The sequence below is a fragment of the Falco biarmicus genome, chromosome 4, assembly GCF_023638135.1.
Source record: "Falco biarmicus isolate bFalBia1 chromosome 4, bFalBia1.pri, whole genome shotgun sequence".
Taxonomy (NCBI): domain Eukaryota; kingdom Metazoa; phylum Chordata; class Aves; order Falconiformes; family Falconidae; genus Falco; species Falco biarmicus.
The window spans coordinates 88,982,368-89,088,221 of record NC_079291.1 but is presented as its reverse complement, the minus strand read 5'-3'; the positions used below and the strand labels follow the sequence as shown (position 1 = coordinate 89,088,221).

The following is a 105,854-nucleotide window of genomic DNA, read 5'->3' as shown; positions in this document are numbered from 1 at the left end:
CCCAGATGTTATAGATAGGTAAATTTTTGGAGAAATCCTCAACATGTGCAAGAAAGTGCACTGCTGTTTTCTGGAGTGCTCCTTTGGGTCAGAATAAAAGAAGACTAGAAAAAAACCCCGCAGCTGGCTTTAAGAGATGAACATTGGAAAATGGAGCCTCCTACTAGTTACTCAGCTAGACTGGTAATGAATGAAGAGTCGTCCAACTTGAATAGGTACATTAAAAATTCGAGTGGTTTTCAGTGGGAGCTGTAGCACTGTCCCACTTGACAGCGAGGGAGCAGCAGTAAGTTGAGTGAGAGGTCAGGACCACAGAGAAGGTTCCAGCACACACGACTGCCAAGTGTGGTGCGGTGGGAACACGCTGCTGCAGGAAGTGGCGGGTCACAGCTGAAGGTGAAAAACACCAGAGAATAACAAATTATTCTGATGTTCATTTAGTACCTGAGGGCTGAAGAAGAGCATGCAGTGGTACAAAGTCCTGCCAAATACCTCATTACCTGAAAGTGAAGGCCAAACAACAGGAATACAGCGGATCATTCTAGTCTGTGTTTGAAAAAGTAAATTTTGGTTCCCTTGTAAAACCTTTTATTAAGTATGTTTAATGCAAAACTGTATGCACACTTAGATGTGTTCTTTCTCTTCATTTTCCTATGAGGCAAATAGTCCAAAAGGTTTCAGTTTTCTTTCCAGTATCCAAGGGAAAGAAGCATCCTGTCTTTCTGCTTTTATCCAATTCTTTGCAACACAAATTTCAGTCTCACCTCATTCAGAGGTGTTCTGATCATCTTTCCATGACAGAGAATTCAGGTACATGTCAGAGGGACAGTAAGCAGGGAGAAGCGAGGGGAAAAAACATAAATTTAACTCTTAGTAAAGTACTACTGCTAAAACAGCTGGGTCCCACAGTAATCTTTGAATTGTGATATTTTAAATAATAATAGGCTTTGGCTATTTTTGTTTAGGGTTTTTTCCGTCTTGGCCTTGTAGCTATATTAATACCACATTTTTTTCAGCTTTTCCTTGTGATGCGGGGGTAAGACATTCATTGTTACTTCAACAGTACTTGAAAGATTCACAGTTTCTGAGGTAAGTAGTATAGAAAACTGCCAAAGTTTGGAAGTTTGATACTGAAAAGAAGAGTTAGCTGTACTGTAAAATATATGCAGATAATAAAGAAATAGTAAATTAAAAGCGCTCACAACGTACAGCACCATTTGCAATTAGTACAAAAGACTTGGGGCTAAATAGGAACAAAAAGACCGGGAAGAGGACTGGGCTACAGTTGCGTTTCCAGGCTTCCCCATGACACCCGCAGTCAGACAGACCGTTTCACCAGAAGTGTTTGTAGCACGTACACCGGCAAGTTAATGAGTTAAAAATTTCTGTCAAAAGCAGGTTAAATAAAAAAAATACAAAAGGAGAAAACGAAAACGTCAGAAAAATCGACGTCTTGAAGAATATATTTTAAACCTAATCCTTGACTAGCAAGACCTGGCAGGTTGTGTGCTCCCCGCGCCCTGCTGCGTGGCGCGGCGGGGCGGGGGGCGGCGGGGTGGCTGCCCGGCCGGGGGGCGGCGCTGTTCACCCGGGGAGCGGGGCTGCGGTGGCCCCCGAGGAGCAGCGCTCGGGCGCGGGCGGTGCCGGAGGGTGCCCGCCAGCCGTGGCGTGCGGGGAGCGCCCTGCGCCTCCGTCACGGGAAGCTGTCGTTTGGCAACCGGGCTGGAGCGACGGGCGCCCGCGGGGAGCCGCTCGCCGCGGGGCTGACGTGGGCCGGAGCAGGAAGCGGTGCGGCCCCGCCGAGAGGCGCTCGCCTGTGTCCGCGGCTCTGGAAGCAGGCTGCCGGGGCCAGCCCCTTCGGGAGGAGGAAGCTGTTGAGGCGACTGACGCGCGGCCGCAGGCGCGGCAGGTCAGAGCGGTGAGCCTGGCCCCGCTGCGGGCGGCCGCCATGCGCAGCCGCCGCTGATGGCCGCCGTGGGGACGGGGGGCCGCGACGCCATGGCCCTGCGGCAGCCGCCGCTGCCGCCGAGAGCGGGCTGCCCCTCGGCGCTGTACGTCCACAGCATGCCCGCCTGGGTGCTGGAGGATTTCTGCCAGAAGATGGACTGCCTGAGCGACTACGACTGGATGCGATTCGGTGAGAGAGGGGCGGCGGGGCCGGCCGCGGGACCGGCCGTGGGACCGGCCGTGGGACCGGCCGCGGGGCCGCGCAGCGGCACGGCGCTCGGGCGGGGCGGTGCAGGGGCGCGGGGCGCAGCCGCCCCCACGCGCGGCCCCCGCCGGGGCGCTCCCCGCGAGGAGCAGAGCCCGTCGCCAGGGAATTCCCGTGCGCCTTCCTGCTCCGAAGGCAAACCCCAGACTGACGGGTGGCATTGGGTGGAAATGGGTGGCATTCCGGCCTCCTGCGGTCCACAGCCTCTCCCGGGCAGCCAGGCTCCCCTCTGCTCACACTCCATCTTCAGCTCACCTGCTTTTCACAACACCCCTCACATCTGCTGGAAGTTTGGGTTATTTTCTTTCTTCCTTCACTTCATGTATATTCCCTCACGCTTACTGCCCCTATTTTTCTCAGTCCTGGCTGCATCCAGTTAGTAATTACAGAAAATGTAGTCCATGACACTTTTGTTCTTTTCTTCTGTATTGCAGTCCAAACAACTCTAACCCGAATCTTTTCTTAGTTGGCCTACCTTCCTTTATTTCACGCAATTTAATTTCATCCAAGGCTTCACTAACTCTCTGCTGAGTAAACTCTTGCCCCAATTAAACTTGCTGGGATTAGGGTGGGACTCATCTTTGCTCTCTTCAGACATATAAAAGTGTCTGTCCAATGTCCTTCCAAAGCCAGCAGAGGCGTGAACTTGGGAGTATTTCTTCCCACATGCACACTCCCGGGCCCAAGCCTGTCTTGTTCAGGCAAACAGCACATCAGGTGTGGGTCAGCGGAGGGGCTGAGTCAGGCATGCACCCTCCGTGGCTATCTCCACCCAGAGACCACAAACGAGCACAGCAGAATTTACACAAAATTCCAGGTCAGAGCAGCAAGGCCACCGTGTGTCACAGAAGGCTCTTTCAGCACAGTGCACCCCAGCCTCTGCCTCTCCTCCCGCCGGCTGCAGGCTCCCGGGGCCGGCAGCGGCAGCGTGGGAAGCCGAGCCATAACCCCATCCCAAATCTAGGGCACTCCCAGTTCCTGCTGCCTCACCCGGTACAAAGTACTACAGTGAAGGAAGATTATGGGGAAAACATGCTGAAAAGCATGACTGGATTTTCTTTTTGGGTCTCTGATATAACAACATTTTTTTCAGAATAGTCAGGGGAATAACAGGAACGTCTTTAGGAACCGAGTTTTCTTCATGTCCACATAGCTAATTTATTGTGATCTTTCCTTTTAACAGTGTGCAAATGAAAAAGCAAAGTGTGTCTCACACCTTACCTTTCCCTGCTTGCACTTGCTTGTTTTTTTCTAATTTTTAAACAGAAATGTCTGTTGTCTCCCACTAGCCTCCTACGTGATAACTGATCAAACAGAGCTACGGAAAATCAAGTGCATGGAGAAGACGGGGATCAGCATAACAAGAGAGCTCATGTGGTGGTGGGGAGTGAGGCTGGCCACAGTGCAGCAGCTCCTGGACCTGCTGCAAGGACTGCAGCTCTACCGAGCAGCTCAAGTAATTCTGGACTGTGAGTAGCTGCCCCTTCCTCCCGCAGGCAGCCCGTGCTGCTTCCCCAAGCACCCAGACCCTATCCAGTAAATCTGTCTTAGCTGAAGAAAGTTTTTGCTGGAAGTCTAATGCTCAAATTCTAAAATTTCTCCACCGACTCTGATTTTCTACTCTCTCAAATAAAATCTATGGTAGGAAAGGAAGAGGTGACCTAGAGGAGGAATTGCTGGTCCCTCTAGTTCATCATCCTGCCTTTGCAGTGGCCATCCTAGATGCTTCGAGAGGTGCCAAAGAGGAAGTGGCTGTGCTCTAAACCAGGGGTGGTACCTTCATGCATCAGACAGGGTTTCAAAACAGAACTTAACTACAAATGTTTTAATCTTTCGTACCTTCTTGCTTCTCTGTGAAACTTTGTCATGATGTTGCCTGTTTGAAAGAGAACTCTTGAAACACACTCTTGAGTCTGGATAGAGAGGAGGCATTGTTTTCTTCTGCGCAGGGTGCTCAGTAGTGTATTTCCACAAATCAAGCACCCCTACTAGGATCCTTCATCAAATGTTTATGCACAGGAGTTACAAAGCTCCACCTAATATAATTATTCTGCCTACCTAATCTTCATTTTGCTGAGCTACTCAAGTTTTCTGCACCTGCGTGGGAATTGTGCTGAGCCAGCTGAAGTCTTTTACACCTGCGTGGGGGTCTTAGAGGGCCTTCGGTGGTCGTTTGGGGAGGAATACCCCTACTCTTTTTATACTTTTAAGGTCACGTGTCATCTGATGACACAGAGCCCCTCTTTATTTTGCCAGCTTCTCATTAACAAGATACATGTCCTTGGTCCAAGGATGCTGTCCTCCTCCCCTGGAACTTTCTGGCCTTCAGTCATTATCTATCTTAAAAAAAAGCTATAAAATATATTGTAGATAATTCTGATTCTAAACCCTGACAGATATTTATGTGGTTTCTTTCACAGTTAACCTTTGACCTTTCTGCTGCACATTCACTATCAATTATACTCTAATTACCAACAAACTCAGAGTAGAAAAACATAGAATCAGTTTTGCCTATGCAGCCTGCTTCCCTGCATCATAAGAAAAAGGTTAAGAAAAGGAGAAATGGTTTATCAACTACCTACATTACTATTTCCTTATCTCACTTCGTATTTTCTTTATTCCTGTCATATGTTCTCCTCAATCCCTCCCTAAATTAAACAAATATAGTCTTTTCTAACTCTCTGCATGTAATTCTTCTCACCTATCTCCCATTTGCTCTATTTCAGATTTATCTTTTTGAGGTAGGATGATTAGAGTTTGAACTCATTGTGCCTAGTTAAGGTAAACAATTGCCTCACTGAAATCACAAAACTTTAAAACAGAATCTTGGTTTCAGTTTTTCTTCACAGAAAATTATGTTTAAATTGCAGCTGTCCATTTTTGTAAGCCAACCTGTATCTTGATCTAGTTCTGCCACCAAATCAGTTGAACCCTGGACAACACACTGTCTTGCTGTACTGAGCTGCCCTAAAAAGTTGAGTGGACTGCATTCCCCTTTTCACACACATTCTCACCTGAAATCTGCTTTCTGGAAGTGAGATGTTTGCATGAATTTTGCCAGTTCTCCATAAAGAACTACTAGAAAGAAAAATTACAGATTTTTGTTATGTAGCCAAAAATGCTTAGAGAAGTACTATCCAGGTGCATACGGGAAACGCCTAAAGCTCATGAGGGCGTACGCTTCCACAGCTGGAAAAGGTACAGGAGCCCTATTCGCTTCTCGTGTTCCGTGCCTGGGAGACTGTCGGTGACGGGTGGTTCTGAGTTACATCAGGAGCGGCTGTTGCGACATGGCAGCCTGGCTCGCAGGGCCGGGCAGGGCAGTCTGAGCTGCCACTGCCATTCCCAGCACCCCAGCTAGAGGCATTTCTCATGGAAAGTCCAGTAATGCATCATGAGTTTCTTGCCACAGCATTTCGTTGTGTAGCACTGCTGTTTTTCTGTAGTTTCCTGGCATTAGCGTGACTTTTAATCTTCATTTTGGTATAGCAGAAAAAAAATCTTCCAACAGCGGTATTCTAAATTCTGCTTTTTTTTTTTTTCGAAAAAGGAGTATTAAGTACTACAGCACAAGCAGCCTTCAGGCATTCTCAGTTAATAGAACTGATTTTTGCCATCACCCATATGCAGCCTTTTGATTCAGCAGATCCCCTTTCTGACTGAATACAGTCAGAGCATTCAGCTTAGGAGACTGTAACAAATCTTAATCCTCATCCCTCAGCAAAGCAAACAAAGCTACAGGAAAGCAAATTCAAATCTGTTTTAATTTGTCTGTCAGTAATCCTGTTAATTTAGTCACAGTGACTGTGACGGTCCAGTCTGAGTGGACAGGATTGAAGATAAAATCTTGGTATTTTTTTTTTTAATCTATCTGTTGAATAAATCTGATCTAGATATTACCAATGCAGTAAGCCTGGCTCCCTGATAATGGTATTTTTATGGATACTCTGGAGTAGAGGGTGACTTCCATGATGTGATAACATTGTTGCTCTGTGCTTGTTCAGTATTTACACAGCTGATTCCTAGTCCATACAGAGAGTTCCTGGGTGCTCTTACATAAAACAGTATGATCTACCATACTTTAAACCCTAATCAGAGTTACAGTCCTTGCCTTCTTTCCCTGTCAGAGCGTATTCTGGGGCCCACCTTAGTTTATAGCTGGCTTATTTAATTGTATTCCTTTACAGAGTTTATTGATATTTCTGTAATATAAACAGCTTTCTATGTTGTGATTTAATAAAAAAAACCCCTGCATTCTCCTCCTGAGAAATATAAAAACTGAAACTGCAAAATCACTGAACGTTTTTACCACTGCATAACAGCAGCAACAATTTTCAACATAATTTTTATCTGTCATGCAGAAGGCTGCCTTTGTTCAGTCAGGTATGATGCCTTTTCTTTCCTATGTGGGTTAATTTTGTCATTTTTGCAAAAGCTGATTTCAAAGAGCTTAGAAAAATTACTAGTTGTAACAACTGAGATGATGCTGCTTTTATCCCAAGCTAGAGGGTTTTCTCTTCTCTCACAGGCCTTGAAAACAAAACCATAAGTAGATTTCAAACTGAGATTAGTTGAGCACATTGCAGTGGTGAATCACTCCAAGAGAAGCTTCATGTATTTAATTTCAGAGAGCTATTGCTTGTGAACCACATTGTTGGATTCAAGCAGATGTATAGCACATTCAGTAAAACGAACCCCTGGAAGCCCAGAGGATCACTTAGCCTGGTCCTGTGTGCAAAGGCCAGAATACAGCACTGGATCAAATCTTAAGAGGCAGCATTTCCAAGCCCCTGACAAGATTGCTTACACAAGAACCAAGTAATACTGTCTCTGTTTATGTAAAACGCAAAGAATCAGGCTTCCCATGCAACAGCAGCTTCCAGCAACGATGCCACTGAAAATAAAGATGCGACACAGACAAAAATAATGATCACCACTGAACAGAAACATTCGTCATCCATCTGTTTATCTGACTGGTTTGCTTTCAAGTAGTATGTCAGTATCACTGCAGCTTGCACAATGCTCACCTGACTTCATCATCTGGAACAAGAGGGGATTACCTGCTTTCTCTTGTGCTTCTGTGATTTACCTTTTTTTTGAGCCTTCTCAAAAACATTTCTGAGACTTTTTGGACTTCACTTGCCACAAGCTGCAAAAACTGAGGGGTCTCCCCCTGTTAAAAACAAACCCCAGTCAACTTCCTCCAGACTGGAGGACTATACTTTGTGATTTCTAAGAAAAATCTTAATTTTTAAAAATTGTACTGAGCTGATGCAAGTAAGCAGTGGTCTTTATAATGATTTCTGCAGGCTAGATAGTAAATAATGAAAGTGAATATTAAGAGATCACAGCAAGAAATGGACATACTGAATTCAGCTCATTAAGACACTGAACTGATGTAACAAATCCAGCATACCTTTGTTTCTTTGATTTCCTTTGTGATAATGGGTGAACTACAAGATTGGACTGTTCCATGAAGGGCTTCATAAGGACTTAGAACCGATTTTGGGTTTGACTCTGAATTCTGTAAAGCAATATGAAGGCTAGATGAAGAGGGTTTAAAAGAGGATGGAAGAGCAATTCCTGTGGAGTGATCAATTTTTAGTTATGTTTCTGGATGACTGATATTAATTTCTGTCCTCAATCAATTCAGATGCAATAAATTGCAAAACTACAATGAAATTATCTTTTTTAAAAGCTTCTTACAGTTGTCTTTTATATCGAACTCCGTAGCAAAACTTCATATTAATTTAAGTGGTAGAAAGCCTGGATTATTTTATTGTTCTGCCATTTGGAAGTAGTTTAATTTTGTCAGAATTAACTCAGTACAGGCATTCCACTGTGTGCTCAGGCATAAGCAGAAGTGTTTTACAGCAGGATCTTTAGTTTTAGAAAAATCTTTCAAGTCTTTACCCTCCATTTCTGCTTTTGTATCTTTATCTGAATAAGCTTATTCAGGTGATTCCTCTTGGGCAGATATAGAGAACACATTGCTTGTTTTATCGGGCATTTTAGAAGACTAAGTGGTCCTTACATCACCATAATTCTATTCATTCTGACTTAAAGGAATCAGATGCAACACACAGATAGATGTTTTGCTGGCAGATTACTTCCAGGAGAGTTGTACCTCCCTTCAACAATTTCTTGCACTACTCTAATGACACTTCTGAATGTCCATAATAATATTTTTTTTCTTTTTTTCAGTTCTTTAGCTTCAGTGGTGACCTGTTTGTCTGTTGTGCAGGAAGTTGCAAAATTCATGAAAAACCCTGAAAAATGAGTTGAAAGAGGGAAGTAATTCTAATCTTGGAGACTTCTAAGTTAAAGTACATGAGGGAGAAGCCAACAACTGCAGAATACAGGGACTGTCAGTTTTGTCTAAAGGCCTGCCGACTGTTCAATAGCTAATTTCAAAATCCCATGAAATTTGGGACTTCATAGTATTCTCACACAGTAATAAAGAAACATAAATAAAAAACTTGATCATTCAAACTGTGTTCATAGGTGACATGGAAGAAAGTAGATACAAACCCAAAACAGAGGTCGAAGGAGAAAACTTGCCTGACATGCATGTGCCCACTTCTGCCCTTACTGCTTTTCATATACTCTTGCTCTTCAGCCGTTAGTACACTGAAACTGTTCTATCTTGTCTTCTCTTTAACAGTTCTACTGAATCTTGGCTTATTATAAGTAGCACAGAGTATAAATTAAACATACCATTTCCTGCTTGTTTCAGATACTCCCAGTGCTTTGTTTATAGAAAAAAAATCCCAAACCAAGCACAAAGCTGTTATCTGATTTCAAATGCACATAGAGGCCTGGAGCTTTTGATTCCAAGAGCACCAACCATGTTTAAGATACAAAACTCATAAAACAGTGTGACAAAACCCCCCTTGTATTAATACTTGGGCTTGTTTTCTTTTACATAAAACCAAAACATTAATTTTGATTTTTAACAAAATGCTAAATGCATTGCTGATAAAAGGTGCCAGGTAGAAACAAAAGTTTAGAACTACAACCAGGAACACATTGTTATCAGGCGGTAGAAAGTCCTTGTATCACCCCTAGTGCACACTGGGCATTTCCAGCCTCAGTTTTAAATGTATTCATGGATCGGAACTCAACTGCTCCTTCAGGAGGTTTTGGCAGCCTTGTATATCACAGTATCTTGAATTTTTTTACTTTTTTCCCCCATTCTAACTGTAGCCTAATCTAATTTTAATAATTCCTCTAAGGTGTACATATTTTTCAAATCCCTGTATGCTGAAAGCATCTTTGTACTTCTTTTAACCAGACTTTTAACGCTGAGATTTTGCCAAGCTGTATACAACACAGGATCTTTTACAGCTGTAGTGAATCAGTAGTTTGACCTTTAATTTTTCCTTATATATCAGTGTCTTGACCTTTGACCATTTTTGTTTTCCCTAGATTGTCTCCAGTATGTTTATTGCTCATCAGAAGTAAAAGTAGGATTTTTCATTGCAGATAGTTCTACATAGGGAAGTGTTTTCTGACAATGAGCACAGTCATGACACTAAAACCACACAACTGAAAATAGTCCTAAAATATTTCACTGACTAAAACTGATATGATTCTGCCAAACTTCCTCTCAGTCCCACGACAATTAACAAAGAACTAGATGCCTTCTTTAGGCTGGGAGATATTTGTGATTTGAGATCACTGGCTGAAGGATGCTATATAGAAAATGACAAAATATACTATTAGTGTTCACTTTTTATATTAAGAGACTATATATCTTTTACGTAGTCATCACTGGTATTTGTTTGAAGTTATCATTATTAATTTTCAGTAGTAGTTAATGACATTAATATGGTCTGAATTTAACACTAAATTGCTTGAATGTTCATTTCAGTGTTCACGTTAACTTGCAGTCTGTTCTCCTGACTAGAACTATTTCCTGATAACTGTCAGTCAGGCTATTTTCCCTGGTAATCTTCATCTTTCCTTAATTCTCTTTTGAAGGGACATCAGCCTCTAATATTACCAACAACAAAAAAGAAGAGCTGGTAGAGCCACCTAAACAGGAGAACACACCTTTAACTCCCACAGAAAATAAAGAGAGAGAAAATGAGAGAAATCTGTTGCCATCACCAGACTCTTCACATCGGGAACCACCACCAGCAGGTAGTAAGTAAAGTAGTAGATTCTGAATTCGCTCTGGCATTGAAATGGCCATGTAGACAAGACTGCTTCCCATTCACTTTCAGTATAGTATAATGAATATATTGCTCTTCAAAATGGTCACATTTGAGTATTTGCCTTTTTCTAGCACTGTTGTCTCCTGAGCTGTTTACTCCTAACTGTAGCATATGGCCTCCTGTTCCTTCTTCATATAGCTCTCTTGGCCTTGAGACAGGCTGACTATATCTATCCCGTGGGATCTCAAGATGTTTCCCAGGTCTCTGTGAACACGCTGGTCCCATCCTGGCTCCACACTAAGACTAGATCAGTGCATACATTTTCTGCCCCATGTCCCTATTCCATGCAGAGTAAACACAGGCCAGAGCTGACCTGTGCACAGGTCAGCAAGCCCCTCTGCCTGGGAGAGGGAGGGAGCAGAACCACAGGACATACCAAGGACAGCATCTGACCAACAGTATAGCCACAGGGAGCTCTATGTCCCCGAGCCAGGGCTAGAGAGATCTGCATAGTCATCTTACAAAGAGGAACCAGGAAAATAGCTCCCTATCTTCACACAGTATTTCACATTCTGGGAGCTTGTCACACATTATCCCTGCTTACAAAATTCAGCAAAATACCTCAGACCTTCATAATTAGTCACAGACTGTGGTATTGTAAAATAAGGCGTATTTTCAATGCTGTTATTTCAGTTTCAGGTGCTGTTCCTGAAGAAGCCTTGTATTCACTCCCTTTTCCTCCGCCTCCCCCAAGAGACCTTTTGAAATCCTTACAGTCAAATCCTCCTGTCTCATCAAGTGTGAAGGTAAATTCCTTTAGCACTCATTGATTGTAACAGTGAAAGTTGCCTTTATGACATTCTATGTTTTTTTGATTATAGTTTATCTCTCTACTTGTATAAAATACAGATCTAGTGAAAAAGTGGTGCTTGATTACAATTTGTTTGGACTGAATATAATACTAATGCTTCAGTTAGATTATTTATGGTTTACATCACTTTTTTTGCCAGTGAAGGACCACTGAGGGAAAAAATTAACAATATTGCATACTGCATAGCTCAGCATGGATAACATGCCCAGCAATTAATTTTAAAGGAATTTCCAGTACAGATTTTACAGAGGACTTAACATTTCTGGTGTGATTGTAGGACAGTGCAATATATACCACTGACTAGTCAGAATGGCATACTTTAATTTAAGTTTATGCTTAAAATGTAATTTCTGCTCAAAACTGGGCTATTATCAAAGTTAAGTCAGGTTGCCCATAGCCCTGTGTAGCAAGTATGAAAATCTCCAAGGATGTAGGTTCCACCACCTCCCTGAGTCCCTGTTCCAGCGCTTAACAATCTCACTGGGAAAAGTTTTTTTCATGTTCCTAATGATTTCAGCACGGAGTCTCCTGTTCCTTCCTCCCTATAGCTCTCTTCTTTTTAAGATAGTCTGGCTAGATCTGTCCTGTGGGTTCTCAGAGTGTTTCCCAGATCTGTGTGCACACTCCGGTTCCATCATGGTTCTGTCTTGGCCTGTTTTCTTTGGTTTATTCTGATCAAGTTTTTTTAAAGAAGACAGTGTTTTAAGACTTTAAACTCTTCCAGAATAACAAGGTTCAAGAGTACCAGCCAGAAAAGAAGATTGCTACAAACAATGCAATAGTTTCAGAGTTTCTTAAGAGGGAGCTTATGTTTTGTTTTTTCAAGTCTGAAGCACATTAAGGTTGTGGCAGCTGTATGATTAGGCTACAGTGGATCTGTAATAACAATTGGCATTAGGACTTGCCGTGCTTGAAGCAACAAATAATTGTGCAACTGACACCAGATGCTTCAGAAGTAGATGTGAAGTTTCCACCATATAAATACATTATAAGGGACCCTACTTTCTATTCCAAATGTTTCTTAATGCATGCCCCAGTCATAAAGATTAGTATTTTTTGTAACTTTGACTGACTGTTATCGTTTAACCACAGCTGGTAACCAAATACCATGCAGCTGCTTGCTTACTCCCTCCCCCAGCCCCCCAGAGGGATGGGGAGGAGAATTGGGAAGGAATGTAAAACTCGAGAGCTGAGATAAGAACAATTTAATAATTAAAATAAAATAGGAAAAAATTGTAATAGTGATAACAACAACAATTATAATGAAGGGGGTGGGGGGCGCAGGGAGAGAGAAGAGGAATAAAATCCAAAAGGAATGGAGAAAAGAAAACAAGTGATGCACAATACAGCTGCTCACCACCTGCTGATCGATGCCCAGCCAGTCCCCAAGCAGCTGGCAGCAACCTGGCCAGTGCCACCCAGTTCATATACTCCGCATGACATCATATGGTATGGAATATCCCTTTGCCTAGTTTGGGTCAGCTGTCCTGGCTGTGTCCCCTCCCAATATCTTGTGCTCCTCCAGCCCTCTGGCTGGCAGGGCCTGAAAAGCTGACAAGTCCCTAACTTAGTATAAGCATTCCTAGAACAACTAGAAACATTTGTTATGGACATTATTTTCACACCAAATCCAAAACACAGCACTGCACCAGCTACTAAGAAGAAAATTAACCTTCTATCCCAGCTGAAACCGGGAGACTTAACATCACTACAAATAAATACATGGACTTCTAATCAAAACTAGGTCTGTTTTCTGGGGAAGGTGGAAATGCAAATCGGTAACTGTTTTCAAGTTTCCTCCACTATGCAGATTTTTTACATCAGCAAAACACACCAACAGAGGTGTTACAAAGGGAAGCCCTAATGAGTGATTTGCACAGTACCTTTCAGGGTTTCTTTCAACAATCAGTGATTGCTTAAATCATGGAAAAGAAAATATGACAGCTGAAAGAAAGAAAAAGCATATGAATTTTCATGAGATAAACATGTTTTTTCTACAATCTGTAGCCTTGCAGCTCTTCTTGTCCTCAGCAGGAGACAACGACTGACCTCCCCAGTGAGAGTCTTTTGTGGACCCAGAGGGAAGTTACTAATGCCACAGATGGTTTCAGTGACAAGAGCAGAATTTGTGAAGGTACTTTTGCAGATATCTACAAAGGTCAGAGGAACAACATAGTGTATGTCATCAAAAAAATGAAAGAGGCAAGTACTCCATTTTTCTTTTTCTTTGAAGGGGGCTACATTATTAGTATCTCTCAAACATTAGCAGTTGTTGTGTAATACTGTATGGGCAAGGGACCAGAACAGCTACACAGGAGAGGTAAAAAGGAAACTATGTAAAGTGAGTAAACCTAGGTTCAGTAAACACATACGAGAGAGGTGAGATGAGATGATACTCACTTTACTCATGTGAGTAGTTTTATTAGTTCTGTCCATGGCAGTAGTCTGCAATGGAGCTACCTGCATTAATGATTGGATCAGAGGTGTCTTTACACTGGGTTTTGTTCTGATTGCCAATTAATTGTTGCCTTTGACACAAAGTTGCCATCCATGATACCTGTCTGTTTTCTAAAGTAGCTTGTCATCTAGAGACCAAGAGATCTGTATGAACGTAACAACTTAATAATTACTATTGACAGTCTATCGCACGTTTTCATTTTTCAGACAGAATGCACAAGCCCAAATTCCACCCAAAGATTCTTTCATACAGAAGTACAGATTTGCTTTCGGTGAGTGGTTGGCTTTTACATGCAGTCCGGGCATATCCTGCATGTGGCCTGTTGCCTGTGTGCTGAGTTTAAGGCTGGTGTGTCCGTCTGCCTAGCACTGCACAGTTTCAGGGACAAGGGGGTTATGCACTGCTTTTGCAGGAGCCCTGGGGAAACAGCGTGCCTCCTGCTGGTGCTGCAAGTCCCTGCTGAGAAAATGCAGCCACTTGGCCAGTCCTGGAGATGGCAAGGAAGCCATGCCTTCTGGAGCTTTGTATCCCTCCTGCCCGCTCAGAACAGGGCTGCGCTGTAATGATCTTTGTCTTTGCTGCTCTTCATGAGCCTTCTGCAGTCCTGCTCAGGGTCATTCTGTGCCTCTAACTGCAGGACACAATTCCCAGTTGCCTTGAATTTAGCAATTTATTCCAGCTCAGGAATGTATTTTTCTGTGTTGCTCAACTCATTTGCAAATCATTGTCGATCTGTGCCCTCAGGTGTTGTCATGTCAACATCTTGCAGCTGCTGGGCTTCTCAGTAGAAACTGGATTGCACTGTCTGATATATCCATACCTGCCTAATGGATCACTACAAAACAAACTTCAGTGTCAAGTAAGCAAATAATCTGGGTCTATTATCTATCTGCAATTACAAATCCAGCCCTGTTGTTGTATGAAAAGCAATTATATCTCTGAATTCTGAGAACCAACTCAAAAATATCTGCCCAAATATTTTGACTGCAAGTACTAGAAAGGCTGCAGCTGTTTTCCAGTTCTTCTACTGCAAAGCAGATGAGGTCAAGAAGAATTTTCTGCTGTGCAGCCTTTAGATTTTTGAAGTAGTAAGGAATCTGCAGAATGTGTCTATTCATACTGTAACATTTCATTAGGTTTGTGAGTATGTTCCTGTAGAATTCATCATCATATTCATTGGCATAATATGCTATAAAGTTTTACAAGGGCTCAAGAGTGAACAGTTTGAGACGTTCACACCTATCGAAAGAGCATTTGCAGAGGAGACCATTGGGCAGAGAAACATCAGAAAAACAATCCATCAAAACCAGCACTGTGCCTCAATAATGGGCAGTACTCAATGCTTTGGACAAGTGGGATTGTTGCTGTATGGTTATCTCACTGTGTCCTATGGCAGGCAAAATGTGCACCACTATGTAAGAACGGGTTCCTTCCTTGGCCTAGAAATCAACAGTTTCTGCCTTGGACCAAACTTTTCATTTAGGTCAGCAGGAGTTTTGATTAGGACTAAAACTAAGTCTTTGGGTTTCAAAACTACTGATGTCTTACAGTTTTTTATTCTGTAAAATACCATTTTTTTCCACTCCCTTGCAGGATGATTCTGCTCCACTGTCCTGGGAAAGGCGAATTAGCATTTCTGTAGGACTCATCCGAGCTGTAGAGTATTTACATAATTTTGGAATTCTTCATGGGAATATCAAAAGGTGAGGGGTTTGGCATATCAGCACTTCCTTGGTCAGCTGTTAATTCCAGGATCTCTTTAATAATAATGACTGAAAGCTCATGCGATTTTGAAATCCATTTGCGGTATCTTTCTGCCACTTCTTGTTCTGTAGAGTACCTACCATTTTATATTTAATCTGTCTCACTTCTCTAAATGTTGGAAGTATATTCTTTGAACTAATTTGTGGAGTATTTGTTCTTCCCCCTCTCCCTTTCCACCATTCTTTATCCTTTCATTCATACACAGCAGGTGAAACGCTGGAAACTTTCAACGCTTAACCTTAAGAGTGCAAAACTGCAATTCTTTACCTCAAGTTAAAGGAATTACTTGACCAATATTGTTATTTGGCTTTTTTTATCACAGCTCAAATGTCTTGTTGGATGAAAACTTTGCACCAAAGCTTGGACATTCAGGTCTGCGATTATATTCTGTTGATAAAAAATCAGAGTATGCTGTGATGAAAACCAAAGTCCTACAAGCTTCTCTTACTTACCTGCCAGAAGACTTTATCAGACACGGCCAGTTAACAGAAAAAGTTGATATATTCAGCTGTGGTGTGGTGCGTTGCCTTTTTTCCATGCTCTGTTGCATTCTTTGGTGCTTCTAGACAAGAAATTAGATATAAGAGCATGTGCCTCATATAGTTGTTTTGCCAGCAATTTCATATTACAGTTGCTGACTATATGTGTTTACATCCTGGTTTTAAATATGTTCATGCCTCAAATATACTTCAGTTTTTGAGGTGAATCTTTTGAACAACAGAAACAATATTTTTTTTGTTGCAAAAAAATTATTGCTGATTGTTTAAAAAAAGAGTAGCAGAAAGACTGAAGTTAGGTTCTCAGAATTCTTGCAGATTTGCCACATGAACTGCTATAAACATCACCTGTTAATGTGGATTTTCAGCAAAAATAATTGATAGTATATATGTTCACCTGTCTCCAGGTGTTTCCATTTAAGTAGGAAGTTACTCTGTTCAGTGTGATTTCTTGTCTAGATTTAGAATTACTTTCTTCTCATCCTTTGTTTCAACAATATCTGTTGTACCTAACTATAAAATTTTAAATGCCCTGGCGACTTCTTTAGTTGCAAAACTCATTTTTAAAAACAGAATGAATTCTGAACACATTGTTTTATCTTTCAAATATACTTTCTAGGTCTTAGCAGAGATAATGACAGGAATTAAGGCACTGGATGAAGGAAGACACCCTATTTATCTGGTAAGAAAAAGCAGGAATAATGAATACTAACTAACACAAGTGAATGGGGTTGCCATCATAAAATGTATCTTCATTTTATATAAAGTTTGTTACTTGCAGTCTGCTGTACACCTCCTGAAGAAGGGATGTTTAGAAGCCATATCCTGGTTCCATTAACAATAGCCTACCTGCCTTTAGACAGAAGCAGAATATATGGTCCCATTTCATAAAGCACACTCACGAGTGCTAGCCCAATTATATTAGGAGATAATCCAGAATAATTAGTGCTTAAACAAATGCTTATTTAAGAGACAAGACTTTGTGCTGAAATGCTGCTGTGTGTTTTTTATGTGCCAGGAAGAGGTGTTATGAGGCAAACTGAATGGGGAAACCTGGGTAGGCAGTAAATGCAGTTGCTCTTGATCATGTTTACCAGCTGTTAATGTATTGCACTGGTGTCTGGAATTTATATCCTAGCAAATTTGCCCAAGCTGTAATTTAACTATGCAAACTACTTTCACAAGCAACCAGAACAGGTGAGGCTCACTGAATACCATTAATGCCATCTTCATGAATACAGACTCCACCTATATTCCTTCCATGGGATATGCTTCTTCCCATTTACCATCTTGTGGGAGCCTTTGAGGGGAAAAGAACAGCACTCTTACTTAATATTTCCAAGCAATTCAGAAAATGAGTTAAAAAAATAAAGGATCCTAGGTTTCTGATTCCTTTAACAAATGTTTGAAAAGTCCTGTGCAAGAACGTGGCTTTATACAGAGTTGATTATTTTCCATTCCTGAAAATGGATATAAGCCTAGAAGAGCTGGATCTGCTTTAGTGAATTTGACATTAGACACGTGCAGAGAAAACCTTTGGCCTCCTCTCCTGTGAAAACATTTCTGTCAGTTGAATGAATGGAGATTCTTAAGCTTTTAGGTCTGTAAACAGCCATTAAGGAGCAATAATAATAACAAATATATGGCAAGACTTATATTCTGAGTGATTCAGATAGAAATAAGCATTTGTCTTAGATTTGCCTTCACTAATATATCTCTTTCCTTTGAACAGAAAGATATGATTGCTGATGAAATTCAAATAGCGAAAGAAAGCTCATACTCCAAAGTAAAAAACTTTGAAAAGCTAGCTGCCAAGGAAATATGCTGTAAATACCTAGACAGGAGAGCAGGACACTTGCTGGAAGAGGTTGCTACTGATTTTGCCTCCGCCATCTGCCTTTGTCTGAGAAAGAAGAATTCTAACATAGCAGAGGTAATATTTCAAATACATGACCAAGATTTTAGTCTACTGACAGCAAGGTCTAAAGCTACAACATTCCTGCCTTAGTTATTTTGGGGAGTGTTGACAAAAGAGAATAAGTGTAAGCAGGGCTACAGGAATTATTTTGCATTCACAGATTTTGTTGTTAAAAGCAGGTGCTTGTAATTATGGAAATGGCTGAAAATAAATTAAGGGAGCATTACATCTGTGGAGGGAGCACTTCTGGATTCTCCTTGAACGCTCCAGAAGAAACCGATGATGAGACAACTAGTCTCAGCATGGATGTGCCTTCTGCAGGGGAGAACAGAGAGGACAGCACACAGCCTGTGATCCTAGCAAGTGCCGATCTATGCACACCTTCAATAGGAGTTGTGTCACCAGACATTTACTGTGGACAAATGTCAAGGGTCCCTTGTGAATCAGATGAATCCAGTAGTTTTATGTGGAATCCTTCAGAAAGATCTACAGATCAGCTATCTAGCAACAGGTGTAACAATTCAGAAAATATGGCAGCTTCTGATTACAGTATCAAGCGGGAAAAACCTGTAAATGGACTCCAGGAAGGAAATGCAGCATGCACCAAATCAAGTGATGAAGTCTTGGAAATAGCGTCTACTGTACAGAGCACCTTTCAGCAAGAAAATGCAGACCTTGACTCTTCATGTTCCTCTCAAGGTAAATCTAGATAGATCTGAAGATGCACACAGAGCATTCAAATGCATATGATCTTCAAGCTGTTTTAGCAGAACTGCCCGTGCTCCTGTTATGACAACCGAAATCTTTGTAAAAGTGCTCTAGTAGTGTAATAGTAGGGACAAATTACTCTCTTCTCCAGAATTGCTTGGGTTGTTCTTTCTACTTCTAAATGCATTTCAGTAAATATTTTCTCCGTGGCTATGATTTTAGCAATAAACCTACAAAATGTTTTCTGGTTTTCTAACAGATTTTTTTTCCTAAGCCAGTTTTGTTTGGTGGGGTCTTTTAATGTAAAATTATCATCTATTCCTTAGACAACAGATGGAATTTTTTTTCCTTAATATTTGGGCTTTTTTGTTTTTCAGCATTACCCAGAGAGACATCTTGGAAAATAAAAATAAATGATCAAAAAAAGAAGCTCATGGAAAATATTTTGCTGTATGAAGAACACAAATTAAACAGTTCTGAACTTTTTGAATCATAAATTGGATGGATTTATTAGCAGTGGCCACCTCAGAAGAAGCAAGGACTGCCTCTTCATTAGAAAGATGGTAAACATCATGTAAGGTTAAGTAGCAGATCTAGATCAGAAGCATTGGCCCTAACTGAAGAGAACAGAAGCGATCACACTGAGAAGAAATAGAAAATACCTGTTCTGAAGCCGATTAAAGCACAAGGCCACTCTGTAAACAGAAAGGCCTTCTTCCTTTTCATCTGCAATGTAGAAAGATATGGCAAACACAAACAATTGCCATATCATTTACGATCCTTTTGCAGTGTATTTCAGAAAGCATCTACATATAATATATGTCTTACTGAAAAACACAGTCCTAGAAGTTACAGGGCAAGCACTAATAAGCAACCAGTTAGCAACACCCTTTATTGTTGTTATCCCACTGTGTACAAGCAGGCAGAAAACTTCAGAGAGATTGGAGAAGGTTTCAGTGTTCAAATAGATCTATCCTATTCCATGTAATCTTTGCCCACATACTCAAAAATACCGCATCACCACAGAGGAGAATTCTTACGCAAGTTCTCAGATGTATTCAACGTGACGCAATCTCAATTCGAATTGCACTGAACATAGTTGTAAGTAAATAATTTAGGCCTTGTCCATCTACTCTATGAGTTTCTTCTCTACTATATACATATACATATGGCACCATTTGAAGTCTAACCTTTAAGTTCCACTGTCAGGAGCTCTAAGACAGTGTTTAATACTTTGTAAGAGTATTTTTGGCAGTTAATATTTTCTAAGTGTCCTTTACATGTTAAGGTTTCTCATTGTGTTTCACATGGTAACTGTTGTATATTTTGGATTAGGGACAAGATTTTAATTTAAAATATCTTTAATTCTGTTACAGGTTACTTGAAAGTTGATTTGTTGTATTTATTTTGGCAATGGGTTAAAGAATCAGTGAAAGATGAGCTAGTAAGCGGGCCTGTTCACAGTGCCACACCATGTATTCTGAGAGGAACTGTTTTGTGTGTCTCTTGGCTTCCCGAGCATTAGCAGCCTTGGAGTCAGCCTCAGTGATCACTTTAAAAAAACAACTTGTATGCTATCATATTTATTATTAAGTGAAAGCCCCCTTAAGAAAGTGTCACTTTTATTGTTACAAATATTTATTATTTGCAATATTGTTAGTGTATTCTACTCTTGTGCAGTCTGAGGAAATACAGGTTTATTATAAATAAACTATCAAAACATGTCACTCAGCTTACAGACTGGTGGCTGCTGTCTCAGCATAGGTAATAGGGCCTGATGTACCAAAATGGCTAAAATTCACAGTGCAGGTCAGGGAGTATTTTTTAAAAGTATGAATTTATACATAATTCTTTTCATTGGAATTGTGTAATGGTATAGTTTTACTAGCTTTACACAAAGGTCTCTGAGTAAGGCCTCGTATCTTCTGTATTTGTACAGTACTTAGTTCATCGTTGGTACTGTTATGAGCAAGTAAAAGTATTTTAACTAAAAACCTGAGTATTACAATCATCTACACATTTATAAAATTGATTTCTACACTAAAACCTAGTAAAATTCCTTAATTATGAGTACCTTGGATACTATCTATATATTTGCCAGTGTCAGGGTTTTTTTATTTTACCAGAATCAAACGAAGAAAACATTGGTACTGACATAAGAAACACTGACTATATTCAGATGGGTGAATAACTTATTAATTCTAAATGAGATTTAATAGAGATATAATGCTGAAAATTTAATATTTTTTTTTTTATGGGTGTATTTTGGGAGACCCATGATAAATACCTAGGAAGAAATGCACATAGACACACCACAGAGCTGAATGGTAAGCCTGTTTTTTAAATTGAGAAACATAATTTAGACACAGTTCTGTATCACAAAAATGCTTTAAAGATTCTGTTCTCCTGTAGTCATAAAATGAAATTGTTTTTCTTTGCCTTGTTCTATGCTACTTTTAAAATATTTTGAGGTATACACATGGTCTTGTAAAGTTACGTAAGTATATAATGTAACATATATAAGACACAGCATAGTCTTACAGTAATGGTATTGTTACATAATTTGGCTATTCAGTATAATGTATGTTTTAACCTCAACTTGGCAAATTTATATATCACCATTTACTAATACCTTTGTAAATAAAAAAAAAAACTGAAAAAAACCCTTTTCTTATAGCCTGCTTTTTTATGATTTATGGCACAGAAAATCGTGTCTCAGTCCAACCTATTTAGGTAAATTTGTGTTTTTAAGGAAGCAGCTCCAGGTCTCTTTGCACACACATAATCATTAGTAATTACTAGTACAACCACATTTATTTGGTCTTCATTCACTGTTAAATAGCTGGGTTTTTTCCTTTGAGATGTCCCTAAAGAAAGATTTCACACTAAAATTACTAATTACAAAGATTACTGAGATACAACTGGCATTTATTGTTGTTTAGATGCACAATCTATAGTATATTTTATCCTTGAGACATTGTAGCTCTGTCAAAAATTAAGAATGCTTTTTTTCCATGAACACCAAAATAAGGGCACAGAATGTAACTTATTAAAAAGTATAGTTGTTCTAGAACTATAGAAATGCACAAGTAAAGCTAATTTGGAGATCAGCACCTCCCAAAAGGTGCTGTTAACACCTGGAGGCTGAACATTATCCTGTATTGTTGATTAATGGTTAGAATTACCAATTTATTGACATATTATTCTATTTTTTCTTGTATGTTTGATTTTAATAATGTGAACAAATCCAAACATGGAAACCTGTCTACCAGCAAAACTAAGAAGGCATTTAAGTATGTAGACTGTGAAGAAAGCTGCATCACACAGCTTTTGAGGTTACTAATTGCTATGTAACAAACTAGCAAATTTTTCTGTAACCACTGACCACATCTTATGTGCCCTTTGTAGTAGAACATTTTTGTATCTAAAAATTAATTGCACATGCTGTAAAATACATGGCTTCCAAGACGTGCTAGGGTTTAGGATTTGGTTTTTTTCAGGCAAAAGTGAAATAAATGCATTTCCTAAGATTTGATGAATCGTATTTCCTGCTGCGATTTCTTATACGGTTGCTGTCGTTTGTTAAATGGTAAATTTCCCTAAACTGAAAGGCAGGACTACACACACCTTCAAGCATTCCAGGAAAGCGAGCTTACAAGGACAACCCAACCACACGCGACACCAACCCATGCACGTTACTAAGTAGAATTTTCTTGTGTTTACAACCTGAACCTGCAGTTGAAAAAGTTGAGTATTTCAAAGTGTAATTCCAAGTGGAGAATATTATCATTCAGAGAAAACAACTACAGTATTATCTACGCAAGGCTACTGACTCTCTAGAAAACCTAGGACTACTCGCACTGTACTCCTGACGTACTCACCCAGCGGTGAGTAACTCCAACCCCTGCGCCGCGTCGCGCCCGCACTGACGCATTTCCGCAGCCGTAACTCGAGCAGTACAACCCGTGGGGCTTCTGCAGCCTTCCCAAACAATACAAATACCTTTTTTTTTCCTCTCGTGTTAAGTTCTCTAATTAACAAAGCCCGTCCTGCTGAGGAAACGCTTGGTACAAAAGCCCAGAGAGGCCCCGGGCCACTCAGCGCCCTCGCCGCGCTTCCCGCCCCGCCGTTGGGGCTGCAGGCCGCACCCTCACAGCTGCGCGCCGGCCGGGCTCCTCAGGGGGCCGGGCCCCGACCCCGCGGGCAACCCGGGTCCCGCAGCCCGCCCCGCTTCCACTGACCCGTTCCTACGGAGCGGCCTGGCTGCGGCCGACCGGGGACGGCCGCGGCGCCCAGACAGGAGCGACCGGCGAGGCGGGTGGGGCGCCGTTCCCGGGGTGCCCGGTACAGCCAATCGATGCCAGAGGCGGCTGCGGGCGGCCCAATCGCCGGCCAGCGCTGGCTCCAAGGTCTCGCCTTCGCGCGCGGGCTGTGCGCTGAGGTGCTGTGGGTCCCGTTCTGTTACGTTCCCCGACCCGAGTGGGGGGCGGCTGCAGAGTGGTGGTGCGGTAGCCCCCGGGAGCCGGCCCGGCGGTACGGCTGGGCCCGGGAGCACGGCTGGGCGCAGGGCTCCCCGTACAGGCGTTGCCGGCCGCCCGGCGCTGGGGCTGTGCAGCCGGAGAGGCCCTCGGGGCGCGCCCCGGGGCTGCGCAGTGAGTCCGCGGCGCAGGAGGCCCCGCGGGTGTCGTGGGGTGGCCCCCCATCCCCGCGCCTCTGGGGACCGGGGTAGCTGAGCTGAAGGGCTTCTTCCAGAAGCCAATATAGGATTTCAGGGTGAGAGAGCGAGTTGCTGTAAGGGGCAGGTGCTCTCGGTGGCTGGAAGAGGCGGAGTGTAAAGGTGAGTGCAGGAATGCTGCTGCTAAAACAGCGTTAGTAAAAGCACCTGATCTTTCTTTTTCCCCCAGGCTTGGGCTGGGGTGGGATGACAAAGGTTTGCCCTATAGCAATATGCAGTTTATTGGCAGTGTTTTAATGTGATCTGAAGTGGGACATTATAGAAAACAAATGAAAGTTGTTTGCAACCTGTTTCACAAAGAAATTCTGAATGCGTGGCTGTCATGATTTAAGTGCTTCTTACAGAATACTGGCAAGTGTTCAGTTTTAAAAGAACTTGCAAAGTAGGGGAATGAGTTCATGTTCTTCTTTATTCCCTTATGATGAACCAAGTTGTTTCTGTAAGAGCAGAAAAGGGAATCCAACCCTGCTTACGTTCTCCCTGGGAATTGCTAAGAGCAAAGGAAGAGCCGTGGTAAGATTTGGCTTGCCTGGCATCCTCATGCCAATAGCAAGCAACACTAATACTTTAAATTTCTGTCTGTGACTTAAACTTTTTGCTGAACCCTATCAATTAATGGTTACCCGCGTCTAAAGGCGCAGTTTTAGTCACAGTCTTTAAGTATATATGTATACAATAATGTAGTATCATTGTTCGCTGTCATTCAGCCCCACAAAACTTATTATCAGTGATACTTTGTAGTCTTGAGTTCTGTTACTGAAGATGAGCCTGTAGGTGCACAGGTAAATGAAAATTTCAGGTTTCAGTCATTTCCTTTTCCTCCAGTTAGTAACTCTTGGAGGGCAATCTAACACAATTTGTGCACTTTAAAGACTTCTAGAGTTGTTCCTGTCACTCATATTTTTAGTTATAAAGTAATATTTCTTTGTGGAAATCTTTCAGATCTTGACTTCCTGTTCTTGTAACAAACTGCAAGAAGGAACACATTGGATTGCGAAAGTACTTTGCTTTAATTATAAAGCTGATGTAAAAATCCTTTGTTGCGGCAAAGCTACTTCATTTTTTTTGCTTCGCTTACTGTAGTTGGTTGATTTCTATAGAGCCTCAGGCTTTCTAAAAGGCAGGTTTTTATCTTGACAAGTGAGGCAATGAAACTATAACATATATTGAGTGTTGGGCAAAACCAGTTGTATTCTCTTTAACTGTTTGCCCCCTTTTTTTTTTTAATCTGTATGATTCAATAATATTGTCTGAACCTCATTTAGTATCCCGTGATGTCTGATGGTCATTTAATATGTCCATCCAGGTAGACAAATATTGATGTGTTTTATTGTAAGCGTAAGTGTGATGAGAGCAAAACTGTAGGGATTCAGACTACTCAATTTCCAGTTATCCTGCTGGCTAGCTGCAGAGTTTTACAGCACCTTTCCCTTTCCTGGGCGAGGGGGAAAGTTCTCATCCTTTAGGTGGCTATTCTCCCCTAACTCACATAATATTAGTTTAGTTGTTCATAACTGCTTAAACATGTTACTAACATAGACTTTTTAATTTATTAGGTAGCTTGAAAATAAACCTGAATGCATTGAGGTAAATATCATGCAAAGAATGGAAAATAAATGCAACTTCAGAGAACAACAGACTGGAGATCACAGGAGGAAGAAAACAAAAGCATCAGCGGTCACTGTAACGTGCCTTAAGGCACTCCGAGGTGCGTTTGAGAAGGCAGTAGTAGGGCAAATGGTCAGAAAGGAGGTATCTCCACCAGTGAAGTTCAGGCTGACAGCCCACAGCGTGGAAGAGAGTTTTGTGGTTGCAACTTGGGAAGCATCCACGTCATTCCAAAACTTGAAGGTGGCCAGCAATTGCAACTGTGTTTGGACAGACAGGAAACAGAGGAAGGTGAAAGAACCTGCAGCTGTCCAGTTGTTGTCCAGAATGACTCTGGGGGACACCCTGTGACTTGCCAAAGCGCAGTTGCTGAGAAGCCTCTCCAAGCCTGCGTTTGTGGATGAACCCAAAAAAAAAAGGGCGGGGGCAGTAAGTATGTCTTTTTTGAATGCATGTGTTGAAATATATGTGGGATCTTAATGGTTAAAATCCTTTTGACAAAATTTAAATTAAGAGGATGAAATGGTTTTAGTCTGTTTCGTACTTTAGGAGTTTCCTGGTTTTGTAAAGTCTAGTCTAGTAATGTACTCTTACAGGGAAGAGGAGGGGGAAAAAAAGCATTAGATCATTCTTTAGATTGGGGAACTATTACAATTGAAATGACTGGATGTTTTCCACTTCCCTAATCTATAAAGAATTAAACACTTAAAGTTGTTATAAAATACTAGTTGTTAATTTTGAGGGACTCTTGATTGTTATTTCTTTAATGTGATGTCACTTTTTTTTTTCATAGTAACTGGGTTGATTATAGCTTATTTAGTCACCCTATTCCACTTGCACAACTGAATAATAATTTCAAAACAGTGGAGGAAGACAACTTTTACTTTTGTTAAGGGTTTTGTAACACAAAAGAAATACTACATCCTCTTCAACACAGGGAGATTGATTACAGCTGAAGGTAAGTCCCATGATGGCTGCATTTGCCTTTTCCTAATGTGATTTTAAAAAAAAAATATATATATACACATTTCATTCATAAATCTCAAATTATTAGTAAGAACAAACCACAGAGAAATAAGGATATTCAGCTGCAACATAATAAAAATCTTAATTGTGGGCACATAAGTAATACTTGAATGGTGGCCCATCCCAAAACAACTTCTGGTTAGGGAAGTCTGTGTGAATGACTTGGGACTAACGCAGAAGTGCACTCTTCCCTTTCCTCCTCCACTGCTGCCTTCCCATCCAAACAAAATTTAAGGATGGAATCAAATATTTGGCTAACTTTGTGGATGGCTCCAGGTCAAGTAAGAGTCCTTTGTCACACTGTTACTGAGTGCATAAAGGAATATTAGTTTTGAGGTTATTCTGCTTTTCAACCCTTGAGAATTAATTCCTTTTGGTTGCTGAAATCTGAGGAGAAAGATGAGTTTAGTGAAATTGTTGGTTTTATTTGAAACATTGTATCCAAATTAATAGAAAGTTGATCTGGGTTGGCCGAGGAAAAAAAACATGCTTTTACTTTGGCTTTTGATCGGAGGGTGAGTTTGTTGTTGTTAACTAATTCCTTGCATCTTGGCTAGGTCACATTCTTGGTATTTGTTGTATGCAGTATTTGGGTTAGGACAACCAGTTACAGTAAGTAGCCAGATAATTACCCAGCTTCTGTTAGATAGTTTTTACCTCAGTGTCATTGCTCAGAAATAAGAGAATGAGAATGTCGGGTTTGAAATTATCTGTACTGTGTCAGAGGTAGAGATCCAGCTTATTTTTTCAAATAGACTGCATAGTTATTTTGGAAAAATCCTAGAGCAGATACTGTAGGAGTAACGTAGGTTATTTTATACTACCCTCTTGAGGCTGATGTCGTATTTGCAAAGGAGAAAATACTGCACGTATTTATAGGTTCAAAGTTCCTTCTTTCTAGACCACCAGGAAATGCTGGGGATTTTTGTGTTGTTTGTTTTTTTTAAAAAAAAACAACCTTAGAATATTCTGCTGAGTAAGCTGGATAAGCAACACAGCATAATAGCTGTGCCTTTTTTTATTCTGTAAACTAGCTTAGCCATATATTTTCTTTTCAGTGAGTAGACTATCTGACACAGTCTTGTCAGAATGTTAGAAACAGTGCTTCTTATTTTAATAAAGGATTTATGCAGTATCTCTGGCTGGCGGTTTCCTTCCTGGACTGTTGGGCAGCTTATTGGCTGACTGTTTCTATGGAATATGCTTGGAAAACATAAAATATAAAAAACACAAGCAGTAGCTCTGCTGTGGAAGTGATAATTGGAGTCAAGACTAATAAATACGACTTCAGTGCTCTTTCTGATTCTTCCCCTTCATTAACACTTCTGCAGGTTTCACAAAGTATGTGTCCACACCCTTACCCTGGGCTAGTCTCTCAAGCGTTGTTTACCCCTTTTTAATACTTTTCCCCTTCACTTCTAACTCTCCTTTGCCTTCTGGTGGATTATAGCATAAGATGGTGCTAGCAGCATGAAGGGGATCGCTTCATTTAGGAGATTAATTCTGGGGCAGAAAAAGAGAATGTCTAATAATTGCAGCTGTATTTACGTTTATTGCATTAGTCTGTTGAGAAGACTTTGTAGAATGTCATCAGGAGGAAATTCTAGAAGACATTCATGGATTACCAGATGTCTGTATGGGCTGAGGTACAGAAAAGAACATGTACTATATTGGAGCATACTGGTTTATGCATTTGAAGGCATGAAAAATTACCTTGTACCTCTGATGTATGCACCAATACGAATATGGTTCTGAATCCAAGCAAGTGAACTAGGAAACGTTTTTATAAGCTGGAAGCAATATTAGATGGTTTCCTTTATAAGGTCTGTATTAACAAATCCTTTGGCAATTAGACTAATTTGGCAACTGAAAGCTGAGTCCTTGTCCATCTAGTTTCCATAGTTTATTACACGAACTATTTAGTTTGAGCTACTCTTGAACAAATAAACAAAAAACAACCCCACAAGTAACTGCAGTTTCAGCATAAGCTTTATTCTCTATTGCAGATGTATATAGAAGTGTAAGAAGAGGTTTCCACCAGTTTTAGAAAGCATTCATATAGCATTCAAACATAGTTTAGAATAATCACTATATTTACTAAGGAAAAAGAGATAAAATAAGAAAATAAGCCTACAGGTCAGCCTGTGGTTAACCCTGCCCTTTATTATTTTTGGCTCTGGATCTTGTATTCTTCCTTTAAAAGATAATCTGTTCCAATGTCTGTCAGGTCAAGCTGCTCACGTTTACATCCTCCTTTCTTCTTTAGAGTTGTGAAATCAGTAATTAATTTCATACTAAAGTAAAACTTAAAAGAAATCAGGCCATCTAGTTCTTTGTCCTTCATCTTGCCTCAGTTTTTCATCTTTTCTATAAAGGCAAAAGATAAAGATTATTTTGATATGCTATTTGACAGTCTTAATATTTCTCTGAAAACCCTGTTTTGATCATCTGTCTAAAAGTTCTACAAGTGCTCAGCTGAAGGCAGAAGATAAGGTGGCTTTCATAGTTACATTCTAGAAGGGCACATATGTATAAGACTGTCTTGCTTGTATAATGGCCATGGAAGTAGTCCTTCAGAAGGAATTCAGAGGAAAATGGAGAGGGGAGCTTGGGGGAAGTCCTAGGAACCTGAAAAGCAGGGTGAAAGCAGAAGCATGATTTGTAGTTGGAATGAGTCATGCAGATATCAAGACTGACATAAACATTAAAACGGAAGATTCATAATGATCAGATTAACATGGGTAAGTGCAAATAAGGTATGACAGGCTGTAAAGGTACAAACCAGACTGCTTATGGCATTGGTGTTTTTGTTTGGTGGTGCTAGTGATTTGGTTTTTGTTTTTTTAAAAGCTCTGCTTTTATGACTTGGCAGTACCTTTAGCATTCTCTTCAAGCTTGTCCCCTAGCATCTTCTCCAGGGCTTGTCCATATTTTTTATAATCTTCTTCTGTTGTCTTGACACCAATTTCAAAGGGAACATTAAACTATAAAAACATTAAAAGACAGAGTTTAACAGACAAGTTCTGGACAAGGACACTGCAAGTTAATTTTATTCATGGGAATGATGATAAGCAGAAGGTATAAAAAGGTATTCCATCTATTCACTTACTAGTGTTGAGACATGTAATGAGAATTTCAAAAACAGAGTGTATGGCAAGCTGCCCAACACACTGGAGGAAAGAAAACAAGAAACTCACATTATTATATGTTAGTTCTGGAATGTAATGAATCCTAAATAGGAGATTGTGATCTGACTTACTGCAGCTGATTTTACATTATTTCATATAATCAGTGCTGGCAGTTTTCATGTGCCCTTTCCTACTTGCATTTCAAGTTCAAAATTATTGTAGTTTTAGTTTGTACTGCCTCCTGTGACAGAAACTGTGGTATGCAATCCTACCACTTAAACTTGCATGTTTAAGAGCAGTAAGAAAAAATACAGACCTTAATTTCAATACTGTTACTCTCATCTTCTGCCCCTGCTTCATCTGTACCCCAAAAGGCTTCTGTACCTTGATGATGTAGTTGTGCTGGGTTTTTTCTCAGGTCATATTGTTGCTAGAAAGCAAGCAAAATAATATCTATATATTCTTTCCATAATCAAACTAGTCAGTTTCTTGGGAAGTTAGAACTCTTAATTAACACAGATGCATCAAATTAGCTGAAGGCACCATACACTTATGTATGTATGTATGATATGTAGGTCTATAATAATTTTATTACCACTGCTGCATTAACTTTAATAGGAATTTGGTTTAAGGGTTCATTAAAGAACAAGCACCTTACAGTTAATTTCCAAAGAAGTTGCCAACAAAGTATTTAAAACAATGTTTTCTCTTCAATTGTTCTTTTTTTTCAGATTATTAATTCTTAGTGAATGAGATTACATGCATCTTTTCATAGCATGAATACAATGCTAATGGTTTGTTACAGAAGTTCTCTGGAATACCTCCTTCCTCTTCCAGAAAATAAATCTTCTAAAAGCTTTTCTGAATGCTGTAAAGAATATTGGTTTTAAGGACTTATGGAGGAAGACAATCTTGGTAAAGTATTTTTATGGGTTTTTTTTACCTGTATTTTTTTTTTATATTCAGGGCTTAAAAAACTAGAGCCAGTCAGAGTAGTTTCTGTCCAGAGAGCGATGTAAAGGATAATTCCCAGGAGAGTACCTCTGAGAAACAAGATTATCTTCCTGAGGCAGGGTGTCAAATCTAAAAACGTAAGTTGAAAAATCAAACATATTTTATAATCTATTTAATTGAATCCAGATCCAGTGAAAATCTGCAGTGACCATGCCTAAAAAGGCGTTTCAGTGGTGAGCACAATTCCCAATTGGTTCAAAACGTCACAGCCAATGAGGGCGTTGACTCCAATTGGTAATTGCATAACAGTTATATAAATTCATGCAGTATGCCCGTCTACCACTACACGTACTCTTCGCTGGCTACGTTGTACTGTTGCGGTTCTTCCAACTCCTCCTACTCCACTCAATACTGCTTGTAGGGGCCAGTGGCTAGGCCACTGGTCACTTGTGACGATGGTGATGTCAGCTCCTGTGTCCAGTAAGGCTTGCATTTGCTGTTGTTTGTACACGAAGGTGAACATCACGTTAGTGACGGGTCGATGATTCATTGGCATGGTTAACAAGGCAAGTCCTCCAGTGGAGCCAAATCCTGCTGCTCCGCGATTTTGGGTGGTTTTTGTTGTCATCTGATTGGTCAACTGCGGAATGGGGACTAGCTGAGCAATTCAGCTTCCTTTTGGAATATAGATTGGAGGAAAGTTCATTTGTGCAATGATAAAAATTTCTCCAGTATAGTCACAGTCAATAACTCCAGGCAGTATAAAAAGCCCTTTTATGCTGCTAGATGATCGCCCTAACAATAAGGCTCCATATGGTTGTCCATTAATAATTATAGGTCCCACCACACTTGTAGCGATCTTCTGAGGGCGGTCGTCTGTTAGGGTGATACTACCGCTGTTGCCAGATCCAGCCCGAGGCTCCCTCTGGTGGCTGGTCGAAGCTGGGCAGCGGCGGTGGCGGCTGGCCGGTAGATGGCGCCATCTGATGCTGGTTGGTCGGTGCTCTGATGGTAACTGGAGCCGCGATTGGGGTCGGCGCGCTGCGACTCCTCGCGCTCGTCTTCCCGTTTCCCGAGTTTCTGCAGGCTTCGGTGCTGTGTTTGTTCATGTGACAATTTTGGCACCACACCTGTCGCCGCATGTGTCCTGATCGCCCGCAGCGTAAACATTTATAGTCTCGACGACTAGTAGATTTCGCTCTTGGAGCTTCGGGAGGCTTCAGGGGGGCTAGGGCTGCAAAGGCTTGATCCTGCGCCTGCAGTAAGTTTTTCCCTAGTTCTTTGATTGATTCTACCAACGTTGCTTGTTGTCCTACTGGCACCCTACTCATTCGTTCTAACATTGATTCTATGGTTGCATCTAGGGGTAGAGTAACAAGAATTCCTTTAGTAAAACTATTACAGTTTTCTAACACACACTGTCTTAACAAAGGGCCTTTCATAAAATCTGCAACATCTGCAAGACTGATAGCATCTATCAATCTATCGACAAAAGAGGCAAATGACTCCTCTCTCCCTTGTCTAATTGACAGGTATGAGGGACTGGGTGGTGTCGTTTTAACTTTTTGTAGAGCCTCGCGAGCCAAACGCATGGATTCTAACAGGACATCAGGACCTGCCTGCATCTGCGTTTCAACAGAGGCGAACGGCCCTGTCCCCATTAATTGTTCTACAGTTACTCCTAGTAGCCGATCGTTTTGGTTTTGGGGAATATGTGCAGAAACTTCACAGAGTCTTTGCCAATGAGTTTGCCACAATAATTGTTGTGACTGTTTTAATATTAACCGCATTAAATTTTTTATGTCCTCAGGACATAAGATTCCGCTTCCCCAGATATAATTTAACATTTGTCTTGCTGGTTCACTGTGCACTCCAGACTCATTTATGGTACTACGTAACTGGTTAAAATTTTCCAATCTAGTGTCTCATGTACTCCGAGCATTCCTCCTGTATTATCTACTTGATACACAACCGGAAAAGCTTGAGGCTGGGGGGAGCCGAGCTGTTCTACAGTTTCAAAGTCTCTTTGCATAATTGCTTCTCGCGTTACACTATTCCAGTCAATTCGTGTGACGCATGGCTGTATAACCCTTTTGTTTTTAAAAATCGGTGTGTCTCACTCTGCATTATATTCAGCCTCACCAGCTTCATCTTCCTCACAAGAGGCCACCTCCGTTTCAACCGGCGGCGCAGACAGTTTTGCCGTCAGCGGATCGGGGGGTGGACAAGAGGGCCGCTGTGTCACTGGGACAGGAATCCCACTAGCTGGAGGTGAGAAATAATTGCCCCCTATGGTGAGGCGACCGGCATTAGCATCAGGCTGTTCAAGCCGGTCAGAGGCTGCAGCAGCAAGGTGTTTTTCAGCCTTATATTTTTTCATACAATTAATTACATCTCTCCATGGTTTCATCAATTTTTTAGCTGTTTTATCATCATCAATTACTAAGTCCCACAAGCAATCACCAAATGTATGCCACTCCTCTACTTCAAACATAGCTTCTGGGTCTTTAAAAAAACCTTTTGTTTTCCCCATGGCAATTAATCCGGCCAGATCTTTTAGAGGGCCTACTCCCCGCTTTTCTAAAAAGTGCTTTAAGAATTCGAAAGCTGCCTCTCTATCCATTGCGCTAGCGACTGTGACCTTCTTTCTTATCCGGTCCAATGCAGCCTTGTCTTGGGTAGCTTTTCCTTGCATGGCGAGCCCCCTCCTCTCTCGGGCTCAAGCACAGATCAGAAGCCTGCGACAGCATACGTCGATCTTTTGCTCCGTGGTCGCTGCTACCAGTGCTTCTCCGAGCTCGCTGTCCGGTGGAGAAGAAGGATGGGGGTCCCTGTTCAGGTGCCACTTGCGACAGGCGAGGGAAACAAGCAGTCGACTCAATATGAGTGATAAAGCAAGCTTCAACTTTATTGCGGCACAATCAGACTTTTATATTGCTACAACTAATTATACATATTTGGCACTTATTCATTGGCTAGATTCTAAAGGTTACATTACCATACTCCTCCTCTTTGCAGTTTTGCTTGCATAACTTCAGGGTTCTTCCTTGTTCTTCACCAACTACTTCCTCAAAATTGTTTACTTCATACTGTCAAGGCCAGCGAGACCTTTAGTTTCTTCCTTATCAGCATAACTCAGAATTTTCCACTGCGGCCTGCTTGGCCTGCTCATGTCAAGGCTCACTGATGTAAAGACCAAACATTTTAGACTCACATAACCTTTCCATGGAGCCATGACCACCTTCCTGCAACCATTCTCCAACAAAAATCTTTCTCCTGATTTGAATTTCTAAAGATAGATGTATAAAGGAAACATGATTTTTATATGCCAAAGGTAAAAATATCCTGTCAAAAAGAGATTATAGCTTACAGTGTCTTCTTCTATAACGAAGATATAGTAACTGAAGCAGACAGCTTAGTGGAGAGGAATTGCACAGGAAAACCATCAAAAGCTGAAACTTCTCTGAAACTTTACCTGGTTATTTTTGTGGCTTCACTAAACAGTTGCTTTCCAAAGCACTTTATATATATATTTCTATCTCTATATAGTGGAGTATTTGTTCTGTGCTACAGTATTCCTGGAAATGCAATCTGATATGTATTTAAATTCCTTGGAAACTTGGCCTGCTTGCAAGATAACAAAATCAACAAAAAAAGTGAAAAGAATGCATAGATCTGTTGCTGTGCTTCTTTTACATATAATGAAATTGTGTAGGGAACAAAGTGAGAATTTCCTTTTTTTCCTGTGGCATTAACATTGTTCCTTTTATACATGTTACAGCTATTAATTAATCTTTTTTTCCCCCAAAAAAACGAAAAGCCCCAAACCCTTTTTATTATCTGAGGTGATGTAAGAGAAATGGAGAAGTTGAGCTGTATTCCTAACTGGCAGCAACAGCCATGTTTCTCATTTTTGCCTTTAAGTGCATTCTCTCTTTGGTCTTCTCTCCAAGGTTGTTTGATTATCAGATTTTGTTGTTATTTGCTGGAAGACTGACACTGAAAATGATACCTGAGAAACTTTGCTTCCGTTACTTTAAAAATGGAACATTAGCAAATTTTAAAAATCACTTCAGTTAAGATTAGTAGCAATAGCTGAGGGGCTAGAAAAATCTCAATAAGATAAATAGGGAATTATTTTTTTTTAACCTGAGAAAGAGTAGGAGGAAAGAAAGAATATATGATGAAGGATGACAAATTTGTAACTTCTGTTGCTTGTATTCTAATTTGACTTAAATGACATGGCTAACTTGTAGGATCCATTTTGCACTGGAGCCCCACAAACTTCCAGCAGTAGGGTGGAGAAGGGTGTGGGGAATGTGCAAATGTGCAAAGATGAGGAGAAATTTAGTTAAATCAGAATTGCTGTTGGAGAAACTTACGTTGAGTATATTCTTTTTCTCTCTCTCTTTCCCCAAGTACAAGAAGGAGGGGATTACAGATCCAAAAACATGAAGCCTATTCTCAAAAACTTTCACCTAATGATTATATTTGCAATGAACACATTGTGTTACCTTTAAATAATTTTTAATCAGTTGTAATTGTTTGGGATACGTTGATCATTACTTGAAACCATTTTAAAACATTTCATCTTAAGTATGAAGGAATAACAGGCTGAACAAAGCCTTGCTGCTAAGTAGATTTGAATTCTTAAGTATTTAAACTTGTAAAATGTAAGGATAAATTTTAACACTGTGAATTGTGGAACCTAATACCCCCAAAGGCAAAAAACCTTTCTTGTGTACTAAGGAGCTAGTGCCCTTTTTCCTTAGAATGAAGCGTGGTAAAAGCTAACTAAGAATGAGGTTTCATTTTTGAGCCTTTTTATTGGAGCTAATATGTGTGATTTCAAGCTTGTATGGTTTCCACAGCAGTTAAATGCAACCCAAAACACTCCTAGGTGACCAGGTACTCAGTATCAAAGAACAAGTGGGCATGGTAGTGGGAATGAAACCCTGCCTGTTCAGTTTAGCCATTATGATTATGATCTTAGTAGAAATGGAAAACAGCTTGAAAGAAAATAGTGCTTTGCTGTATAATTTGAAATGTTTGAATATAGTGCTAATTTCTAGATGAGTTGATTAATTCTTTTGGGGGGGGCAGGTAGTAAGGCTACAGTGCACTTAACAGGAACGTTGCATGCTTCTGTTAGTATCTAGAAAAATAATTCATTTATGTGTTTCTGTGAGAGCAGCTAGGATATTATTTGGTTAGGATAGATAACTATCATAAAACAAGGTTTTATTTATCTAAAAAAGAGGGTATATTATCTTGACTACGCCAAAACAAAGAGCATGCCTAGGATCCACTACCTTGGAGGGGAAGGCTGTGAATTGTTCATTTGTGTTGCTTCAGTGCAATTGAAGAATAAAGGGAAAAATATGACCTTTGAGTTAAGTACTTTCCCTCTTGTAGGAGGGTAAGAGTGCTTCAGCTTTTAGCTAAAGGCATACTGAAGTGTGGTTTGTTCAAGCCTGATATACTTGCCTGAAATGCAATGACAAATCAGTTTAACTGAAGGCAAAACTTTGTTCTTTTTTTACACTATATACAGTCTTAGTCTCTAGTGGACTAGTACTTTCCCAGCTAGTGTAAAGCTAATACCATGGATGGGAGGGCAACATGACTGTGGCTTGACTGAGGGTAGACTGTAGACAGCCTCAACACAGCCCCTGTGAAAAGATTACATACAGCACACCAGGCTTTAACCAATAGGACTTTATTCTGTTGGTATCTCAACAAAAAATAAACCTGAGGTACAGTACAGAAGTGTGGCTAGAAAAAAAATATCTTCAAATTATGGTTTGATTTATTGATGTTGGTTAAATAACCCAAGTTTGAAATTATTGCAAAGCAAAAGACATATGCATTCCACTACTCCTTTTCACTTTCAGGAAAGCACAGAGACTTTCACCCATCCAAGCATGTTATTTTCAGGAAGACCTAAGCACTAATTCCCCACTACCAGGAGGGCTAGCTAACATACTATCACCTAATGCTTAAAACTCCACCAGCCCTTTCCCCTCACTTGAAACAAAGTTTTGGCCTTTGAAGGGACAGAGCATTTGTCCTCTTGCACAAAGGACTTTACAACCTTGCCCCTCTGAGTGTTCCACTTGTTCCTACTTAAGTGCTTGAAGTCTGACTACAGCATATCCAATTAAATTTGATCCCTAAACCAGAAAAGCAGGGTACAATTTCTACAGCATCAAGGAGTAGTATAAGGCACAGTACTTTGCTATGCTCTTTACCTTAAATTTAAGGGAATGTCAATTAAGGCTGATTATCAACATATTGTAGCCTCCCAGTAATAGTTCTAGAGTGCTCATAAAATTGGGTAATTGTTTCCCACGTTCATGTCCAGTTTAGATAAAATCAGTTCTCATCCGGTTCAAGAAACATTGCAAATCTGGTATAGTGATCACTTGTTGCAGCTGGAACATTCACTCATGCATCACTGCTCATTCTGCTGCCCCTCTGTGATGGCAGACACCCCTCCTTGGCCCTTGTTGACATCGCTGATACATGCCCACAATCCATCTACTGATTCCTTCCATAGCGTGACCTCAAAAACAGACCAGGAAGAAGTTTCAGCTTTAATACATTCCATTTCCCATTTCCTCACAACTATCACATCACTGGTTTGGTGACAGTCTACAGCTACAGAAAGTGTTTAAGTGTTGTTCTAAGTATCAAGTTATTTGTTGCTGTATACTGAATAATCATCCAGTAGTAAAGGGAGAGTATGTGAATTCTGCTGTTAGTACCCCAAAAAATAAAAGTTAAGCCTGTGTTTCTAAACTCCAGTAAGGATTAAGAATGCAATGCAAGTAGGTTTGCCAAAGGTTAGGGTCCTTCTGATCAGTCAAAAGCAAAAGCCTCAGCATTGCAGCAAAGGAGAATCTGCAACAGTCTTAAACAAAAGTGACAATAGCCTGTCTCATCTCAGTCATTCTGAAAATACGGCATGCAGGAATAAAAGCCAAGGCAGCAATACTCACTTTATTGTCTCCTCCAGACACTGCAAGAATATTTGCAGTAATGGACCAACTCACATGCCAGACAACATCATTGAACTTGTGCAGCAGCTTTGGTGACCATGAATTTCCAGAGGCATCATCACATGTCCAGATGAACACTCTGCCATCCTAACAAAAGCAAGCAGAGTTGGTTGGACCACTAGTTACAACACAGAAAAAACAACCTTGATTGGACTTGGAGTTACACTTCCAAATCCTTCCAAATCCCAGCTCTGATATGAACCCTAGATGTGTTTGCATGGATTTTTGCTCAATACAGCAAAAGGCCTGCTTTCTTACTACAGCTAAAAGCAAGTCAGGAGTACAATGCTCCGATAAGAAAAACTATTTTTACAAAAGATGACTTGCAAATACCAGAGAAGAGCTCCCAAAATACATATATATGTATATGTATACATATATATCCAGCCACATGACAGCAAGTTGGCAGCTTACTGAGTAGTCTTCTTGATATATAAAATAAAAAGCATTTACAGGACAACACTACAGACAATATGAAGATTGAGGACATCAGAGCTGATTAAGAATTCCAGTTATTAGAAAACAGTATTTTTAGCTGGAAGTTCAGTGAATCTGAGCCAGAGCCATTAAAATATGATTTTGATTTGAAGGTCTTCCTCATAGCAAGGCCACTCTGCTCATGATTTTCAAAATAAAAGATAAGTCTTTGGTACAGAGCTCCCCCACCCCCAGTCTCTGTCCAGAAATGCTTCTATTGGGCTTCTGAGTTTGGGAGGAACAGGAATCAAAAGCTGTTATGCACACACCCAGATACACCAAAGGACTGACAAGATCACCTGTTACCACAGTTCTGTCCTTACTATTCCTTTCCTAGAGAAAAGGGGAAGTAAACGGAAGCGAGGGTGTTGAGAGCCTGCCTCCTTGTCACTCCAACAGAAACCTCACCTGCGAGCAGCTAGCAATGGTACTTGTTGGCAAGCCTATTGATGGAGCCCAGGCTACATCTCGAACCCAGTCACTATGAGCTTCCAGCTTCTGCTCTTCTTTCCACTGACCATCTTCTTCCCTGAAAGCACATTTATACAGTCAGAAGGGTGGCAGCAGCCAGCAGTCATATTTCTCACCTCCTGTTGTGGATTTTTTTTTTAGACTCCTTGTTTATCCAGGTAATACAAAGCACAAGTGATCCCCACTCTTCTCCAAAAAGCAGAGTGGCTTAAACTGACAAAATCCCTTCCAAGGGGCAGAAAGCAGCATAGGGAGAGAACCTAACCTTCAGTTACTGTACAGAAATCTGCTATTGTCGAAGTGACAGTGGTAATCAAATACAATTAGAAAGCCCTTTCCCAAGATAAGATGAAGCAGGGCTGACAGAAATTGCTATAGCCATGTGAGAGACTGTATATCACTAAGTTGTTTCCATTTTTAAAGAACTTCTCTATAACGGTAGTTCAAAGATTAAAGCATAGAAATGCTGAAAATATTACTTGAGATACTGACAGGGACGTTCAAAGATATAAAGCATATCAGGTTGTACAAATTTTTAAGTCTAGCAGTAGTGCACTTACTTCCAGATCTTGACAAGGTTGTCGCAGCCACCAGATGCAAATCTTTTTATATAGTTTGGTTTTTGACCAGATGGTTGTTCTATAAGGCTTCCTGGTACAACAGCAGGAGCCCAGCTAACTGCATTACATCCAATCTATTTAATGAAAAAATATCATTATTAAAAGTTGCTTACTTTAAATAAGTAAATAAAAGTTGCTGAGGGGCAAATGACACTTTGCATACTCTGCTGGAGGCAGGGGGAATAAGCCCAACCTAGGAAAATCTTGCACAATGCTGGGTGGGTATCAGATGAATAAGAAACCCATATACAGTCTAATCTCAATAGGGCACTTATTTGGAAAGCCTTAGGTAGCTAAGTAACTGGTTTATGTGCAAATATAATCTCAGATATGTAAACAGTGGAGATAGATACAAACCAAAAAGACATGAAACATGCACAGCTGCTAAGTTTTAAGAATGCAGGAGTAGAATGAACCTTTGGTCTGGCGCCCTATTTCCTTTTATCAAGAGCTACTGCTGTTAGCTTATGAAGTTCTGCTTAAGCAGAAATCCCCGCTATTTTGGGAAAAACACAAGTCCTGCTGTTTTTCCAGCTACAGCTTATTCAGTTAGTTTGTACAGGTGTCGTTAGTACCAAAGCAATTTCCTACCATGTAACTTCCAGCACTGTGTTTAACAATGCTTAATAAAGAGGTATTCTCAGTGCTGTTTAGTAACCTTCACATATGTTGTTTTCTACTTCATTTTAGTGACTACAAAGTATACCTTCCCACTCTGAACTAATTTAAAACAAGTTATTCTTGATTCTGGAAACTGTTTCACATAATTTTGTTGTATTTCAGTATTTATCTAGTCTAAAAGTTCTTTGAAGCATCATAGCTCCAAGAACTCTGTGCTGCTCCAAAGGAACAGACTTACCGTATGTGCATTGCTGATCTTTTTGACTTCCCACTGCCCATCACCTGTGTAGCTCAATAATGAAATGGCCCCATCAGAGCTCCCGCAGGCCAGGATCAATCCATAGTCATGGGGTGCCCAGCAGACAGAATTCACTGTCAGGAGGGAGGACAGGCTCGATTACAACACAACAGCTACCTAAAATTGACTAACCAATTCACTGGCTAATATGAGTGGAATAGTCACTAAAAGCCAGCAGCTCTGAAAGCTCAGAATAAGAATCTTTGCATTCCTGAGTTTCAGCAAAGCCAGTCAATTAACACTGTTAACTGACTGACAGAAAACTGCCTTTATTTTTCACACCCTTTTAGAATGAGAACACCAAAAGATCACTCTTAATGACAGATCAAAATCTTTTACTATCCCCTGCAACAGCAAAGAGTATTGCTGACTCTAGAACAAAAGCTGAATGGCAGGCATAGTATTTAAAGTCTAGATTAGTAACACAACAAAGCTGGAGACTTCTCAGATCTGCATGTAGGAGGCCCAATCATCTGAACAAAACAGTTTCCATTGTAAACCAAAACACAGCATGCAAAAATCCACCTTTTTCCTTTCTTCCTGTGGTGGATCCATAGAGCATTTTCCCCAGGAATTCAGTACCCTACCATCTTGTTTATTTGAAAGCTGATTTATCTGTAAAACAACTCGTACGCAAACATCGTATGAACCAGGACAGAAGGTTATCCAGCAGTATGACCTTACGTAAATGCTCTATTCATGCTGAATAGATTTATTGTCTCTCCACTGATTCATCCCCATCTGTTTGATAGAGGCTTTCTTCCTTAACACTGACAGATTTATTCCAATCCTACCTGAATCCTCTTATATCCCCAGTCTCAATTCCCAGCTCCAGACCCCACATACCTGAGGAATCATGCCCTGTGTACTCATAGGTCTTCTCCCAGGTACCATTTTCTTCCTTCCAGACAATAACCTTCCTGTCATAGGAACAGGAAGCCAAGATATTTCCATACATCGGATGAGCCCAGGCAACCTGCCACACAGGACCTTCGTGCCTGCAAGAAACAACATTATTTGGAAAAGCTGGGAGAAACCTATTCCCATTGTGGCTGCTTCACAGCCATGATTTTTGTAAATTGGTCTTCTGCAAGTGATTAATGCAATGATATGAAGAATGAGTAATGCAAAGATGAAAAACACCATACTGGACTGTCTGACAAACCCACTGCCATTGAAAACAGTTCCAGACATTTATCCTTATATTTGAAATTAAGACTGTGAGTTTACTTCTCAAAAATTATAGGTGTCAATTATTTAATAGATGACGAAGTCCCAGTGTTATTCTTTACTGGCTCTCTGTCCCCGCCCTTGCAGCTCTGAAGAGTTCTTTAGCAACAACCAGCCAGAGTAATTACTACATTGGAGGAATTTACCATGCACCTGGTGGTACCAAAGGGCAAAATGACAACATATTAAAAAATTTCCACAGATAAAAATCTTCTGTTTCAACACTTTACCCTCTCAGGTCTGCAATGAGGATTTGCCCTCCATTCCGAACATCAAAGATTTTCACAGATCTGTCTGAAGAACAGGTTGCCAACCGAGTGCCATAGTAATCCATCTGAGCATCGTGCTGCAAGGTGATGGAGAAGCTACGGTCAGCATGCTTTGTTAGCAAATCTTACTACCTTTTAAGAATAGCTAAATTAAATTCACGTTAAAACACCTTAAAAAGGATAGTTCTTAAACAATCCAGACAAGCCACATAAGTAACTTATTTGCCCAACTGCTGTTTTCACTAGCTGTACAAATGTTACACAGAAGGAATCTTGGGAATTTAGAGCAGTAATCCACAACATTTTCAGGTGAGCACAGGAAATTAGCACCACTGACTAAAAGCCTTAACCAGTTTTTGTTTCTTAATACATAAAGTGGGTATAAGAATACGACACTTGAAACTTCATTATCTAACTGGGCTCCGTGCTTCTACAAATTGCTCTGACATTTTTCCTCCTACCCATACTTACACATCTGCTCCTAGAAAAACCGTTTTGTTTGATGAAGTTATGTACCATTTAGTATACGGGTATATATTGTTTCACAGACACGAGCAGAAAAAAGCCTAAGCACGAACATAGAAGTTTTACACAATTTCCCCTTCCCCGGTAGCCAAGTCTTCCTGTCACACCATGTAAAACAGCACTATGGGAACCTCAGGCAGCATGCCCTGCCTGACATCCCATGCGCATCATTTGGTACGGGTATGTCCGCCCCTCATGAGACAGCGCCGTGAAGTACCTCTGTTTTGTTAAGTTGAAGTCTAAAATTTAAATGGTTAAAACCGGAGGGAGCACAGTAAACAGAGTCGAGTAGGTTTTCTGTTAAAAAGTAGCTGCCCACACACTTACTATCATGTCCTCGTGAGAGGTGTCCACCGTGTTAATTACCGAGACCTGCGGGGGAAGGAGAGTCAGTAACGCGAGCCCCGCGCACCCACGCGTGGCCGGAGGCGGACAGCCCACCCCTGGCCAGCCCCGGGACAGGCACGGCTCCCCGGGGCCCGCAGGCCGCCCCTGCACGGCCCCATCGGGGCACCGGAGGCGGCCGAGAGCCGGGCGTGTTGCACTTTGTGCCGAACCCAGTCGCGCTCGAGCCCCGCACCAAGGACACCGCCGGTTCCCCGCCGCGCTACCCCCACCGCCTCCCACCCCTGCCCCGACGGGCATCGCGGGTACGGGCGGGGCACAAGGAGCCGCCACCGCCCTCCCCCCTGCTACCCGCGGCCGGCCCACGGAGCCTAGGCCAGCTCCCCTCTTCGTCCCCCGGCCCGGGCCTACCATGACGGCGATGGACCCCGCAGAGCCCCCCAGCAGCGAGCGGCCCGGCCTGGCCTGCGGCCGCGTTCTTCAGACGTGGCACGGCGGTCCGGCACCCACACGGCCCCGCCGCGCCCCGCCCGCCTGCGCGCCAAGGTTCCGGGGGCGGGCACCGGGCCGGCGCCGCTGCACAGGCGCGTACGGCCGTGCATGCCGCAGAGCCACGCCGCGTGTGCGGAGCCTCGGCCGTGCTTTGCGGGTGGGGAGCGGAGCGCTGGCGGGAAGGGGGCCCAGCGCCGGCTGTGCCACCGGCCTCCCCGGCCTCCCGCTCCCCCCCGGCTCACACGGGCCGGTGGCTGTGGCCTTTCCCGCCGCTCTCCGTGCGTGGATCCCTAGGCTGCCCCTACCGCGGCGGCGGGAGGCGCCAACCGAGCCAGGAGAAACCACCCGCCGCCGCCCGTAGGCCTTCGGGCCGCCGCCCCGCCCCGCTCCCGGCCGGCGGGGCCCCTCGAGGCCGCCGCTCTCGGCCTCGGCCCGCCGCCTCGGGGGGACGCCCGGCCGGCGGCCCTGAGGGGAGCGGGCGGCGGCGCGACCCTGGCCCCGGTGCCCGCCGCCATCTTCCCGCGCAGCCCAGGCGCCGCCGCGATGGCCAGCGTCTCCTACCACATCTCCAGCCTGCTGGAGAAGATGACCTCCGCCGACAAGGACTTCAGGTGCGGGGGCACGGGCCGCAGCCACCTGGGAGCAGCGCCTTGGGCCCCGGGGGGGCTGCATGGGCGGGGGGCTTCCCGCTGGGAGGCCCCTGCGCGCTTTTGGGGGGTCCGTTCACACTGGAAGCCCCCCGCCCCACTGGGGGGTGTCCCTTCGCACTTTGAGGGAGTCCTTTGGCACTTTCCGGAGTCCCCTCCCCCCGGAGCCTCCCCGTCCCATGGGGAGGGTGTCCCTTCGCACTTTGGGGGGTCTCTTCCCACTAGACGCCCCCCGCACCACTGAGAGGGGGGGTCCCTTCGCACTGGAGGGACCCTGTTCCTCAGGAGCAGGCACGGTACCTCCACCCTGCCGGCAGGTAAATCCCAACAGTTGGTGTTCAGAGTGTTTCTATATCAGAATTAGTTATTTACAGTATTTCAATCTAACTGTTCTTCTGGCTGCGGGGGTGTGGTGTAGAGAGACCCACCACCTTCCTCTGCCTTGCCTAGATCGCTGTGTAATGGAAGGGAACGAGCAAAGTGGAAGGGGAAATAAAAGTCCTGTCAGCTGGATTTAAATTCTGGCTTCTTTTGCAAATGAAGAACGTTGTAGCAAAAATGCTGAAATATTTCTTTGTTTTTCTGCTAGAGTGGGATGGTCAGTGCATTAAAAAGTCTGGGAGACACTAGTCTGAGAAGCTGTGCCACCCATGTGATGGATGCTGCAGATACTGGCTGTGCTCAGATTGCTTTAAGAACTGTTTCCGTGCAATGGGAAAACAAGCCTCCCTAGCCAAACTGATTCTTTTATTTTCTTTGGTTATGTCCACAGAAAATTTTGATATCCTTTTAGGTTTGGGGCCAGTGACTCGGATTCTTAAGGTGCTTTGTAATAAATTGTTTTAAGTGTGAAAGACTTCAACCATGAGCATATCAATCTCTCAGTATCAATCTGGAAGGTGGCATTTGTGTCAGACTTGGTATTTCGAGGTCTTTTAGAAGAGAGGGGTTAGTGGTACCCTAGAAGTAGGTTGATTTTTGCAGAGGCTGCTGATGGTTTTTCTGATGTTAAAATCGGTACTTTTTAAAGAATGTTCAATGATGGTGTTACCGAAATCTCGGAATGAAGAACTTATCGACACCAATGTGATGTAGATAAGTAGACACTTCAAACCAGATGTGCCCAACACAGGCACGTTACAGAGGTATTCCAAAGCCATTTCCTCCTAGCACACGGTCAAATGTGAGCTTGTGTCTGTCTTCAGTTGCATGACTGTTATAGGACCAGGTTTCATGTGCTTTCCTCCTATAAATGCACCTCTGTGCCCGTTTCCAAGGGCCTGTGGGCAGGATGGCAGCAGGTAACAAGTCCAAAGCTGGATGTGCTGCCGCAGAAGACTCTGCTCAGCCCGTGGCCATAATTGGTCATGCTTGCAAGTACAGCTTAATAATTCTCAGAAAATCAAAATTACCTTGCATGTTGTTAGCATTATAAGGCAAAGTCCCTCTCTTTTTCTCATTTTGGATTTTGGGCTGGCTATCTAACGCCACAGCAGTCCCTCATTCCAGATGTACCTGGTTGCTGCTCAGGAACGGGCTTGCAGATTGAAGACACAACTGTTGCCCTGGTACACGAGGGCTGTTACATGCTGAATGAATTACATCAGAGCCTAATTTAAGGCGGAGGTGTCCTTTGGTAAATGAGAGTGAAGAGCTGCTCTGTGGTTCCACGTAGACATCCATCACTGTGCTGGGGCTAACATTAGGAAGCAGCTAATATATGATAGCCACACTTCTATTTCTCAGAACCTTAGACTTCTGTACTAGCACCTCTTACATTTCTTGCTCCCAGGAAAATAGATACTTTCCAGAACTTCTCAATATCCATTTTGACATTGTCTCTGTTAGAAAAATATATTGGCTAATAGTCAGCTGGGAGTTTGTTTTTCCTTCTAAGCTGGAATGATAAATACTTGCTTGGTTTTGTGCATAGCAGTCTAAATACAGCCTAGGGAACTTCCAAGGTATAGTTTGCATGGAATCATGGCTTTATTTTTCATTTTTGAGCTTGATAGGCTTTATCTATGCGTGAGATAATACTATCAGTGCTAAATAAGCCAGGAAGAACAGAGCCAGGTGCATGCTTAGACCCTAGACTGATTTTCCTAGGCTGGGCAATTGGTGAAAAAAAACCCACAGTGTTTTTTTCTAGCATAGTTAACCATCTTGATTTAGTCACTAGAAAAAAATACACAAGCTGGGTGCCAGTTTTAGAGTTTTAGTTTACCCCATCCCTGTCGTGTATTTTAAGTAGCATAGAGAATGTATATTTCTCATTTTCACAGATTCCTAGGCTAAAGCCTTTTCACCAGCTACCTCTACCTGAGTTTTCTGCTTGTAAGATAGTAATAAATCTTTACAGTGTCTGGAAAGATAAGGTAAGATACTCTTTGAAAGTGTGTTCTCATACAAGGAGTAATTGCCAAGTTTCATTTTCCAAAGTGATGTGAAGGAAATGCATTTGTGTCTGTGTATCAGCCAATCCACTTTTGCTATATGATCTTTCAGGTTTATGGCCACTAACGACCTGATGATGGAACTACAGAAAGATTCAATAAAACTAGATGAAGACAGCGAGAAAAAAGTTGTGAAAATGCTTTTGAAATTGCTGGAGGACAAGAATGGGGAAGTACAGAACCTTGCTGTCAAGTGGTAAGAGCCTTGGCAGTACTTGCCATATTCCTTGGCAATAGTAAAGCTGTGACACACTGTGGAGAGGATGTTAGAGCAGAGCCTGGCCCTGCGGCACTGGCACCTTACTCAAACCTCCCTTTGTGTAGGGGCTTTCCCTCTCATGCCAGGCATGACATTTGCTTTTCCTGTTGACGTTCAGAAAGGATAAGCATGCAGATGTCTTTGTAGAAGCAGTAGGTGATTTTGGGAGTAGTTCACTGTTTATGTTATGAATCTTACCACATTAATAGTAGCGTGCCTAAGATTTCATTTCTTCAGAGAGAAGCCCAGTTTAAAATTTTGATCACCGAGTCCCTCAGCTTTCTTGGGCTTTGAAATCCGGTGCTAAATTGCCCAGTGGTCCTATCTTTGGTAGAGATGATACTAAACATGTATAGCCCTTCAAAAATTGCATTTGAATTTCAGGTCCGAATCCTGCTCTTCAAGGGCATTTTCATTAAAGTTTATAATGCACTCAGGTTTTTTCTCTGCTTTGACTCCCAAGTGTAACCTGTGCAGTTGCTTTGCCTTTGACCATTTCAGTATTTTTTTAATCCAAATGAAAAAGGCAGAAGGTTCCTTTATTACTGAATCACCTGATGAAGTGATCCTGCTGCTGACATAGTCTTTTCTGTCTTTTTCCCCCAGCATGTCTAAATGGGAGTGTTCATTGTAGAAATGAAATTGAATGGGTCAGTTCATGCACAGGGCTCCAGAAAGGTGGGCCATTTAGAGACAACTTTGGGTTCCTGTTTTTTCCTACTGTGGATCTTATTCACGTTCCCTTCTTTATAACCATATACTGCTTCTGTCCCTGAACTTTCCCTGTGACCTTTGGCCCTTTCTTTCTGACTCCCACTGTCTTGACTTTTTCTGGCTCTGTTCCGGTGTCTGCCTGCTTTGGGTTTGTTTATTCTGTTTAAGGCAAAACAGTTGGACACTGAACAGAGCACAAATGTCTTTGCTTATCTGTGGTTGTGTTAGCAATGAGTCCATACTCATTACAATCTCTCATTCATCCAGAGTGTGATAATGAGAAGGCCTCAAAATGGAACCAGTAATATTTTAATTTCATACTTATGGAAGTACTTCTAACACTTAATGCCCAGTCAGTTTCTCCCAGCCAGATGGCAAGGATCTCCAAGAAGTGTGATGGTTTGAGGGCACTGGCAGTTGGATTAGGCCCAAGTGTGGATCTGTGCAGCCCACATCAGGATTCAGTAGTGAGTTAGGAAACTAATGAAAGGTCTTGCAGTTGATTTTATTATCTGAAACTATGATCTTACTTCAGAGGAAAGTTGAAATCAAACTTCACACCCAAAAAGCTCACAGATTTGAAATCCCTACAAAAACTTGCCCTGTTTCTGATTCTGTGATTTTTATTTTTTTTTTAATTTTTTGTTTTATTTAGGTGAGTTCCTCAGCTTCTCTGTGCCTCAGTGCTGCTGCCTGTAAAGTAGGGATAACTATCAGTTCTTTTCTGCATGTTGAGGTGTAAGATTGAACACTACTTGCACAAAGTCTTATTATTTAGTATTTTCTAATTCTTGTATTTCAGAGTAGCTACTCAGACAAGACTTGTCTGAGTCTTGTCTTAAACAGCTATTCTTGTCCCGATCATTGAGTTTAGGAATGGTCTTATACGGAATAGACTGTGAGTTTGCTTCATGTACTCTGGAAAACACTGTGCATATACAGTGTTTGTTAAGCATGCTGTTAGGGTTAATTGTGGTGTGTCAGGAGGCAGACAGCTACCTGTGCATAGGTGTTCCATACAGTTTGCATTACTGGAGCTATGCCAAAATGAAGAGAGAAAAAGAAGACAGAAAATGTATTTTTGTACAAGGATTTTATAAACTATGTTCGTCAATAAACATTATAGAGTACATGTGTCTTTTAGCACTGTGTCTTTTCATACAAACTTGTAAGAAAACATAAATCATCAAGGCCAATGTTTTGACAGTTCTGTTCAGCTCCCACTGAAGTCAGAGACTTTTACCACTGAACTTCTCCTATGTGTAAACTAAAGTGAAAGAAATGTATGTTGGAAGCCCTACATTTCTCTCTGTCTCTTTTTGTACTCTATAGGCAACTTATAGCCTTTCATTTTGAGCTATGTGGACACGTAGCACTGATGTTAGTCCCCAGGGATCAGTGGCTGTGCCCTAGTATTATGCAGCATACAGAGCCAAACCCTCCAGTTCCTTTTTTTGTCTAACAGGTAAAAAGAAGAAAAAAATAACCACCCACAAGCCTCCAAAGGGTCAAATTAGTCCTCCCCTCCATTTTCTATTTTCACTTGGCCATGTGGACAGCCTACTGAGAGAGGGGGGGGGCGGGAAAAGAACTGTGAAACCTTCAGGATTTTTGCTCCGGAACACGAGCATGGTGATTTTTACAACTCTAGAACTCTGTTTAGAAAAACAGTTGTGCTGCACATGAATCACAGGGAGCTGTTCAATTCTCATATGTTTTTTGAAACAAAAGGAAAAAAAAACCTATATTATTCAGTTCAAATCATTCAATATTGACTAGTCCCCACAAGAAAGGGAACAAGGAAGCAGTGACTAACATTTTGCACCTGGTGCAGAATATTAGAGCACAGCCACATCACTGCTACAGCAAGGAGCTGCTTCTCTGCAGGGTGATGCTGACTCACGAGAAATAGAAAAGAACCTATAGCATGTCAGGAATCCCTGGGCAGGCCCAGATCCTTCCAAAGCCAAGTTTCTGGATTTGGCCATGAAGAATTACCTGGTGGTGTTAATCTTTAAGCTAGGGCCCCAGTTCTTCATCTGGGCAGACCACTAGTGGGAGAGGAGGGGTGGCTTAACCATGGGGGCCTGCGCATGGATCTTTGCGGCTGGTGGGTCATGGAGCATGGGCAAGCTCACTCAACCTGTCAAAGAGTGACATGTTGTAAGTATTTTCTGTGGGTGTTTGCTAAAACAAGAAGGTGGAATTTTCTGTGGCATGATGTTTCTACTCATCTGTGTTTGCTTCTCATGAGAATTCTAGCAAACAGATTTGCTGTATATGAAACAGCAATTTCTTAGGAAGAGATACAGAACATGCATGGGAAACAAATGCCTTTTGAATTCATTAGCTCAGTTCAAAGAGTTAAGTGCCGCTGGTTAGGGAAGGAAAGTAGTAACGTGACTTTCTGAAATACAGTTAGAACTTTACGTTTTAGCTAGTTGCCTTGTAAAATTGCAAAAATAAGTAGTTACAGAGAAATGCTGACAAACACTCTATGCACAAATTTGAGTGCAAACTTCCCAGGAAACACAGGTTGTCAACAGAAAGTTTTTATAATAATAATTATTATTATTTTTAAAAGAGTGCAGGGGAAAGGGAGAGGCCTTCCTTCTGTTGTAGTTCTGAGCCTTGGCTCAAGTTAAGAGGTTTTCACACACACAGCAGAGGGCAATAGGTAGCTAATTGTGAAAATCCATTTGGCATTTCTTCCTGAAAGTCAGTTTTTGATGGTTGGGTTGGTTTTGTGTTTGTATTTTTTTTTCTTTTTCCAAAACCTGACAGTAGATTTTACCATTACTCTGTGTAACGTGCTTGGTTTTGTAAAAATTCACTGTCTTGTAATTTCTGAGGTGTTCCTTCCAGTAAGATCTTAACTGGCCTCATGTTTGCACTAATTGATGTGAAATGTTCTCCTACAGGTCTGATCTAAAGTCTAATACAGAGTTAACTGAGGCAACAATGCAGTGTACGTAAACCTGGGGACATGACAAGAGCTGCAGGATAGCGTTGGTTGATAACAATGTTTTGCTAATATTTGCACTTGGGGCTGAGCTGCCTTTAAGGAGAAGTGAGCCTGAGCATCCCTTCTGATGGTGGAAAGCATCGCTCTTCCTCTTCATTCTGACTGGCTTTTCTTCCCACAGTCTGGGCCCACTGGTTGGCAAAGTGAAGGAGTACCAGGTGGAAACCATTGTGGATACGCTGTGCACAAACATGTTATCAGACAAGGAACAGCTGCGAGATATCTCCAGCATTGGACTGAAAACAGTCATCTCTGAGCTGCCACCAGCTTCTACCGGTAACATGTCTGACCTTGTTTGCCAGACTGAGGCAACAGGGAATCATGGCTTTGGGGAAACAGGAAAACTTGTAGCTCAGAGTCTAAAAGTTACAGATTCCTTATTCACCTGCTAGAGGACAGCTAATGAAATAAGGAGGAGAGATAGTAGAAGCTCAGACACCAATGTGATTAAAGCTGGGATGAAACAAAAATGTGAGCTGGTCACCCTGAGGATACTTAAGTCTGAAACTGCATCTGAGTTCATGGAGCAATCCATTTCTGTCTACAGCAGACCTAAAGCATGCAGTGTGCATCACAATACTGCTGTTTGGGCAGTCTGGCAGGGCTGTTCATCTCCATGTCAGCTGTGCCACTATTCTCTGCGATCTCAGCAGTGCCAGCACTGCACCACCTTCTGTCTGCAGCCTGGCTGGGCCAAGACTTCTGACTGCCGCAGCTACCCTGGCTGGCTGCTTCTCCTGCTTTTGGAACTACGTATTCCAAAAATGCAGCAGCTATTCGGGAGATATCTGAGACTCCCAGAGATTTAAGTTTCCTCTGCAGCTATCTCATGTATCTGTTGTTCCTTCATGGTGGGTGGCCGTGGCAGTGCTGCCAGGCTGCTGGATTTTAGATTGGGAGGAGAACTAAAATTAATATGCATATACTTGCTGAATTCCTCTCTTAATTTTGCAAAATGTTAAGCTCTTGTGAGCCTTCCTTTCAGAATCCTTCATTTAACATAAATCACATGAACTGGAACCGTTTTAGGGTAGCATCAGATAAGTCATCTCCTTAAGGGTTGAGATTGACACTGTATAGGTAGAAGGCAGCAAAAGCAGTGTGGGTGTGTTGCAAAGTAGAGAGGCTGGACATCTCCCCCTGTGCTTTCTTCACCCTAAGCCCCACTCCATGTGGTTGCTGTTGCTGTGGTGCTGTCTGGAGCAAAGGGAAGGTTTGAAATAATAGTCCAAGAAACAGCGTGCACTTGAGGCAGACTCTCAGTGTTGTACAGCAGTTAATGATGCTCCTAGGATGTTCCACTTCTGCTGTCTCTGTTGCATCACAGAGGCTGTTCAGAAAGGTGTGGGAAGCAATTGTCCCTTTCTGTGAAAATTTTGTGGAATTTGAAATTGCTTGTGCGTTGTACTGAACCAACTGGGAGAAATCCCACAACAGAAATCAGTGCTGAGACAGGCACACCCCAGCATGAGGACTAAACTGGTATCGAGACATTGATCTGGACTGTAGGAGATTGAGGTTCTGGACTGTATTTGTAATTTCAACACGTTCTGGAACCTGGGTAATATATATATGGATTTATCTAGTTCTAATCTTAAATTTCATCATGGAGCTGAGAAACGGTTTCTGCCAAGACTGCTCTTCCTATCAAGAAAACCTCAATTTGTTGAAACTGAACATTTTCAAGTTAAAAATGGGAGAAAACGCTACCTAGCTCTTCCGCATCACGTGGATCTGGGAGCTGCCTGTGAGACAGCCAGGGCGTTTTAGGGTAAAAAACACTCTCCAAGAAGAGAAGCTTCTTCCAAGCAGTTAATGCATCATACTGCAGAGGGAGATACCTCACTGTTTGCAGTGTGTATCCACTATCTCAAACAAAAGCTAGTTGACTGCTGTTCTGGTTAGGTCTCCCAGTGGTGATTTATTTTTTTAAGGTAGGAGGATTGTATGGTTCTTAGCAGTAAAAATACTTCTTTTTAACTGACAGTGGAGAAAAATCTCTCTTGCAGGCTCCACCATGACAGCAAATGTGTGCAAAAAGATCACAGCCCAGCTGACAGGAGCCATTGGCAAGCAGGAGGATGTATCTGTGCAGCTGGAGGCTCTTGACATCCTGTCAGATATGCTGAGCAGGTACCAAAGGATTTTCTTCTTACAGCTATGTATGGCAGGGGGCTGTATGTATGTGTTTGCTTTTGACTTCTCTATTTCCCTAATCCTACTATGAGGACTTAAAAATAAAGGATTTGGGTTGGCTGCCACTGGGGAATATCTCTGCAGAGCAGATGCCCCAGCAGGGATGAGAAATGACACGCTGAGCCTTTCTGTGCTTGGGAATAGCAGTAACATTGGTGATGGATCCCACAGAGGCACAGTTCAAACAAATGTAGGGAGGGAGAGGGCAAGGCAGGGAAGTTTATTTTAGCCCTGTGATCTGGTCACACGTGCATTTTTTTCCCAGCTGCCTCTTTCTCTTGTTACATAAGTCAGAGTGACAGTGTCATGTGTCAACTGCATGCAGGAAATTCTTGGCAAACCCCCAGGTCATCCAGAAGGACACAGCCAAAATCAAACTCCTCTGTGATGGAGAAAATAACCTCTCCCTGTGTTTTACAGAACAAGTCAGTGTTCAGACCAAAATGCCAAACCCACCCTTTTCCTCTCCCTCCCCACAATACGCATGAAGTCTTCATAGCTGAAGGATTTTTACATTTTTTGCTGGCAAGAGGGCTTTTTCTTTGAGGCTTTGACTTTAAACTTCTGCCTTGTTCTGTTGATTGCAGACTAGGGGGAACACTCTACTCTTTCCACTCCTCCATCCTCAACTGCCTCCTACCCCAGCTGACAAGCCCCAGGCTGGCAGTACGTAAAAGGGCCATCATTGCCTTGGGTCATCTTGTCTTGACCTGCAGCGGAAACATCTTCTCAGAGCTCACAGAGCATCTGCTTTCTGAGCTGAAGAGGAATGAGTCTACTTCGACTACCAGGACGTACATTCAGTGTGTCGCTGGCATCAGCAGGCAGGCTGGACACCGTGTAGGTAGGATGAGCAACTTGAAGTGACACTGAGAAACTTGCATGCATTTTAGAGCAGCTCCTTTCAGTAATAAGCCTGCTCACTTTGTTCCTAACGTGTTAGTGGCTTGTGCTTTGTGACTCCCTCTGCGGTCCTGACTTAGCTCTCTGATCTCCACTTGGAAGGGAGGAGACACCAGAGTAACTCTCTGGCTGCCCTTGTGCAGTGATTTCATCTCAAGGTCTTGTGGCGCTTCCCTGGTCTGAATTAACACCTCTGTGAATTAGGTCCGTGAATTCACCCCACTTTAAATGAGAGGAGAAATGGAGGGCAGCATATTGTATTACTTTTCTAAAAGATCTGACAGAGCTGAGATTAGGTCCTAGAAGATCTTTTATCACAGCTCTTTCTGTAACTGAAATGCCCACAAGGGGCTGAAGACAGGGAACAGGGGTCATCTGCTGAAAACCCCCGCAAGACTGGTCTTTGCTGAGCTGCTGGCTCCTTGCCCATGAGGTCCAGGGGAGGCACGCTCTGCCAGGCACACAAAGGAAGTGGAAGATGGTGAGCTTGGTGAGCTGTTAGCTGCTTGGATGAGTGAAGGCTGGAATGTTTGTTCACCATTGCTTACTTTGTCTTTCCCAGGAGAACATCTGGAGAAGATAGTTCCTCTGATTGTTCAGTACTGTAATGTGGAAGATGATGAGCTGAGAGAGTACTGCTTTCAGGCCTTTGAGTCTTTTGTGAGAAGGTGTGTGCCTGTGTGCCATCCTGTGCATCAGTGTCCTCCTAGTGTAAATTATCTGTATGTTCAGCATCCAGGGTTGAGTGTCTTCCTACATGCATTCCTGTTGGGAAAGACAGTTTGCAAATGAAATCTCCACATGCAGATTGGGCATGAGTTACGAGATGTTTTACCTCAATGTGTGAGAGTGTTTCTGTATTGGTTTTGCAGGAGTGGGAGTTTTCCTTGTCCTTGGAGAATTCCTCAGCAAGAGGGAACTGCCTCGCTCCTGGTGCGTGAAGGGAGTGGGAGGCAGGAAGGGGGCTCAGGCAGAAGAGCTGCTGAGCTGCAGCTCTGTTGTTGTTTGGTCAAACGTTTACTGCTTGTCTTGGAAAAGGAGCTCTGCAGAGCTGCTGAGGTTTTCTGTCATGAAGGAAGGCTTCAGCCAGGTGGTAAAGGCAATTTATTTAATTTTTTTTTCCTTACAGAAATCACTGCATCCTCCCCAGGGGAATGTGGTCTTGCTTCATGCACAGCAGGAAGGAGCAGCTCGGGTTTAACTCACGTTAGGAAAATGTTCATACAGTCTGTGAGGCATTTTGGGATCCTTTTGAGATTAATTATATTATCTTGATATTTAAAATAGCTTGGTCTTCAATTTATTAACTCTTAGGATTTTTATTTGTCATGATAGGTGCCCAAAGGAAATCGACCCTCATATCCCTAATGTGATGGGGTTATGTTTGAAGTACATCACCTTTGACCCAAACTACAACTATGATAACGAGGAGGAAGAGATGATGGAAACTGAAAATGGGGAGGATGAAGAGCAAGGTGCCTGCTAGTGAGGATGACTGTGCTCAGCAGAACACTGGGTTAACATTTCTCCCCTTCCTGCTTTCTCACCCTCTGTGATGTTACTTTTCAGATCTGCTTCAAGACAGTCAGTTCTTTTAAATGGCTTATTTTAATTTGCCAATGGTAATAACATAGCTGTATGTCCAGAGTTCCAGCAGTAACTCAGTTTGTTTTTAGGTTTTTTCCTGACAAGATCCTCAGATCTCTGCCTGTCTTAGGCAACAGTGAAAACACTGAAACTTGAAATCTGAACTCGCTTAGTGGAGGGCTAGACCAAAGAAGCACTGTTCTTCCTGTGCCTGCTGACTGCAGGAGTTCCTTGGAGCACACCCAACAAGCAGCCAGGCTTACCTCTCTGTTTACTAGGCTGTTTTCCACACATACACATTGTTGCTGAGCACAACAGCCAGTCGAGGCTTGCTTTGCTGTCACTTGGGGGCTCCAGAGCCTGTAATTCTGCACTTGTGCCCGTTTGCAAGGCTGGTTCCTTGTTTCTGCAGGAAGATGTATATGCTTAACTGCTATTTTCAGTGAAAGCCTGCAATTTTGGTGTACAGTTTTAGGGCAACTTAACAGCCTACAAACATAGTAGCTGTGCAATTACATTTTTACCTTAAGGTAGATATTTTTTACTACTTTGTATCAGAAAAGAGCAAAGTTACAGTCCTGAACACTTCAGAGTGCTACCATTAAAAGGTCTTGGTCCACCACTGAAAACATCTTGGAAATCAGTGAAAGTTAGCTGTCTTCAAAAGACGTCTTTCGTTTATTTTCTGAATTGTGTTTACTTTGAGGTGAATGTTGAGCCTTGGTCGGCCTCTTAACTATAGACAGTATTTCATAATGTGTCTCATTCTGTTTATAGCCACATATAGCGTGACAGCTAAAAGCCAAAGTTAGAACAAGTTCCTTGGAAGGAAGGCATTTTTGTTTACTTTCATGCTAATTGCAGTAAGATCCTGTCCAGGATTGGAGAATATGTTAATTGTTCTGCTAATAACATAGTAAATTGTTATGCTGTTTTGTGCCATTCAGGAATTGCTAAGACAAATATTTAAGTATTTCTGGCTTTAAAATCTGGGAACCTCAGTCTCCCTTCAGAACAAAAGCCTTGATGCCCGAGTTGAAGTGGCCAGTGAGGGTAGTAACAGTAAGGTTTATTCTCCAGCATCTCTTGGAACAGAAGAATCTGACACAGGGCAGCCCTGGGTCATATTGGCTAGTAATGATGTCTGTAGGGACAGGCTACTCTGGATGGTTTCATGTTCCCAGATATGTGTGAGTTACTGGCATCTCTCTGTCCATTCAGCTGGGGAGGGAAGCTCTGAGGATCAAGTGGTCCTCCAGCTCTGGTTTTCTCCTAATGGTGCACCTTGCTTTCCCTTGTCGGCTTTCCAGAAAGCGATGATGAGTACAGTGACGATGATGACATCAGCTGGAAAGTCCGCAGGTCTGCAGCGAAGTGCCTCGAGGCCATTGTCAGCAGCAGGCATGATCTCCTTCAGGACTTCTACAAAACTCTTTCCCCAGTCTTGATAAGCAGATTCAAAGAGAGGGAGGAGAACGTCAAAGCTGACATCTTCAGTGCTTATATCTCCTTGCTGAAGCAAACGCTGCCCATCCAGAGCTGGCTGCATGCTTCAGATGCCTCTGGCAAAGATGATGTTCCCTTGACAATGCTTCAGAACCAGGTGCGTGAGAAGATGGCAGGCTGGGTTAAATCAGAAAGCAATGAAGTTGGTACCACGCCACTGATGAATATGATGAATATGCCTAGTAGTTAAGCTTGAGAACGGAGCTAACTGAAGGAGCCCTTGGGCATGCAAATCCTGAGGACTGACCGTTTGCTGTTTGTCCCCCACTGTTCTCAGAGAGCATGCGCTAAGCTGTTGCAGGAGCACTGAGGTGTAACCTGCACTGCTCCCCCTCCGCTGGCCTCTGGCACATGTTTGCAGACTGTGTATGAGACAGGTCAGCCTTTGGGTGAAGCATCAGTCTGTTCTACAGTTACTCCAGCTGCTGCTCAGGAAATGCATTGAATAATTTCTGGTAGAAAGGTACCAGATTAGGCCACTGGAAGCCCTGTAAGGTTTGGACCTGTTTGGTAGTTGCAGCAAAGTACGCAACTCTGTTCATTATGGGAGAACAGCCAGTGGCATCCAGGGTAGCTTGCTGTCGTGCATGCTGTCTGTACGTCACTGCTGATCAAACAAACAGTAGTGGAAGTGATTTTTCTGATGCACTGCTTTAATTTAGAAATAGGCTGTAGTAATTACAGCCAGAATAATTTAGCCACACATGCTGATCAGGACCTGCCTAGCCCAGGATCCTTGCTAACACTGTGGTGCACACATGCCATATTAGAAGACAAAAGAAACAGTGGAAATAACCATGTTGTTATAGAATAGCGTGACCATGAGAGCAGCCTTTTCTGGCTGATGCTACTACTGACTGGTGAGTCTTTGAAGCAGGAGGATTAGAATCCCTGCCAAAATGTAATTACTTCACTGATTAATCATCTTATATGTGTGAGATATTTATGTAAATAACTTGCACCTCCGCCCTGTGGTTCATTTTTTGATTTCACTGGAACTTTTTTTTATTTCACTGGAACACTGGCAGGGGTTCCCGAGTTTTAAATAACAGTGATGGGGCTAGATCCTTAAACAGCAGACGAGGAAGGAATCATAAAACTCTAAGCTCCTTTAGTTTAGCAGTGTGTCCTGGTCTGATCATTTTGTTGTGTTTCTTTAAGCGCCTGTATTAGGGGTAACACCAACTTCAGGAAGGGCTGCTTAGAATTCTGTTTGTAGAATATGGAAAAGAAGAATAACATCCCCTCCCACTCTTCTGTTCATGTATCTTTTCTTCACGTGCACTGTCTTGTAATCTATCCCAAGTCTGTTCTCTGGTGAACAGGTGCACTGTGTCTTGCTGTCTGCCTGGTAGTTCTCTTGCTGTACTGTTAGTGCTTCTGGCTCAGCTGAGGAAGCAGCTTTGGTAGCGTAGGTTGGTGCCCTGGAAGCTGGGATGACTCAGGTTTCTTTCTGATTTTCTTTTCCAAACTGCAGGTCCCCAACATCGTCAAGGCCTTGCACAAGCAGCTGAAGGAAAAGAGCATCAAATCAAGACAGGGTTGTTTAAGCCTCCTGACAGAACTGGCCAATGTTCTCCCTGGTTGCCTGGCAGATCACATCCCTGCACTTGTCCCTGGTAAACTTGTCTGTGGGCTGAGGGCGAAGGAGGGTTGGCTCAATCCATTCCTAACATGTATGCTCCTTGCCTACACGTTCCAGTTTTATTCCTGTGTATTATTCTGCTCAGCATCAGGACATACATATCCAGTTCTGCTCTGTGTTGATGTGCTAAACAGCTCCCAGATCATTCGTGGCTTCTGTCTACACCTGAAAGCCAGGATAATAATATCAAGTTCATTTCCACAGCCCCCTGAAGGATGCTTTTAGCAGGGCCTATTCCAACCTGCTTTGAAACTGGCTGGAATAATGTGGTAGCCTGCTGCAATCAGTAACACAAGTGTCATTATTTTATTATTTTTTTTACAAAATGCAGTGGCATTTAAAAAAATTATTTGTATTGGCTGATTATTTAATTTGCACCACTGTTTTTCTCTGAGCTTTCCTGCCTATAGTCTCATGAAGCGTCCCACAGCTGAAGGCCTCGTAATACTAAGGTCCTGCTTTTGCTTTTGGTGTGACTGTACACTAAATATAAAAAAAGTCTCCTGTGATTGTCCCTGGGCCACATACATGCACCTCCCTCTTTGGAAAAAGACATTCAAACCAAGAGCCAGGCATGACTTCAGGGGTGGCAAGCAGTGTTGTTGTAAATATTTCTCAGTAAGTCTTCTAGGAAACATAAATATGTGCCACAGAAACTGGACTTGGAAGTATAGCCCTTCTGCAAAGGCAGTCCATCTTTAATGGTCCACCATTATGTTCAAACAATACTAACACAGATGTAAAACTAGATAAACGTAGAGCCCTGCTTTCTTTTTTTTTAAGACTTTCAACAGAAGAATGAAAGAAAAACTCAACAAGGGGCATTTCTGCTGCCCAGAGTGCCTGTTGTTGAGACTAGGCTTTCCCAGTCTTACTTCCGTGCCATTTTGTCATGCTTAGTTGCACTTGACTAAGCATCCCTTCTCCTCTCAGCCCAGGATGACTTCGAATTAACTTCCTAAGTTTTTGTAGCCAGCCATCCAGGACTGCTAGAAAGACCAGTTATGTCTGAATTGCTGCTTCCTGGAAAGGAAAGGAGCAGAAAGATGGCAAGGAGAGTAGCTCTCTCTAATGTATCTTTTGGGTGGGGAGAGGAAAGAAAGAAAACTGATTCCAATTGCGTCCTTCTTTGAGGGGGAGGGAGGTGTGATAAAAAACCATTTGATTAAATAAGACAGCAGTCATTCTTGTGGCTTCTGCACAGGTATTGTTTTCTCCTTGGCCGATAAATCCAGCTCCTCCAACATGAGGATCGATACGCTGTCTTTCCTTCATGTTCTTCTTTGCAACCACCAGCCAGAGGTATTTCATCCTCATATCAAAAGCCTGTTACCTCCTGTTGTGACCTGTATCGGAGACCCCTTTTATAAGATCACTTCAGAAGCTCTGCTGGTCACTCAGCAACTTGTGAAAGTTATCAGGCCTTTGGACAAATCTTGCAGTTTTGATGCCAAGCCCTATGTGAAGGACCTTTTCCCTGCTACTCTGAAGCGGCTGAAGGCAGCTGACATCGACCAGGAGGTGAAAGAGCGTGCTATCTCCTGCATGGGACAGATTATTTACAATCTGGGAGACCACTTAAGCACTGATCTCCAGCCAACCTTGAAGATATTTCTGGAGAGGCTCAAAAATGAAATTACCAGATTGACAACAGTCAAAGCATTAACCTTAATTGCTAGCTCTCCACTGAAAATAGATTTGAGACCCATTCTGGGGGAAGGTTTCCCCATTCTAGCCTCCTTCCTGAGAAAGAATCAACGTGCCTTGAAACTGAGCACTCTGACTGCTCTGGATATTCTGGTGAAGAACTACAGTGACAGCCTCAAGCCTGCCATGATAGAGTCTGTCCTAACGGAGCTCCCCGCTTTAATTACTGAGAATGACATGCATGTTTCGCAGGTGGCTATCGTGTTCCTTACTACTCTGGCTAAGGTTTACCCATCCTGTATCTCTAAGATCAGCGGTTCAGCTCTTGCTGAAGTCTTTCAGCTTGTCCACTCACCTTTGCTTCAGGGAGGGGCGCTGAATGCCATCGTAGACTTCTTCCAGGCTCTGGTTCTGGCAAAGGCGGCCACCATGTGCTACTCAGAGCTGATGAAGCAGCTGACTGCACCTGTTTATTCCTCAGGATTAGCCGGGGCATCACTGACGTTACACAAACAGGCATATTACTCTGTTGCAAAGTGCGTGGCAGCCCTTTCCTCAGCCTGCCCAAAGGAAGCCCCTGTGACCGTGAACCAGTTTATCCAGGATGTAAAAAACCCCAAGTCCAGCTCTGCTGTTAAAGTGCTAGCTTTCCTTTCACTGGCAGAGATAGGGCGCACCATGAACCTCAGTGCTCAGAGAGAACTCAAAACTGTCATCCTGGAGGCATTCACTTCCACCAGCGAAGAGGTGAAATCTGCCGCTTCCTATGCGTTGGGGAATGTCAGTGTTGGGAACCTTAAGGAGTATCTTCCCTTCATGCTGAAAGAGATTGTAACCCAGCCCAAGAGGCAATACCTCCTGCTGCACTCTCTAAAAGAAGTCATCAGCTCGTCCCCAGCCAATGGCCTCAAACCTTACGTGGAGGATATTTGGGCTCTGCTTTTCAAGCACTGTGAGTGCACAGAGGAAGGGACACGCAATGTGGTGGCTGAGTGCTTGGGGAAGCTGACTCTGGTGAATCCTTCTGAGCTGCTACCCCGGCTGAAAAAACAGCTGTCATCAGGTAACCAGAAGGGCGACAGTGAGTAAGAGTGGGGAAGTGCCTTCTTTTGCTGGAAAGTCCTCTTGTAAACTGCTAGTGGGCACAACAGGGAGCAAAGCCAGTTGCAGAGGCGAGAAGGAAATGAGAGATCTCTGCAAGGCGGGGATCAGAGGAGCACTGGTTTGCATGGGGGCCAGGAGGGTGTTGGGAACAGGGACCGCACATGGATATTGTGCAGAAGCAAGATTTAAACAAGGAGCTGTTAAGATAAATCCTCTGTTTTCTTTATCTCTTCAACACATGTAGTGTGAGCAAGAGCAAAATATGTACTACGACGTTGCAGCAATGATTTTGTCTCTTGGTCTTTCACTTTTTTCTTTCCATTTTCATGCAGGCTCTCCACATGCCCGGGGCACGGTGGTAACTGCAATCAAATTCACAATTGCAGACCAGCCTCAGCCCGTTGATGCTCTCCTGAAAGGCTGCATAGGTAGGCTACTACAAACAGCAATGGGAGCTGGGAACATGAGATGTCATTAGCACCTGAGGGATTTTTCACACCTATGTGAACCTCATCTAATCCAGTTAGTTTTTACCTGTGTTGCTCTGCTTTTGGGATTAAAGAGCAACACTATCATGTGAGTCCTTGTTAAATGCTCTGATGTCTTGCTCTTCGGCATGTTCCATTGGTGACAGAGTTTCTTAGGGAACGTAAGTTCCTTCTGCATTTAAACTTACAAATCCAGCATCTCACAACAAGGAGCTTGGAAAATATAACCTACATTAAAAGGGTCTTATGTCTCAGGAGCCTACGTCTCAGATCCTGTTGTATAAAATTGGGCCTTCTGTTTCAGACAAGTCTGAGCAGATGAGATTTGATCAAGAAAAAAACAAAATCCAACTTCCTTGAATACCAAAGCTTCTGATTTGACTTTACGATGAGGTAGCTAGAATCATGCAATTTGGTTTTATGCTCAAGTGCAGGAAAGTAACGTTTCTTCCATTTACTGAAGGGAGGGAAAGCATCTTGAATGTCTCTGTTAGACCGTGCCTCTAGAGTTACCTTACCATAGATGCTTTCATAACCAGGTTACCTGAAATACACTGTGATATAATTTTAAAAGACTTCTAAAACACTGCAGCAGGACTGACTGGCGTGTTCTTATTCCACAGGTGACTTCTTAAAAACCCTCCAGGATCCAGACTTGAACGTTCGACGTGTGGCTTTAGCCATGTTTAATTCTGCAGCTCACAACAAACCTTCTTTAATACGAGATTTATTAAGTGCAGTTCTCCCCAGCTTGTATAATGAAACGAAGGTCAGAAGGGAACTCATCCGGGAGGTATGTCATTAGTTCAGCTTGGGTGCAATACGGTTGGTGGCTGTGAAGCTGAGATGAAGATGCCTCCCTGTCTGCTATTAGGTGACAGCTGTATTTTTTTTCTTTTTTAAGGTAGAAATGGGGCCATTCAAGCACACAGTGGATGATGGCCTTGATGTGAGGAAAGCTGCTTTTGAGTGCATGTACACGCTGCTGGAAAGCTGCCTTGACCGACTGGATATCTACGAGTACCTGAACCATGTGGAGGATGGACTGAAAGATCACTATGACATTCGGGTAGATGTGCCTTAACTGCTGGAGGGTGGTGATGTCCCCGATGTTGTTCATTCTCTGGGGGCCTGGGCTTGAATGGAGCTGACGTCGCCACAGCAGAGTGCCCTTCCCGTGCTGTTTCCTGTTCTCTGCAACAGCTGCAGCCTTTCATCTGACGTTGTCTAGCTCTAGTTTGACCATGGTGGCCTTGAAAATGCAACCCTCATATAGTTGGTTTTATAGGAAATTTAGCAAAGTCTAAAATAATTTCCTTCTGCCTTTAAACTTATGATTGTCACTTGCTCAGTGGGGTCGCTGGCACTGTTGAAAAAAATACAGCTTTGTCATTTTTGAACGGCCTCATAGCATAGTAGGAAGCGTAACATCCTTTTCCTACTATTACTTGATTTACCTCCACTTAGAGGTGAGTACAGCAATGGCATGATCCCGGTGCTGAACACTGCCGTTTCTCTCAAAAGCTGTCAGCCCCGTACAGGCACCACATGCACCTGGGACCAGAGCCCAGCCATGCAACTCCTGTCTGCTGGCTGCCAGTGGCTGCATTTCTGATACCACCCAAGCTCCTACTGAACCCCTTTGCACAAGTGCAGAGCAGCTCGCCACTGTGCGGGTACTGCACGACACCCTGGGGAGAACAACCACATGGGCTTCAGCAGAGAGGACCCACGCTCAAAGCCTGGGGATCGGAGGGCGCGGTGAAGCAACCTGTTTTATCTTCCCTCCTTTGTCTAGATGCTGACTTTCATCATGTTGGCTCGGCTGTCCACGCTCTGTCCCAATGCTGTGCTGCAGCGGCTCGAGCGACTGATTGAGCCGCTCCGGGCAACGTGCTCCACCAAGGTAAGATCAGGCAGACAGCATGCCCCACTGGGGGTGGGCTGCGCCACAAAGCTGCTGCTGCAGTTAGCCTTCTGTTGCTGCTTCTGAGCAGCCTGCTCCCCATACTCCTCCAGCTAGAAAATAATCTGCTGGTCTCCATCTCTGCTGGTGTGCCTCATTCTTTGTGCCTGTACCATCTTTTCTAAATGCCAACCAAAAGTGGTGCTTTGGATCTGTAGGTAAAAGCTGGTTCCGTGAAACAGGAATTTGAAAAGCAGGATGAACTGAAGCGATCCGCCATGAGAGCAGTAGCTGCTCTCCTCACCATCCCTGAAGTAGAGAAAAGTCCAGCGATGGCTGAGTTTTCATCTCAGATCAGATCCAATCCTGAAATGGCATCACTTTTTGAGAGCATTCAGAAAGATTCTGCTTCCCTACCCACCTCAGAGTCAATGGACATGAGCTAAGTAAGATCTGCCTGTTACTCCACCACCTTCCTGCCCTCGCAACGCATTAACTGGGAGACGCCACAGACGGGACCAGGAAGAACCTCATCGCTCTGGTCCCTGCTGCAACAGCCACTTGCAAGTCACTGTCACTGGGCGACATCAGGAGAAAAGGGCTGGTTCTGGCCGCATTTGTGAGCATCAGGCGCCTTGCTGAACTGTAATGAGACATGTGAGATAATAAGGGACGCGCATCCTTATGTAGGGGAGGGGTTGGGAGACAAGTATTCTGTTTTTTCAGGGAGTTTTTAAGGAGCGTACAAAGCAATCAAAATTGAGTGTGGTTCCATGAAAAATGCAAAGTACTTCCTGAAATATTTCCTTACTGCAGTATAAAGAAAAATTGTTTAAAACATATTTTTTTTAACCACTGCACATGCACTTTCTACCCTGAATTGCCTGAAGAACGTATTTATATTGTTTCACTAAATAACGTGGCTAAAAACAGGAAGTTCTGTCTTTGGTTAGTGATAAGCATCATAACCATAGGCCCTGTTTCAAAAAGGAGCACTGCATTAGCGGAGTTGCATGGGGCAGTGCACTGTCCCACTCCCCAGGCTTTCCACCCAGCGCTGCACTCAGTTCAGGGTTTCTGCAGTGTTTGGGCTATGCGCAGCTATCTTGACTCATTTTTATGGTTTCGACTGCAAAATACCTCAACCAGCTGTCTTCCAATGATTACATGATTGCATTATAGTAACAAACCTTACACTAAGCTTTTTTTGTTTTTTTTGCATTTAACACTGGCTTATCTTTCCTGCTTTCAGCAGCTCCGTGTTTGTGTTGAGCCACCAACACAAAGGCTGCAGGCCCTTGCAGCAAAGCTGGTGCTCAGTATTGTAGTGTGAGAGCACTAAGAGGTGAGCCAAGAGCTGGAGGTGCGAGCACACAAGCAGCATGCTAACCCTTCTATCATGCTCTATAGCAACTGTTGTGTTCAAATCCCGCTTTGCATAGGGGGAAAAAAAGCCTTAAGGAGAGGTAACGGCAAATTAGGTAACAAGGCCACTGTGACGGTTCCTCTAACTATGGAGCTGTAGTGAGCCTTCATTTCTTTCTTTCTAGAGTGGTTGATGTGAAAAATATTTATATAGTCCTGTGTGAAAGAATGCCCATTCTGTTTGAGTGGTATAAAAAATAAAGATATACCTGTGGCTCTGTGTGTTCTTGAATTCATTAGCTATCACAGTGATGTTGCAAATTGCTGCCACAAGGCCAACCTGGGACAAGCAGGCTCAGGCAGCAGCTGCACTGGAGCCACACCACAGCCTGCATGTAGGTACCAAGCCACAGCCTTTCCCTTGGCCATTCAAAACATCCACCCGAGTCTGGTTTTTTTACGCTTTATTAAACACATCCTGGATGTAGAAGCTGGTTTATTCATTCTCCTCGCTGCGCAGTCTGGCATTGGGATTGGTGATCTTGATGGCAAGCTGAGCAGCCCTCTCCACAATGATCTTCCGGTTTTTAGAAGACACGTTGTGAGCAATCTCTGCACAGTATGACCTGTCAGAACAGACCGCATGTCAGCTCGGCTCTGACAGCAGCCAAAGCAAAGCACTCCAGAGCCATCCTGCAGGCAGTGCTCCAGTGTGGAAGCGTCACCACGCAAGAGCCGAGCCACATGCCTGTCTCCTGTTGCCCAGCCCAACACCAAGCAGGAGCCCCCTCTGTGCCCTCCCATCCACTGCACCACAGAACTAAGGAAACCGAGACAGCTTTTATGCTCTTGAAAGTGAGAGCTTCACTCACCTCCATCCCACCCCGATTGTGCCACCTTTTCACCTTCCGACTCAGCACCGTGGGGGCCGGGCAGCACACACCCCCAGTGCAGGCCGCAGAGCTGCCAGTGACCACTCCGCGCAGGGCAGGGCACACGCAGGCCCTGCACACTTACTTGTTGCTCATCATGAGCACTTCCAGCTCTTTCACATTGTGGACCAGGAACTTTCTGAACCCCGTAGGCAGCATGTGCTTTGTCTTCTTGTTGCTGCCATAGCCAATGTTGGGCATCAGGATCTGACCCTTGAACCGCCGGCGAACTCGGTTATCGATACCTCTTGGCTTGCGCCAGTTGCGCTGAAAAAATGCAGAAAACAAAATTTAGCAGTTACAGACTGAGATCAGTCTAAAAACTCAGGCCTCAAGGTAACAGCTGTGGCCAAAACCAATCCCCCAGCAGATCCACCGTGCCGCGAGTTGCAGCACGACCCACTGTTTCAACACTGACCCCTTCTGCTTTAATTCACCATCAAACCCAAAAGCAACCGCATCCGGCTGGCCCAGAATGCATTTTCTAATGTGCTCCCTAGCACTTTGTACCTTGATCTTGACATAGCGATCGGACTGATGGCGGATGAATTTCTTGGTCCTCTTCTTGACGATCTTAGGTTTCACGAGAGGCCTGAGGGCAGGCATGGTGTCTAAGAGGAACAGAATCGGATGAGAAGGGGAGCCCACGGCACACGCGACGCCCCGTCCCGCTCAGGGCGCGTGTGGCAGGCTACCTTCCGCTCGCGGGCCACTGGGGAGGCTGGCGACGGAATGGGCATTCACCTGCGGCTCTCTCCCTCCCGCCTCCGAAGCTGGACGAGCACAGGGAGCTCTCCAGATGCGATCCAGGGAGGTCAGGCGCTGCCGGGCCCGCCCCCGCCGCGTTCCCCAGCCCACAACCCGCCGCCACCGGCCCCTCCTCCCCTGGCCGCGGCGCGGCGCCCGGGCCCACCGCAGGCGCAGCTCCCGCCGCCCCCCCGCCCCGGGCCGCACGGCCCCCGCAGTAACGCGCAGAGCGGTAGGTCTGGCGGCCACTCGCCGGCTGCGCTCAGCCGAGACGCCCCGGCGGCCCTCGCCTGCCCCGGCGGCCTTCGCCTGCCCCAGCGGCCCCCGGCCCAGCCGCCGCTGTCCCGGCGGACAGAGCGAGGCCAGCCGCAAGCCCCGGGGCCGGGGGGAACCGGGGCGGGCCGGGCGGCGGCCCACGGGGGGCGGATGGCCGCCGATGGGCACTTACCGGGGCCTCGGTGCCGCCGTCCGCCGCTGGCCCCGCCGAGAGAGGGAGGGGCCTCGCGCGCAGGGCCTTATGGGACACGAGGGCGGTCCTGGCAGGGCCGTGCGGCGCCGCGCCCGCGCGGGGCGGGCCCCGGGCGCTCGCCGAGCCCCGAGCCGACGCCGGGCAGGGGCCGCGCGGCGGGCTCCGTCCGTCGGGGAACGTCCCGGGAGAACGGATGGGCGATTCCCTTCCACTCCGAGCTGTGCCGCTTGTACTGCGCTGCCAGGACCTGCCCGGCGTCACTCCCGCCAGGCCGCGTGCCCGAGCGCCGCTTCCGCCAGCCCCGCTGAGCGCTCGGGCGCCACCTGGCCGCCCCCGCCCCGCCCCCTCCGGCCGCGGGGGCCCCGCCCTGCCCGAGGCCGCGCCTGGCGGCCGGGGCGCTGCACGGGCCGGGCCGGGCCCGCTCGCTTTCAGCCGGGAGCGGAGATTACTCGGGCATCTGAGCCGAGGCGCGATACCGGTCAAACGCTCGCCACCCGCTGGCGGCGACGGCCGCGCTCCCGGCAGCTGGTGGCCCACGCGCGGCCCGACAGCGGCAGCGACTGCCCTCCGCCAGCCCGGGGGGGGCCGCGGGGACGAGCTGGTACAGGCCGGGGGGATGCCGCACCCCCCCGCAGGCAGCGGTGGCCGGTATGAGCCCCACTGGAGGCAGTGAGCCCCCCTGCGAGCTCCCTGCCCAGCCGGGGCGGCGCAGAAGGAGCAGGCTCTGCCGAAACGAAACGGGGGAACATTTATTAACAAGTGCAGGGGTTTCACAGGGCTCGGGCAGGCCTCCAGCTGGGGTCACGCACGGGAGCATGCGCCAGCCGCGGTGCTGAGCCAGCTGGCCAGGACGGAGGGACGTGCGGCTGCCCTCAGTCTATGCTCAGCCTCTCCCGGTTCTCCCGGAGCCAGGCATGGTACACATTTAACTTGTGGTCCTGCGGCTGTACCTAAAACACAGCAAAAATGTTTAACATTTACTAAAATCCCTTCTGTTAAAACACCTCGTGCTCTGGCACGTTTCCCGCCCCAGCCCAGGACCCCATGCAGGGAGCAGTGAAAGGCCACACTGCGCAAAACAAAGAACACGGCTCCCGGTCAGCCCCGCAGCCACCCCCACCCCTCTGTGAATCAGGACAGGGGGTCCTATGCCAGAGAGTGAAGCAACCCCTCGGCTGCCCCTCACAGTCGTCTGCCACAAGAGGACCTCAGCACGCCAAAGGCCCCACCAACACGGACCTCGAAGGGATCTGGCTGGCAGGAACCGTAAGGACACCAGTTCTTAACTAGAGCAGGGAAAAGACTTTCACCCCCACATCAAGGAAATAAGCAAAAACAGTCAAAGCAGAAAACTACGGGGGGGGAAAAATTAAGGCGACAAGTCTTCATTTATAGGTTCAGACTTGCAAAAGTCATGTTCTGGGAATTCAACCTACCAAAGATATAAAACGCCCTATCCTTTCCCTTTTTAAATCCAAGGGAGTCCACAGATGCAAAGTCCATGATGCCAAAGGACAGAGCCCTGCTGCCAGCAGCGCATGGTGGACCAGACCCCAGCAGCTCGGGCACACCACCCACCTCCTTCCATTCATTGACACAGAAGATTCTGTAGGAGTCGTTCCCGTACTTCCCGATCCCATGCAGCTCGATGGGGTACTTCCACTGCTTGCTCAGGTACTCATCTGCAACGTACAGTCACAGACTTCACTGCCTGCAGGCGGGCAGGTCGCAGAAAGCAACTCTGAACAAAATCCTGATTCTCTGTTATTGTAACACATTTCCACTTTGGAACTTTTTAAATGAAGAACACAAGTTTTAGCTATTTCCTGGTGAAACTAGGTGATGAATCCCTATGGGGTACATCTCAAACATCTTGTAAACAAATCACTGCGGGTGAGTTTTTATTACACCTCTCTCCTCAGAACCCACAGCAGAATACTTTTAGTCTAAGTACAGAAAATACCAGAATCTTAGATAAATTCTGGCTAGAAAGGCCTTCTGGAGGTCACCTGATGCAAAACAGAGAAAAGCCACCTTATGACAGTGCTGCAAAACACAAACCCAGTCTTACAGAAAGGTTTAGGTTGGAAAAGATCCTTTAAGATCAAGTCCAACCATCCTGCAGGCATATATTTTTCCACTCAAAGTTGTCTCTCAGACAAAGGTCTCTTGCAGAACTCATTATGTAAGTTACTTCATTCTCAAAGACAACAGGATCAGCAGCTTTGCATATGTAAGACCAACACATCCCAAAGCTGCATAAAATAAATCATCACCAGTATTTGTCAAACAGTAATAAAAGTGGCAGAGCACTGTTTGAAGACAATGCTGTTTGCCTTGCCAGTATAATTTAGACCGTTCCACAGACACATTCAGGAAAACCTACCTGAGAACTTGATGATGGTTTTTGCTCTGAGTTCGTAGAGGCCAAGAGGTTTGAGCAGATGTGACATTTCTTTCCAGTCTGCAGCCCTGGTTATTTCAGGGGAAGGATACTTCTTAAGGAACTCCCAGAGCACAGGAATCGCCATTTTGCCTAGTGAAAGAACCCATCATGAGGGCTGGGTGGGTAATTTTCTTTTTTTATTACCTATGTGTACTTTTTGAAGTGAGCTTTTTCAGAGGCAAGAGTTAGAAATTAAAGATGTTTTTACACTGTTAATATACACTGTATATTAACATGAGTTAATATATATTTATTCTTTCTTAATATATATTTATTCTTTCATTAATGCCATTAAAAATGGCAGCTGTTCTGACCCTGTAACACCACTCCAACACTTACACAACACAAAATTTTACTGTTCCATTTACCTGAAGTTTTATTGAGAAATATGGTTGCAATGAGAAGTTTCCATGGATCATGGAAAAGTGTTTCTTGGACCAGGTTAAAAGGAGAACGTGGAGGAGTCCATTTTCTGAAAGCCTTCCTTCTAGGTGGGCTGGGAGCTGTACACAGAGGCAATACAGGAAAATTTACTGGACAGTAAAGGATAGATTTACCTATTTAAATGAAAACAATAATAAAAAATATTAAAAAAAAAAGAGACCACCCTTTGAAGCAGATTCATCTTTGTTGGAGCACCACATGGGGATGGAGCAATGGCAATTCCCACAAAAATTTTACCTAAATGCAGGGGACTATGTGTCCCCCAGCACAGACTGCAGTAAGTCAAGGCTGCCTCTGCGTGCCCCCACATTCCATGTTACATATATTTTCTGAGGAGAGATGCCCTCCCCAGCCACTGCCATGCTCCTGCGCAGGTACAGAGCAGCAGCCACTGGGTACAGGGTCTCCCCTTGACAGGGGAAACACCTCAGCAGTCTGAAGAGAACTTCCCCAAAGCCCATTCACCCCAGCACCTTGCAGCTGCTGCAAGAGCTGCCAAGGCGTTGCATACCAGCCTTAACGGCTATTTGCCAGATACAAACCACTGAGGTTTAAAACAGGACATGATGAACACCAGTGCAGTAAGCCAAGCTCTCTAATGCCACCTGAGCAAGACCAGCCTAAAAATGGAAGAAATTTTCCATAACATCACTCGATCTTCAGCCATCCTATTCCTCCTCCACAAAAAAAAAACCTATTTCCCTAAAGAATATCATACCTTCTTTACTGTATCTACTTGAAAAATACGGGCTCGTTTTCCTCCTATCCACTTGTGCTCGTGGTATAGACTCTTCTGTAAAAAATAAAAAGTTTGCAGTAAAAAGAAAAGAAATAAAGTATTTTGCTGCCATGTTTCATAGGCTATTTCTATTTTACGTTGTGATGGAAATACAAGGATTTCTTGTAATTGTACAGAACATAAACGTGCTTTAGATTCACTCCAGGGCTCCCTCTGTACTTCAACTCTACAAGAAATCCTCAGTAGATAAACTGTTACTTTGCCACAGTCTGAGGAAACAGGCTCAAACTACAATCAAGGATTAAATGTTGTCCACACACTCTAGCACATGAAACAAGATAAAACGAGCCTTTTTTAAGAATCAAACTGACCAACTGTGCAACAACATTAAAACTTAGTGAAGCGAAGGTAACGAACATTATTACATTATACTAAAGAGATCTGTAGAGTAAGTTCCAGTTGTGAATAGATCTGCATTAAGTTAAATGCTGCTGGATAAAAAAATGAGTCAGATTCAGATGTCAAAGCAGCTTGACCTGAAACAGAATACTTTGCTCCTACAGTTACGAGAACCCCTGGCAGAATGTTAGGAACATATTCTGCCTCAAAACCACATACATACCTGGCATCATTTTAACTGCTGTGAAGTTTGTCTTATCACACAGCTGCAAGATGTTAGCATCTGTTTCAGTGTCAGATTTAAAATCCTGGTTACCCGGCCTCCTTTGATCTGTCTCTTTCTGTATTTTGAATCCGCTGGTTCTCTCCTCAGATCTTGCGGAGGATGCGTCATTAGAACCTGTCTCCACACATTCCTCCTCTGCCAGGCTCTCCAGCTCCCTTTGTGAGAGAGCTGTCACTGACCTCAACTGTGCATCTGACCTTGACCTGGACATTCGTAACAGAGCTCTTCCTGCATCCACAGGGTCTGCATTCTGATCATCTACGCCCTGACTATCAGTGACACACCTGTCTTTCCTTCTACAAAATTTCTTGTTTTGAAGGCACTCAGTTTCCTGTTTGTTACATACTCTTCTCCGTCTTTTGGTTTGGGTATTATCTTGGTTCCTCTTTTCTGAGCTCTTTCTAGTTTTCTTATTCTGAACACTTTTTCCACCTGCCCCTTTTTTGGTTTTCAAACAGTCCTCTGGGTTTATGCCTCTCATGATCAAATCTTCACTTTCCAGAGTGAACGTAACTTCTCCCAGGTTTTCATTTCCAGTCTGAATATTTTGAATTCCATCCTCTGCGCTGTTTCGTACACTGAGGTCTTGCACTTGACTGTGACAATCCTCACTCTCTAAAACAGTTCTCACAGCTTCTGTGGCGTATTTTTTCACCCTTGAACGTGTACTCTGATAAGGAGCTGTAAAATCAAAATCTTTTGCTTTTAGTGTCGTCTCCCCAGTTTTCCGAAAATACTCCACAAGTGCAATTTTCGATCTTAGGTTATTTCCTTCAGGACTGTGGTATGATAGAAAAGTAAGTTAGTGGTGACTTCTTCATTCTCTCACTCCTCACTTAAAAAAGTATTCTAGCAATTAAGAAAACAAATAAACAAAAAAATGACAAAAAACGGTTGACAGGGTGATGTCAATGCAAGTTTCTGTGACTTTACAAAACAGTTTACAGACAATCTCGCACACATTGCACACTTCGCCTCCCGCACTCTGCACACAGGGGTTTAAGTGCGAGTGAAGCCTGCGCCGGGGGCAGGGCTGTGCCCAGGGGCGGCAGCGGCCCCCGCCCGGGCCAGCCCTCCGGCTCCGGCCTCACCGGACAAAGGGCACCGACCCCCACGCCATCCTGCCCGGCTGCCTTCGCCTGGCCACCTTCTGCCAGCCGCCGGGGACGGCGCCGGGCCCGGCCGCGGCCCGCTGCCTCGCCAGCCCGCTCTCCGCCGCGGCGCCGGAGCCCTCGCCGCTGGGGCCGGGCCCGGGCCCGGCCCCGTCTCGGCTGCCGCCCGGGAGGCTGCGCGGGGAAGGAGCCGCGCGGGTGGGCCCTGCTCCGAGCGGGGGGGGCCTCGCGGCGCGGCAAGCCCAGGTCCGGGCTTGGGCCCCACGGAGCAGCGGGTCGGGCCCGGTCCGGCCGGGTGCGGCCTCAGGCCCAACGCCGCTCTGCGAGGACCACCTGCCGCCATCGCCGCCATCGCCGCCACCCCCACCCCGCGGGCCGCCCCGGCCCCTACCCGCGGGCCGCCGCTGCCATCCCGTCAGCCTCCATTACGTGACGCCCTACGGCGCGCAAGCGCAGCCCCGCCCCGCGCAAGCGCAGCCCCGCCCCGCGCAAGCGCAGCCCCGCCCCGCGCAAGCGCAGCCCCGCCCCGCGCAAGCGCAGCCCCGCCCCGCGCAAGCGCAGCCCCGCCCCGCGCAAGCGCAGCCCCGCCCCGCGCAAGCGCAGCCCCGCGCCGCTGGCGGGAGCCCCCTACCGTGGCGGCGGCCCGGCGCGGCCCCGGGCGCAGGCGCGTTGCCCGTGGCGCCGGCGGCGGGTGTAAACAAGCGTGCGGCGGCGGTGCTGACGCGGGGTTGTGAGTGGCGGCCTGGCCCGGCCCGGCCCGGCCCGGGGGATGCGGGCCGCGCTCACCTGGCGCGACAAGGCTGAGCAGTGGTGAGCGGCCCGGGGGGCATCAGCCGTGCCGCTACGATCCGCGGCGCAGCGAGGCGCCCGCGCCCCGCCCCCGGCCTGTGAGGAGAGGCGGCGGCCTGCCGGCGGTGGGGGAGCGGGCCGGGAGCGGGCCGGCTGCAGCCTGGCTGCCGATCGGGGTGTGCCGAGGAGCGGGGCCGGGCACGGCGGCGGCCCGGGGCAGCTCTTTCGGGCTGCGCTGGGCCCGCCGGCACCGCCCCGTGCCGTGCCCCGCCGCAGGGCCCGTGGGCGGCGGGAGCCCGTGTCCTTGCCCCGGGCAGGCATTCTGCTGCCCCCCGGGCAGGGCAGCGGCACTCCTGAAGCGCCCGGCTGATGCCCGCGGTCCCCAGTAATGCAGAGTCCTTTGTGGGGGTTGGTTTTTCTTTTTTTACACGTCACGTTCAGCCGAAGGCCAGCAGGCTGTGCCTGTATCCGTGGTCCTGTATCAAGGGTCCAGGAGCAGGCTCCTTCCTGCCCCCGCCCGTGCGTGTTCAGGCCTGGAGCCAGGATGGTGGCCGGTGCCTGGGCTTCTTCCTGGCTGCGGCAGGCGGCCACAGAGGGTGCTCGTAGTTCGGGGAATTTTCTCAGGAGTTCGATATACGCTCAAGTATGCAATTCACCATTTTTTTTAATGCGGCAGCTTTGACATGAAAAGAAATATATTTTCTGCCTACTAATATGGGGTTTTATTGGGGGTGGGTGGTGGTGGTGGTGTTTGTGTTGTGTTTTTTTTCCTCTAGTATTTATGATCTTGCATTCAAACCAGATGGGACTCAACTGATAATTGCTGCTGGAAATAGACTCCTGGTAGGGAAACTTTTTTTTCCTCTTGCCTTTACAACTGAATGAATATGATTTTTTTCACATTAACTTATGGATATAACCTATCAAAAATCCTCTTATCTCTACTCGTCCAGCCTCATAGCTACATACATATTAATGCAGGCTATAAGTGTAAAGTGTTTTGAAGCTTTTTAATGTTTCTTACAAAGTTTTAAGCTCTATTTCCAAAAGTAATGAGATTTAAGTTACTTGCATCATCTCATCCTCTCGCACCTCACCCGGTGGTTTGAAATCCATTAACCTGCATCCACACTTAACACAGTGGCATGGTATACAAATACTGTGTTGTTAAAACTTTCTTAGAATCTCTGTGAAAAGGGTAAAAGAAACTCAAATCAATGTCCCTACTTTGTGAGAAGCTTCCAAGTAGAGCTTTTTGCAGTTCCCTGGGTCTGTTTGTCTCCTGCTTACCCATCAGCGAGAGCAGCTCTGGACCATACTTCTCACTGTTCCTGCAAGGCTTTGATGTGGGGCAGGTGTAGAAACTGCAGGGATGGATAGATGATGGATGGAACAATTACAGAGATCAGAACTGCGGGACAGCAGTCTTTGGATATGTTTATTGATGATCCTTTCCAGTAAAAAATCTACTGCAGAGAAAGGAAGGAAATTTTTAAAACAAGATGGCCAAATGAAGTGTTTGGAAATTTCTTTCGTGCATCTAATTTTCTAATACAGAGTCTTCTTTCTGAGAAGTATTTAATTAAGGAAAGCTTCTTCACTTTAAAATGTTTTGTCTTGCATGGACTGCATGCTATGCAAAAATGCGAACATGTAAGTGTATAATCTTGGTGGCCTTCAGTAATTTTATATCCTGGTCCTCACTGGAAGACTTTTTAATGTATGGGGCTTGTGTTTGTATGTTTGGTTTTGATTTTATTTTATTTTTTCCCTTTGTTTAAATAGGTGTATGATACTTCCGATGGAACCTTAATTCAACCTTTGAAAGGACATAAGGACACTGTATACTGTGTGGCTTATGCTAAAGATGGTAAATATCACTTTGAGGGGGAGGTGAGCTTTGTTAGTCTGGTTTGTGAAGTGCCTATCTTCCATTTCTTGTTGCTAATTTATACATAGAGAAATCAGGGTTGGTTGTTTCAGTAATAGTATCCTGAAGGTGTGTAAGTGCTGGTGTTTTGTTTGTTTCTTTTGAATGGAGAGTCTGAACTGCCATACAAATGCTACATGCAGAAGTACCATATTTTTACATGTAAGGCTACCTGTTAATCCAAGACCGGTAGTCCCCACTTCCCCTCTCCCACTTACTTCAGTGATGGTTAAGTTTATATTTGTGGGGTAACATGAAGAGAAGGCTTACCCCAGAGATCTTTCTAGACAGAGACCTCTTTCTAGTAGTCTACCTGCCTCTGATTTTTATTCCCCATAGTTCCACTATCCCAAAGCTTCCTGATCTTCTGATCCTTCATGCAGATCCTCACTACAGACTTTATTCTGCTTCCAGTTCTTTTATTGTCTCTGATTCTTGTTCTGTGGGGGCTTACTGTCTGTGGGCTCAGAGGACTTCCTCTCAAATACTGCTGTTTAAGTCACAAGGGATACCTGTGAGGATGTGCCATTTTTCCCTTGGCACTGTTAACATAAATCTCCAGCCTGTGGCTGACAGTATTGGAAAGACTGGCTACGTGCTTGCATGGCTGGGCTTTAATGAGGCATGCTCTGTTATTGGAGTTTCACGTAGTTGAAGTGCAGTCACATCAAGGCACTTGTAGTGTTAGGCCCTTTACTACTTGAGCCTTGTCAAGTTTAAGAACTTCTTGCTCTCTCTTTGATTGAGTATGTAGAGTGAAAGTGATTCTTGTATGTGCGGGATTTAAATTGTATCTAATTCCTAGGCAAACGTTTTGCATCTGGCTCCGCTGATAAAAGCGTGATAATTTGGACTTCAAAGTTAGAAGGAATTTTGAAATACACGTAAGTGATGCCTTTCAGTTCTGCGCCTCTCGAAAGCGGACTTTGATTATGCACTTCTGCTGTCAAAGAGTATGTGCCATTAGATTTGGAAGAAGGTTGACTAAGGTCAGAGAAAATGCCAGGGGATAATAAGAGAGGGAAGAGCAAAAGAACAGTTGAAGTATCTGAATGTGGGAAGAAAGCAATTAAATTCATAAAAGAGGGTGGGAAGTCTCGATAAATCTCTGAATTTAGAGGGCTGGCAGAGAACTGGGGAAGCTCAGTATAGCTCAGAATAAAATGAAACAAAATATGACCTTGTATTATAAACAAAATTAATTTGGTTCAAAGATCAGATTAAAAATAAGGTTTGGTACTTTTGGTGCATTTCCATCTTTCTTTTGGCAGTGTTTTTATGTCATCCCTCTTAAGTGACATCTTCAAATTCTGTTTCAAAATGTATGTGTACATTTATTACTAGATAGTATGCACAAGCTAGTGTACTGCTAGGAGCATACACAAGCACGCTTGTTTTAGAATTTGGCTATAACCTTCAATCATATTTCACAAACCACCATCTATATCCTTTTTTAGCTAATCTTGATGAAATACAGTGAATCCTGCACCTGGAGACAGTTTTTATAAAGTTTATTACTGATTTAGTTTACAGTGATAGCAGGTTAATTTGATATAATATAAACTGATCACATTATTTCTGGCATCTGGTAAATCTTTCAGCTATTTTGCTGAAACTCAGGAAAGGGGACATTTAAGAATGATTTATTGAAATATGATTGTTACTTCATTCTAGGCATAATGACTCTATACAATGTGTTTCATACAATCCTCTTACTCATCAGTTGGCATCCTGCTCTTCCAGTGATTTTGGTATGTCTTCTTTCTCTAACTTTTCCATTAAGCCAGTATATTCTTTTAGTTCTATAGCTAAGCTAACTACAGATAGGTACAGTTCTTTATATCCAGAAGAGATGAGATACAAAGCTACCTAAATTTAAGTAACATTAGATACTTATTTAAATCACTTAAACTCTGTTCGAAAGGGCCATGCAGTGAGGCACCACAGGATAAAATGTACTACTTCGTTACTTTGATTTTTTGCAGACACCTTCTGTGTTACTTAGATAGATTCCCTGCCCCCCATTTACTGATAAATAATAAGTATTTAAATGCCCTTCTAGCAGTGGCTGAGACTTTGATCCCTCTGAAGTCCCAGCTGAGTTTTCTCACAATACTAGTTTCCAATCTGAACACTAGTTAATGCTTACTTGTAATTTACATTGGCTTTTTGTTTGCTTTAATCAAGGCTTGTGGTCTCCTGAACAGAAGTCAGTCTCTAAACATAAAACTAGCAGTAAGATTACTTGCTGTAGGTAAGTTTTAAGGATTATGTGTATCATTTAAGTTCATTTCAATGCAGACCATTCCAAATAATATGCAAGCTTAAAGAAAAAAAATGTTCAAGTGAAATAGTTCAATGTATGCAAAGGCAGTACCTAGTAGTATGGGATGGGCACCTTGCTGTTCAGTAGGATTGTGTACTTTGTGCTGCTTTGGCACTCTCATCGTTATAAACGCTACTCAGGTATTTTAATGCTCCAGTAGGAATATTACTAATATTTGTCAAAGATGATTTGTTCTTTCTTGCATAGTCTTCTCAGGGAGCGCTTTTTTTTTTTTCTTCCCCCTTCTTTTTTAATAGCAAAGGGTCTTGGTTTTTATTTGATACTGTTTATAACTGAATTCTTCTGAAAGTATCAGAGAGGTGTTCTGCTCTTGAGCAAGTGTCTTCTCTCTCCCTCTGTTCAGCCATCTTGTGCAATAATAAAATGAAGGTGGCGGAAAAATAATTATACTTTCCTTTTGTAGAGTTGTTCATCTCCTGTGTTGTTGGTATTTTCAGTAGAAGGCGATATTACTATTATGGGAAACTTGAAGCAAGGGTACATTAATTTGTGTAAAGTCATCCATCTAACTACAGTAGAGATGAGAATAGAAACCAGGTCTCCTCTGTCCTGCACCATGCAATTTTATCTGATCAGTGTTCTAAATGTGTCTTTTAAAACAGTCTGGTCTACTGCCAACACTGTCATCCCCAAAAATGTATCTGTTACTTAGCACATGTTAAAGTACTGCAAGCAGATGATCGCTTTATTTTTTTTTATTTCTACACTTTATTTCTGTGTATATTATAAAATGTTCTTGCTGCAGTGCATGCTGTTGCCATAAATGTGGATTTAGATGCATAAACAAACTGTAGGATTACTGGCTACCTCCCAGAACTCCCTCTTAGATTGAAATACACTTCCATCATCCCTATTTGAGTATGCTCTACCATCCTACCTTCCTGCTGCTTGTTTTTAATAGTTTGCTCTTCAGTATGTATGTGTTTTACCAGCTGGACGAACGATGGCCAGTACCTTGCTTTGGGGATGTTCAATGGCATTGTCAGCATAAGGAATAAAAATGGTGAAGAGAAAGTTAAAATAGAGCGTACAGGTGGTGCTTCGTCTCCAATATGGTCAATTTGTTGGAATCCATCCAGGTAAATAATTTCATCCTTCCTTTGCTCATGCTGAATAGATAATCCTTGGCTTATTGATGGTGGAAAGACTTTTATCCCTGCTGAAACAGATTAATGACATGTACCTTACCTTTTTTTTAAGTGATTATGTATTGGAGTTTTGGCTTTGCTGCCAGCCTTTGAGTGGAGAAACTGGGAACAAGTTCCACTTAGATCATAGAATTGTTTGGGTTGGAAAAGACCCTTAAGATCATAGAGGCCAGCTGTTAACCCAGCACTGCCAAGGCCACCACTAACCCATGTCCCTACGCACCACGTCTACGTGTCTTTTAATTACCCCCAGGAATGGAGACCCCACCACTTCCCTGGGCAGCCTGTTCCAATGCTTGATAACCCTTCTGGTGAAGAAATTTTTCCCAATATCTGATCTAAACCTCCCCTGGCACAACCTGAAGCCACTTCCTCTTGTCCTATTGCTTGTTACTTGGTAGAAGAGACCGACCCTCACCTGCCTACAGCCTCCTTTCAGGTGGCTGTAGAGAGAGATAAGGTCCCCCCTGAGCCTCTTACTCTCCAGGCAGAACACCCCCAGTTCCCTCAGCCGCTCCTCACAGGACTTGTGCTCTAAACACCAGCTTTGTTGCTCTTCTTTGGACACGTTCCAGCACCTCGGTGCCTTTCTTGTGGTGAGGGGCCCAAAACTGAACACAGTGTTCAAGGTGCAGCCTCATCAGATCTCAAGAAACATTTTTTTCTTGTGTAGTATTTTATGTGGCTTTTTTTTTTTTTTTTTTTGTGGGTGGGGATGTGTGTGGAGTGTGGTCTGTTTGGATCTGGGGGAGATAGAGGGGAACTGTTTTTTCACTTCAGAGGGAATATCGTCCCAGATATGTGAATAAACAATTGCTATTGCAGTAGATGGGAGAATTTTTGTAGTAGAGCAGATGAACAAGAGAAGTCAGTTCACAGCTGTTAGAGGAGATACCAGTATGGAAATCCAGGCCTGGCAGTAGGTAATGTAGTCAGACGACAATGAGCAAGAAGGGATCTCTGTGGATTTCAACTTGTGAGTGAAACTTCAAAGGAGCATATGTATCTATATTATCTGGAAGAGTAATTTATAAAAAGGACCAAAGGCAGGGAGTATTATGCAGGGTGCAAAATCAGATATTAAATAAATAGGAAATTCTACATGAATAGTTGCCTGTATGGTCTGAATTTATTCTGCTAGCATGTGTTCGTTATGAGATAGTTCTTAAGTATGTGATAGCATGTTGCTTTTTCCTACAGGTTACATGCATCATTCATTGAGCAAAGGAGGGTGCTTACTAAACAGCTTTTCATTAGGATTTTTGTCTGCTTCCTTTTTGTTAAAAGGTTTGAATAATTCTAGAGGCATTATTTGCAGCAGAATATTCAGATTACCATCTCCCTTCTTCCTCTCTTCTCCACAGGCAAGAAACTGTGGAGAAGGTGACTCTCATGTTTTGCTCTAAGCTGAGCAGGTCGTGTCAGAGTACCAAAGCTAAAAAATCTGAGACCTGAAGCTTTTCCTTGGGCTACTGCTGTTCTCACACAAACAGTTTTTTTTTCCTGATAATTGTACTACTGATAATCATAGTTTACTCTTGCTCAGCTGTATTGACTTTAATGCTATGGTGGCTTTGTACTACTGCAGCTAAGAATCCAGGCCTAGGTGCTTGATCTGTTTAAGGGACCATTAACTTCACTGTACCCACTGCTTATAGAGCTGTATGTGAAGTCATACATCAAGCTTTGCAGTTATTCCTGTAAAGGAGACTGATTTTTCTTTTGTGCCTCAAGCTGTCTTCCTCAGTTTTAAATGGCGAGATGTATCTACTGTCCTTTCAGCCTGTTTTTTTTTTTTTTAAAGAGTAATATGGAGTCAATTCTGCTATCCTATTACTTAGTTGTATTGCTCTAAGAAATTTATTAATAAATTGCTGTAGAATTACTACTTTTTTTTTTTTTGTTAGAGATGAACGCAATGATATTTTAGCTGTGGCAGACTGGGGTCAGAAGCTTTCCTTTTACCAGCTTAGTGGCAAACAGGTACGTTTTAGAAAGTGTATTCAAGAGTGGCAGGGTATTTCTGATTCTGCTTTGTGTCCTATATTCAGAGTGTTTGTATACTAGTGCTTTATTAGCTACATTAATATTTTCCCAACCTTTTATGAGTCTACCTTTTTTTTTTTTTTAACCATCTCTTCCTTCACCTCTTGTTTCTCCTATGGCAACTCAGCTGCTGTCTTACGATTTTTGTAGTAAAACCCTACAACTTTGCTGGCTTGTGATAGGGTTTATTGGTCTGTAGAGGACATCTTTGTATTTTTTGTTAAGGGGTTTTTGTGAGTTGCTTGCATTCTGAGCAGACTGGTTTGGGACTGGAGGGATTCTTGGATGTATTTTAGAACTGCCTTTGGGAATCTTAATATAGCCGGTGGTTCTGGGGTATTGAAAAGTTGCACATGGCCAGAGAGGTGAGAAGAATGGTACCAGTGACAGCACTTGTTGCCTTGGGAAATATGAAATAAGCCTTTTGTTAATGTTTTTGATTTCTTTTTCCCCCCCCTTGTAGATTGGGAAGGACAGAACGCTCAATTTTGATCCGTGCTGTGTTAGCTATTTTACTAAAGGAGAGTATATTTTACTGGGAGGTTCAGATAAACAAGTTTCCCTCTTCACCAAGGATGGTGTGCGTCTTGGTACCATAGGGGAGCAAAGCAGCTGGGTGTGGACGTGCAAAGTTAAACCAGACTCCAACTACGTGGTAAGTACTACATTTCTCTGTTGTTTTCACAATTTGTCACATAAGGTAAGACCAAAAATTGCAAACTCAGTTACTTATTCTAGACATTCTTAGTGAGGCAGCAAACCTGAGCAGTGTTTAGTGAGGTACTAGACCTATCACTGAAATTAAAAATATCCTGAACAACGAAAACTTGGGCTGTAAGAAGGCTGTAAATGAGTATAACACCTGTTTTCAGGTGGTAAGGCATTTTCTGCTTCTTGATTAAAAACAAGAGAAGGGAAAAGAAGAAATGGCAGCTAATAACTTCTAGGTTGACCAGATTTAATTCCATGATGGAAAGAAAATGTTCAGATCGGTTTAAGTTTCTAGCATTACACCTTGTGGAAAATGCCAACGTGGCCACTGTTAGCTGTAAGTGCGGCACTCAGGTCACTGTACAAAGGTATAGAGATATAGAGCAAATTGAAAAACAAACACACACCCCACCCCCAGAAAAAAAACAAACACACAACCAACCCGAAAACCGACAACAAAACCAAACAAAACCCCATGCAGTATGGTGGTCTCCATGGTCTATGAGATCAGTACTTATTTTGCATTGCCCTTTTACCACTGTTTAAGAACAAGTAGGCTATAATTGGTATCAATCTATACATTATGCAGGAAAAGGAACATAATGTTCATATAAATAGTACACATTTTGCCAGTTCTCACCTACATGTACCAATTGATTGAAATTATTTTCTTGTGTTCAGGCAGTGGGCTGCCAAGATGGAACGATATCCTTTTATCAGTTGATCTTCAGCACTGTTCATGGCCTTTATAAAGATCGCTATGCTTATAGAGACAGCATGACTGATGTTATTGTCCAACACCTCATCACCGAACAAAAAGGTAATTTCACACTTGCAGTCAAGCTTCACTCTCACTCTGTTTTGGTTTTTTTAATTAATATCCATCAGAACACTTGGGATATATGCTGCACATACCAGACAGATTGTTGTCACTTTGACAGTAAAACTGAGGAATACTGTTTGCAGGGACAAGAGTACAAACTTGGATTCTGGAAGTTCGGTGCTGACAAGCTTAATGAAAGATGTGGGGATTTGAAAGAACATTGGGAGGGACAGAGGCTTTTAAGATAAGGTTTTAATCTCTGCAAATGAGATAAAAATACCATACATCATATTTAACTTTTTTTCTTACTTGCACCCTCAAGGATTTGTGCTGATTTTGTTTCTTCATATCCGCTGGCTTTTTATGGCAAGGAATCAAAATATTGCTCCTGGATGTGCTGTTGACAAGTAATAGAAGGTGATAAATTGTGATGGAGATAGTAGATCACATAGATGCAGAACAACAAACGTACCCAAGCAGAAATCTGCTTTTAATTTTAGGGGTGCTTTAGAAAGATTCAGTTTTAATAAGTTTTCTGATTTCTGTATCCATTGTTTTCATGTCAGCTTATACTGTTACTGTTTTTGTGGTTTTTTCCCTTTCTAGTTAGAATAAAAGGCAGAGAACTTGTAAAGAAAATTGCCATCTACAAAAACAGATTAGCAATCCAGATGCCAGAGAAAATCTTGATATATGAGTTATACTCAGATGATTCTTCAGATATGTATTATCGTGTGAAGGAAAAGATAGTAAAAAAATTTGAATGCAACTTGCTGGTTGTATGTTCAGATCACATTATTTTATGCCAGGTATGTGCCTTAAAATCTAGAGTAGTATGGGGTGCATTGAGTTTTTAAGATAGCTGTCCAAGTAGCTGGTAGGAAAAGATTGTACCGTGTAATTTATTACAGTTTTTCGCCAAGGTGCCAATGTGTAGTGCTATTGTCATGTGCAGCGCTGGCAATACTTCTAAGCAATAGCTGTGGCATGCCATGGGTGTTTCGGTTCCAGTGAAACAGTCTCTGTAGTGAATTGGATAAATGAGCACATAATCCAGGGGAACTTCCGGGTGGGGGTGAACTACAAGAAAAAGGTGGGGGTTAATTTGGTCTTGTTTGTTTGCTCATAGCATTGGAAACCCTTAAATAGTCAGTTTAACAGGGTGAATTCTTTGACTTTGTTTACAGTTTTTATATGTAGAAGAGGGGAAACGTGCTAGTATAGTAATAAATACTGCACATCAGAGACACAAAGTTTTATCTTTACTTCCACACAGTATTTTGTATGTTATTGTGTCTTTAGGAGAAAAGGTTGCAGTGCCTCTCATTTAGTGGCACTAAAGAACGAGAATGGCTGATGGAATCTCTTATCCGTTATATTAAAGTAATTGGAGGACCACCAGGAAGAGAAGGCCTCTTAGTTGGTCTAAAAAATGGTCAGGTAACATGTAATGTCTGCTGTGTGTCTTTTCACTGCAAGTAAAATCTGTTCTGTGCTCTTAGGGGGAGACCTTAGGAGCAACATGCTCTTTTACAACCTTGATTTTTATATGATAGAGTCTCATCTTGTGATTAAAACTCAATTACCTCTTTCTTTCACATTCTCTGGCCGTAAAATTTATACGAACATGTTTAATTTTCTCTGAAGTCCTTAAGTTGTTAGGAACGAAGTACAAAAATGGAGTTCTTGGTGAACTGAGAGAGGGTTTGTCTTTAGTGTGTGTGTGTGTACGTTTCTCCTGATGACCACTTGTGAAGGTGTGGATGTTCTAGGGGTGAAATTGCTGTCTGTTTCACAAGCCGGTTAACAGCTGAAAATTTCAAACTGATCCCAGAGGTATTGATACAGAGAACAGGAATAGAGATGAAGTTGAGATCCTTTGTCTTCTGCATCTGTGCTATATATTCCTGTAGTATTATATTAATGTAAATTTTTAACTAGTGGAGCATTAAAAAATCTAGGATGTATACCATATGATTGATTTGTATAGGCTTGCAACCTAGAGTATGTTGTGGAAGCAAGTCTTTTCAAGATACCTCAAACTGAAATAATTTCCTTGATTTTAATACACAGTTTATCTCTGAAAAAAAAGTTGCAATTGCATGCTTTAAACAGCGTTAAAGCTTGTACCTGCTATGCTGTTTCTAGTTTTAGTAGTAAAAATGGGTGGACTCACTTTGGTTTCAAATATGTCTAGATTCTGAAGATATTTGTCGATAATGTCTTCGCAATTGTCCTGTTGAAGCAATCCACAGCTGTGCGCTGCCTGGACATGAGTGCATCCCGAAACAAGCTGGCAGTTGTTGATGAAAACGACACCTGCCTAGTATATGATATTCATACCAAAGAGTTGTTGTTTCAGGTAAAATTCAAAGTTTAGGGTTTTTTTATTTCTTTGTTTTAAAAGGGTCAGGGGGGCAGGAAGTGATTTGGAGCACAGAACATACCGAAAGTGTTGCTATGCAGAAATTAATGTAACTGATTTAAGCCATTAATCACATTTTGTAGGATTTAACTGTGATCTATTTTTCTATCGAAACCACCCTTTTAGAGATGGTAGACAAGGAGTTAAAACACAGGAGATATATGTGAGCAACAGCTGAATAAAGAGCACTTAAACATGTGACCTTTTGAATTTAATTTAGAGTTCTGTCCTGGTTCCCTCTGTTGCATTAGAGTTAATGAGCATTTTGGCTTAATCATTAGTATGAACAGAATTAAAGCCTAAATTTATTTTTTTATTGTGTGTTCCAAGACTATAAAATGAATAATGATAATTCTCTTTTCACTGGCAGTTTATCAGTCATTCTAAAGGTTCACTCACATTGATGAAATGTTTTCAAAGAAAACTGGATAGATAGTATGAAGTGCTACAAAGACAGGGTCTGTTTCTTTTTGTAACAGGCAGAAAAACAATTGATTAAATGTGCTAGTTAACAGTGTATTGTTGTGGAATTTTTGTATTATGTTCTACAGTTTGACAGTATGGACCGTTCATAAATACAAAACAAAGGCAAGACAATTACAGCTTTTTATTAAAATGTAAAATATGTCCCTCTAAATCTGTTTAGGAATATACTAGGCTTTAGAACATTACAAACATAAATAGTAAGTCTGTTTGTACACACCCAGACTATAAGAAGTCAAATGTTCTAGCTGAGGGATGTGTATTTCTTAGGAAAGATGTGATTGCATCTGTTGTAATCATCAGTTATTTTGCTTGTTAGGAACCCAATGCTAATAGCGTGGCTTGGAATACACAGTGTGAGGATATGCTTTGCTTTTCTGGAGGAGGGTACCTCAATATCAAAGCTAGTAACTTCCCTGTCCATCAGCAAAAACTTCAAGGCTTTGTCGTGGGCTACAATGGCTCCAAGATCTTCTGTCTTCATGTTTTTTCTATGTCAGCTGTTGAAGTTCCGCAGGTAATCCTTTAATCTCATTAAGTGTTGCTTTACATTTCATAAACATCAGTGTTTAAGAAGTGAAAAAGCTTTTCTGAGATTTACTTGTATTCCATTACCAAAATGACTGCAGTTCACACTTTCTTAGTTGTTTTTTGTTATGTTGCATGATGGGGATTTTCTTGTTTATTTGGCATTAATTAAGCTAACTTCCTTTTTGCTGTTGTTGATTGTTTTTTCTAATTCTCCCTTTCTACTTGCAAATGCCCATAATCGAAAAGCAAAGATGAAGATAAGGTGCAGGTGTTACCTCTTCCTGTATTCTTACTGTAGTTTCTCTATGTAACTTTTCTCAAGTTGTAATTCCATTTTTCTTATGAGTACCATCAAATCTTGTCTTATTGTTGCTTCATCTAGATGTGTTTAGGCAATATTTAAGCTGTATATTTTAGTCTAAATGTGTAATATATGTGTAATCTTTATATATATTCTAAACTTAAAGAGATTGCCTTCCACAGATTGCTGGTTTCTGCATTATGGGAAACAATGGAAAAGTCTAACACAGTCCAATAAACAAAAAAACCCAAAAATCTGACTTAGGCATCCAGGTGTGGACAGGATTTGAAACTTGAGAGTCAGTGAAGAAGGCAACAGTGCTATATGCTTTTATTAACTAACTGCTACCTGTGTTACAGACCCCTTTCTGTTCCTCTGAGGTATTATCCAGATCCTTAATTAGGCTTTGGGTTGTCCCATGTTGTTGACAGCCATGAGATCAACCAGGTTTAGCACACTCTTCACCTGGCTTTGATATGCCACAAAATTATTGTGACATATCACAGAGGCAGCTTTTTCAAACCTACACTTTTGGAGGGAGGGAGTACCAAAAAGTATACAGCTAAATTGATAAAAATAACATAGAAATCAATCTGCATGCTGTCTTTGGTTGCAAACCCAGAGGTAAAGGTAATCTAGCTGCAGTGCTCCCTGTTTGTTCAAAGGGGTTGAGCTGTAGCTGCAGAGTGTCAGCCTGCACTTGACTATTTCTCTCATAGGACAGGTCAGCATCTTTTGGCCTTAATAGTCATAGTGCTGGTAAAACGGCTTTGTCATCAGGGTTGGCATGAAAGGGTTACTTCCTCATGATACCTCTTCCCGTTGTCTGAATATTTCCAGGGATAGTTCACACTGGGCTGTTGTGCCACTTTTTATGCTTTTAGCCTTTGAGAACAAACTACCCCCTCCTTTCCTCTGCTTCCATAGTATTGGGAAAAAAAAATGTCATCATACATAATATTTAGCTTGTACGATGCTCAGAAGAATTCATGTTTTTAACTACTTCCCAATATGCAAGGAACTGAAGTTTTCAAGATGGATGAGTTTTGAATATAATTAACTCAGCTTGTCTAAAGATACATAGTAATCACCCCAGAATGTCGTTCTATTATAGAAATAACCCATAGATTTGTTTGTGGAGCTTATAATGGTTATGATTAGAATGGGGGTTTTTTCCCCCAATGTATGTAGATAATTTCATTAATATATCTCAGTATTGTGCTTTCTAATACGTGTTTTTCAATGGAAATCCTCAGTCTGCACCCATGTATCAATACCTGGAACGAAAAATGTTTAAAGAAGCCTATCAAATTGCGTGTTTAGGAGTAACTGATACTGACTGGAGAGAGCTGGCCATGGAAGCCTTAGAAGGGCTGGAGTTTGAAACTGCTAAAAAGGTAAAGCAGTTATTTACTTATTTAGCAGGAAGCTTGTTTTATAATTTTTTCTATATGTGCAGTCTGTGTGTGTGTAGTGTATGTTTTACGGCTGGAATACAAAGTGGTATTCCTGGGTCTGTAGTGTTTGTATGTTATCCCACATGCCAAAGATGTTCATTTGTTACATACGCAGGACCTTGAGATGAGGTTTTAAAATTAAATTTAATTTATCACTCTATATAAATGTCATGTTCTAAATCAAAGCGTTAAATGCAAAGAAAATGGTGTCTTTCATCTGCTGGAAAATGTGTTAATGAATTTGAGGGAAATAGAAGCGGGACGTTGGTGAGTGGCGGTGCTACCCACCGGGTGGCAGCAAAGAATGCCCTGCTGCCTGCTCGGCTCCCGGCTGGAACGGTACTCTTACCGCCCCCCAGGTACTCAGTATAATCTCAGCTCAAATGTGGAAGTTTCATATTCTTTGTTATCTACTCATTATTATTCTTTGAAGGCAATGGTCATGGGATTCCATCGTTTTGGTCATTTTCTGTCGGGAATGCCTTGGTTTTGGGAGTGGTCTATAAATGGGCATATACTGGAGAACAGTTTTCTGTGGCAGAAAATACTTCCTTATTTTTCTTTCACCACCTTTTCTTAAATAAGAGAGGGTGAACCGAGTTCAATGTTATGAATTTGTATGAAAGACAAAACATTCTAAAAATATACAGGGAATGACCTGTAACGATAGGCATCTTTTAATAACAGATTTTTTTAAAAGGAAATTAAATGCTTTATTTTTCTTTTCTTTTTTTTCCTTAAGTGGAGGCATCAGAATAATTCCAGTTCCATGGATGGCTTTATGCAAATAGATATTCTTAAAAAGAAGTTTTCAGCGCCTCCTTGGAATCTTAAAGTAGTGCCCTCTTAGAATTAAAGCGGATTAATTCGAACAAAAGCAGCTTCTTGACATTAAAGGCGCTCATAGTTCCTAGTCCAATCTGGTGTAAGCAGAATATTCTATGCCCTCTTAAACATTCGTTTGGTTAGAAATCTCAAACATGCTGTCTAAGGAGTTAAATTTCTATTTTTTGATGCATGTCGAGAATAAGTGCTAAGCTGCTGTAACTTGCACGTGACACTGTCACTTGAGACTTTGGGTTGCACATTATCTTCATTTGCAAAAGACATTATACTGTCTTGCAGTACTTTTATCTTATCGTTGTCTTCCTTTCCTCTCTCTGAGCTACTTCCATGCTGGATTTTCAGAATGGTATAAAAACGATAAGCATATGCAGTATCCTTTGGCAATACAATCAATTATACGTTCTACCTTGTAATAGTTTCCTTATATTTTCTTGTCTGTATCATGCCTCACATCAAAATGGAAAAGCTGCAAAATAATCAGAATAAATGTATGTAATATTTTAAATAGAAGTTTGTATTTCTTGGGGGACTGACATACCTACACCTAATAGTCCCTGCCTTTGCTGGTTTATTTTCAGTGATAAGCTGTTTGGATTGTACCCCTGTCAGTCTTACTGCAGTGCCTCAGGTGCCTCAGTTGTAGTTAGAGCCCATCAGGTTAGGGACTACACAAATTCCAGCATATTTCTGTCTGTCCTGTTTGCACGAAGACAGCTTGATTAATGCATAACAGTATTTTGATGGTTTTTTTCCTGGCTTTTCAAGTTAATTCCTTTTATTTTTTTTTTTCCCTTTTCAATAGGCATTTACCAGGGTACGAGACCTTCGATACTTAGAATTGATCAGCAGCATAGAGGTAAGAAAGTAAAAGATAGGATATTTTCTTACACTTAAGTACCATGCCAAAATCTGTACTTTCTATTTTGGAGGAACTTTTGTTTGGATAGTGCTTCTGACTGTTGGGAGATGTGTTTTAGAGTGAAAAATCCTGATTAGCAGAGGTGACTCAAACTCTAGTCATATGACTGAAACTTCATGGGGGAAAAAAAATGGAGTATGGGACAGTGAGAACTTCTGAAACTGTTTTCAGGAAAACTGGAAGAATATTCAATAGTCAGTTAATAATTGGTAGAATACTGCTGTGCTAACAGAGCTTAATACAGAATGCTTCATAAACATGAGTTAATTAAGCCTTTCCCTACCCCCTGGAGGTAGGTAATTACTATTATCTCCTCTTTGCAGAGCCAGAAACAGGCCCAGAGAAATAAAATGACAAACTCAAGGTCTCATGACAAGTCTGTGGCAACTGGAAATAGAATTTAGGATTCCTTACTTCCATACTGTGCTCTAATCACTAGTTCTTACTCTTTTTACACTTCTTGATAGAGTTTCACCAGACAATAACTGTCTGTCACAAGCATGTTAAAAGACAGGGTATCACCTTTGTCCTTCTACAAAGACTTCATGATAATGCTTAGTTTAAAGATCTGTGTTGAGATGACATAAAGGGAATTTCTGTCCCTCATGCTAATTAAATTTACACCTTTTCTGAAAGAATACATTCCTTGTCTTCCATTTCTGCTGAGCTGTCCTGGTTCTGTCAGAATGCCTGTTGGCTGCAGTTAATGGTTGGTGGTGTCTGACATGGGACAAAGTTCTGCATTAGGAGCCCCCCCTGCCCCATTTTTTTTTTTTTTTTTTTTTTTTTAGCATTCTCTCACCACTTCTAACCTTTCTTTTCCACGTACGCCTGTCCAGATCTGCGTCTGTTGAGGGTATTCCAGAATTGTCACATTCTGCTTAATAAGGAAAAAATCCCTCTGTAAATAGGCATAAACTTACTTTCAGACTTCTTGAAAATGCTTCTTCTGAAGTGAGAGTTCTACATCATTGCTTACTCTTGGTTGTGGTGTATTTAATTTCTTTTAAGGCTTGTAAGGGTGTAACTAAGCACACATGTTCCATTAATGTCATGGTTTTCTCAGTAATGACACATTAGGTTTTTTTTTTCTTATTGGTGGTAGCAAGAAATGTAACTGCCAGATCTCTCTATCTGGCAAGATTCTGTGAAGACTTTAAAAAATGGTGTAACAATTCCTCTGACTATGCTTTTAACCAAGATTTTAAAGCAAACTGTCAGCACTAGTCCAGTATCAGCCTAGCCAGTGTGATGAGAAGGCATGATGGCTGAGTCTCCTTCGGCAGCAGACAATCGAATTTATATGCTCATGGAATGTTCTTCCTCCTTTTGTGTAGTTTTCTTTTAAATGCAGTTCACATCTGTATATTTCCAAATGAGGTGGGCTAATGGTGGTAGTAATTTTATCCAAAGTGCAGGGTAGTAATGTGTTTCCAAGTTATAGGATGAAACATGCACATGTGTGTGTGTATATATATATATATATATATATATATATATAGTATTGGTCCCTTGAAGTCGGTGTACCGCTGGGTCTGATTCACATAAGGCGTTGCTTTGTGGCACTGCACACACTCTGCCTCTGTGGTCCCTTCCCAACAAGAGTGAGCAGTTCCAGTTAGCAGGAGAGTATGTACAGGCGCTCTGGAAGCGACTGCTGCCTACCTGAAATCATGAGCTTTTACGTGTGGGGACAGTGGCAGTGACACTGTTTTTTTTATTCAGAGGCCGGTTAACACGCTTTTTGAACGTGCTTATTGCTAGCAATTATTTTCATGTTTATCATCCCACCCGCATATATTGTTAATTTAGCCAAATTATATGCTGGTGAGTTTTTACAGGAAAAAATGAGGCACCCGTCAGATGCCTTTTTTAAAATAGCATAGCGTAATGACAGCATGTGTTCATTTTCCTGTCTGAAATCAGACGAAGTGATTTTTCATCACTTTGGTTTGTACAGTGACATTTAATTTTGCTCTTCCTAATTTTAATTAAGAAGGGATTTAATCCTTTAATTATAAATTCACCAGAAATGTAGGAGAGGCATAATTATGATATCCTGTTACAGGTTTTTATTAACAGTTAAAATCTAAGCCTGAGAATCCAATTCTTCAATGACTATTTCTCACCTAGGTCCTGATAATCTATAGTATTTTCTACATCTCTCTCTGTATGTTGGGTGGTTGTTTTTTTTTTTTTTTTCCCAGGAGCGGAAGAAGCATGGAGAGAACAACAATGAACTGTTCCTAGCAGATGTTTATGCCTACCAGGGAAAATTCCACGAGGCAGCAAAGTTATACAGAAAAAGTGGACATGAAAACCTAGCTCTCGATATGTACTCTGATTTACGGATGTTTGACTATGCAAAGGTAATAGTTCACAACTAAGTATTTAAATGTAGAAATATTAATGTACCTGTGACTGTTTTCAAAATAGGATCCTGCAAAAAGATTGGATGAAATGTGGGCTTTGAATTCTAGATTTTATTTTCTCAGTTGAAGTTAGTTTGGCTTATGTGGGGAAAAATGGCTATCTTTCGTGCCTCAGTGTAGTGGTAGCCTTTTTCTTCAGAGTCTACTATTGAAGTAGCGGATTGTGTTTTGTGTAGTCTCAAATGTGTCCGTGGAATTCCTGGCTTTTTGGTGGATTTTTTGTTGGAAAGTCAAAGGTGACTTTCATTCTGATTATATAGTAGTATCCATAGTAGTTTTCCTTTTAAAAAAAAAAAAATTAGTTTTTATGGCTTTGTTCCCCATTACCTCGCTCAAGAGTCCCTTTTTTGTATTACAAAGATGATAAAATAGTGCACATGCAAAGTGGAGGAGAGTGTACATGCATTTAATTCACTTCCATATTATAATAAAAATATTTTTCTTTCAGAGTTTGAACTTAAATAAGGTATGTTAGTTCTATATTAATGTATTTTATAAAGTGTATAATAATCTAGTATATGTTTGTTAGCAAATCTTCTTTAAAAAAAATCTGTTTCCATGTAGAAATGAATTTAATATGGTCTTAAAGACTGATGGGTTTATATGGCGATAAGAAAGCATTACTTGGCTTTTAAGTCTTCCATGGTGTTTTCTTATCAAAATCCCTGAGAATGCATGCACTGTTTAGTCTCATTCATCACTCATCAGAGCCTTATTCTGCCCAATACAGGACAAAGACTTTACCATGACGTGCATATACTCTTTTAGCATAGATTCCACAAACTGTGCTACAGAGAGATCTTTTTCTTCCAAGAGCTTAATATAAATACTTTGGGGCTTTGCTGATGTAAGTCTGACTTCCACTATTTTTGGCTGATGAGTCTTTGTTAGCCTCAGTGGTTTTGGCTCCTCTTGAACATAAATGTAATTCATAGATGAAAATTTTCCCATAAGTCTTCGTAAGAAGCTTTTAACTGTTGGCCATAGTCATGTCTATATTTAACTAGTGGAGAGCAAAAGGTCTTGTGTCCTATCCTTGAGAGTAACTCCATGCAGAGGAAATTAAAGGTACTTCCTAGCACATGAAGGAAGCTTCTTGTGCCGGGAGTACACAATACATGGAAGAATATGTAAACCCCCCTTGTCTGCTAGTTATTTTTCTGAGGAAAGATCTATAGGGAGTGTGGTGGGTTTCTGTGTTGGGGGGTGGGGGTGGTGTTTTAATGCTGCCAGAATTAAGCTTAGGAACCCTTACAGAATCTGATTTCTTGAGCTTGACTTTGATTAGCTCTGGCTAGAGAGTCCAGACTGGAGGCAGAGGTCAGGAAGCCCTTTGGTATCTGGTCATAGGCTTGTTATTGCAGTACCAGATCACAAGTTACTAAGAACTCACAAAACACTCTTTATACAGTAAGAAGCTGAGCTTTTGATTTTGGACTTATTTTGGTGACCTAAGCTGGAAAACAAGTTGTGTGAAAGATGTTGTTCAACTTTATCCTTTTGCTTTGTTTTTTCACATTCAAAGATTATCATGGCATCTTTATAGTTATTCATTTGAATCAGGGCTGTGTTGCGGTAGGTAATGCTAGAGCAAAATCTTATGTGGGGCTCATTTAAGAGGTGACGTTCTCTTGGTCTTCTCTGTGTTGGGGTATAGTTCTGTACCTGTCAACTGGCTGCATCAGGGAAACTGCTGAATTGTGGTAGTGGAACAGATCTGTGTGGCTGCTTTTGTAGGGTTTTTTTGCCTGTTTGTTGTTTTGGGGTTTTTTAAATCTCAGTCAGAATTTACCAGAAACACAGAGGATAAGGTAATTTTCCACTCTCTTCTCACCCTTCCATTTCTCCTCTGTTACAATTTTTCATTTGGTAGAAGCTGTTTTAATGGACAGTAGCCTGTTCTGTTAACAGGAAAAATTGCCCTTAATTGATCTTCGAGTGTTGAAGTACTTCCTCTTTTATTTTTTTTTCTTTTCTCACCACCAACACCACCCCCCTGGCACGTGTTGTCAACAGATGCGAACCATATGGTGCCAGGGCTTTGGTATTGTCAGGAGAAGCTGAACAAACTATTAGAAATACTTCCAAAATGGTCATCGTTACAGCATCCAGGCTTGGTGTTTGCATTCTTTGCCAAAGTCCAACCAGTAGTTCAGAGTCACTCTTGCTTTTGAGCAGCTGTCATTCTGTCCTTATAAAAGAACTTCTTTGATATATTGTAATATAATGTCTTTGAAGAAATCAAAATTTCAGCCTGTAACTCATTTGTGGCTGGGCATCCTGATGCTAACATATGACTAAGTGGGCATACTATTGTTAACTAAGCATGGGCTGGGGCTGGGCCATCTTTGAGAGGGAAACTACCTTTTTGGCTTGCAAAAGAAAATCTGAAACTTGGAATTGATCTATTACAGTTTTTGACATTAGTACCTTTTTTTTTTTTTTGGAAAGGCATGTTCCTGAAAAGCATGCAGAAATAGTAATTTGTGTCCACTTAAACAGGCTCAACAGAGCAAGCTTTCCAAGAAACCAAATGGGGACTTTTATTACCTCTGAGGCATCTGTATTGCCTTTCTCCTGGCCCTCCCAAAATCTCCCACTTTCTCTTTTTTAATTGAAAACCATCTAAATGGGAGACTTACCATTTTTTCCTACCAAACATTGGGCCTTGATGATAAATTGCTGGTCTGAATCTGTACATGTTGCTTTGTATGCAGTGTTTCTTTTCTTAGGAGGCATAATGATATTAATTAAAAAAACTTGTGTGTATTTTAGAATGTTGACTCTAACAATGTTTGTAACCAGAAGGTAATGCAGACTTTTGTATTGCACTGTTTCAGGATTTTTTGGGATCTGGAGACCCCAAAGACACAAAGATGCTAAAAAAAAAACAAGCAGATTGGGCCAAGAATATCAATGAACCAAAAGCAGCAGTGGAGATGTACCTCTCTGCAGGCGAGCACATGAAGGCCATAGACATCAGTGGGGACCATGGCTGGGTTGATATGTAGGTTTTAGTTCCATCTCAGATAATGTATGAAAAAAATCTCAAATGAGTTGTTACGAATTCTGCATAATTTTAAAATAAGACAAAACTTGTTTGATATGCGCCTGTGTTTATATCAAATTGGGTATTTGGAACACATCTACAATTAAAAATGTTGTAAAAGTTACATGTTTAGAGGGTCGGGACATCAATATATTACAAAAACAAATGCATTACAATGGTAAAAAGTATGAATGCATTTGTCTGTAGTATGAGACTGTCTTCTAAAATATGTATGCCTTGAGCTTTTCAGAGTAATCATCACAGGAGTGCTTATATATGGGAACCTATTTCTGTTGGTTTAAACTGTTAAGGGTAATATCTACTGGGTAGAGAAGATAACTGGAGCACAGAATCCCTAGAAATTATGTGGCTACTCCTGTCACTGGTGAAATTCTCCCTGATTTGCAACAGGTGACACTGGGTCATTTGCTGAGTTGCCATACGATCTCAGCCTTCCTTTGCCTCAGTTTCGCCTTTTTTTGAGGCTAAGTGGGTCATGTTTATTCGGGAGTCATTTTGTTTAGGTCAAGGTTGAGGAAGTGTGTCCCATGTCACTTAGTCATTTAGGATCTATGCCTTCCCTCTGTCCTCATGACCATGTAGAGTCTGAGATACAGAGTTGCATGGACGAGTGAAGACTGAAGGAATTTGCTTTGAGTTTGTAAAAGGGCTGGGGGGTGGGGGCAGGGAAGTTGCAATATTTACTGAAAACTGTTTAAACAGTGTTGCATGGTACAACTATAATATTAAATAAGTGGTTAAACATGAAATTATTAAATAATTAAAAGGCGAAACAAGGCAGAACCTGAAACATCTGACTCTTTTACTGGGTCTAGGTTAATTGAAATTGCTCGAAAACTGGATAAAGCTGAGCGTGAACCTTTGTCAAAATGTGCCTTCTATTTTAAGAAACTTGATAACCCTGGCTATGCGGCAGAAACCTACATGAAGGTTGGTGACCTGAAAGCATTGGTCCATCTCCATGTAGACACTCATCGCTGGGAGGAAGTAAGCATGCGCATGATTTCCGTGTTTAAAACCGCTACTTCTTACTGTCTCTGGTTGCAAGAAAGGGAGATAAACGTCTGACTCCCCCCACCATTATAGTGAAGGGAGAGGCAAGGAGGGAGGCTTCTGTAGAATGTGATTCAGAGTATTTAAGTTACTTTTGTATGGCAGCATTTATTTGGTGCTGGTTTTATTTTTCTTTGGTTTTCTTTTTTGTTTGTTTCCTAGCTGAATATTTCTTGGTCTCACTTCTGAGCACGTTTTTTGCCTGTTGAATTATAGTTGCCCACTTCCAATGGTGATTCGGGGGATACTTCTAGTCCATTAGAAAGAATAAATAGTAATTACGGGAAATTCTGTTTTGAACTGTATTATTTTTAATTTGGACACACCTGAGTGAGAATACCACACACAATTTAGATCTGATGAATGTGTGCTGTGGTAGTGTAGACCCCACTCTGTAACTGGATTTATGTTCCTGATTAGGTAAAATTCTGACTTTGCCGAGTTTTTCCATAAAAACATGAGTCTACCAGTACCACCTACTTCACAGTTGGGGTCACCGTTAATTTTGTTCTTGTTTCTTCACAGTAAGTTTTTGATAGGTGTGGTTTCTTAAGGAAGTGCTTTCAAAGTACTGCTGGACTAGACAAGGCCCCCTTCCCCCAGTTATGTGGGCACTTCGGAAAATTGTAGACTTACTGCTTTGCTGATGAGTGAGTTTAGAAAGTGAATCTAAACTACATTTATAGTGTTACTTCAATTGCTTTAAAAGATATATTCAGTAAAAATAAAAATATTTGCCTCCTGCTGTGAAATCTACTAAATTTCCTAGATAATCACTTTCAAGTTTCCCTGTTTTAATAACCAGACGGTTACTGTGCTTAACTTTTTTCTTTTGTTGTTGATGGCTTTTTATTTTAACATACATTTGTTTCATACTGGAGAAAATACAGATTACACTCCCTATTCTGTGTATAAATTTTTATTGTGAATTTACTTAGAACTAAAGGATTGATCCCATGGAGTATTCTAAACCCTTTAACTGTTTAAACCATGCAGTGTTCTAAAAATGAATTTTTTATTTACCTCAGGCATTTGCTTTGAGTGAAAAGCATCCTGAATTCAAAGATGATGTCTATGTCCCTTATGCTCAGTGGCTAGCAGAGAATGATAGATTTGAAGAAGCCCAAAAAGGTAGGAATGTTACTGACAGAACGTTGGTCACTTGGAAGAGTATGGACTAAATTTCAATACAGAGCGTGCAGTCTCTGCCCAGCAGAGTTTCTTATCGGTGGGATTCAAAACAAAATAGAATCCATGTTTCCATACTGGTCTTAAAGTAGCTGGAAGTTTCCTTATTTGTTAAGAAAATTTGATGGATCTGTCAAAAATGATGGCATCTAAGTAAATTCCCAGACTTTCCATCTCATGTATCTGAGTGTGGCAACAGTATCTGGCATATAATCTGAACTGTCTTTTTAAATATTTTTAGCATAATAGAATTCAAAGTATGGCAGTCAAGTTTTAAACCTGAGTGAAAAGCATAGGTTTTTTCTTACTGTTAGGTAATGGGTTTGTACAAGTAAAATTTTCCTGTTTCTTTAAGAATTTTTCATGAATTTTGTTAGGCTTATAAAATTACCTTTAAAGAGAACTGTCAACCTTCCATCATGTGGACAGGCTTCAGAATTTAATTCATAAACTGTTCCAGGGACAAGGAGATGTTGAAGCAAGCTCCATGTGGAGCCAGCACGTTTTTAGTATGGTTACTTTTCTCAGGTGCAGCTCCATGTGACTGTTGCATCTGCTGTTTCCAGAGCCAGCTCAGATCTAAGCGTGTAACTGCATTTGCTTATAAAGGCCAAGCTAGTGAACATGCCAGACAAACTAGTTTGTGCATCTCTGTGCCAAAGCTTTGAGCACCTGGCTTGAGGGCAGTTTGGTAGTTTGCACATAGAACTCTGTGAATATAGATATGTTATTCCCAGTTTGTTCCACAAAGCTCTGTGTTGCTGTGGCTCAGCAAATATAAATGCCCCAGAACCGGGTGAGCTAGAGGTCATTGTGTAGTTATGTGGGTATTTGGTTATAGCTGAGCTAGTGAAATCCGGAGGCAATTGTGCTGTGGGGTTCGGTTTTGGGGGGGTCAGTTCCCCCCCCCCCTCCCTGTTACCCTATGTGAAGACTGTGTTTACCAAATGCATGTTTACCAAGTGAGAATTCAGTGTCTTTATACTGGTTCCTCAGCATCAAATAAAGAAATGCTATTAAGAAATGATAGAAGGATATAGCAAGTGCTGTACTCTTTCAAGATATTCAGCATTACAAACCAGAGCACTAACTTCAAATGTTAATTTATTGTAGTTCTGAATGAAGTTGTGATTTGCAGTGTTTAGAGATTGCCATTGTTTGTATCAAGATCTAATCATCATAGTATTTTTGCTCTTTATTTAAAGAAAAGCAGCCAGCATTGTACAAAATCTGTGAGCTCAAGAGCTGCTGAGACGGTGCAAAAGCCACAGAATACCTACAGATGCTTCTCATGTTCCATTAGTGTCGCTGCTTTCAAGGAGAAAAATACCAGTGTATAATCCTTTTTATCCTGCCCTGGATAGACTGTTTGATACTGGCTGAATAGACTGCTCTTAATTTAAAAACATTAATTTCAGTTAATTGATATAATCTCACTGTAAAATCCTCTTTGTTTTGGCTTTCTTTGTAGCATTTCACAAGGCTGGCAGGCAGAGTGAAGCTGTGAAAGTGCTGGAGCAGCTAACACACAATGCTGTGGTTGAAAACAGATTTAATGATGCAGCCTATTATTATTGGATGCTTTCCATGCAGTGTTTAGATATAGCCCAAGGTAAGTAACTGAAAGGAATTTTGTATTTGTTACATTCTCGTGCATGTAGACAAATGGTTACTGAATTGAGATAGCATTGCTGCAACTACTTCACTGTTGTGTGGCTTTGTTTTGGGGGTCTTTTTAATGCTGTGCATAACTCTGGCTTGTGCTGTTTTTGTAGTCCCCCTCGTTTTGCTGTGTGCTTATTTAAAACAAGTAAGCAAAATGTGGCAACATCGGCGTGCTTAGGCCTCCTTCTGAAATCTGACTAGAGTCAAAAGCATTGTCTCCTGGGACCATGTATCCTCATGTACCTTCCCACAACACACATTAACTAGAGAAGTGATTGGAAGGTTAACGTACTAGTGAATAAAAGATGTTCTTGGAGTGTAAGATACATCTAGTATTTGAACAAACATAGGTTGGAGAGGTACTTTACAAAATATTTCCTGCCAACAGAGATAAAACTGATTGTTAGCTATCATCTTGTCTTCTGAATGTATTTCACTGGGAGAGAGGTGGAGCCAATAGTTAATAGGTGTAATTTAGTAGTGACGAATACAGAAGATTGATAATAGTACCTTTTGCCTGGTGCTGTAAGTACCTGGTTTTTTTAGTTCAGCTGGTGCATAATAGTGCTGTTCTGATACCCCTCAGATATATTTTATAGAGATGCAGATTTTTTCAAATGGCTTAGTAGTGTATTTGGTATCTCTGAAACAAATGTTTCAAAACTAGTTTTATTTGTAAACTCTGAAGTTCCAGATGAGGTTTCCAGTGATGCGTGCATACTGTTTTCTACCCTTAACTAAGCTATAGCCTCTAGTTGTATTAGAACCACTGCCTCAACTGTTTTGTCTTTTACCATGCTGGTTTTTAGACCAGAAAATCGCTCAGAAAAATGGCAAGTCTGTATAATGTGTGGTTTGCACAGGTAGATGGGACACACATGAACTGGTACATATCTCTCGTAGAAGTGCTGGCTCTAAAATCATAATATGCTGTTTTCTTCCAGCTGGGTCTCGTAGACTCAACTTGGAGACTTACACTAATGCCTTTGCCTCCTGCAGAGAATGAACAACAGAAGACTGAAATGTTACAGAAGTTTCATCACTTCCAGCATTTGGCAGAAGTTTACCATGTCTATCACTCTATTCAAAGATACACTGTAAGATACTCACTTCAGAAGTTGTGTATTTATGCTTCCTGAGCATTTTTCTTTAGGGAGTTCATAAATAACTAGAAATAATGACTTTTCATGCTATTAAATATTGAGTGTAGATTAGTGATACTGTATAGTAACTTTATGTCTTTATTATACAGCCTTCTGCTCTACTGTACTTGCGTTGTCTTAGTTCCTAAAAATTGCAGTGCAGTTTCAGCAGATCTGTGCTTGTCTCCGTGTGAGTAGACTGTGACGACTGACTTTCCACCCTCAGCCCTTTTTTGCTAGTTGCATCAGTTTGGTTCGACAGCCACCTTGAGCCTCTGGTCCTACACAGGCTATGGTTGGCTTTGCCTTTAATCATGGGAAAACAAGATTGAACAGAAGAAGGCACCCTAGCTTAGGGTTTCCCACAATGTGGTATGAGTATCAGTCAGTAATGATGTCTGTATACTACTCCAAAATGATAAGCAGTCATGAGCAACAAGCTCCTGCTACTTCCAGCAATTATAGTAATGTTGCCACCACTCTTGGTGGAGATGGCTTTTGTAAAACATTTGAGAACCCTTGGTCTGTGCCCTTGCCCAAAAGAAGACTGTGCTGTTGGAGGTCTTTGCTGGACAGACTGCTTCAGACCTTACAGCGGTGGAGACTCCACACTACTGCTGGCCAGTCTGCCGTCATTTTTAAACAGCCTGTTAAAGATTCTGCTTTAGCTACATGCACATCTTTTCCTCTCTTTTATGCCTGCAACATGCAGAAAGCTTTGGTGATAAAGACATGCAAAATCTACTTGCTATATTCTGTCAGCACCTCTTCTCTTTGAAATGGTATGAAAGAAACACAGTACTTGAGATGCCTAGTGCAGTGATGCTTAGTGAAATGAGTTGTTGGTTTTCCACTTTAGAAATATGTCTGTATTTTTAATACTGCAGGAGGAGCCTTTCAGTTTCCACTTGCCTGAAACCCTCTTCAATATTTCCAGGTTTCTGCTTCACAGCTTAACAAAGGAGACTCCTTTAGGGATCTCAAAAGTGTATCCTTTCAATACAGTACAAAATCTAGAAGTTATCTTGCAAGGTACATGAAAAAATAATTGGTGTTGATCCACAATGCAGAGATCTCCTGTAGGATATCTTCAGTTTCAGCTGTTGGTTATAGTTAATGGAAACTGACTTTTGTTCCTAAGGAAACAATCAACATCTTCAAACCATTGTGTGTTTAACTGTGCTATCTTTTTATTTTAATAGTTTTGAAGAGCTGTATAGTCTTAACATTTAATTCTCAAAACCACCCACCCAGTCTGGTGTATCACCTTTGTCAGAGAAGCAAGTTCTAGGATACCAGTCGCTGCAACAGGATGTTGGCTCACAATCTTGACAGTGTTGTTGCAAGAAGACTGAACTGAGACAGGAGCGGGGGGGGTGGGGAAAAACCAGGAGCTTTTGCTTCACATGAGGCTGGTTGGTATAGCTGTGTAGTGTCTGTCAGGCTAACATTTGCACAGCTTTGTTAGTGCATATTGCATCTTTGGAGAGTACTTCATAAGCTGTCTGTGTGAACCCTGTGGAAATGCACCTGTCTGTAAAAGATAACAAGAAGAGTCACTGGATGCCACAGGGAGGCCAAATTTTCTTGGTTTTCACTTCATTTATGGCTTTGGATGGGATGTTGGCTTTCCTTTTCCTAACTTCCTCACTCATAAATAATCTTTCATAAAGTCTTTTATAAAGTGCCTTGTGATCAGTAGCTTTCTAAACAGCAGTTACTGTTACACACTGATGAGAGGGAAAGACAACCCTTGGCCAATGACACAGAGCACATGCTTTATTTCCAATCAGATCATGTGTATTTAGTTGGTGTCAGTGGGTTGCTGGTGTTGTAAGATTTATTTTACAATGGATATACCCATTCACCCTAAAATTACTGAAACTCTGTGAGTGGAATCAGAATATTTAACCAAAGCAATGTTTATGTAGGGTAAATTCCTAACCTTGCTAACAATTGCCTACAGGCATTTGGATAGTCCTTTCACACTTGTTTTTCAATGGAGTTATGTAAACAGATTTCTCTTGTTAACGCCCATTAAAAATACTGGTGTTGGATATGCTTCATTGCACAACTTCTCTGATTGGATAGAGTATTGCAGGTTTTCCTAAATGCCATATGTATTTTTATTCCTTAATTAAATTATAGCAATACATTATTTGCCCTGGCAAAACAGAGTAAAGCTCTTGGTGCCTATAAACTGGCTCGTCATGCCTATGACAAGTTGCAAGGACTGCAGATCCCAGCTAGGTTCCAGAAATCAATTGAGCTGGGCAGCCTGACAATCCGATCCAAGCCATTCCATGACAATGAAGTAAGTTGTAATGTGTTTCATGTTAATCATTAGTATGTGGTTATGTGGCCTAATGCAAGAATCTGAGTTGCTGCATGCACAAAAAAATCTGAAATATATTACGCATAGCTCTGTGATAATTATATTCCTGCTGGAAGCACAGTCCTTCTGTTGTTATTCTTCAAGTTAGACTTGCTTTTGCTCCTGAGAACAAATTAAAATCAGTCCTTTCTTTATGGGCAGCTTCCATCCTCCCTCTCCTGTCTTGCATCTGCCTTCCTCTCTGCCTATTAATTCTTTCAAGCCTTATTCTCTCCGATCCACATGCAATTACTCCACAGTCTTTGTCTCTCTTTCTAGGTGGAGGTCACTTTCATTTGTCCCACTCTTAGCACTCCTTCCCTCCTCCCTTTATCCCTTGAATGACCTTCCTTCCTTAAAGTCTTATTTTAACACCTTTTCTTCTTTAACTGGTCTGACTTTCTGTAGTGTTCTATAAAGCCATGTCTCATGGAGTACTCACTAAAAATAAATTGTATTGTGCAAGTGAACATGCATCTGGCCACCTGATATAATAGAAGTACAATCTTAAGAACTGCCTAAAATAACTGCTCTTGAAGAGGGATGAATTAATTTGAGAACTTGTATTTGACCAAGCCTTAGAGCAAAAAAACTGCTTCAGTAACCTTCTTTTCAACTTCTTTTGTCACTGCAAGGGGAAGGTGAAAATTTAATTGTTAGAATGGTGAAGATGGCTATTTTGAATGTGGAAAACTTGCTGTTTTATTAAAAAAGGAAAGTATTTTCAGTCGTTAAAGCATCTGATTTTACAGCAGTATTTCTTCCAGTTTAGCGCTGATGTAGTATCAGTGGTGTAAACTGAAGGTGCCCATATTTACTTGAAAGCAAAGAGTTCAGGATGTGCTGACCTGTTGATGATTACTGTGCTCTGTATGTGTCTTTGCAGGAGCTTGTGCCCTTGTGTTACAGATGCTCTACCAACAACCCTTTGCTAAATAACTTGGGGAACGTCTGCATTAACTGCAGACAACCTTTCGTCTTCTCCGCTTCCTCCTATGGTGCGTTGGAATATCACATTTCACTGTACTTTTTAAGTTGGTAAACAGAGTAGGCTAGTACTTAACACTGCAGAGAGAACAAATTATTTGGTCAAACAAATCTTTCCTCTCAACTTTAAATTTGACTAAGTGGCTGCCTCTTGTCCCAGGGATTCTTGGATTTCATCGCAGGATAGCAGCAGTAAAACATTGGTTTATTGTGAGACACGGAACATATGAAGTGTTTCATTAACACAGATGTAATCCTTTCAGAAGCTGAAGGGGGTTTTGGTTTGTTTTAATTTTTCTTATTTAACTTGCTTCATGAGAACATGTGGGCAGAACACCACTGTCACAGAAGCCAGAGAGTTTTCATTTCTTAAGGGGTACAGTATCTTCTAGAAGACATTTTATGAGTACTTGCAGGTCAAATGCACCTTGCTTTTCACACTCCTTCAGAAGTACTGCATCTGGTTGAGTTCTGTCTGGAAGATGGCATCACAGATGAAGAAGCTGTAGCTCTCATTGATCTTGAAGCTCCAGCATTGAATAAAGGAGAGAATAAATGGCAAGAGATGATGACTGACCGTATCCTTTTGACTAAAATTTGTTTGCAGTCCTTTTCTTAGGGAAAAAAGCAACAATTTTCAATTCCCCCCCCCCCTTAGGGTTAAAATTTTCTGTTTGTCATATGACTGATGTAAGTGCAATTGCATCATGTTTCCTTTTCAAGTTAGTGTAACAACCAAAGTGATGTTTTAACTAAACCTAATATTTTCATTAAGCTTTTTATCAGGACAGTTTGTTTCTAATCATGCGAAATATTTCTTTTTAACAATGGAATGCCATGTTTCACCTATTCTGTTTTAACTCCTTTCCGTAAAGAATGGGGAAAATCTGAAGTGTGTTATTCACTTCTAGTAACAGTTTGCTTTAGAGGCTGCCTTCTTTTAGCCAAGGGAAACCAGCATTGATTTTCTTTGTAACCATTCCTGTTGGAATCTGTTTGTAATTCCTTGGCATCCAGAGCTCCCAGTTGGTATGGGGGCCGTATAATATTAGGTACAGTGTAATGTACAAGAAAACACAATCTCTGACTAAAGCTGCTCAACAATGCAATTTAAATAGGCTGCTTCATTTGCTTTTTTCATCTGTCAGAAGAGGGCAGAGAGAGAAAGAAGGCAGAGCTGATGTCATACTTGGTTGTGGTCAGTTTTGCCATTCTACAGCAGCTGCGATGATGAATTTCCTCAGTCACTGTGAATCACATCAAGCCCTTCTCTCGTACTTTCTATAATAATCTAGGCACTGTAGCTGCTTGAGAACACTCTGGAGCAACAAGGATACCAGTCCTGCTGGTATGCTTTCATATTTATTCTGAGTGCTAGCTACTGTGAGGACAGCTAATTTTACAGGAACTGTTTTTCTTCCTTAAGAAATGCATCTAGATGCGCAGAGTTTGAGGCTTGATGACAATACAGATATTACTGAAGATGATGATCCCTTTACAGCAAAACTGAGCTTTGAGGTAAGAGCCTTACCTGTATCTTCCAGTATTTGTTTCTTTCTACCAACAAAATTTAATAGAAAACTTTAATTTGCAATCCATGCCATTCTTCTGGTGTGAATGTTACAAAGACAAGAGAGATACAAAGCAGGAGACTGAAGAAGGCACAGCAGCTGAGAGGGAAAGTATCAGTTAACTCTTCTCTTAAAGAAAGCCACAAACAAACAGACACCCCCACCCCCCAAAATCCTCAAACCAGCAAAAATCTTAAAGTAAACATTCCTGGAATTTGGTTTTATCATCATGCAGTGATACCACAGGGCTGTCCCCCAGGGTATTTCTGTGTCTAGGCAGTATACCTATAAAACAGTCATTACTGTGAGCTTTTAATAAAGACTGTAGGCTTGGGTGTTATTCACAAATAATTGTGTTTAAATGAATAATGGAAGCTCACTGAAACAGAGTTAGAGATGTGGCTGGATGCTGGTATCGCTGAAGGTACTGATAAAACTGACAGTGAGTTTGGTGACACTAGACTCAGGCCCATTCTATATTAGCTTTTTCTACTGAATTTGCCTTTGCTTCTTGCAACATCTTATTAATCCTCAAAGGGCTTTGCAGTTGGTAATAGTAATTCTTTCTAAACTGCTCTCCTGCAGCAAGGAGGCTCAGAGTTTGTTCCAGTGATTGTGAATCGTGCTGTTCTCCAGTCAATGAGCCGGAGAGATGTCTTGATTAAACGCTGGCCAAAGCCACTGCGATGGCAGTACTACCGTTCGCTGCTACCAGATGCCTCCATTACCATGTGTCCATCATGTTTTCAGGTAGTGTTTTCACTGGAGACGTTTAAAAAAAAACCAACACCACACAGCCAAAAAAAACCCTACTGAGAACCCTATGGCTGAAACAATTTAATAATTAAAACCTCATACTTCAAAATGTATTCAACAAATTCCTGAACAGTGCAGAGACAGAGAAGGTGATGAAAATCAAAAACTAAGCTGTGTGATGCACAGAGGAACAGTTGCCTTCTGAAAAGTTTGAGGTAGCTGAATTTGAGAAGTTGCACTGACAGCAAGTCAGAGCCTCTCAAGTAAACCTTGGCTGAACAACAAATGATGATTTGTATTTATTTCTTTTTGCTCAGTGTCTCTGACTTTCAGCCTGGTCTAGCAAGGAAAATCAGTTAGTAACTAAGTTAGCTTGTGGTTCGGTCCCCCTCAAGAATGGCTTTTTGAAATGCTGGAATTCAATCACGTTTGCTTACACAGAAACTGTCTAATTTTTGTCCTTTCTTCTGCAAAAGTAATTAATTAGTTTGCGCTGCTTTGGCAACACTGGCAGAGGTCTGTGAAATGCTTGCTGCTCTATACCAGGTTGTAGTGCTCTCAAGTAATTGAAAGTAAAGGACCAATTCTCTTGTAATGGTAGCTTCAGAATGTCTTTGCCTTAGAGAAGCTGTTGAGCTCAGTTTGCATTTTCTTTGAGCAAGTCACAAGTTAACTTGTCCCTAAATCTGTTCCTAATTAACAGATGTTTCACACAGAAGACTATGAGCTTCTTATACTCCAGCATAACTGTTGTCCATTCTGTCGACGGAGAGTAGATGAGTCAAACCAATGAAGAAAAACAATCTTTTACCTCAACTGACAGACCCCTCTTCATCTATTGTCTTGGCAAAACACTACTTAGATTCACAGAGTTTTCCTAACAACTTAGTTAAGTCATCTTGTTCCATTTTGTACATGAGTGCAAGTGACTTGAGGAAATGTAACTATTCGTTTTAAATGAAAATGTCTGTTGTTTCTGCATGTCCTCCCCGTTTCCCAGGCAAGCAGCTGAAGCGACACGGATTTTTACAGGAATGTTTCCAGGTCAAGTTCAGCCTTGAAGTAGTTACTGTTTTTACTCCAACTTGTGTTAGGACTTGATCTGCTCCTGTTATTGACAGATCTTCAAATAAATGGGACTATTTTCCACTAATCTTTGTCTCAGGATTTGCTATAATGCTGCTATTTCTGAGCTTGATTATTTTTTTTTCTTTCTATTCCATTTAGGCAAGAACAGCACTAGAGTTTAGAGCTCTTAAAATGTGATCTTGAGTTACACTGACCTTGGCATTGAGAACCATCTCACAGCCACAGCAAGGGGAGGCAGGGCAAAGCTTTTAATCTCTAGAATTCACCCTTGTTAAAATGCAGAGTGCCAGGTTGCATGTGGA

At 42.4% G+C, this 105,854-nt stretch overlaps 6 protein-coding genes and 1 long non-coding RNA gene across 13 annotated transcripts; 3 read left to right on the top strand and 4 right to left on the bottom strand.

Annotated features, from left to right (window-relative positions):
- The first annotated feature begins 1,593 nt into the window (after positions 1–1,593).
- On the top strand, positions 1,594–32,381 carry IRAK2 (interleukin 1 receptor associated kinase 2). Its single transcript, XM_056335582.1, has 17 exons — positions 1,594–2,137; positions 3,502–3,681; positions 10,196–10,360; positions 11,071–11,177; positions 13,250–13,444; positions 13,907–13,971; positions 14,445–14,559; positions 15,294–15,403; positions 15,787–15,982; positions 16,581–16,643; positions 17,694–17,894; positions 18,059–18,578; positions 18,965–23,424; positions 24,883–25,359; positions 25,724–25,888; positions 29,816–29,999; positions 32,175–32,381. Exons 1-13 carry the CDS (start codon positions 1,966–1,968, stop codon positions 19,081–19,083), a joined length of 2,208 nt encoding a protein of 735 aa, XP_056191557.1. The 5' UTR covers positions 1,594–1,965; the 3' UTR covers positions 19,084–23,424; positions 24,883–25,359; positions 25,724–25,888; positions 29,816–29,999; positions 32,175–32,381.
- On the bottom strand, positions 25,939–29,816 carry LOC130147852 (uncharacterized). Its single transcript, XR_008821403.1, has 2 exons — positions 28,832–29,816; positions 25,939–28,584 (listed from the first exon to the last, which is right to left on the bottom strand). It is a non-coding gene; the product is annotated as an uncharacterized LOC130147852 (long non-coding RNA).
- Positions 32,382–35,741: 3,360 nt separating the features above from the next.
- SEC13 (SEC13 homolog, nuclear pore and COPII coat complex component) lies at positions 35,742–43,134 on the bottom strand. 2 transcript variants are annotated; one of them, XM_056335585.1, is made up of 9 exons: positions 43,009–43,134; positions 41,938–41,982; positions 41,047–41,162; positions 40,433–40,584; positions 39,527–39,660; positions 38,608–38,741; positions 37,985–38,105; positions 37,040–37,186; positions 35,742–36,603 (listed from the first exon to the last, which is right to left on the bottom strand). In XM_056335585.1, exons 1-9 carry the CDS (start codon positions 43,117–43,119, stop codon positions 36,493–36,495), a joined length of 1,071 nt encoding a protein of 356 aa, XP_056191560.1. In that variant the 5' UTR covers positions 43,120–43,134; the 3' UTR covers positions 35,742–36,492. The 2 variants fall into 2 exon arrangements, with proteins under 2 accessions (XP_056191560.1, XP_056191561.1); XM_056335586.1 differs by lacking the exon at positions 43,009–43,134 and adding an exon at positions 42,367–42,505.
- On the top strand, positions 42,565–64,169 carry LOC130147845 (cullin-associated NEDD8-dissociated protein 1-like). 2 transcript variants are annotated; one of them, XM_056335580.1, is made up of 15 exons: positions 42,565–43,058; positions 45,603–45,746; positions 49,670–49,824; positions 51,558–51,681; positions 52,332–52,588; positions 53,210–53,315; positions 53,983–54,122; positions 55,545–55,837; positions 57,218–57,359; positions 58,590–60,095; positions 60,469–60,564; positions 61,248–61,417; positions 61,529–61,693; positions 62,423–62,530; positions 62,749–64,169. In XM_056335580.1, exons 1-15 carry the CDS (start codon positions 42,991–42,993, stop codon positions 62,974–62,976), a joined length of 3,702 nt encoding a protein of 1,233 aa, XP_056191555.1. In that variant the 5' UTR covers positions 42,565–42,990; the 3' UTR covers positions 62,977–64,169. The 2 variants fall into 2 exon arrangements, with proteins under 2 accessions (XP_056191555.1, XP_056191556.1); XM_056335581.1 differs by lacking the exon at positions 42,565–43,058 and adding an exon at positions 46,416–46,487 and having other exon boundaries at positions 45,631–45,746.
- A 175-nt stretch (positions 64,170–64,344) lies between these two features.
- Positions 64,345–66,180, bottom strand: RPL32 (ribosomal protein L32). Its single transcript, XM_056335588.1, has 4 exons — positions 66,023–66,180; positions 65,338–65,438; positions 64,913–65,094; positions 64,345–64,521 (listed from the first exon to the last, which is right to left on the bottom strand). Exons 2-4 carry the CDS (start codon positions 65,431–65,433, stop codon positions 64,392–64,394), a joined length of 408 nt encoding a protein of 135 aa, XP_056191563.1. The 5' UTR covers positions 65,434–65,438; positions 66,023–66,180; the 3' UTR covers positions 64,345–64,391.
- A 592-nt stretch (positions 66,181–66,772) lies between these two features.
- On the bottom strand, positions 66,773–72,314 carry MBD4 (methyl-CpG binding domain 4, DNA glycosylase). 4 transcript variants are annotated; one of them, XM_056335695.1, is made up of 7 exons: positions 72,256–72,314; positions 70,295–71,136; positions 69,652–69,726; positions 68,858–68,992; positions 68,430–68,579; positions 67,622–67,725; positions 66,773–66,993 (listed from the first exon to the last, which is right to left on the bottom strand). In XM_056335695.1, exons 1-7 carry the CDS (start codon positions 72,297–72,299, stop codon positions 66,916–66,918), a joined length of 1,428 nt encoding a protein of 475 aa, XP_056191670.1. In that variant the 5' UTR covers positions 72,300–72,314; the 3' UTR covers positions 66,773–66,915. The 4 variants fall into 4 exon arrangements, with proteins under 4 accessions (XP_056191670.1, XP_056191671.1, XP_056191674.1 ...); XM_056335696.1 differs by lacking the exon at positions 72,256–72,314 and adding an exon at positions 71,861–71,945; XM_056335699.1 differs by lacking the exon at positions 66,773–66,993 and having other exon boundaries at positions 67,621–67,754.
- On the top strand, positions 72,116–105,616 carry IFT122 (intraflagellar transport 122). 2 transcript variants are annotated; one of them, XM_056335693.1, is made up of 29 exons: positions 72,116–72,279; positions 73,035–73,101; positions 74,044–74,128; positions 74,994–75,072; positions 75,863–75,939; positions 76,376–76,442; positions 77,468–77,614; positions 79,591–79,666; positions 80,193–80,384; positions 81,122–81,260; positions 81,870–82,072; positions 82,566–82,703; positions 83,461–83,625; positions 84,491–84,688; positions 86,260–86,400; positions 88,109–88,162; positions 90,433–90,594; positions 93,498–93,664; positions 94,543–94,714; positions 95,809–95,911; positions 97,440–97,580; positions 98,633–98,730; positions 99,663–99,763; positions 100,924–101,089; positions 102,036–102,147; positions 102,586–102,714; positions 103,575–103,654; positions 104,293–104,457; positions 105,167–105,616. In XM_056335693.1, the coding sequence occupies exons 1-29, from the start codon at positions 72,239–72,241 to the stop codon at positions 105,254–105,256; spliced, it is 3,555 nt and encodes a 1,184-aa protein (XP_056191668.1). In that variant the 5' UTR covers positions 72,116–72,238; the 3' UTR covers positions 105,257–105,616. The 2 variants fall into 2 exon arrangements, with proteins under 2 accessions (XP_056191668.1, XP_056191669.1); XM_056335694.1 differs by lacking the exon at positions 72,116–72,279 and adding an exon at positions 72,688–72,901.
- The last annotated feature ends 238 nt before the right edge of the window (positions 105,617–105,854 follow it).

Bases quoted from the DNA above. Each gene is read 5' to 3' on its own strand.
- IRAK2 (XM_056335582.1), top strand. From the start codon at position 1,966: ATGGCCGCCGTGGGGACGGGGGGCCGCGACGCCATGGCCCTGCGGCAG. The intron at 14,560-15,293 runs GTAAGCAAATAA...ACTCCCTTGCAG, and splicing joins AAAACAAACTTCAGTGTCAA to GATGATTCTGCTCCACTGTC. The intron at 18,579-18,964 runs GTAAATCTAGAT...TTTGTTTTTCAG, and splicing joins CTCTTCATGTTCCTCTCAAG to CATTACCCAGAGAGACATCT.
- LOC130147845 (XM_056335580.1), top strand. From the start codon at position 42,991: ATGGCCAGCGTCTCCTACCACATCTCCAGCCTGCTGGAGAAGATGACC. The intron at 60,096-60,468 runs GTAACCAGAAGG...ATTTTCATGCAG, and splicing joins GAAAAAACAGCTGTCATCAG to GCTCTCCACATGCCCGGGGC. The intron at 60,565-61,247 runs GTAGGCTACTAC...CTTATTCCACAG, and splicing joins TCTCCTGAAAGGCTGCATAG to GTGACTTCTTAAAAACCCTC.
- SEC13 (XM_056335585.1), bottom strand. From the start codon at position 43,119: ATGCAGCCCCCCCGGGGCCCAAGGCGCTGCTCCCAGGTGGCTGCGGCC. The intron at 40,585-41,046 runs GTAAAGTGTTGA...TGTTTCTTGCAG, and splicing joins CTCATTGCAGACCTGAGAGG to GCACGAAGGTCCTGTGTGGC. The intron at 37,187-37,984 runs GTGAGGTTTCTG...TGCTTTTGTTAG, and splicing joins CCATTGCTAGCTGCTCGCAG to GATGGCAGAGTGTTCATCTG.
- RPL32 (XM_056335588.1), bottom strand. From the start codon at position 65,433: ATGCCTGCCCTCAGGCCTCTCGTGAAACCTAAGATCGTCAAGAAGAGG. The intron at 65,095-65,337 runs GTACAAAGTGCT...GCATTTTTTCAG, and splicing joins ATCGCTATGTCAAGATCAAG to CGCAACTGGCGCAAGCCAAG. The intron at 64,522-64,912 runs GTAAGTGTGCAG...CTGTTCTGACAG, and splicing joins GTGCTCATGATGAGCAACAA to GTCATACTGTGCAGAGATTG.
- IFT122 (XM_056335693.1), top strand. From the start codon at position 72,239: ATGCGGGCCGCGCTCACCTGGCGCGACAAGGCTGAGCAGTG. The intron at 94,715-95,808 runs GTAAGCATGCGC...TATTTACCTCAG, and splicing joins ACACTCATCGCTGGGAGGAA to GCATTTGCTTTGAGTGAAAA. The intron at 102,148-102,585 runs GTGCGTTGGAAT...ACACTCCTTCAG, and splicing joins CTTCTCCGCTTCCTCCTATG to AAGTACTGCATCTGGTTGAG.
- MBD4 (XM_056335695.1), bottom strand. From the start codon at position 72,299: ATGCCCCCCGGGCCGCTCACCACTGCTCAGCCTTGTCGCGCCAG. The intron at 68,993-69,651 runs GTATGATATTCT...CTCTGTGTACAG, and splicing joins AAGTAGATACAGTAAAGAAG to CTCCCAGCCCACCTAGAAGG. The intron at 68,580-68,857 runs GTAAATGGAACA...TTCTTTCACTAG, and splicing joins ATTTCTCAATAAAACTTCAG to GCAAAATGGCGATTCCTGTG.